Source organism: Stegodyphus dumicola, chromosome 1 (assembly GCF_044657685.1).
Source record: "Stegodyphus dumicola isolate Sdum_Otavi_A_Nest chromosome 1, ASM4465768v1".
Classification (NCBI taxonomy): Eukaryota; Metazoa; Arthropoda; class Arachnida; order Araneae; family Eresidae; genus Stegodyphus; species Stegodyphus dumicola.
The window spans coordinates 285,330,040-285,437,941 of record NC_140768.1 but is presented as its reverse complement, the minus strand read 5'-3'; the positions used below and the strand labels follow the sequence as shown (position 1 = coordinate 285,437,941).

The window sequence follows — 107,902 nt, the reverse complement described above, 5'->3', positions numbered from 1 at the left end:
TACATAAATATAATAAAATAACTTCCATTAATTACGATAAGTAATTTAATTTCACAGCATTTCTTTAGATTACATAAAATACCACATTGGAACAATATGTATAATTATTTTGTAACAGTTCATAATTTTCATTTGTTAAAGATATTAAATACATCTTTCACATATACTGGAATAAAATTTTGCAACTCTGTATGATATGAAACAGATGCACTCTTGCTTTCTAATGATATTTTTCAAACTGCACATGGAACTGGGCACATAACAGTCAGAAAAATAACTCAAAACAGCCACTGTGATATTGCATAGTAAAATCATAAAAATGACATTGAAGGCATAAAGCGAAATGCAGCAAACGCTGAAATTAAAATGGTCATATCATGTAAAAGTATTCTTCATATTTAACACAAGTCATTCTCATCACATACAAACACGTTCACGCAGAATCTTCAAGAAGAGAATCAGTTTTTAATCCAAGTCTTTTTTTTTCTTTTTATGCATAAAGTCAACACTACCACAACCTTACTGAGGAACACAGCAACACTAGCTCAACAAAGAGGTGGCTCAGCAGATATAGCCGTCTCATCACCTGCAACACATATCTGTTCCTTTTTTTGGTTTTTTTTCTTTTTTTTCTTTTTTTGTCAAGAAATGCACAGTGGAAAAGATAAGCTGTATTAGATGACCTAGCACATATATAGGTCACCTTTTCGCATAATATATATATTTAATGAAATTCACAGCGTCAATTTCACGTTCTTCAACCAGGCAAACCAGTCTACTGGATAACACAGCACTTGCATTTTGGCTTCTTCTTGATGACCACCTGTTCCACAGCTGGGGCATCAGTCGGTGGCACTATGACACCATGCTGCACCTCTACGATTCCTGGAGCTGAATTCTGATCCTTGGGAGTACTGCCGTTTGCACCAGCTTTCGGTTTGGATTCCAGTGGAGAGGTGCTGTTTGGAGTTATCGCCACCTCTTTGACCTCCTTCCCATTTGGAGAAGCAGGTCCAGTGATCATAGAGTCTGTCTGGTCATGCGAAATACCATTGGCCACCACACCATCGATGTCCAGTTCTTCTCCCTTCACAGGAGTAATAGGCTTGCCTTCCTTGATAAGGCTGACAATGGTGTCTGCTTCCCGGCTTAATTCGCCATCTGGTCGAAAGGGGTTGTCCACTCCACTTTCGTGACTGAAACAAAAAGAAACACGGTTAAGTCCAGAAAAATGGAGCTTTACTAATAATAATCACACACACACACACACACACACACAAAAATAAAAATAAAAAAAATAAAAATAAAACAGACGGAACTGATTTCAGTAAGAATTTTTTTCATTTTTGCTTCAATTTTTGTCTTCAGTATATATGACTGACGTTGCTGCCGAAAAGGTGCATATAACCCTTATAGGAATAGAATGGAAACTTAAAAAAGCATCTTGTTATTGTTGCTTCAACAAATCGCACATAAAAAGGAATACAGTGAAACAATAAAAGGTTGTTATGGCAACTAACTGCCAACGTATCATAACTACCATCTCTGAAAGTGACCAGTGTTTCTTTAAGACATTAACAAAAACAACATAAAAGAATTATGGTGATCATCCACCGAAGCGGCGTACGAAAACCTCATGAAGTGAATCGTATTTCTTCAAACATAACAAACATCTGTATTGAATATGAGCTTTAAGGACACATTTTCAGGGAAGGCCTAAATATGTCAATGGCAGGTCTTCTTTCGCTCACTGACACATTTGCTGATTTCACTCTGTTTTGTAAGAATTTTTGCTCATAAGATATCCAGTAAACTCTCTCTAAGGCACTCATCCACCAAATACAAATAAACTCTTGTCATTTGAAGTGCGCAATCAAGCGTAAACATAAATATTGAGCATTTGGATGTTCAAATGTTCAACATTTCTGTTTACGCTCGGAGAAATATTGTTCACTTCAAACGAGAGAGTTGATTTGCACTTGAATATGTTTCATATGCGCTTCCTTCTTTCTTGCCATAGACCCCACTTTGCAGAAGATTAAATATCGGCATTCAATTTCCAATTTGAAAATAGCTACTGTTTGGCTAAGACTATAATAACAACGATCTACATATATTACAGTACATCAATATTAAAAAAGCGAACTATTAGATTAGAAACTATTTACAACAGTTTTCACGACAGCGCACTAGCTTTTCAATAAATTTTGTAAGAATCATTGTGTAACGAAAGAGGGGAAAAAATCTCTCACATATTCAAACTGGTTATGAAATATCATTGATCTTTAAAAAAATGTTAAACAAATAGATTACTGGAATTCTTTTGAAATCTGTACACTATTCAGTTGGATATAAATGTAAAATAAATAAATCAGCTATCATTTTAACTCAAGACACTGTGCATAAAAAGTAGAATTTTCAACTTGAACTCTTGACACTTCTTGAAAAACAGAGATTCCAGCCAACTGATATAAATTTGAGTTTAATAACATGGTTACGTGGATTTTAAATATTCTGTTAGGTAGCTCAGATATTCTTAAACTGTGGGTCACGGGACCTTCAGCAAGGGGTCGCCAAAAATTTAGCAATTTTGATATTTCTTTAACTCAGTATAATAATTTTACAATTACCAAATATTTTTACGCAACGTATCTGAAAATAGATAAGACAATACAGACAAAGAAAAAAAGAAAACGTTTCCACGCATTCTTTTTATGATATAAAACGTTCATTTTGCTTGCTTTGCACGTGACGCTGTCATTTCGACTGTTGTTTATTTAAACTTTACACATTGTTCTACGTCTTGAAATTAAAGTTAATGACCTAAAACTGCAATAGAATATTACAGTGCAAGTGAAAAAAATTGACAGTTTCACTCACGGGTGTGTCGGATTAGCGCAATGCTTATGGGGGTTCCACAAAATTTTCGTGAATATTTTGGGGTCCTGTGGCCGCGACTGAAAAAAGTTCAAGAAGCCCGGGTGTAGATTATCAAATCATGGAATTAGTGTTCCTGCTGCCATCTATTGAGAAGAAGTAGTGAACCCACATGATCAAATTCAGACATAGCAAACTGTTGGTTAAGTAAAATTTTAAACTGAATTCACATGAAGTCACATGAGCAAGTCCATTATATTAACATTTGTTTTTATCTGATGTTAACAAAAATATATAAAACCGCGCATACGAAATAAATTCAAATTTAATATAAAATACTGTAAAATTATTTATGTATTATGTTCATATACAATAAAATTCTATACCTTACAGGTTTAAGTATCGCGGGGGAGGTCAATATGGAAGATGATTACAAAATTGAAGATGCTTTTACCTATGAAGAAATTTCTTATACGATTAAATGTTTAAGAATTCATTCTGACCCCGGATTAGATAGGATCGGGGTTTGGCTTATTAAGAAATTATTTGAGGAGTTTCCTTCATTTCATTTGATTTTATATAATAGATGTCTTTATTTGAGTGTTTTTACAGATGCTTGGAAAATTGGTCAAATGATACTCATTCCAAAAGGTAATGGAGGATATAGACCTATTTGCCTCTTAAAGACTTATGCAAAAATTTATGACAAACTAATTACAAATAGAATTCAACACAAATTAAGAGAAATAAACTATATTAGTGACAGGCAATATGGCTTTCAACGAGGCAAGTCTACGGATTTGGCCTTATATAACGTTTTATTTCATTTGAAAGATAAGAAGCAAAGACATCATATTGCCCTGATCTCTTTCGATATCCGTAGAGCGTTTGACTCAATCATTTGGCCGTCCCTGCTATCTGAACTGAAGAAAATAGGGATCACAAAACAACTATTTGAAATTATTAAAGATTATCTGAAAAATAGGAAGATTGTTTTCAAAAATAAAAATGATTCTGTCCATCTTGTTTACGATATTGAAAGAGGATGTCCTCAAGGCTCCTGCAGCGCACCCCTGTTCTGGAGCCTCATTGTCAATAAAATTTTTATTAACATGACTGGTGTTGAATTATTCTGCTTTGCAGATGATATTTTGGCTATTGTCTATGATGACTCTTTAAACAAACTTGAAAAAACTTTTAAGAGTTTAGAGGAAAATTTTATGAACTGGAGTAGAGAAGAAAATATAGAGTTCAACAATGAAAAAATAAATGCCATTTTCTTTCCTAGGGGTGGTAAGGCTACTAGAAAACCAAAGTTGAAGTTTAATGGTATAAAGATTAATTTTAAAAGTCACTTTAAATATCTTGGAGTGATTATTGATGAAAAGCTAACTTTTATTGAACATTTTAAGGCGATTCACAGAGATATAGAGAAGATTTTAAAATATTATAGAAGTGCCTTTGATTCACAAACTTTAAAGTTAAAAAGCACTACTCTTAGAGATATTTATTTAAATGTTATTAGGCCAAAAATTTTATATGGTATTGGCATGTGGGGCTGCCGGGCAGGGGATTTGATTAAACTGAGAACTAAACTGGATTCATTGCAAAGGAGCTGGCTGCTTGCAATCACAAGGGCTTTCCGTACTGTTTCTACAGAAGTTATTTGCTTACTTGCTGTCATTCCGCCACTCTCAATTTTTTATAAATTTTATTATGAAAAATTTTTACTCAGCTATGGTTTTAAAAAGATTTTAACATGTGAAAATGGTGATGTTTTGAATGGTAACGCCTTGACAAGAAAAGATTTTATGAATATACATCCGAAAGATTTCAAGGGCATACCGTACGATAAAGATTATATGAATACTGGCATGATTGATATATACACTGATGGCTCCGGATATGAAGGTGGAACTGGTTGCGTTTTTGTTATTTTTTATTACGGAGTCTAAATCTATACTAGAAAAATACGATTAGAAGGAAATAAATCAGTGTATCAAGCTGAAGCGGTTGCAATTAGAGAGGCACTGCGGTGGAGTTATAAAAACTTAAAACAGTACTTTACAATACATATTTATTCTGATGCTTTCTCGGCCCTACAAGGCTTGGCAAATCCGGAAACAAGCAATAGACTTCTTTTGGATATAAAAAACATTTATAACAAAATAAGAGAGAAAAATGCTATATATTTTCATTGGGTTAAGGCACATATTGGTGTTATCAGGAATGAAAGGGCGGATATGCTAGCTAAAGAGGCTGCCCTGGGAGAGGGTGGTATTTATGAGGCTATTAATGATTCCAGAAGAATTACCTTGAGAAAAATGAAAGCAAGTATAATTGAGAAATGGGCTCGGGAATGGAATAGTTCAAATAAAAATAAGGGTTACTTGAGGATTTTGACCATAAAAAGAAAAATGGATCTATTTAATAATATAGATACTATTCAAGTTATCACGGATCATGGTAGATTCCCGGCCTATTTAAAACGATTTAATCTCCAGAGCAATGATCAATGCTTGGCTTGTGGGAAGTACGGAAATGCAGTTCATTTTATGGAAGAATGTAAACTGACCGAGAGTGTGAGGACGAGATTTGGAAAAATAAATGAACAAAATGTAATTGAAAAAAGAAAATTCTTGAATAGCTATGCAACAGAAATTATGAGGATTGTGAATGAAAATAAGACTATCATAGGAATAGGACTTTAAATATTTTAATCTTTTATTTATTTATTTTATTTTATTATTATTATTATTTTGTTGTTGTTTTTCTGCGTCGGGTGTGCTGCGTTAACCATGAGGCCGATTACTGTCGGCCAGGAGGGTTGCAGCATACTCGTAAACTAAACTAAACCTTACAGAGAGTTAAGACTAAATTCACATTCACAGCAATGGTATTATATGATCAGTAATAATTAACGGTGTATGTATTACGGCAAAGCCTCGAGGGCTATCTGCCTAAGGGGAAGAATGCCTTTGTGGAGGACTTTCAATGGGAACTGGATCGTATACATGTTACATATTGGGAAAAACCACAAATATGCCCGTGCAGTCAGCCCGTTCGCGGGATTCAAACCTCGGACCGAACTACCAGGGTTTAGCGACTTTACCGCTCAGCCGCTGATGGGCACTCAGTAATTAGCAAGACTAGCAGCAGGTGTAATATTGCATGTTAATTTTATATATAAGAACATTAAATACATACAGTTTCATTATCTAAAATTAACTTTAATTCTGTTATGAGCATTGATGACCTATAAAAACTCTTGTGTTCTTCTGTTCTAAAAAATCTTCTTTCTATTCTTAAAAAAGTGCAGATGAAAAAAAAAAAAAAAAAAAAATATTAAAACCAGTCGACTATAGTTCTTGGACTATTAAACAAAACCTAAACCAATTTTTGAAGTGACAAATTTAAGAAGTGCTTTTAGGTTAGAAAGAATAATTACAAATTAAGTTACAAGCTAAAAACAAACTGTCATATGACTTGATTCAAGAACGCACTTAACAGAAGCATATTGTTACATATATTTATTATAAGCATCTTATTTACCAACAAATTATCAGATAGTGTATTTAATTAAAACTTTCTAAATAGAAAATTATTATTGGTTTGAAATAAATAGTATTATAATTAAAATGTTTAGCCTAAGTTTGCATTTCTATGCTTTATTGCAATATACAAATACAATTAAAAATGAGATGTATTAATTACTATTTACAAATTAAATTATATTCAATATACCCTCAAAAATATTCGAAAAAGAAAAAACTAAACATTAGACGATTTGTTACTGAAAATGAACTTTGCTTTTAGAGACCATACAATGCAAAGCAAAAAACTGAAAATGTTTATCACACACATCTGCATGCAATTAGCATTTTTAAAGATATAATTAACATTTTATGAGTTGTGAACATACGATACTTAATATAAAAAAGAAATGAAAAATTTTTACGTACACGCAAGAAAAGATGGATGAACGCTAGGTTTGATACTTTAATAACTTAACAAACATTATGCAATTACTTAATTATATAACAATTACTACCTAAATGTATAAAAAATAAGATTAGTTTATTATAGTACATTACGAAAGTCATTTTCTTAATGACAAATGTCACAATATATATAATTATTAGTTTTTCTATTTATGACTATCTCCCATGAAAGGAAATGTAAAACTATTGTTAACTGAAATTAAGAAAAGTTAATACTTGAGAGGACGATGTTAAAACTATTAAGAACTTCTATTAAACCCAAAAGAATTTTTAAAACTGTAATGGTATGCATTGAAATCGAACATTTTAAGAAAGAAAAATAATAGTACATACATAAAAATATGATAGAACAGTACATACATAAAAAATCAAATAAATTACTGCTGATTTTTCGAAAGAGGGTTTGGATAATTAATAATTTTCAAACATGAAGATAATCTAACACGATCAAAAAAACATACATACAAAAAGATTGTTAAAAAAACTGATGGGAAATTTAGAAATATAAATTCATGTAAAACCACTAATTATAAAAGCTAAAAATATTTAATCGAAAAGGATGCTAGTTGCAGCTGACCGTTGAGGTATGTTTAGGTTTACCATTCAAAGAGGTTGGAGAGAATATTAAAAAAAGAAACAAAAATATATAATTTAATAATAAATAAATAAAATATTTAATTAAACATGAATTGAATCTATATGTAAAATAAAATGAGAAATAAACTGATTTTTTTCCCAAGCACTTAATAAAACTATTGATTTTGAAACTGAAAATAAGAAAACGATACTTCATCTGCCAAAACCTTGCCAAATGTGCTGATATTTCTCATACTTCAAGTCCGAAGACCCAAATTTCAAAACTTAAAATGAAATGAACAATGTTCTCAATTACTAATAAATAAAAAGCTCTGTCATTCCGAGAGCAAATACAAACAACGTGAATAAAAAATACAGTAGCTGAAAATTTATCAACTAAAAAGGTAATAATTAGTATATAATACTTAAAACTAATATTAGCAAGCAAAAAATATATTAAAGGTAATAACTACGCACTAATTCTTAATTTTGATTTAACATATAATTTACAAAGCTTTAACTCCGGGAACCTATGAAACTATTTTGTCATTTTAAAGAACCAACAAACTCTCCCTCCCCCCGTGTGCGTGCGTGAAACCCGTACTATCTCATTCTGGTAAAAGGTGAAAAAGCACTGAAAATATAACACTGCTGTAAATATATGAAATATTTTCTATTTTCAAGATAAATCAAATAATGAAAGCATATCGATGCCAATATTTTAAATTACAATAACAACAGAAGTAAAAATATATTTATGCACTTTTAAATATTTTGTTTGGAATTCAAAATTGCTTTCGAACTTTAATTTTGACTCGCGGAATCCTTGTAAGAGTTGTATACATCCCAAGGATTCCGTGGAATAAGAGTTTGATGAACACGGACTCATAGCAAGATGGATAATTTTTTTTTTTTTTTTTTTTTTTTTTTTTTCAAAAGAAGACGGAAAGGCTTACGAAGAGGATATTTTAAAATACCAAACTAAAACAGTAAACAATAAAGGCCAAACGAAATCTTCGGATTAATTTTCCGAAGTCAACAGAAACAGCCACAGAAAGTTACCTACCGTTCGACAGGTATTGTTACGTAGTACACATGAAGGCGATTGTCTATGGCAGCCATGGGTTGAGCAGACCTCCTTTTAGGCTACGAGGAAAGACTTCCTAGGTATTTTTTCTTTCCTACCTACATCCTAAAGAGCAACACGGCTTGACAACACAGTAACCAAGCATTCGAAGCGCACCATCCAGTTCATCGATGTTTGCCGATCGATCATTTTACGAATTAGCATTCGATACAGACAGTAGGGGACAAGGTTCGCGATGATTTCAGACACATAATAAGAGCACGACACGCGATAGTTAGGTATTTTTTTGTAGCTTACTAAGACATTTCGCACGGTAGAGAAAATGGAGTTTGGTGCTGAAGAAGGGTTGCTAAAATGGCAGAAGTCGCCAAGATTTTCACGTTGGTCGCCAAAAGCTGGTTTGCCTCGACAGTGTCTCAGTATGGTACATCGATGAGAAATGAGAGTTACAAAATACTTACGAAGTAAAATTCCAACAAAATTATATTTTGAAGGTAACAGGTTCTAATCACCTACAGATATTCCATTTTAGGCTGCTTTTTATACTGCTTGTTATTTTTGAAGTTACTATTAGAAACAATGGATAAATTCTTCAATGATAAATTCTTCAATGTTTACAACAAACTGTGCAATGAACTCAATATATGACTAGAAAACTGTCCGAAATAAGAATATAAAATTAATGTTCTTCCATTTCAATGATTACACGATTTATTTTAATAAAATTCTTTATATTAGTATAAACACCATAAATGGGATAAAATATGCTCATTTATTTTACAAATATTAAAATTGACGATTTTAATTATAATATGCAAACCAACATAACACAAACCAACATAAAGTAATATAATAATAATGTAAATGGTAAATAATTACGTAATATTAATTTAAGTAACTTTTAAATTATAACTCAGTAATATAATTTTATTAAAAAATTAAGCATTAAGATAAAATCATGAATTTTAATTTCTTGCATAAATAATTTAGGTTGTACTTGTCATTTATACACAGTTTAAATTTCAGTACATAACTATACGAAAAATTTTCATATCCCCCAAAATATATCAGATACAAAGAATTTATTTACATACAATTTTCTACACTGGTATAATATATTATAAAATACATAAGATATGTAAATCAATTAAAAATTGTTTTTACAAAATACTATAGTTCACTACTTTTTTTATAATAAGCAAAAGCATTTTATCATTCATTTGTTATTTTATTATCATTACATTTGTCATTTTATATTATTCGTATACTTATATAAAAGTATACACGCTTGTAAAAAATGAATACTTTTTTATTAAAAATTAAATTTTAAATTAATATTTTTTTATTCGTAAAAAAATTATTTTTTTACTTCATTAAGCAAATAATTTAAATATCTGCATCAAATATTAATTTACATGTTATATAATTCAGTAAAACAACTCCATTAAGTAAATAATTATACAACTAATTCGTGAATTTTGTTCACAAAGTAATCAAAAATAAGAAAACAGTCAAAAATCAAAATAGCAGGTTTAAGTTTTTAAACAAATAAAACTTATTTCTTTACAAAACTAAAATTCAACTACCTGAGCAATAAAAAAAATATCATTATCACAAATCAGATATTCAGCATGCCTTATTTTCAAAAGGCTAGTTCGAACGTGTACATCCTCCACTACAACATCCCTTCTAAAGCAGCCAACCCCTGAACGCTTTGCCAAAATAAATAACTTGCCTCCCTACCAGCCTATACTATTGTTTTCATAAAAATCTCTAGGAAACATTTCACGTTTCATTCGCCTTAGGCAATGTTAGAGAAAGATCCTATATGACTCAAGACACACAAATTTCTCAGTCGGAACTCGGTTCCATTAACCTCTAGTGAGGAAATGACTATTCTCGCCCACATGAGAATTTGTGCCAGCTCAAAACTGAAGGACGTTTAACTGCCATACTTTCCTAAGTTCCGTACTGCCATAGTTCCTATTAAATAACGTAAATAAAGTAATTCCACAAATCATTCGGTTCTACTAACAAAAATAAATTTAAAAAAAAATATCTAAAAGCTTTCAGATTTTATATCACGCCCAAAGGGACTTTTTTTTAACGTTTTGTGTGTTACCTCTATTTATTAAATATCATGTTCTTCGCACTTAAACGATAAAATTCAATTCAACAGCAATATCGCAAAATAATTTTAAAATGAGCATAGCTTTAGAATTTCGGATATACAATTGGGAGATAAAAATGTCGTCCCCCGTAGTGTTGCCACTGCTCGCTTTGAAATAGTCGAGTTTCTAAATCAAAAACTCATAAATGCTTTATAAAATATGAAATAGATTATAAAACAAATTCCAAATTCGGGCTTCCAGATGCCCATATTCGCGTGGAGACAGACGTACGTACGTTATTCAAAACTAGATGGCTGTATGTACCTTTGTTTTATCACAATGCGAGAAACATACATACATTTATGCACATTCTTCATTATTTAATTTCTTTAAATATAACACAGAGAGATAATATTTGGTGGCAACTGATTCAAAAGTGATTCACCGTTTATAGTGAATCAACGCAAAATGCCAAAACTTTTGGGCTAACAATTATAAAAAATAATAAAATTTCACATTATTTAACAAAATACGTTTATTATTAGTTTTTTGTAATTCATTACGCAAGAAATAAAAATATTTTAGTCGTAGAAATGATATTTAAATACAAATTTAATTTTAAAATTTCACTCATAATTAATAATTAACTATTTCCCGTCATGAGAACGCAAATTCTTCTCATTCCGACTGCAACATTACGAATGTAATTTGCATTTCTTCCCCCCTCTCATTCACAGCATTAACTGATCAATTTATACTATTAAAAATAAAAATTGTATGCTGGAGCAATATTACTTTTATTTAACAAATAAAATTTTGTCACTGCAAAATAAGATCCGGCGATAAGATCGTGCCTCGGAAATTAATGAGCAAGAACAATAGAGATAATTTAGATTACCAAGTGTTGCCAGTCAGCGAAACGTAAAACTTTCATCTTTCCCGCATACCCGTGCGTAGATCCTCTAATTGCTGCCTTTCGACAAAACATAAGACACATACACTCTGTGCCAAAAGTTTACAGACTCAGTTAATATTACGTGTTTTAGAGAAAAAAAAAAAAAAAAAGAACACGAGCATCAAATAAAAATATATTCATTTACATTACTTGCGACCTGCATTCCAGTATATGTTCAACTAAAGTAGCAACTTGTATTTTAGCAAAAATAAAAAACACAGAAGAATATGCGTTCCAAAATTTATAGAATATTAACACTTTAACAACCTGTGATCAATTTCAAATTGCTTAATGCTCCAAAGTCGCCCATTATTCGAATATACGTTTCTCCATCGACAGAACTAAGTTTTGTAGTAACTCTGGTTCCATACTATACCATGCACTCCGATGGCTGCGAGTATCCGTCACTCGGGGTCTTCCTTACGAGACATTACACGATAAATCATGCTTACAGATCGATTCAGTAGTTTCGAAATTTCTTTAACAGACTTACCGTTCAATTTAAAGTTCAGAATCCTATTGATGTCAGCATCAGTTGGAACTTGCTCAGTTGAATCAGTTGAAGTTGCGTAACTTTATGCCATACTTAAACTACGTTCAAATTATTTTTTCTTTTTTGCATTGAATGTTTTAATGAGAGCATTATCATCTAAAAGGCTCAAGTTCCCCATCATGATCGTTGTTAACCAATTTGCATAAAATTACATTAGTCTATAGTCATCTGGGACATACATATGAACTTTCCGATAGAATATAAGTTGATTTTTTCCACTTTTATTTTTTCTAAAAGGCAAATTTATATTTTTGCTAAATATTTAATCAGATGCAAGGCACATATGTTTTAAGTAAACATATTTTAATTGGGTAATTTTATACATTTCTATTTTTCTTAAACATGTAATTTACTTGAGTCTATAAACTTTTGGGACAGAGCGTATTTACATTTTTCAATCACTCCGTTACTGATTGATACAATAAATGATTTAGAGGTAATAAAAGCATTTATTAATAATTTAAATACCGATTTTACTTGTTTACATAAATTAAAACATTATACTCGAATAGTTGTTTTTATGAAAATTTCCATTTATTATATTTAAAATAAAAGATGTTTCTAAGCCACACAGTATGTAACTGATACAGAATTATTTCTTCACATATCTGAATATTTTTAATGTACATTAATTTAATGTTTTTTAATTAAAAAATTGGCAATGGTAAATTCTTCCTCTTTTTAAAAATATTAGACGGTAAACTGCCTTCAGACTACAAGTTTTTGCTCTCCCCCATATAAATAAATTCAATAAAAACTAAAAATCTATTAGTTTTATCCACGGTAGCATTCTGCATAGAGCTGTGACGGAAATAAAAAATCTGAACGAGCAAGATCTGAAAAATCGTTAAAACTACGGTTTTAACATAATTTTAAATTTTACGTACAAAAATTATATAAAATTATGAAAAATTGAAAAATTCTGCATGTAACAGAAATAAATAAGACTGAAATTCTTCTATAAATAAATTCTGCATTTAATGTTTGCACTCTAATAATCTAAATCCAATACTTTTAATCACAGTTTTAAAAGCTTTCGAGTTCACACTTTAGTCAAAGTTAGATTGTTACCTGTGGTGTGATCATGCTTTAAAAAACAAAATTTGACGAAAGTTTAAAACATACTTATATTCAATAGATATATATTAAATTTTTATCTGAATCACAATCTATAAATATTTCGACAAAAAATGGAGCTTTAGCTCGAAAAAGATCTTGAATAAACTGCAGCAACTTCGACGGTTATATGATACAAGTACCTCTTCTTCAGGAATATCTATCTATATTTTTTAACTATCGCTTCGTTCACTGAAAAACACTAAAGGAAGATAATTTTGAAACCGTGCCGAAATTGCTGAAACAACTGACCGACCATCCACGCAAGTCCGTATACCATAAGGTTTAGAACAAGCTGACTAGCCGTGTTCGACTGGAAAACTGCTTAACCTCCTCAACGGGACGCAGTGGTCACACTTTAAAGCATATCACGTTCAAGTTCTATAATAATGGAGTAAGAAAGAAAACATGTGAGATTTACAGACGGAAAAAAGATTTAATGCTATCTTCTTCAGAAGCAAAAATTTTTTTTTTTTTCTGAACCAATTTAAAATGCTCCGTTAATTTAAAACTTTTCTGATAATTCGCTAAATTCCTCCATAGCCGTCATCTGCAATTTATTTCGCTCCTGAAGAAGTGCAAGTGTCTGATCGCGCTCGATATCTATAACCCCCCTAAATATATATATATAAAATAAAAATAAATAAATAAAAAAATCGGATTTTACACCACGCCCAAAGGGGCGTTTCTTTAAAGTTTTCTGTGTTGCCGTTATTTATTAAACATCATGCTCTTCGCACTTAACCTATAAAATTCCGTTCAACAACAATATCGCAAAATAATTTTAAAATGAGCATTCTTTAGATTTTTCCGATACACGGTCTCGCGCAAAGGAGATGATTCCCCCCCCCCGTACAGTGTTGCCATTGCTCGCTTTGAAATCGTTGAGTTTGTTAACCAAAAATTTGTTAAAAGTTTTACAAAACATAAAATTGATAATAAAAAAATTCCAAATTTGGGCTTCCAGATATCAATATTCGCAGTAGGATTATGTCATTAAAAATTGGATGGCTCTAGGTACTGTTGTTTTATCACAATGCGAGAAACATACGTATGTTTGTGCAGCTTCTTCATTATTTAATTTCTTTAAATATAATACAGGGCGATAATATTGGGTGGCAACAATTTGAAAAGTGAAACAACGCTTATCGTGAATCGACGCAAAATTCCAAAGCGAAATTAATACTCCTTCTGGGCAAATTGCCCTTTTGGACTAAAATTAACGTTAAACTAAAGGTTTTGCCTAAATTCAAATTGTATATTGATGTGCTTCTCTTCAAATTTCATTATAAATATCATTTTGTCAGTTTTTTTAAAAAAATAATTGGAAATTCGTATATTCCGCTTAAGATTCGATTCGATACAAACCAATTCAATTAATCGCTTAGTCCCCCGCATGTCGCTTAGTCCCCTTGAGTTGACTTTTTAGAACTGCATGTTGAGTAACATTCTAAATTTTTTTTTCAAAAATTGGAAATATTTTTGAATATATACTTGTAATATTTTAGTTTTGCTAAATCTATACTTGTAAACAGTAAATCTGGGAAAAAAGTTGAAATCCTATTATTTCCATATTTTATCTACAACAAATACGACTACTTACGCAATTTTTAATTCATGTTGCATAAAGATTTAAAACATCCGGTACAGTTGTTTTTGAATTAAATCCGGTAAGTTCATACTGCAATGCAAGAATACCATTCCTACGCCAAGAAGAGCGATGTCTCGCCAAATTCCTCAATCACGCCAAGGAGAGGTGTTTCCCCGTCATCTCGATCCCGGCATGCATCCTCCTGTTCTTTTTCTGCTCCACACGAGGGAGAGAGAGTTAAGGTTAAGGGAGAGAGCAATATTCCTGTCCCTGACACGCAAGTTCCGAATGAGTTTGCACGGAAATCTTCCCAGAATTCTCTTACTTCTAATGGTGTTCATACGCAGTCATTCTTACACACTGATATAACTTAATGGAAGCAACCATTTTCATAAGAAAAAGCAGATGCATTATTAGGTTTAAAAGCTATTAAAATTTTGTCTGTTGCCACTGTCATAACAAAGAAATTAGTTTCAATGTAGATTACTTTAGAAGAAAAGTTTGTTTTCTAGAAGTTGTGTTTAAACAGTTGTAAACGAAAAACTTTACGAAGTTTTTCGTTTACAACTATAAAATTTTTTTATAGTGAAAATCAGCACTATAAAAAAATAAACTGGATCAAGCAAAATAAACTCTCTAGTAGCGGTTAACTCCACAACCTATGAAAGTGACCATTTTTCTGAAAACATACACGGACAACGGTTCTGTAGATCGCCTCAAAACACAAAATTCGTCAGGAACCGTGGAAGGTGGGCCTAAGAGAATTATTTTCATGGCATATTAAACGGAAAAAAATCCTTAAGCGGATTCTACAGTATACAGACAAACCATCAGAATTGAAGAAAGATGTGTTAAATTTTTAAACAACCACATTTGTCGAGGAGTAAAATACAATGAACCCTCTCTAAAACAGCTACCTCTGAAAGTGACCAGTATTTCGGCGAATATAAACGAACATCGACACTGTACATCACCTCTTTAACATGACCGTTTCTATAGAAGACCAAAACCTTCGTAACCACGGATCATTCATTCTCTTAGAAAATTTACTGTATTTTTAAGAGCAGTGTTAGGTATCCCCTTCGTTACCCAACGACTAAATTAAAAAGGGCGAAAATCAGTACTTAAAAAAAAATAAACTGGATCAAGCAAAATAAACTCTCTAGTAGCGGTTAACTCTATAACCTATGAAAGTGACCATTTTTCTGACAACATATACGGACAACGGTTCTGTAGATCGCCTCAAAACACAAAGTTCGTCTGGAACCGTGGAAGGTGGGCCTAAGAGAATTATTTTCACGGCATATTAAACGGGAAAAAATCCTTAAGCGGATTCTACAGTATACGACAAACCATCAGAAAAGTTTGCTGTCTTCAAAAGTACTTTTGATGTTATTGTATTCGTCCTCAATCCAAACTTGTTTAATATCTTTAAATGAATAATTTCAACTCCATACAATTCTTGGAAACTGCCACAGAATTCTTTTCAACACGTTGCTCATGAAATTTTTGTACGAAGATATCCATGATACGATGAAGTACGACACGATACTTCAAAATTTGTGGTACCGTGACACAATGATTTCCTCATAGCAGATATTGTGTCAGTTTCTATTTTAATCTACACTTTAAAATGTATGCAGAAGCAACATATGCGACCACTTAAAACACAGCAATACATGTATCCTGCATGTTTAGATCATGGCTGACGTATTCCCTTTAAAGGTAAGGCAGGAAAGTTTTTTTCGTAGATTTTACATAAAAAAATATAAATTAATAAAAAAAATATTAAAGCTTTCAGATTTTAACGTTTTGCATGTTACTTTTATTTATTAAATATCATGTTCTTGTACTTTAACTATAAAATTTAATTCAACAGCAATATCTCAAAATAATTTTACAATGAGCATATCTAGAATTTCCCATGCACAGGTCTCGCGCAATTTTGTTTCCCTTCCCCCGGTACAGTGTTGTCACTGCTCGCTTTGAAATCATTGGGTTTGTTAATCAAAAATTCGTTAGTGTCACAAAATATAAAATCGACAATAAAATAAATTTCAAATTTGGGCTTCGAGATGCCCATATTCGGTGCAGGATTATGCTATTCAAAACTGGATTGCTCTACGTACCGTTTTTTTAATCACAATGCGAGAAACATACATAGACTTATGCAGATTCTTCATTATTTAATTTCTTTAAGAGCGATAATATTTGGTGGCCAACAATCTGAAAATGATTCGCCGTTTATAGCGAATCGAAGCAAAATGCGAAAACGAAATTAATAACCCTTCTGGGCTAACGCCCTTTGGGATAATAAAGAAAATTTAAATTTTCAAATAAAATATTTCTTTACATTTATGAGATTGGACACATTCTATTAATTTATGAAAAATATAAAATTAAAAACTGAACAAAATTAGTTCAGATTAATGTGTAAATTTAGTTTTCATAACCCAACATATTTTTTAAAAAATTACGAATATGATGAGTATAGTAAAGGGAATTCAAGGCATAAATTATTTGAAATGCTCGTATATTTTTGAAAAGATTGGATTGTAGAGTCATCTGGGTATTTTACAGCACATTTGAAAAAATGTGCAATTATGTTGACGGGACCCTGAACCCTGGACTTCTCGAATACGCGTCGAGTAAGTTCCCGATTAATCACGAAAAGGAGGGAGAAAACTTATATATCCTTCTTTTGAAGGGCTCTTGGGGATCAGAGGGCCTTAGCCGCCAAATACTGTTAATGACGAATTATCGTCCACTACCTTTTTAATTCGGGCGCCATTGTAGAATCATTAGGTTGTTTTGAAGCAGGAGCTGTGAAAAATGTGCAATGCCGTCGCCGGGACTCGAATCTCGGACCTCTCGAATACGTGTCGAGTATGCTTCCAATTACACCACGAAAAGAGGGAGAAAATACCTTATAAGATTACAGCAAAGCACTCAAGAACTCTTTGTTTAAGAGAAGGGCAGGGATGCTTTTATGTAGGACGTTTTCAAGTCACCTGGCTCAATTCACAGTATTCACATTACACACGGAAAAAACTCACCAGAAAGAGAAACCGGGTAGAATGACTAGCGTCCCACTATGCCTGCTGGGGATCGCATGTTTTTGGAATGACACAAACTTGGAAATCGTTATTCGGGAACGGCATGTTGGTTAGCGGACGCGATTACAAATAGCACGGGTTCGAATAGAAGATAATGCACATTATTATATTATGAAGGACGAAATAAACATCTGCCAATCCGGAAGTCTTCTCATGAGGTTGATGGCTAGAAGAGAGGAATACGACCCTCAAATTCCACCACCTGGGACACTTCAGGTCAAAATTGGAATAGCTCTCCTTAGCTTTATTTAATAATCTACATACCAAAGGGAAAATAAGTAAAATATTAACCAAAAGTGGCAGTACCGACTGTGATGTATGGATGACGTTAACTAATTAAAAATTTAGTTTTACAACAGAAAGACCTAAAGAGAGGTCAGAAAGTGAAAAGGCTCATGGGAGCCATTAGTGAAAACGAAATTACCCTACCCCCCCAAAAAAAAAAAAACTTTTACATTTTCAGAAGTCCTAGAGGAGCGTTTTTTTTTAACGTTTTGTGTGTTATCATTATTTATTAAATATCATGTTCTTCGCACTTCAACCATAAAATTCAATTCAACAGCAATATCTCAAAATAACGTTTTAAATAAGTATATCTTTAGAATTTCCGATACACAATCTCAAGTGCTGGAGATAAAAAAAATTTTTTTTTTCGTACAGTGTTGCCATTATTCGCTTTGAAATTGTCGAGTTTCTTAAATCAAAAATTCGTTAAAGTTTTACAAAATATGAAATCGATAATAAATATTCCAAGTTGGGGCTTCCAAATCCCCGTATTTTAGTGGAGGACAACTTATTGAAAATTTGATGTCTCAAAATAGGTGCCGTTATTTCTTCGCAGCGCAAGAAACATACATACATTCATGCAGTTTCTTCATTATTTAGTTTCTTTAAATATAATGCGAGAAGATAATATCTGGTGATAACTTTATAATTTATGTAGATCAGAATACAAAAAGAATGTAGTTCACATCATAGTCTTCGGAATTTAGGTAGATCCGAATTCAGAAAAGGACTGTAGTTGACATTATAGTCTTCGGAATTTAGGTAGATCCGAATTCAGAAAAGGACAATAGTTCGCTTTATATTCTTCAGAATTTAGATAGATCCGAATTCAGAAAAGGATTGTAAGTCCTGGGAATTTAGGCAGATCCGAAATCAGGAAAGGACTGTAGTTCACGTTACAGTCTTCGGTTGAACAATAGAGAACAGTTTGAAACACGAAAACTGCGATCTGAAGACTTCCCTTTTACAGTCTCAACAGCCCAGAAAGATTACCATTAAAAGTAATAAATAAATTAAAAAAAAAAAAAAAAAGTACGCTACAAAATTTTTTTAAAAATGATTTTATACCAATTAAGCAAGTATAACGATCTTTCATTAACAACAAGAACAAAGACGCAAATATTTATAAAAATGATCAGTAACATACATTGTAGATTAATTTATTACGAAAGTAAAGGTCAAGATTTAAATTACCCAAAACGCCATTACAATGATTATGCGCTATGCGATAGTTAATAGCACTATGCGAGACAGCACATAGCAATCATAATTAATGCCTTGTATATATCTGCTAACGTTTACTTCCATATTTTTCCATTCTTTTGTTTTTCGTCTGTTCCCGTGGCATGACGTCATTTTCGGACTTTATTTTGAGAAGAAATGATTTTATACATTAAGCAAAACGCTTTTTTCGAGACATAATAAAGAATGAACAGAGAGCATTTTACGAAAATAAAACCTGCTCATAATCAAAGCTGAAAGGTTTTATTTTGAAATTTCTTGTAAAACGTTTTAGCTTTAAAAAGATGCTACTCACACTTATTACACGACCATGATTAATTTAAAAACAAGTAATATAAACATTTTCTTCAAGTCAATTCCTACTTAAGTCAACAAAGAAAAATTTTATTTTAGTTACTTTTTATTAACATTTTTTCGTTTCTAATTTATGAAGCTGATGGTGGTCTATAATTTCTCATTCTATCCATCTCTTGTAATGCTTCATCATTACTGCAAGGATCCTTTGTAGTGAGCTTCGAGCAATCCAGTTCTTCAACTAATATCCCATCTCATGATTTCACACGACACAAGGCGATATATGCTTGACCTGCTGCGAACAGTTTTCTGATGGAAAGTTTTTCTCTAATCGTCGCTTGCGCTGTGCTGTAGTTTCTTTTCGCTTTCTCAGTTTGTGAAGCAAGGGGCATTTTAAACATATATTATTATCACGTTAACACAGAAATAGGGGGAGTTTTGGCTATATTAATGGGACATTACATCCGCTTCATCCAACTCTAATAAATAATCTTTTTTACTTAATCAAAAAAAAAAAAAAAAAAAAAAAAAAAAAAAAACTACAATTCTTTAATTTTATACACTTTAAAAATCTTTAGAACTCTTGTCTTGCTATTGCCACTTATTTTTGTTAAATATTACAATCCCATTTATTGCAATCATGTACTATCTTTATTATACGCGGCTTAAGCGTCTGCTTGTCGTCCATGGTTTATTGGTTGCTTGCGTAACTGTACTAGCCAATGGGGTGAAGTTGCCACGCCATTCAAATAATTCATATATACTGATACCATACATGCGGTTATCATAGTTTTAATTACATTATCATGGTATTTAAGAACATTTAAATATTTTTTAATTCATACAATTGTTGCTTATTATGCATTTAACTATATTTACATATAATTACCTAGAAACTTGCAAACGTTGAAAAATTAAAGGAGACGAAACCAACTAACGAGAGTTGTGCAGTACATCACATCAGGTAGGTTTACCCAAACTCCTATGCTAAATGTCCTTTCGCGTGAAGAGTTTAAAATTTTGCCCGATTTTATTCAGACATTGTACTTTAAACTGAATTTTCAACTGAACGCAAATTGAGCGTGTCAAGGGGAACGTGAACATTTGTTTGCATTAGCAATGATCTGTTTTTGAAATTGTTTACAACTGAACTCAAATCGAGCGTGTCAGGGGGAAGATGAACATTTCTTTGCACTCTACTTTAAGCAAGTAAACGGGGGAAATCCCGTGGGGGCAGTAAGCAAAGGGACGTCCTCGCCGCCTGCCCTGGGTAATTCAGTTTGAATTAACAGACACCTTTGCACAAATCATTTTAATTACAATTTATAATATCTAGAACAGCGCTTATTTCGTATGAACATTGGGCTTTCTAGTTATTTATAAGTTGTTATAAAATTAATTTTTATAGCAAGATAGAATTCCTAATAAATGGTCATTATTTGTAAGTCTCATAATATATTTAATAAAAACAACATATTTTAGCTATTAATTTCGTTTTGGCATTTTGCCTCGACATACTATAAACGGGGAATCACTTTTGAAATTGTTGCCACCATATATTATCTTCCTGTATTATATTTAAAGAATCATTCAATTCTGAATAACTACGTCTTCCCCAAATATGGGTATCTGGAAGCCCAAACTTGGAATTTGTTTTAGTATCCATTTCATATTTTGTACAACATTTATGAGTTTTTGATTAAGAAACTCAACGATAATTATTTTGCGATATTGCTGTTGGACTGAATTTTATGGTTAATGCGAAGAACATAATATTTAATAAATAAATGTAACACACAAAACCTTAAAAATAATCCCCTTTAGGCGTAATTTAAAATCTGAAAAGCTTTCATATTTTTTTTTACATGCTCTGGAAGCCTTCAAGAGCTCGAATAAATGCAATAGCAAACAATTTTAAATTAGAGTGGGAGAGAATTCTCTGAAACAGTTGAGCAAATCTATACTCAAGACATCAGAAACTGTGCATCCGGTTATAGAGAAAGGGTGAGGGACGAAGTTTTCGAATTGGCGCCCGACAGACGGCCATAAAAGTAAAACTTAAGCCAAAAAATGAATGAAGGGCCCCCCTTTTCGCGCTGGCACGACAGATACTAGAATTCGACATCCACACAATCTATGGATGAAGGAGGAAAAAAATTCCTTTTGGCCCAGGGCCAGTCTATCTAGCAGGACGAGACGTCAAGTTCAAGAGAGTTTGGGATCCGCGACTATTTTTGGAACTTCTCCGCAACGCCTGAAGAATTTTGCACCCAATCCTCAGACGTACGACGGACGTCAGTATTGCATAATCACTAAGCATAGGTTTTCATTACGATGACTCGGCGACTTTAAGTTTTAAAAGGAAAAATTTAAACAGGGAAAAATGCATAACTGCAGATAATTACGAGGGAACAAGTACCTTGTGTATTTAAAATATTAATTTAAATTCAGACTGGAAAATTCTTTTTTTCATTTATGGTTTTAAATAAATTTGTGTTCCTTGGAGATGGTATATGGAAAGTTTTCTTATTATAAATTATTATGAATTATTATTTTATTACTTTGCAGCTTTAGCGCAAGTCATAGACTTTTTAATTTACTTTTAAATTACTTTGTTTTGAATTTCTATTTCTTTATATTATATTATATATATATATACTAGAAAGCCCGGCGGTCATATGAAATGAACGCTGTTCTAGATATTATAATTTGTAACTTAAATGATTTGTGCAAAGATGACTGCTAATTCAAACTGAATAACTCGGGGCAGGCGGCGAGAACGCCCCCTTTTTTTACTACCCCACGGGGTTTTCCCCTTCGACTTGCTTATTTGCTTAAAGTAGAGTGCAATGAAGGAAACCACTGGCGGTACATTTCTTAAGAGCCACCTCTAGCTCAATAAATAAAGGTGATTTAAATAATAAAATGTTAATTCACATGTCAAATATATCTTTGTGCACAACATTTCTTGTGTAGATCTTTCCATCATTTTTAAGTTCTCCCTGCAGAGGACCATCGATTATTTTTAATTTTACGTCCGTTTTTCACTCTTCAACAGGCAACATAAAGTTGACCGTGTCCAAATGCTGGCTCAGGTAAAAAAATTCCAACACGCTTAAGCGTTCGAAGACATGTTGATGGTCATAGCAAAGGCAAGTTTTACAGAAAATTTCTCAATTGAAACGGCAACCCTGTGCCGTGGCAACTTCACTCCATTGGCTAATACAGTTACGCAAGCAACCAATAAACTATCGGCGACAAACAGACATTTAAGCCGCATATATATATATATATGTCATAATAAAAGCAAAGGAAATGAGACGGAGCAGTGTCGATGCGTGATTAGACCCATATTGAAGAAGAATTTGATTGCGTAGTATGCTAGTAATGCTAACTTGGTAATATCTAAAGAACTTGGCAGTCGAAGCAGTTTTAATTCCATTTTTATTTCCAATTGATATTTGTGGCCACAATCACTTGGCACTCTAGTCGTGCCTTTCCCCAGAAGATTTACATTTTTGATATTGTTGAGATAGAAAGCAAGCCAGCGAAATTACATCTTAGCAGAGTAGAGGGCAAAAGCTGAAGTGCGTAGTTATGAAAGATGGAAGCACGCGAAGAGAAAAGTTTTGGTTTACAAGGTCAGTTTCAGTTCTTAATTATTACGTCATCAGAGTTGCGCGGGCCATAGAGTGATCTAGAAATGACGCAATGCAGAGAAGTTATTACGATTTTAGAATAGAGAGGAAGAATTAATGTTTATAGTTATCTTATAATTCTGATTCATATAATTTTATCTTACATATATATATGGGGAGAAGTAACATCATCTCCTCCGAAACGGCTGGCTCCCGCGCTTAGCGAAGCACACTATTGGATTCCGCAGGTCCGTGGCACGCCATTTTGACCATTCGCGTCTTCGTGGGACTTTAATTAGCCGAGGATAATTCGTGGGATTTTAATTAAAAACTAATTTTCCCCTACATTTTCCATTTTCTTTCTTGGGTTTTCCCTATTAGTGGGATTTGGCTACGCACAAAATTCTTTTTTCTCGAATATCTACGGAACGGCGCCGAGTTGAAGACTTTAATCGGCCGAGATATTAATTAAAAACTGCGAAAACGTTAATTTTCGCGCTCATTTTTCCGAGTGGCAACAATAAATTCAAAACATCTTTCAAAATATAACTTACCAGTATGGATTCACTCTTAAAATAATTCTACTTTAATTAAACTTAGGAGATAATATAATCAATTAATCAATATTGTTTAGGAAATAAATTATATATATATATATTGTTTAGGAAATAAATTATATATATATATATGCTAGCGAAGACCAGTAGCAACAAATAGAGGAAGATGCACAATTAAAAGTTTTAGCAGTCCCATATATAAAATTTCACAGTTCTATGGCTTTCTCACTTTGAATTATACGAGATACATAGATATATACGTACATACGTCACGAAAAAAATCCTACTTGAATCCATTTTGTATCTATTTTGCAATCTGTTTTGGAAAAAAAGGGTCCTTTATTCTCTGCGTACGTGCAGACGTCGAGCAAAAAAATCCTACTTGAATCCATTTTGTATCTATTTTGCAATCTGTTTTGGAAAAAAGGGTCCTTTATTCTCTGCGTACGTGCAGACGTCGAGCAAAAAAATCCTACTTGAATCCATTTTGTATCTATTTTGCAATCTGTTTTGGAAAAAAGGGTCCTTTATTCTCTGCGTACGTGCAGACGTCGAGCAAAAAAAATCCTACTTGAATCCATTTTGCAATCTGTTTTGGAAAAAAGGGTCCTTTATTCTCTGCGTACGTGCAGACGTCGAGCAAAAAAATCGTCCAAATGGATTCGGGAACGGCCAAAATGGATATTTCCTTTGAAATATGACACCCGAAATTTTTCGTGATCTATGACACTACTCCCTTTACTTCGCACGAGGAAATAAAAAGTATTAAATTTCTAGTCGTTACATTCACGATATGTTTCATTACAGTCTACGTTTCATTTAATCCTAAAAACTCAGTTCAGCAGATTTCAGAAACTAGATATATCAAACAATGTACTAAACTTCCTGATAAGAAAAACATATATCTACTACTTAGAAAGAGTGATAGTAGCTCACAAGGGAGGGGGAAGATATTAGGGAAAAGTGAAGCGGAAGGGATAAAAAAGTCAAGACGCCAGAAAAACGCCATCGCACACTATACTGTGATCTTTTTTTTTTTTTTTTACTCCAAGTCACGAATCTGAACTCCAATTACGTAACACAGTAGAACTTCCATTTCCCTGCTGAAAAGAAAAATTCTCTTCGTCCGTCGTAAATCATTTTTAACTGGACATATTTGCCAATTTTTTTAAAATCTTTTCTTTTCCCTTATGGAATTGAAGAAAGCCCTGACGGTGCATCGCAACTGAACGTAAAACAAATTTCTTTCTTTTCTTCTTCTTCTTCTTTTTATTTTATTTTATTTTTATTTTTTTTTTTTATTTTTATTTTTTAAATATATATAGCATAAAATCAGTGGATACAGCTTCACTAGATAGCTCCCCCCCCCCTCCGCCCGGATCTTTCGAAAGCCCTTTTAACAAGAAAAGTATGTAAATTTCGGACCGTATTTCACCTTACCATACAATGAAGGAGAAAATTGCTTTAAAAATGTCTCAGCTTACTGGCAGTTCGCGAGCTGAATAGTAGAGGATTCCCTCAAAAAACAAAATAGTTCGCCCTTTCTCCTTCCTTTACTTAACTACTAAACAAAAACCCTTTCTTTTCTTTTTCTCTTAAGAAATCCCAGAAGAATCTGGTTAATAAAACGACGCATCAGACTGCCAGTAACCTATGCGATGTAACATTTATTTTCTTTTTATCTTATTATAAGATATTTTTATTTTTTACTCTTTTTATCTTATTAGCGCACAACGGCATTTTGCGTCGATTCACTTTTCAAACTGTTGCCACCGAATATTATAGCCATGTATTATATTTAAAGAAACTACATAATGAAGAATCTGGATGTATGCATGAATGTTTCTCGCACAGTGAAAAAAACAACGGTACCTAGAGCCATCCAATTTCGAATAACGCCCAATCGAACACGGGTACTTGGAAGACCGAATTTTGAATTCCCAATTCGTTGTATTATTTATTTCAAATTTTGTAAACCTTTAACGAATTTTTGATGATTAAATTCAACGATTTTAAGGCGAGTAATGACAGCACTGTACGAGGAAAAAAAAAAAAAAAAAAAAAAAAAAAAAAAAAAAAAAAAAAAACTTTTATCTCCAACGCGCTAGACTCTGTGTCGGAAATTCTAAAGATATGTTCATTTTAAAATTAATCTGCGATATTGCTGTTGAATTGAATTTTATGCGTTTCAAGTGCGAAGAACATGATAGTTAATCAATAAAGGTAACACACAAAACGTTAAAAATACGCACTCTTAAGACGTAATAAAAAAATCTGACAGCTTTCAGTTTTTTTTTTTTTTTTTTAATTTTATTTCATTACACGTATTATTTAGTCTTATAAAATTAACAATATGTGAGTGAGTATGTAAGTTCATCTTACTATGGAAATATGGGGCACCTAGGCCACTACATTTTGTAGTTCTCTCCTCAAAATTTTTGCATGTCTAAACCCGAATTTAAAATTTGGTATTTGTCTTTATTTTACATTTTTTTTTTTTTTTTTTTTTTTTTCAAATTTAACAAATTTTGGATATTTCTTCATCTTTAGAGACGGTATTTTATCGATGCAGAGTTTCAGGTTTGATATCTTCATAATTACACGCATTTAAATTTCATATGAATTCTGTTTCATTTCTGTAATTTAAAAATTGAATTTGATTTTTTTTTAAAAATGAGGTTATAAAGTATGAAAATATTTCAAAAATATTTTGTAATTATATTAAAAAACAATGGAGGCAAAATTAAATTATATACCATCTTAAAGATATTTCTAACTCAAGAAAACTTTGTTTCACCTATGTACTTAATTGAATTTATGATTTTTTTAATATAATCACTTAAGCTATCTCTCGATAAAGCTTCGGATCCCAGAATGCCAATCTTGCTTGCCTCGACGCTAGGAGGAATAATTAAATATTCAAAAAATTTGGTTGGTAACGTTTCTATTTCAGAATTTGGCAACACTATTGCAGACGCTATATTATTGTACAAATTTCAATAATAATAGCAATATTAAAAATCGACAATAGCTGAGCGTTTGTTCGGCAATCATTTCAAATGTAAAGTCTTCGAGGATTTCGAGTGCTAATGAAATGATGCTTTTTTTGTAGGAGCAAATTTGTATATTGCCTATAATTTAAGCCCTTGATTACAGTTAATATAATTTTCTCGTAAAAATGTATGTATTTCTTTCGACATTCAGCGAATCAAGATTGCTTCTAAAGTTACGGCCAAGAAAAATTGTTTAGTTCGATTAATCATTTGAAGTGGATTCTAGCTTCGAATGTTTTGCGTAAAAAATGCAGCTGATAAATTTAAGCTATTTATTGTTACGTTTAATCATTCATACATTTTATAGATTATTTACGTACATTCGCATAAATTCCGATACAATTTAAAAAAGTACTTTAAATCTTATCAGTATTCACTAAAACAATTTTTTAAGTATTCTATTAATAAATCATACATCTGAAATACATCCACCATTAATGCTGAATCGTCACCTAAATAACATTCATTTCATGCATAAAAATATTCAAAATTAATTAATGAATTTGTATTACACAAGGTTGGCGTTTTTAAGATCTAACAAAAAACATTTGCTTATATATACAGTTTAAGCAAATTATATAATGAGTAACATTACTAAAAGTATCGCACCTTTGTTATTTTTAATACTAAAGGAACTCTCATATATTTGCAAACAGCAAATTAGATATATTAAGGCTTTAAATAAAATTAGGGGGCATAAATAATCATATTCCTATGTTTCATAATAACATTCTGTTATATGGAATCATTCTAATCTCTAAATATCTAACTATTAAAAATTCTTTGGTCCATAAAGAGCAAAATGCAACACTAAACTAATTTTATCATTTATCAGTTTTTCTCACGTTTGGCATCACTGACGCAATCTTTTAGGGGGGGGGAATATACTATATTCCACATTTCTTAAAACTTTCATTTATTGCAGTACTCTCTATACTATTTACAAAAAGTATGTTTACTTAAAATAATAAAATCAACAGGCGCAAAATTAATATTATTATTATAAATTAAATTTATTATGTACAATTTTCCTCAACAGCGCTATCAATTAATGTGATCTCTTACAGAAATAATTCCTTTTAAGTTTCAATATTGTGGTATTTTCAGTATTAATTCCCAACGTGTGATTTCTTGAAATAACAGCAATCATTAATTTCTGTCGGGAAACCCCTTTGTAATTTGCAGAATATTTTAACATTCTCAAGGAAAGAAATGTTCAGGTTTAGGCCATAGGATGCTTTGCTAGCTTTAAAAAGCTAGCAAGTCAATCCTATGGTTCCGATGAATGAAAGCTGAGAAGTAAATATTGGATTTCATTTATCTGGTTAAGATTTTAGTAACAAAAGTAACTTTATAGGACGGAAATCACAAGAGTAAATGGTCAAATTCTTTGAGTCGACCCAACTTCTATCACTGTGATGGGATGCATTGTTTCTTACAAGGACATACTTGCCAATGTAAGGCACCAAAACTAGGTAACCATATACAGTGTTTTACAAGTAGTAAAAACATCTTTTTACTACTGGAGGCTTTTTACTACTTTTTACTACTTCGGAGGCGTGGGTTCGAATCCCACGCCTCCGAAGAGACTGGTGCCTTAAACCAGCGCCTTAGACCGCTCGGCCACGCTACCACATCCGAGGAAGAAAATATAAAGAAAATGAGTCGACAATTTTTGATAATCAAAGTTGGTTGCCATCAAGTACCGTTTTTATAAAACTTCTTCATGCGTGCAACTGGTTTCTCTAATCATAACAATCAGGAATATCAAAGGTGACTTTGAAAAATATCTAAACTTCACGCTATTTCTCTCTAAAATGAATCTCAAAGAGACAGGCAGATTCAGTAGTAAAACTCCAGAATTCCGATAACAACAGAATGATAAAACAGCATTTTATGTTACATAAAACAAACGACCTTCTTCATACTTGATAACAAATTATATTTGCAAGAACTATCTCGGGGGGGGGGGAATATTAAAAAAAAGCTACACACAAAAAGAAAAATTTTCAAGACATTTTTATAGGCTCTAAAGAAAAAATTACTCCTCAAATGTACTAATAGCATTAAAGCACATAAACAATTAATAGATTTTTCAGAGCACGAACTGGTGTCGCCATCTACCGGCAGAACGGGCAACAAAATTATAATAAGATTAACGTTATTTTTTGCTTCTGCATTTACCAAGTTAATTAAGAAGCTATAAATGCCCATTTTTTTTTCGTTTCTCATTCCATATTAATATACTGACGCAAGGAAATTAATCTTGATGGACAACGACTTCCTCAGTTTTGTTGGCAAACAGAATCATGTCGTCAAATGTGAATTCCCAGCGATGAAACAAGCAATCATGATACTATTTTTAATCAAATAAGTGCTCTTTTTTGCGATATATCTGAGAAAATATATCTACACATCCATGACATAAACCGTAGCGGAAGTTATACTGCCAGCTCTTTTAAACAAACTGAATAATTTTAGAGTCAACTCAGTAATTTTACAAACAACTAATTTTTCACTAATTTTAACAGTAATTTACTAATACAGTAAATTTTACAAACAACTCATTTTAGAGTTATGATTTTACGGGTGTGAGAAAATTACTATTGCAAACCATAAACGTAAAACAAAAATGTGTACAGAAAATATTAAAAAGAAAATAAAAATGAGTGAGATGAAAGCAGTGATATTAGAGAGGATGATGATATTTGGCAGCTATTTTTATTCACAAAAGTACATAATTTAATTGTAAGTAATTTTAAACATTCTGGGAAAAAAAAAAAAAAAAAAAAGGTTGGTTTATGTGATAAACGCAAAGCCTCGAGGGCTATCTGCCTAAGGGAAGGGAAATCTTCGTTGAGGGCTTTCTAAGGAAAACTGGCTCGCAACACGTTACACATGGATAAAACCGTGAAAACGCTCATGCAGTCAGACCGTTCGCAGGATTCGAACCTCAGACCGAGCTACCAGTGTTCGGCGACTTTACAGCTCGGCCGCTGGTGAGCCTTTTTCACAAGGAGGGAATTTCATAGGTTCAGGGGAAAATGCCATCAGCTTTTTATTTTATCTGTTAAGTATTTACTTTGTTTTATATTTTGTTTTATTCAAGTTTTGATATTTATCAACATTTCCTATACTTTTCTTGTTTATGAAATACATTTAAAAATAGTTTAAACTAATATATATGCATTTTTTTTTTTTTTTTTTTTTTTTTTTTTTTTTTTTTAAAGTTTTGGGAAGGAAGTCGGGCGGAATGATCGTCTAGCAATGGTGAAAAGTGTGCACGGGGCAAAAAAGGTTAAGGACCCGATACATACACTGTACAATTTAAAAAATAAATAAATCTGAAAGGTTTAATATTTTAAATAGCATCCAAAGGGGAATTTTTTCAACATTTTATCTGTTAGCTTTATTTATAATATATCACGTTCTTCTCACTTAAACCATCAAATTCAGTTCAACAGCTATATCGCAAAATAATTTTAAAATGAGCATATCTTTAGAATTTCCGATACGCTGTCTCGCTCGCTGGAGATAAAAATGTTTTTATGTACAACATTGCGATCGCTCGCTTTGAAATCCTTGAGTTTGTTAATCAAAAATTCGTTAACGATTTACAAAATATGAAATTGATCATAAAACAAATTCCAAATTTGGGCTTCCAGATGCCCATATCAGCAGGAGGATTATGTCATTGAAAACTGGATGGCTGTAGGTACCGTTGTTTTATCACAATGCGAGAAACATACATACATTTATACAGATTCTTCATTATTTAAATATAATACAGGGCGATAACATTCGATGGCAACTGTTTGAAAAGTGAAACGGGCATTTAGAGTGATTCCACACAAAATCGCAAAACGAAAACAATAGTCCCTCAGGGACAAAGCCCCTTTGGACAAATAAATAAAAAAAGTTTTAACCTAACTTTCTGTTATGCAAATAACTCAGTAACAACCTTCAGGTTCTCTCGATGTTCATACTAAAGTTTGAAATTTTACGATAAGTCTAAAAGATTATTCTAAACGCACTCAGTTACTCTATCACAAAACAAACATTCAAAACAATCAGTCATTCTATAACAAAATCTACATTTCCCTTAATCTAGAACAGTTATTCTCAACCGGTAGTACGCAAAGAAACAAAGTTTTTTTTAAACTATTAAATTCAGAAATCTCGTGAAGAAAAAGAACCAATTGATAGAAATTTCCTGTGACCGAAATCTAACTGAAAATTTCAAAAAACACACTTTTTGGCTGAACCGGAAAAAATAATTTAAAGGCATTTCAAATAAAACTATTAAATTTTTATTGCCTTTTTGCACTCTGTTATTTTGCACAACCTATTTGTGTGAACCTATTTGTTTCTTCCATGTTATATTTGAAAAATAAATGCAGAACAAAATGAAAAGTGGATCTAATTTAAGGTTAAAATTAGGTGAAATAAGACCAGGCATAAAGAAGTTAATCTCTCTTATACAAGCCCAAATTTAGCACTAAATTTTAGAATTAAAGTATTATAACTTAAATTCTGATTAATTAAAATGGTAACCAATTTTTAATCTAATACGTTTTTATGTGTGCACATTTAATACAAATATCCAACAGGTTGTGCAAATGGGGCAAAATATAGTGTTTTAATATTCCTATAGAGAAATTGAAAAATAACGATTGTAAAATGCAGTGGTGGTATAAAAATAATGCAATTATTTTATATGGTATAAAAATTATTTTTATGTGATATAAAATTTTTTTTTAAATTTTTTTTAGATGAGAATTTTTTCAAAAGGTTGAGAACCGCTGATCTAAAATAAGGAAATGTTACCACGGTGTGGTGTATTTAATTATGGCAAAGCACACTAGGGCTATCTGCCTAAGAGGAGGGATGCCTTTCGTGGAGGACTTTCTAAGGGAAACTGGCTCGTATACACGTTACACATGGGGAAAACCACGAAAACACCCATGCAGCCAGCCCGTTCGCGGAAATGTTACCACGACAAGGAAATGTTATGACTATACGTAAAATAAAATAAGGAATAGTTGTGATGTTATGTCTTACAGAGACAAATTTTGAATCTAGAGCAACAAAGCTTTTGACAAACAAAAAAAAAAAAAAAAAAAAAACCAGGAGCAGGACTCAAATATAAAAATATTTTTCTTTAATGCTATTTATAACTTAACAGCTTCATTTCTAATGCGGTTTATATTTACGTTATTTAAAGTGCGTTCTTGTCTTAAAACTGACCTAAATTACGTAGCCAATGAAAATTATTTTCACCTTACAATTCTTGAACATGCAGGTCAACTGTTAATGGTTTGCTTCTGTTAAAGATTCTTTACATTTAAATAAAAATGCAATTAATTCCTAATACATGTATTAAATAAATTTGTAATTCATATGAAATATAATTAAAAACATTAAGTGCTTTTATAGGAATTCGCGTTTTTCACTTTTCAAATATACAGAATATAATATAACGATGTCAGGCAAAATGCCTATTCATTTAGTATAATATAAAATGTTTGTTTCCCTATTCCACTTGGGTCGCCCACCAGCGGCCGAGCAGTAAAGTCGCTGAACACTGGTAGTTCGGTCCGAGTTTCGAATCCCGAGGACGGGCCGGCTGCATGGCCGTTTTTCCCATGTGTAACGTGTATACGACCCAGTTTCCCTTAGAAAGTTCTCCACGAAGGCATCCCTCTGAATTCCTTCAGACTTTTCAAAATTTTTTCTTTTCTTTTTCCCCTTTTTTAAAGTTCCTTGGAAGAAACCATAGTTTGAATTATTCGTAGACGTCATTATCCTAGCAAATCTGAAGCCGGATTGCATTGGATGATTTGGATTATGGCAAGGTATGTGCGCTGGTTTTTGGCGCGATTGCGTGTTCTGTGATGGTTTTGGGGGCGATGTTGGTTTCTGGGGCAAAACTTTTTACGAGGATACTTGGATTTGCTAGTTGGTTCGTGCGGTAATTAAGTAATTTATGACGTGTTGGCAAAATTGCCTGGTACAACTATTTTTCGGGTTGCTGGAAATTCTACTTATAATCGGAAATGTGATTTGGAGTTTTATTTGGTGGTTTATATAATTTTTTCATCGTTGTTCTGAAACGGGAAAAGATGCTTTTATCAAATTTGTTGTGAAATTGGTATTTTTGCTGTTCAAAGAAGCTTTTATTTATGGTAAGAGCTTTTTGTTTTATTCTTGCTCTTATTTAGTAGAATGCTTTGTTCATTGTTTTTTTAGTATGAATTTCTGTCGTTATTGTTGTTTTTTAAATTGTTTGAAATTTATTTTAGTTTATTTTGTTGATTAGTGCGCAATGTCTAGCTTGTGCAATTCGTAGATGTTTTTCTGTTTGTATAAACAGAACGCTGTGTACACGATATTCTTGAAATTTATTGTTGTTATGGTTATTTATTAAAGCGAGATGTGCGTAGTTCGTAGATTCCTTTGCAGCATAAATTGTGCAATTCCGTGATTTTTTTAAAGTTAAAACATATCACTGTATGCATGGATGCTTGTCGAATATTTTTGGTTAGAAACTTTACGTTTCTGCAATCTAAATTTTTTGTTTTGTATTTTTAGCTTAAATTGTGTGTTCAAAACGTGGTTTTTGCAGACATTTTAGGCTAAAAGTTCGAAATGTAGACAAAACATTTAGGTAGTAATATGGCGGCGTGAAGTTTCTCGCCTAAAATGTGTGGCGAGAAATTTGTCGCCGCATTTGGCGACCTGAGGGCGCATTAACGCTTTGAAACTTTGAAAATGGCCTCGGAATGCGCGATTTTCGAATCTAATTCCGATGGAGATAGCCAGCTGACGCACGCTGCGTCAATTAAAAGTTATTACTGATTTTACCAAATTTAATCGCTGAGTAACTCTTGTTAACGAAAGAAACTTCACACTTAATGAATCGGAATTTTATTTGTACGCAATAATTAAACAGAAAGACAATTTAAGACATGAAGGCAGGATATAGATCCTAAAAAATTGAGATAAATTCTAACTGATTTAAATTATGAAGCTATTTTACCTGGAATCATGTAGAAAACATAAAATCATTAGTTGAAAACAAATATAATTAATCAGAGATGTTTATTGGTCAAGAGTCGTATTAATTATACTTACAACAATTTATGCCTTGACTAATAAACATCTTTGATAAGTATAAGTAATATATCTTATTTTTAACATATGTTACCGAATAATAATAAATACTCACGTTTGAAAAAAATAACGCTAAGCTTGCAACGATTTAAATAAGTTTTCATAATTATTTGAGACATTAGGTTCACAGAGAGAATTAAATATTATTTTGCATTTTAAATGGCAAATATCAAACCTCTGATAGAGGTCTGATATAGATATAAATAGCTAACCTCTGATCTTTACAGGAAAATTTTATAACATGGTTTAGCAGTATTATGTGGAAGGCAAATGTAACAAATCCTAAACTGGGATATTGAACACAACAAATGAAAAACACAATTATCATTGCATTATTACTGCCGAATAAAATGACTAAAATATAATGCCCTTAGGATGCACTAAATTATACATTACAATTCAAAATAATATATACAATTCGAAATACTTTAGATAATATGTATATGCTTATTTTCAATCAGTCAACTAAAAAGAGGAAGGATTGTTCCAATAGAGGAAAAGAGGAGAAAGAAGAAAATCATCGAAATTGTCTTTGCAGTCAATTCAGAATTATTCAAAACTGTCTGTATTTTTACACATGAAGTTTTTCGGCTTTAAACTGAGCATACATTATTGAATTTCATTAAAATTTGTAGCATAAAATAACATAGGTTAGGTTAAGTTATTTTAATTACGGCCAAGCCTCGAGGGCTATCTGGGAAGGGACGCCTTCGTTGAGGACTTTCTAAGGGAAACTGGCTCGTATACACGTTACACATGGGGGAAAACCCCGAAAACACCCATGCAGCCAGCCCGTTCGCGGGATTCGAACCTCGGACCGAACTACCAGTGTTCAGCGACTTAACCGCTCGGCCGCTGGTGGACCGCTAAAATAACATAAGTTAATGTTTCTTCACGACTAATAGAAAGAAAATCATACTTGTCTATTAATTGTATAAAGTGAAACAGGTAACTAGTTTTGAAGAATCATGTCTAATTAGATAGAAAAATCTTTTGTCAAATAAAGAGTTGCCAAAATTTAATTATTTACTTACAAAAAATACGAAACACTTGCATGCAAAGATTGTTATAATCGGATTTAATTATCTAAACTAGAATTAAATACAAGATTTTGTAAAACTTCATATTTAATTATTTACTTTATATTAATTGAATTTTAAGAATATCAGGCATGAACTCACAAAATTTTAAATAGCGTATTTTTTCGCATTGGTATCAGAAACAAAATTGGTATTAGTTACAAAAATATTATCAAGATTTTTCAAGGTCTTCGGATTTTAATAAATACGCTGTTCCTGTGACAAATGTATCGAGATATTTAAAGGCAAGCATTTTGCAATATACAAAATGTATTTACAATTTTGAATTTTTATTAATCCTACATTTAATCTAATCCTACTTTTAAGTCACACATTTGTTTAATTTACTTAACTTGGTAAATGATGCTATTTACTACAAAGTGACTAGCATGATGATAAAGAATGCCATCTGCTATAGATTGAACGATTAGCATGATGATAAACAGTATTATCTGCTATAAATTAAATTAATAGTATGATTAAGTCATCATATTTATATAATCACTATTAGACTTACAATAAGATTAAATATATTTACTTTCTATAAATGTATGTACTGGCTTTGTTTTATGATAATTGTAACATACTTAACACAGAAGCACTTTTTAAAGCACAGATAAGTATAAACTTATTCATTAAAAAAAAAAAAAAAAAAAAAAAAAAAAAAAAAAAAACGCAATTTACCTTCGAAAATTTTTTTGGCTTGAAATTGCTTCTATGAATCGCCTTTATCCATTTATTTAAGAATTCTTTCTCTTTCAGAAAAGAGAAAACCTGTACTTTAGGACCATTTGGATAGTTCCCTTTACAGTTAGGTACACAGCATGTGTAAACCATATTAAAAATTTGAAAAACAAATAATAAAGTGGAATAGTTATAATATGGAAATATCTGAAAAAAGAAAGAAAATGTCCACTGTTCTTATGGACGACTTCTGACCGAGTGACCGTCAAAACTCCGGAAATCCACCCACCACAGTCCTGGGTGGGGAGAGTTAAATGAAATGCATCCCTACTGAAACTGACGTCACACCTCCTCCTGGGAAACGCGCCGTGGCCTTGAGTTAGTTCTAGGAGGTGTTGGCATTACACCAGGAAAGTATGCTAAGAAGGCGGGAGAAATGCCTTATATACTCCCCCCTTCAAAGGCCGACTGGGAATTAGGGTACCCAATCGTCAAATCCTGGAGGTGGAGAATCATCACCCCCCACATTTTTTAGTTCGGGCGCCATTGTAGACACATTAGGTTATTTTGAAGCAGGAGACGAGAAAAATGAGCGAACCTCGGACCTCTCGAATACGCGTTGAATGTGCTGGGCTTTACACCAGGAAAGCATGCTAAGAAGGCGGGAGAAATGCCTTATATACTCCCCCCTTCAAAGGGCGACTGGAAATTAGGGTACCCAATCGTCAAATCCTGGAGGTGGAGAATCATCATCCCCCACATTTTTTAGTTCGGGCGCCACTGTAGACACATTAGGTTATTTTGAAGCAGAAGATGTGAAAAATGAGCAATGCCCTCGCCCGGATTCGAATCTCGGACCTCTCGAATATGGGCCCAGCGTGCCGACCATTACGCCACGAAGTCATGCTAAGAAGGCGGAAGAAACTCCTTATGTATTCCCCTTTTAAACGTCGACTGAGGACTAGGGGACCCAATCGCCAAATCCTGGTGGTGGAGAATCACCATCCAACACATTTTTTTATTTCGGACGCCACTGTTGTGTCATTAAGATTTTTGAAATAGGAAACATGAAAAATGAGAAATGCCGTCGTCGGGATTCGAACCACGGACCTCTCGAATACGCGCCGAGTGTGCTGATCGTTACACCATGAAGGCACGAAGAAATACCTTATAAACTTTCTTACACTTTATCACACTCTTTTTGATGTCATCAAGACTTCTCAAAGCTATATATATATATATATATATATGACTATTATAACAAAACAGTGAAATTTCCCTGACCGCATAAATTATTTAAATACTAAGCAAAACCTCAAATCCGTTTGGACTCTGCTGAAGTTTAGTGGTTCGCATATGCATTTCGAGGAATCAGCAGCAAAACAATTCTGCCGAACATTGATGCTCCTTGAAAAGGGACCCCTCGCCCCTCTCTCTCTACAAAAGGCATAGAGTTAGCTTACTAAAAATGATTAAATTGACGTTAACAGCAGCTGTAAACGCTTGGAAAACAAAACATGTATAAGTAAATGAATACCTTATTTGCCTGTTGTAGTCAGGAGAATGTTCCAAAGCAGGTGACGTCATCGTGTCGGATCCGAAGTCCAATGTGACGTCAGGTGAAGGCGGAGCACACGCTACCTGTGCTACGTGTTGACTCTCGATAAATGTGACGCGCACCTTTGCCGAGTGCACGCGAGATTCCTCCCTGTAAAATAAAATACAAGTAAAAATCAACATCTAGCAATTCACAGTGTATGATAAAACTTTCATTAACAGTACAGAAGTTTGTTTTGCTTTTACGTAAAATACACTCAAACGAAATATAAATTAAATAGTTCCAAAGACCAATCAATTGAAAAATTGATTCTAGAATACTTTCATAGAAATATTAGTTAATGAATGTACTCGATTTTGGAGATAATTCTTCAGAAATGATTACAACTCGTACATAAATTTCAAAATGATGATGCAATCTGCAATCGCCAACATCGATAAAAAGGAGAAATAAAATGTATGGAGAAGGATGTGATATAACAGCGTCAGATATCGTGATTATTCAGTTATTCTAGTCACTCTCAAAATATCTTCGAGAAACTACTTTTGCATGAAAATTCAATGTTTATGAAAGCATATGCAAGTGATAACATCCACAGGTCCTGGGACAGCCTCATAACTTTGCCTCATCTTGACAGCGCCTGCAACTTTTAATGCAAGCCGCCATACATGTGTCCTGTATAAAAGCGCCGCACCTTATGCCGAAATAGTAACAAGTAGACTTTTAATTTGCTACACTAATTAGTAACATACCTATATGAGGGCGGCTTGTTCTAATTAGAAAGTTATCTGCGTAAAGGGTACGGGCACCTTTATATCGGGAAGTCCTAATGGAAACTGTCTATTAGATAGTGGTGAACTTGCACAAAGTTGCCAGCATCTTTACAATGGGAAGTTGTTATTCCGGCACAGCTTCTTTTGAGCGCCTTCAAAAGCTCGCTTCCCCCCCAACAGGAAAAAAAAAAAAAAAAAAAGAGTGTAATAAGTAATTTACAACAGCTTCAGGGCTCGTAAAATTCAGAATCTGGACTTGGGACATCGTGGCTTCGAATGATAATTAAACCTCGGTCTCGTCTTTTGCGACACAGATTACTGGTTTGATATTTTTATTTTACCGCATCTTATCTACGCTATAAACATTCAGGCAACATTCAGTACACCTGTTATCACTTAAAGTGTGCAGTGTTTGTAATGCGCCAAATTAACAATAACAAAGACATCGTTTCATACTTAAAATGATTTCCAGAATTTTTTTCATTCTGGTCTAGTTTTTCAAAGATTAAATCTCCATCAGTTAGTTCTATTTAAACTTTTCATTTGAAGGCACTGTATTAACAGTCAATATACATATAATATATATCATATCTCCATTTATTTTAGTTTTTCGTTGAATCAATCTATCAACACAGCCACTTTCCTAACTTTCAAAACTGAATTTTGATAATTCTGGAAGTTGCCAAACAGCGTTGTATCGCCAAATATTTTTAATTGTTTAGCGACAGAATATTAACAGCTAATTTTTTTACTGTCACGTACTTCTCGATTAGTAGATTCACATATATTTTTCAAAAAATTCAAAGTACAAGGTCGAAAGACTTTGCTTATAAGACACAGGTGATCAAAATTTCGAGACCTATAAGCGATCACCTTGCATAAAATCCACTATTAATCATTTTATTTACCGTTTCTATTTTTATTCTTTCAATATAGATAGGTCTACATATCTCTCGAAAATACTACAGTTCTCAAGAAGTTTTCCTCAAAGGATTCCTTCGTTCTCTTAGGCAGACAGCCCTTAACTGGCGGTTGGCATTATTTAGTAAATTTAATTCGAAGATGTGAAATATTATAACTTATTAACCGTCAGACCAAAAAATAACTCCTATAGATCAAACATTATTACGCATGCATTTAGTTTTTCGGAATCTACACTGAGTAACCAACACATGTTAATCTCGAGGCCTGTCAAAAGCAAGCAAAGCGTGCCTTCAATCTAAACAAATCTAAAAACTCGGTTCTAATTTCGCAACAACTTCCAAAAACCACGAAAGAAATGCTGCCAAAAAAAAAAGTTTCTTTTTAACGAAAACCAACTATTCAAGGTCAGCACATCCAGCTACGAATGATTCAGTGAAATAAAAATACTACCAACAAACCAGCAAACAAATGCTTTATTTACACACAAAGCTTTTAGTTTAAGAACTCAAAGCAAGACGCAGTATTCAGAACTTAAAGAAACTTCCGGTACACAGTTCTAAATCTGCTGCGGCTATATTCGTCTTTAGAACTAATGCTTACCAGACACCTGCCCACTACATAGAAGAGCTAGAAGACATATTCATTTGTCGCGATTTCACGTATTACGAAGCAATTACGCAACGTCTATTTTTGAGAACGAGTTCTTTTTTTCTTTTGCATGAAGATTGAGGGAATTTTTCAAGATCGGCGACAAGTGCGCACTTAGCACGAATTTCACCTCGTTAGCAGTTTCTTGGAACGTCTGGTACACTTGGCTCGCACTCTGTTGCCATCGCTAAAACTTTAAGTGAAGTATGACAAGACACGCTTTATCGAGGCATATTCTATGATTCAAAAATCTACTGCCGAGAACACGAAGTATCGAAAATTTCAAACTTTCAGCCTTATGCGGAAATTAGTATTTTAAATGTTCCCTGTCCGTACCGTATTTGCAGTTACAATATGTCCGTAATTTTACGGTTTTTTTTTTAAAATAAGTAAAATATAAAACAAATCAAACACAGCCAGTTTTCCATATTTACCATTTATCCCTTAAATGCGTGAATTTTTATTTTTTATTTATATTTATTAAGTCAAAAATACATTAGAATTCATATCAAATAAAACAAGGAAATTACTAAAAAAATATAAACTAAGTTTTTATTCCAATTTTTGAAAAAATGTAATTAGCTTTTACATAAAAATATGATGGGAAAATGTTTATTAACAATTTTATGTAATAATACATACCTTATAAACTTGTTCGAACAATTTAAAACTTCGAATATATCAAAATAACAACAAACACAAAATCAAAAATTCGTCAACACAAATAATGTCTACACCCTACACATCAACTCACACAATAATGACCGTTACACCGTTAGTGGAGCTACCACACTGAAACTTTCAAAACTACATATAACGTAAACAGTATGTAGCCAATTAGTTACACTATGCAGTAAGCTAAAATTTGTGTTTTGATTTGATTTATACGACTACATATGAGTACAGTCTGTCTATCATAGGAAAAGCTCTCGCCAGTTAGTCTGCAGCTGTCTGTTTCCCTAGAAACGAGCCTTGACCCATTTTCCGTAGGGCTGTCTTGAAGACGAATGATAAACTCTTTTCCCCTCGGACATCAGTTGCCAAAAAGAAAATAACAATAAAGCAAGCCTTGTTTCGTCCCTATTTGAAATATACTAGCCGTGTTGCTATAGCGACCGCCACCCGACAGACACTGTGGCGGGAGCTCTTCTTCTCGTACACACACAGTAGCCAAATGGTAACTACATGCATTTAAAGGGCCGTTCCTACTGGGGTTTATCTGAGCGAACGGAGTCAGTTCCATGTGTCGGCTAGCTCCACTATGCCTGCAGTTCAGATTTTTCAACTTGCTGGCCTATGTGAGAAAAACTGGTTTTGGAGATAGGTCTGCTACGTCAGTTGTCTCCTTTAGCTCAGAAAAAACCAGTGGGAACGGCACTTAAGAGTTAAGGTTGCTTTATACACCAGATATGAAATTTGCACTTGTCAATCGGAATTGCTGTCCTTTCTACAGTTCATAGGATATGACTGATGATTTAATGGGACATAGAGTAGATATCGTAATCAGTTAACGTTAGAAAACTTAATAACGTTGAAAAGAATGGAAGATAATATTAGGTCCCTTATCCGCAAAATCTACATAAAACTGGAGTATGGTGAAAAGTTTCATAGAAGTATATCACCTTGATATAGCAGTTAACTATCAGACAGAAACTTCTACAGGTAAAACACGAATATGTATGTATCTAGTCCTTTACAATCTACACGTAGTCAGTTAGCTGGTATTTTTTACGGAACTTTCAATGTACACAATAATCTTTCTTTCGATTCCTCATCTACTACTTATTTTGTCAACACTCCTTTGTAAACTGCGCAAAAAAAAAGGGGGGGGAGCATTTCTACATCTCCCGTTATACTGAGCCGATTGACGAAATTCAACTTGTGTGTTTCATGTCTCGAAAGCGCGACTTAGGATTCATATTAGATTTATGTATAGCATTTCATTTAAATTTATTAACTTTAAATTTGCTTTTTACGAATAGAGTATTAAATGTTCTAATATTTTGACACAAAATGTGACTTTTTCTGAAATGACATGCCCCCTTTTTTTTTTCATATTTCGATTCTACCACTCAAATTATGCCTAAATATTAAATTTTGTAAAATTTTGCGAGAAATTCACGGAGAAATTCAAAAATTTATCTTGCCACATTTTTTTTTCAATTTGCGCCAAGAATAATTCACTTGGCGAACTTCTTACATATGGCAAGTTATTTTCCTTTCCCTTTTTAGATTGCGCGCGAGCGGAAAAAAGTCGAATCGTTCCTACTTTCAAATAATTTAAACAAAGTGCCACATTTGATGTTTGATCGCTTTCAACAAATATGCCAAACTTCAAAATGCGCCAATATATAAATTCGCGTGTATCTTCCGAAATTTTGAATAAAAAACTCTTATGGTAAAAATTTTATAGAATATAATTCAAAATTTCTTTTCGAAAAATTTATATAATTTATTTAAAAATAAATCATAAAAAATGTGCGAAATCTATTTGGAATGAACCTAATTTTCGAAATGCGAAAGAAAGAACCAAATAAATTTAATAAAAAAGAGAGATTAATTATACCCAATTCAATTAACATCGAGGAACTAAAATTATGAGAGCTAATTTTTTAAAAATTACTCAACGGATTTTTACAAAACTTCGCAGTTTGGCATAATTTGAATCCTAGAATCGAAATATGGGGGAAAACGTATGTTATTTCATAAAAAGGCCGATTTTGTGTCAAAATACCTATATTAGGACAATGCTATATATAAGTCTAATATATATCCGAAGTTGCACTTTCGGGAGTAGAAAGGGAGATACGGAACTGTCCTCCCCCTCCCGCAGTGTACAGTAAAATTGCAATTTTGTTTGTTTTACATCTTCAGTATTATGTTTACCTCTTATCTCATTTAATGATTCCCGTTAGTTTTGTGTTTATGAACCTTTGCCCAAAAATCAATTATATGTGGCTAAACGAATCAGTTCCATTTTACACCACTTCTTAAAGAGAGAAATATTAACCTCAGTTTATGATCATTATCAGGTGACAGCCTTCAAGAACTAATAACGCTCCTGAATGGAGTTTTCACTAAATAAAAACTGATAAAAATAAAACTGGCTTTGAAACTCCATCAATGAAAGGTGGGAGAAAAAATTAAACATAGCACGAAGGTCTTAACATCATTAAGAAATAAAGTTTTCGTAATTAAATCCCTTTAGTAATTAGGTTCTTTCGGGAATTCACTAACAGGTGAATTCATCCAGTTTCTGTAAATGTCCTATTTCCAAAGAAAGAGGAATCTTTCATCTTGTTTTCATTCCAAAAAAAATAAAAATCTTTTCATCTGAAAAGAATTTATGCGAGACGCATTACATGATTAAATACACAAAAAAGGGAAGTGCTACTATTCAAATAAAACGAGTTTCATTAATCACGCTTCGCCCATTTCCGAATTCTGCTGGATTTAAAAAATACTACGTGTGCACGTAACTACGTTTAAAAAAAAATATATTAAATTTCATGAAGAGAATATTCAGAAATTGAAAATTTCTGAGGCTATTAATGAGTGGTTGGCTGTTTGAATATGGAAAAGCATATATATCTGTCTAAGGGAAAAAAATACCTGCTTAAGGAAATAAAGGCTTTTGTGGATAAGTTTCTAAGAACAACTGGCTCGTATCCACGTTCGCGGGATTACTTTTGAAGAAGAGCTGTGAAATTTTGTATCTGAGACTGTATAATACGTAGTTGCACACCTCCCCTTTTTGGTTACAGTCGGTCGCCACCAATCGTATATAAATTATGCATATATTTCCCACTTCCTTACTTGGTTCGGTGAGCTCAGTTTTTTTATTCTTGTATGTCGGTGAATTGTGCATTTTTTGCTTTAAACGTAATTATGTTGTTGTTACGTTATGGTTAAAGTTTTTATGCCTTTAGTTAATCTGCATGCAATAGTTGTAGAATTACCAACAATTTAAAAGTTGTTTAAGCGGTACCAAGCTTAACGAAGCAGCTTTTTCTTTACATTTGACACAACCAGGTGACCTGGTAGTCCGTAAGAGATTGATCAAAACAGATTTATATAAAAAAATGCTTTTTTAAATGAAGACGATAAATTAAACTGGTTTAACAATATTACTGATTAAAACAGATTTATATAAAAAGGCTAATAGAAGGCGACAAAGTAAACTGATTTAATATAATATTACTAAAGAATACATCTATTCTATATGGTTAAAGTTTTTATGCCTTTAGTTAATCTGCATGCAATAGTTGTAGAATTACCAACAATTTAAAAGTTGTTTAAGCGGTACCAAGCTTAACGAAGCCGCTTTTTCTTTACATTTGACACAACCAGATGACCTGGTAGTCCGTAAGAGATTGATCAAAACAGATTTATATAAAAAATGCTTTTTTAAATGAAGACGATAAATTAAACTGGTTTAACAATATTACTGATTAAAACAGATTTATATAAAAAGGCTAATAGAAGGCGACAATATTACTAAAGAATACATCTATTCTAACTACTACATGTACCTCTGATTTATCGAATATGAATAAAAAAATTGTATATCGATTTTAAACGCAAAGTACAGATAATTCTAACTTAAGAAATCTAAGTAGTTTTAAAATAAACCTTAAATGAATGTAATGAAGTACATTGTTTTGTATTTAACTGCATTGCAAAAACTTGTATATAATTCCTCTGTTTACTTCAGTCAGATCTTGAAATTAATTTTTGATTCAATCTGCTTTATCAATTTGAGTGTTGCCGATACTTTTCACTTACATGCATTTATGGTAATAATATAAAATATTCTATGGGAAATGCTTCAAAATTCGAAACAGATTCACTTTATTCAGGCAACAGGCACGATTAGAATGCCAAGTGAACTGTGGCTCTAAATGTGAATTTAAATAAAAATAGAATTTAAACTGCCTCGTCTGCGAATTTTCTTATTACAAGAGTAAGAAAAAAATACTTTTAGCTATCCTAACATTCTTCTAATATGGAAAAGTATTCTTAAAAGACATTTAACATTTAAAAAAGAGGCATTGACTGCATTACCTCCTATTGCCATTTTTCCAATTTTCACGGTCTTTCCCTACAAAGTTAAGGTGCAGCAAGGTGAAAAAGACTTATTCTTTTTGTAGCAATTACTCAACATTTTTTATACATTTAACATCCTTGACACACTTGAAACAACATATTTTAACTTCTTTAACAGCCCAATACAAGAAAGCGTTGTCACGCGCAATTTATTACACTTATTAATTACCGTCTTTAAATCGGAGGAAGAAAAAAGTGAACGAGAGTCGAGATGAAAGTAGTTAACTGAAGATCGTTTTTAGCGCGCCCACGCGACCTTTTTACGCTCTGGAACATCTGTCAACTTTGCCCTGTCCCATTACAAAAACTAGCGATTAGACAGACGGTCATTTAAAAATATATTTATTGACTCTGGCATGATTTTCGAGACCCACGCGCAATTTATATTACAGCCGGTGCACCCACACTCGTGACCTTCAAAGACTAAAATTCTTTCTTGGGGAGAATGCTTTAGAAGCATTATAGTAGACGAAGACTTTTTTGGAGTTCGCTTAAATGTACTGATGAACTGGATATTGGAATGACATTCATTTGAAAACTGGCTGGAAATTGAAAATATTTAAAAAATAGTTATAATTTAAAAGTCTGACTGATTTACTAACGTTGTAAAAGTGACCCATTGATCTCATTAGATTTTAAAAAAAAGCTGGCAAGTTTTTATGTCGGAAACTGAATGCTTAACTACAAAGCTTCTTATTATCGTTTTATTTGTGTATATATATATATATATGGGAACTGTAACTAAGATTATGTAAGAGCGCCATCTAGCTTAGGGTGTAGTCAGATGAGACGAGACGTGAACGATACCCAGGACGAACGTGTCCAAAATGTTTTAACAATTATTCTTTTTACTTTTCTTTTCATTCTAATGTAAATAAATCAATCCTAGTTTAACGGACGTGTCCAAAATGGGTACTATTCAGTTTCGAGGGCCGTAAAAAATCGCCAAACTATTGTTGATGCCAATGCTGAGAAAAATAATTGCGGCAACCCTAATAACTGCCGCAAAAAAGTAGTAGCAAATAACTATTTAAGATTGATGTTTAATTTAGATGAAAGGTTAATTGCATATAATACTTTTTTATTATTATAATTTATATGAAAAAGGCTAAACATGACTGGATAGAAGCATAAGAGTAAATAACTATTTCAGATCATTATCATAATTTATATAAAAATTGCTAAACATAACTGAATGCATGCCTGCATCGCTATTTCGCTACCGACTTATCGCTAAAGCATAATTTCATCTCGTTGGTTCTTCAAACGTAATTTTCTATAATGAATGATGCCTTTTCTTTGAAAATATTCTCAGTAAAGTGCAGAATCGCTCACGTATTTGCTTGCAGCTTTTTACAAGGGTAAAAACAATTGAATTTTTGTCAATTTTCTTTTACTTTTTAAGTGAAAATAGGTCGATGTGTACATAGATAAAGTCAAGGGTGTGCGCAGTGCCATTTTTGTGCAATTCTGGGATTTTTTTTTAAGTGAAAATAGGTCGATGTGCACATGGATACCGAAGTATGTGCAATTCTTAAAAACGCGTCAAGCAATGGTGATTCTGCACTTTACCCTAAATTCTATTGCCGACTTTTCGTCATGGGCAATTCCCAAATTGTTAAATCCATAGCATATCAAAAAAGGATTTAAAAATTAAACTAGTATGTCAATGGCGGGTTAAGAAAAATTAAACTATATAAACTTACGCAATCTGAAATCAACGCGTACGCTAGATTTGGCGCGCTGTTAAATAAGTGCGTTTGCTAGATTTGGCGCTTTTGCGCATACATTTTTGCTGCAATTTTTTTACGGCCCTTAAAACCGAATAGTACCCCAAAATGTTTTAACAATTATTCCTTTTACTTTTCTTTTCATTCTAATGTAAATAAATAAATCCTAGTTTAACTTCATGAGTTGTAATTATGTTTATCATCAATCCTTTCCCATATATAAACGGCTCGAGGGCTATTCGATCTTACAATAGAGAACCATCAAATTAAAACTGCATGAGGAGACAGCCTGCTTCATCCTATTTACGATGATCTTACATACAATTATATGTAGACGTATATCACTTACGTACAATGATATGTATATGAGGTGCACAATAAAAGGGGAAGCAATCCTATCTCCCGTTCCATTGCGCCGATTGACGAAATTCAATTTACGTTTTTCATGTCACGAAAGAACGATTTAGGTTATATATTAGATTTTTATATGGCATTCCAACATAGGTATTTTGACACAAAATCGGACTTTTTCTGAAATGACATACTTTATATATATATATATATATATATAATTTATTTCCTAAACAGTATTGATTGATTATATTATCTCCTAAGTTTAATTAAAGTAGAATTATTTTAAAAGTGTGCATCCATACTGGTAAGTTATATTTTGAAAGATGTTTTGAAGTAATTTGAAAGCAAAATGTTAATAATATTTTAACGGGGACTAGAGTTAAATCATCACGAAGAATAATATTTCAATTGTAAAAGGAAAAATTAAAACATGTAATCATTGTCATTGATCGGAAATTAGTTGACTTTTCAAGGGGAACAAACCAACTCCCGTTCAATGAACAATAATTGATAAAAATACGTAAATACGAAAGTGTTTCGTCTTTACTCGAGTTATAAGTTAAAGCCAAACCGGCAATTCTAGACAAGCCAAATATTTCCGCGAATAGTAGGAATTATGAACTAATGTTGATACTCAAAGAACTTATTCTCATGAAGCATTTTAGTCAATTCAATTTGGAGTAAAAATCAATTACTGTAGAGAAATCCTGTAAAACTCGAGTAACCGTCCCCGACACTTTCATCGTTACGCATTTGAGTACTATATTATTTGTAGAAATTAAACATTGGAAATTGTCATTATGAAATCGAATTCAAAGTAAAGTTGAAATAAACATAGAAGATTATAAAAAAGATAAATAATGCAAACTTTGTAAAAACAAATCAAAGAAAATATAAAAATAATAATAATATAAATAAGATCAGTGAATGTACATGAAGATATAAAGGCCAGAAAGGTATTAAGTAAGTTACATTCTTTCTAGTGGGGGAGTTGGCAAAGTGTTCTCTTCGTGTCTGACTCAGAAGTGTAGGGTGTCCGAAAATTCTTAGCGGCAGTAGGGGCTTTGAATAATATCAGTCGGTAAGACTTGGGTAAAGTAATTTATGGTAGTGGGTGGAACTTGGATTTGGAAATTATATAATACAAAATTTCTTTTGGGAAATTTATAAAAATTACGAAAAAGTACAAATTTTAAAAACAAATCGGAAAATAGCTGCGAATTTTATTTGGATTGAACCGAAATTTCAAACTGCGAGAGAAGGATAATAAAATTAAAAAAAAAAAAAAAAAAGAGAGAGAGAGAGAGATATTTATAAATATATACCGAATTCAGTTAATAGTAAGGAGATTAAATTTTGAGAGGTTTGGGCTTTTAAAAACTACCCAAGCAATTTTTAAGAGACTTGGTACTTTTGCATAATTCGTGTCATACAATCGACTCTAAACACAGAAAAAAAATCGGTATGTCATTCAGAAAAAGCCCGATTTTTGTGTCAAAATACCTATATTTAAACAACGCTATACACTAAACTAATATATATCCTAAGTCGTGCTTTTGAGACATGAAAAGCTCAAGTTAAATTTCTTCAATCGGTCCAGTAGAACGAGAGAAATAGAATTGTACCCCCCCTTTTTTTTTTTGAAAGTGTACATTCCTCGCTTCCGGAAATGTAATAACGCAATAAAACATTAATCATAAATTAAATAAAATCACGCGAACGAACGAATTATAATTTATTAACCCTGCACGGGAAAAATTGTTTTCTGACATTAAATTAAGAGAGGCACGGCACAGTTGTGTATTTACGATGATCTTTCATGGGCCATTAAAAGCATTTTTGTTTAATAACTCGTGACAACAGCGTAGTTGCTACTTCCTCCAAATCACAGCACGAAAATAACTCGCGCGATCGATGAAACGCTGCACGTGCCATGAGCACGGGATAGAAGAAAACTTCCTAAAGTTAAGATTTTAAAGATATTTTGGCTGATGACTTAGAGGGAAGGCAGTATATCTAAACGCCGTTTTGCTTTTGCTCTACATATTCACTCAATGATTTAGCACCGCTACTTATTTCCACATTTCTTAATTAACAAAAAGGGGCACATCTACACTGAATCCTCTGCACTCGACTATCCCCTTCGACGGGACATCTCACAAGTAACTGCACGGATAATATACCTTATAAAATCTTTTTGAAAAATGCATGTTTCATTCAAGTTTTCCACGGAAACGGCAGGGAAATATATATAAATAAAAAATATATATTACAAAAATCTGAAAGCTTTCAGCTTTTACATTACGCCCAAATGGGCGTTTTTATAACGTTTTGTGTGTTACCTTTATTTATTAAATATCATGTTCTTCGCACTTAAACCTTAAAATTCAATTCAACAGCAACATCGCAAAATAATTTTATAATGAGCATATTATACACAGTCTCGCGCGCTAGAGATAAATTCAACCCCCCCCCCGATGTTGCCATTGCTCGTTTTAAAATCGCCAAGATTCTTAATCAAAAATTCGTTAAAAGTTTTGAAATAGATAATAAAACAAATTCCAAATTCAGGCTTCCAGATGTCCATGTTCGGTGGAGGATTGCGTTATTCAAAATTGGATGGCTATAGGTACCGCTGTTTTATCACAATGCGAGAAATGTACATTTATGCAGATTCTTCATTATTTAATTTCTTTAAATATAATACAGGGCGATAATATTTGGTGGCTACAATTTGAAAAGGGAAACTTTCGATGCAAAATGCCGAAGCGAAATGAATAGCTCTTCTGAGCTAAAAAATCACACTGTAATATGATTTATACAGGTGGGCAAAGCTTTAGAGGGTGACAGAAGGTAGCTATTTGACGAATATTCGCCACTGAAGCTTTGGTCGGAAAGCAAACGGCGAGGCGCTAGGTGACATAGTAAATGGTATAAAAAAGGTCGGTCCGCGCAGCCAACAGCAAACAAACATCATTAATTAACAACAAACAAACATCATTAATGCTTGCCTGCGCCTTTGCATTTTCCTCGAGAAGTGGAAACACGCAATTATAGTAGTCATAAAAAAGCCTGGAAAACCTGGACAAGATATAAACAGCTATCGACCCATTATACTTAAAACATAGTACGCAAGCAGACCTGGAGCTGCCCTCCATAGCATGTAAGTGCGTAAGGCACCAACTGTAAAAACAGCAATGTATATTTGAGGGAAAAAGAAAGGCACTGCCCGCGGTCTGGTAAAATACAAAGCATTGCAAGCAACGAACGTCTGGCAAGATCCCCTGTAAGTCTTGTGGGGTGTAATTTATCTGGATATCTAGTGTGGCTGGACAATACCCACATTGCCAATGGTTAAACAATGGGTGTCCACCACATTTCTCCATATCCATATCGACGCATTAGTCTATTACCTGCTACCGCAAAAATACTTGAAAAAATCATCCTGTATCGTCTCTCTTCATTCACTAATAGCAACAATATCATCAAACCGCATCAATTTGGATTCAGAGCCACTTTCCCCACTACACATCAAATTGTCAGACTAATAGAATATATTGGAGAATGCTTCAATAAAAAAAGAAACTGTGGCAGCCCTCTTTCTCGACAATGAGAAAGCTTTCGATAAGGTGTGGCATGATGCCCTCCTTATCAAGCTTATCGATCACAAAATTCCTCCTGAGATTATACTAATAATAGCTGACTTCCTCAACAATAGAACCTTTCAAACGAAAATTAATGATCATCTTTCTACCATCAGAAAAATCAGTGCTGGCACACCGCAAGGAGCAATTCTTCCACCTTCGCTTTTTAATTACTTTATCAACGATCTACCAATTATGGACTGGGCACTCACTGCATGTTATGCACACGACACAGCCGTTCTATGCAAATCTATGAATCCCCACATGGCCTTAATTAAATTGCAAGAATCCACCGACAAATTAATAAGCTGGTTTACAAAATGGAAAATAAAAATCAATACTGAAAAATCAACAGTCGTTCTTTTCAGCAAGAAAACTCTCAGAGAAAATTTCGAGGATATCAAAATCAATAACGACATCATTAGAAGAGAACCTCATGTTAAATAGCTAGGATTTTTCCTTGATAAGAAATTAACCTTTCGTCAACATACAGACTACGTGAAAGAAAAAGCTCAAAAAGCATTTATGGGCTTTATCCTCTAATAGGGAGAAAATCGCAACTCCAATAATCTACCAAAAGAATCATTTATTTGCAATCCATTCATTCAATAGTTCTATATGCAGTTCCGGCTTCGGCTGCTACCGCCAATACCCACAGATCCAAATTACGAAGCCAACAAAATATTCACTTACGAATAATGTCAGACTCTCAATGGTTCGTCAGAAACACCGTCATAAGAAAAAGTTTCAAGATTAACAACATCAACTAAGAAATTCTCAAATTATCTAAACATTTTCACTCCAAATGTGATAATCATCAGCACAGTGTCATTAGATATCTAGGAAATTACGATCACCGCATCAAACAGCCCTTCAAACGTCTTGTATACTATATGCTCATATGAACTCAGCTTATTTACTCTATATTTATTCAAGAAATTTCGTTATTTATCCTGTTACCTATCCCAGAAGATCAAGTTTAATCAGAACTCGTAACGTGTTGTAAGTAATCTTTGCTAAATCTTTTTAGCTCAAATAATATTTATCCCAGAAGTTCAAGTTTTATTGAAATCGTATCGTGTTGTAAATAACTTGCTGTAAATAATCTTTGCTCAAGTTACTCAGAATGTGTTTTCGTCAGGTGACTACTGGACATCATAGCATCGATCAAGGCTAAGTCCCGCCCACAAATTTATGTTTTTTCATTTTTCATTAATTCTACTACATCTTTTTTAAAATTTTGGTATTTTTCCATGAACTCTGAACATTTATCTTACGAAAAATACAAAAACTTTATTACTCGGACAATTTTTAATGACATTAGAAGTCATTATTCATCACTTGACTACTCTGCATGTTCAATCAATCAGAATGCACTAGGTGTTGTATTTAATCTCGCTAAGTCTCGCCGTCATCTCAATTGCTTCGCCAAGGAAGACTTACAAATTGTACTGTTTAAGATTTTCATTAAGACTGCCCAGTAGGGATACTAATTTTTCGAGTAAAGGCCGAATACTTTCAGACTACCGTAATTCACCATTTTTTCGTCAGACTGCTCCCTGCCATCGCCGCCATAAGACCTTGTGCTACTCTGTCGCTTCTCCTTCCCTTTGTTAGAATAGTTATCACGTCGGAAGCTTAAATTTATCTTAATTTAAATCAGTACTGGATATGTAGTTTTTTGAGACTCTGAAAGAATAATGACCTGCCATTTCTAAGTGAATAAAGATATGGAGTTTTAAAATTTAAATTTTTTTATGTCTTCAATTTGGCTCTCTTCCCACTCCGCAACGACCACACCCAGACTCGATGTAACCAGATTGCTGAGCTTCATCATTTCCAATGCTGATCTACTGCAAATATCACGTGTATATATATGCTTTTCAGCAATTTCGAGAAATCGAAGATGCTGGAAATGACTTGGCGGCCAAGGGAGAAGTACATAGACCGGAGAAAGCATCAGTACTCGGTTTACTTCAGAGTTTAGCTGAGAGCACCGAGAGATCACCGAGTGAGCTTATGCAACTGATACTTTTTGTATTGTGTTGTGTTGAACTTTCTTAGTAGTTTGAAGTGGTAACTATTGATCGTGCTCTGTCATAATGAAAAAAGCTGTACGAATACTTTTGTAAAACGTTCCAGAACTGTCAAGTGTTTCTTTTGGAAAAATAAACGTTTATCAAACTAACATCGGTTCTGTAGGCATTCAATCCATTATGAACCCTCCTTTTACGTACAATTAAATTCCGAACAGATGTAGATAAAAACATGCCTAAAATAATATAACACCATCCGTTACTACTATTATTACCCCACAGGTTTTTCTTTCCCTTTCTCCGCAGGCAATTTTGTTTTACGCTCATGATTACCATCGTTCCACAAATTACAAACTCAACTTTTCCTTAGACAAAGTCCGGTTAATTCGCAAAATCGGAAATAGCCTGTATGCACAAAACGACACCTTGTCACCATCGTTCTTAGTTTTGATTACTTTTAGCATTCTTATAATAAAATATAAAAGAAACCAGCAAAATTAACAAGACCGTTAAGAAAATACACGTCAAAATCGCACATACAAAATTTATCTTCATAAATTTATTAAAGATCCAAGCAATATAATCTAAATTGTACAGACTCTTTAATTACCATAAGAACGATTTTCTGCACTAATCGACTCTTTCGACCTTGTTCAAAACATACCCCCACCCTAATATTTTAATATGCCTCGGTAAAAGCAAATTATATTTCTGGCTCTTTACCAAAGAAAGATTTTATACATGCTTTGAATATCCGACACATCAGGGCCGAGCAGACGAATTATACTCAGAAGATTTTTTTAAAAAACTGCGTAAAAGGAAGCCGCAGTTAAAGGAATGAATGTTAAAACGTATCTTCAGGGTCGTCGGGGTTGTTAAAGCCAATACGTCTTCGACGCACTTCCGTTTCAACATCTGTTGCTGTCTATTCTACAAGAAAGTTCTTTAATAATACAAACATTACAATTAAGATGCTTGGCAAGACGTCATAACTCCGATCCTCGGATATTATTAGAGTTTTCTGCAGTTTTATAAGACATTGCTATGTTGACAGATTTTATCATTTAAAGACAATCTCAAAATTGTGCCTCTTTATATTTATAATTTTAATTTCTTACGCGATTCCTATAACTTTTGAAATAATAATTAGTTCTTTTTTGTATATTAATTATTAGTGTAATTAAGTTTTGCCAGTTCTCGTACAATTGTATTTATTTGGCTTTGCATTATAGCTACCGTCGATTAAATTGATACAACGGTGAGAAATTCTGAGCCAACTTAAAGTCAACTGTGTAGCGTTTGATTACAAGTCGATATTTTAAATTTTCAATTTGATCGTTAATTTCACTTCTGTCACCACAAGTTTTGGTTAACCCTGTGAACGCGAGAAGCGCATTTATGTTCTAAGCTGTCTTCAATAAAAGGGTTATAAGGTATTATTTCTCTCACCTTCTTCGCATGCCTTCGTGGTGTGGTGGTCTGCACGCTGGGCGCGTATTCCAGAGGTCCGCTGTTCGATTCCCGGCGAAGGCGGTTGCTCATTTTTCATCTTTCCTGCTTCCAAATAATCCTAATGTCTCTGTAGGGTTTTAAACCTTTCCAAGGCTGTGTTAAATTTCAGGCACAGCGACAATTCGCTTTAGGTCTGTTAGGAGTTTGAAACTAGTTTATGCATCCAAAACAAGTCGAACTCTTACGTTTTTTACAATTATAATTCTCGTCCCCCCCCCATAAGAAAGGCCTACCAGTGGTCGAAGAGCACAGCACTGCTCAACACCTAAACTCGGGACTGAACATCGGAGAACAAGCTGGCTAGCCATCTTCGTATTCCAACCCCCCCCCAGGCAATGCAAAAACGAACCTTCACAAATCCCTTTCCTTACAAAGTTACAGCCGAACATATCACGGCAATAACATCGTAGACGAAAACGTCGTGATACAAAAGATCCTGAGAGGAAACATCATGGTCGAAGATAGCGTCGTCGAAAATATCGTGGTAAAAAAATAAAGTACTTGCAAATCATCGCATGACGATAACATCGCACACATGCGTTTTTCAAATCGCATAGTGACATATTATTTAACTAACTTTCGTCATAACTAACACATCGAAATCCCCCCCCCCAAAAAAGGATTGCACGCTCTAAATGAAAATGTTAACGACACTTTAAGAATAAACAGAAACAAAACAAATGCCATTTTAACTAAAAAATATCAGATTAACAAATGTGAAAGAAAATAATTTGATCATTAACTAAGCCATTTTTATAGAGATAACCTCATACAGTTACTCATCTTCCCTTTTCTAAGCATCATTTCCAGACTGCGTTTTTCATGAAAAATTATCAGTTAAACCGTATAAAAAAAAGCTTAATTTATTAACGACCTCTGTTAATTAACTGTATAAATTTAATCTATTAAGCCTTTTAAGTTGCATTAATTTTTTACTCGTTTTTAATTTTTAAATGCTTAAATTTTCTCCTTATTTTTTTCAACAAAAATTTTTTAGTTCGTTTAAATATATGAAATATAGAAGTAAAAGAATTCCTCTTTCCTTCTTGCGCTCTATAATCTTCATGCGAACATGCATTTACAACTTTCAAAACCTGAAAACGCATGTGTGCGATGTTATCGTCTCCGCTTCAGTATGCACCTGGACACCTGGGCTGAAGGCCCTACCCCTATCGAACAGATTTAACAATTACTAATTATGTGTGAATTAACACAAAGAAAATTTCTAAATTTAAAAAAAAAAAAAAAACAATTGAGCTATATGAAGAAATTTTAGTAACAAGTTATATAATAGATTCTGTTATAAATAACTTAAAGGTAAATCGTTAAATTATAATAAAAAGGTAATAAAGTTAAGCAAGATATTAACATTCAATTATTAATAACAAGTTAATATGAGATAAGAATTTAAAAGTGTAGTGAAACAAAGTCGACTAATGGGGAAGGCATCCGATGAAAGCCTTTCCAACCGGTGACAAATATCCTGAAAGGGAGACATACAACAATTGGTGTGTATTGTGAATACGGCAAAGCACACTAGGGCTATCTGCCTAAGGGAAGGGATGCCTTCGTGCAGGACTTTCTAAGGGAAACTGGCTCGTATACACGTTACAAATGGGAAAAATCACGAAAACGCCCATGCAGCCAGCCCGTTCGCGGGATTCCAACCTCGGACCGAACTACCAGTGTTCAGCGATTTTACCGCTCGGCCGCTGGTGGGCCTCCATACAACAGTTGGAAGAATTAAGTAGGTTAACTCCTTCAGTGAAAAATTTAAAAGGGGAAAGAATAAAAAGGCGGTTAAATAATGGATAAGTTTGAGCCATTTGAAATATTAAATTAACACTAGTCCTGTCAAAAGGCATAACAAGATACAAAATATGTGGATATGCCGAGAGGAGATATATGCTTAATATAATAAGCATGCTTACAATGTACAATACAAATGCTGAGCAATAATGCAGGTAACAGTAAGAAAACATCAATCAATATTTACATTAAGTATGGGCATAAGGTGTTCATTAATGTCATAATTACATATTTTAATGGCAGAGTTTTGAATAATTTTTTGGCTTTCGTAAAAATTCCTTGCTAATTTACAATATATAGTTTTAAGCTCGTCCATTCTGAGCTGAAAATGGATATGGTTATTACGAATGTACCAGGGTGAGTTTGAAATTTGATGTAATAAATTTTACCACGACATTTTCGACGACGAAGTTTTTGAACCGCTTTATTCTCGACCACGATTGTAAGAACTGCGATCTTTTCTACCACGTCGTTTTTCTCCGCGACGTTTAGTCCGCGAGGTTTTTGCTGCGCCTTACAAAGACAGCCGCTATATGCTTCGCCGTATCTCCCCCCCCCCCAAAAAAAAGGGTTAAGTCCCCGAGACTGAAAAGACACCGTTGCGACTTCCATCAGGCTTAGCTGCCAAATAAAACAACAGTAAGGTAACAAATAATTTCTAAAAATATATCATCTTCGATAGTATGCGCTGGCTTTTTAATTTATTAGTAAAACCCAATATTTCATTACCAAACAACAGAATAATCGGCCAATTTTGCTGAAAAACTATATGTTGACTGCGCCTGAATAGATTACACAGCTGCTTTAGATTTTCTCACAAAACAGCGCTTCAATCCATGCAGCGCAAAGAATAGACGAGAGCTGCTTTTAGCTAATGGATTAGCAGAACTGGACCGTCATCTGTCACCAGCCATTATTACCTCAATAGCGAAGATACACAGAATCGTTATGCTGTTAACACATTTACGCTGCTGATAAATAATTTAACAACTGCAACAGATATAAAAACAGAAATGGAAGAAGTAGACACACAGACCTAGCAGTAAATCAGTATCGACATCAAATTGTTTTCACTATAATTAAAAAATGTGCTGCTGTTTACCGAAATAAGCTGTGTGACCATTGTACAATTTATACTATTAACTTTTTTCACATATAATGTAATACTGGGGCGTGAAATAAAAATAGTTACTTCAATTCATGATTTTATTTTGAATTAATTTAAAATTTTAACGTTTAGTTTACCATTTTGGATACTGATATCTCGAAAGGCAAATTAAGTCCAAGATAATTATTTCTCGACTATTTTTGTTCTTTGCATCCCTACAGCGAGAAGCACAAAAACTTTACAAAGTTATGGGTATCTTTTACGAACTAGTTATGACGTTAAAAAAAAGATTATTTTTGTAATTCAAATATTAAAACGAAAAAGTTTCAAAATGATTCAACGAAAAAGTTTCAAAATGATTCAAGAGGAAGATTCGGGGTTTAAGTAGAACACAACCGGATATATTAAGACGACTGGTGCACTTACGAACCAACTTGACACCCTTCTAAAAGATGCGGCCGAGTGGTAAATTTGCTGAACGCATAGCTACCTATGTTCGAAACGCAGGCGAACGGGCCGACTACATGGGACTTTTCGTGGCTTAACACGTGTGAAACGTGCATAATGAAGCAAGTTTCTCTTAATAATCCTCCAGAAAGCATCTCTTCCCTTCGACAAATAGCCCTCGCGTGCTCTGCCCAAAATTAAATCTGAAGGATAATAGTTGTAAAGAAAGCTTTTGTCACATTCCTCTTCACGGCATCACACTTTGACAGTATTAAAAAAAAAAAAAAAAAATGGCAAAGCCACCGTCTCCAACTTAAAGTCTCTTCTGCTTTAAAACTCTGATAACTGAACATTCGTAGTGACCTGGATTCGATAAACTAACTGCATGGGCGTCTCCTTCCTCATGTACAGAGTACATATGAACCAGTTTCCCTTAGAAAGTTTTCCACGAAAGCAATCCCCTTCTTAGGCAAAATAAAAACAGTCCTCACGCGTACTGCTATAATAAAATAAACAAAATCAACTCTGGTAACATGGTGATACTCACTGTTAATGAAACAGGATGGCTCATTAGCAAAGTTTACCAGGGCATTTCGTTTCATCTGGAAAAAACAACGATAAAATCAACTAAAAATCAGGTGCGTATAAATATTTCCCCGAGTTTTAAATCTTTCCGCATCCGATGAAGAATAATATCACATTAATTTAAAAATAGGGTAAAAAACAACCATCTTAGACTGGCATAAATTCTTAACAAAGTTTCAATAGCACTTTTTCAGACCCACCCTGCGGTCGAGCGGTCAAGTTCTTGAACACTGGTAGTTCGTACCGGGCTTCGAATTCCGGCGAACGAGCTGTTTACTTGCATGGGCGTCTTCGTGGTTTTCCCCATTCATACCGTATACACGAGACAGTTTCCCTTAGCAAGTCATCGATGAAGGCATCCTTCCCTTAGGCAGATAGCCCTCGAGAACTTTGCCATAATCAAATAAACCAAACTCACCTTTCCAAATTTTTTTATGTTTGAAGAAGGACCTATTCTTGATCGTCGTGGAAACCGATAGTCCCCCCTCCCCCCCAAAATCTACACCAATCTAAAGTCGCAGTTTTGGGGGCGAAGGTGGAATAATTTTAAAATTGCACTGGCGTGTTTATCTTCAATTAATCTCCATATTATCTTGGTGTAAATGCATTTAGCAGCAACGACATCATTGGTATATGTACACTTCCATTATCGTATAACACAATTCTAATTGCAAAGAATAATTCACATGTATCGTGATATTTATATCTGCCCACCTCTGGCGTACAGTGCTACAAATAGATATAATCACATCATATAATACGTGAAGATAAAACTTTCCCACATTGCTACGCTTCTAAGATTTTGTTTTATCAAAAAACAAAATACATATGTAAAACCATTCGTTAATCTTCCGAGCAAAGGCCCTCATTCCCCTCATCACATAAAATGTGATAAGCTAACCTGCATTTCAGAGATAATACGAATTCCGGTTAGTCATCGAGACATTCCAATCGACTACACGGTTAATGGATTCGAAATGCCATTCCAGAAATAAATTCTTCCAAGACTTACGCGAAAAGGTATGGGAGAAAATGCCGCCCATAAAATGGTACGTCAATATTTAATGCGAAAAGGGACTCGTAAGTCACAGAACATCGGTCGTTTTTGCGTTCCACCCACTAGCACCAGTACTTTCAATTTACTGCGCAAGACGGCCTTGGTCTACAAGTTGTAATCCAGTGAAAAATCGCTGTCTCATTTCTTCCTTCCCAATAAATTTCTTCTTTTCAAAACACAATTTCTCATAGTGTATCACGTTAGAATAAGATTTTTCTCTCCTAAAGGATACTTTTACATTCCAAAATAAAACAAGATGACGGATAATCAAGGCTTAATAACAAACTATTCTGTTTTGACAAAACTGTTCACGGAACTGAAATAGTCCGGTTTACTCTTTCCTGTTCTCTCCAACAGATCGATATTTTTTTTAAGACCAGAAGGTAATTTCGTTTTGGTATTTTGAGTCGAAAACTTTATGTCCGTTTCACTTTTCAAATTGTTGCCACCGAATATTATCGCCCTGTGTTAAAGAAATTAAATAAAGAAGAATCTGCATAAATGTAGGTATGTTTCTCGCAGAGTGATAAAACAACGGTACTCAGGAGCCAGCCAATTTTGAATAACGTAAACTTTTACCAGAATATGGGCATCTGGTAGCCCAAATTTGGAATTTGTTATCCCAGAAGGGCTATTAATTTCGCTTTGGCATTTTGCGTTGGTTCACTATAAATTTCGGTCCACTTTTCAAATTGTTGACACCCAATATTAGAGCCCTGTGTTATATTTAAAGAAATTAAATAATAAAGAATCTGCATAAATGTATGTATGCGTTCTCGTATTGTTATAAAACAACGGTACCTAGAGCCATCCAATTTTGAACACTGCAATCTTCCACCGAATATGGGCAGCTGGAAGCCCTAATTTGGAATTTGTTTTATTATCGATTTCCTATTTTGTAACACCTTAAAGAATTTTTGATTTACAAACTCAACGATTTCAAAGCGAACAATGGCAACACTGTACGGAAAAAAAAAAAAAAAAAAAAAAAAAAAAAAAAAAAAAAAAATTATCTCCAACGGCGCGAGACTGCGTATCGGAATTCTGCGTAATTCTGCGTATCGGAAGATATGATCATTTTAAAATTATTTTGCGATATTGTTGTTCAATTGAATTTTATGGTTTAAGTGCATAAATGTATGTATATTAAGTATGTATATAAATGGTTTAAGTGCATAAATGTATGTATATTAAGTATGTATATAAATGGTTTAAGTGCATAAATGTATGTATATTAAGTATGTATATAAATGGTTTAAGTGCATAAATGTTTACTATTTTAACTATCCACAGTACGCATTTATTGTTCACGTTGTAGATGCCTATTGACAGCACTTAAGTTGTAACCATCTATCTATAACTCTGTAAATGTGAAACTGAAATTGTTCTCCTCACCCGCACTGCACCCTTCTTCCATCACTGCACCAATGACTCGCCTAACATTTGTTTGCACTCCCAGGCACTCGTCTTGAGCACAATGTGCACCAAAGTGTGTTATGTGAAACAAGTTAATTCCGCCAGCGGAGTTACCTGGCCGATATGCCAACTGCCGCAGTGGATCGGCTGCCTCGCTGTCGGTGAAAAGAAAGTATATTTTATCACTCATTTTAACAGTCATTAGACAGTACCATGTCACGTCCCCGTGCGGAAAATCTGCGATACTTGAACCTGTCTGGTAAAGGCCATTAGTGAAAGGAAAGAAATCTAATAATCTTTAAATAAATTTAAAAATAACAAAAAGTAGCTATCTCTACAAAAAGTCTATCAAAAAGTAGATCTCTACAAAAAATATTTGACTGGTTTGTTTAATTATGGCAAAGCACACGAGGGCTATCTGCCTAAGGGGAGAGATACCTTCGTGGAGGACTTTCTAAGGATTATTGGCTGATATACACCTTACACATGGGAAAAACTATGAAAAGGCTCGACTTTACCAGTCGGACGCTGGTGGGCCTAGAAATGCACGACATCATTCAGGACAGCGTTGTTCGTGTTGTAATGAAAAGCGTTAAATCATCGTATTTTTAGGTTACGATTCAGAAGAAATCCATAAGAAAAATCCATAAAAGCTTGCTTGCGGTTTCCGACGGCTTAAAAATTGGACCAAAACGTTTTCATATTTCTTACAGATGAATGATTCGTAATAAGCGTTAAAAGGTCATAGGATATTAGAAAGAAGAAAAGATTTTATGTCCTCTAAGTAGCTTTATGTTACTTGAAAATTCAATCTTATTTGTGCATCCCCCCCCCGTTCTTATTGTATTTGTGTGTAATGCGTTAAACAAGCTTATATTTATGCTAATTTAAAATACAACCTTAAAGTTTATGTTTCAGAGAGATGCTCCTGTATTTCGAAAGAAATTCATACACGTTTCTCATCAAGCAAATGCATTTTAGTAAACACTGCATTTTTTTGTTACTTTATTACTCTCTAACTTTACATAAAATATACCAAATTCAAACCTTGTATTTTTTAGATAATGTTTAAAAATACTAGGTAATTTGCGTTAAGAATTCATAAAATATTTCACTACCATAAAAAATAATGACGAAAAAAATCACATCATCGTAATAAATAACGGTGAAAACTGTGTTGTAAAATAAAAAAAAAAAATAAAAAAAAAATAATAATAATAATGAAAAGTACAGGCAAATTTAAAATTTTTGTAAATTTTTTTAGATTTTCTTCCTCTAGAAACAAATTAAAAAAATCCACTTTCAATATTAAAAGAAATACCCCCTTCTGGTCCACTGCGCAAAAAAATTAATTTATGCTTATCATTCTTGTTATTGTTACACTACGTTACACTAAGCGATTCAAAGAAAGGGGGAAATAAAAAAACGCGGAAATGCATATTATTTCTGTGTATTTCAAATTATCTTATTCAAATGAATCCACAAAAATCAGCTTGAAAATTATTTTAGAATTTCCACATTCTTCTAGTTCAACAATTTTAACAAATTTTCTCAACACATCAAAACACTTGAACAACTTTTTTTAATGCCCGCAATGTTCGTATCATAACACTGTAGTACAGAAAATATAAAAAAATTATGTTTAACCCTCATTAAAAATTTCTGCCAGTATAATAAACAAGTATAGTTGTATTTAAAGATGTACTTAAAAAAAAAAAAAAAAAAAAAAAAAAAAAAAAAAAAAAAAAATTGCCGCTAGCTAAATATTTTCTGCAATCGAATTTACTACAAGGAACATATAATTTACAGGTAAAAATGGAAACACTTCCACCATTTTAAATTTTAAAGGAAGCATGATTTTTCTGTACTTTCAAAACTTTAATACATTTTTATAATACACGTGTATACGTTTTATAATATTCTAAACGTGTCTTAAATTTCAAACACGAGACATTACACATGTTAAAAATAGATAACGATTTAAGCAAGAGTGTTTAAAACAAGCTTGAAGCATTATTATCTCTAAAGATAGGGTTTAAAACATGCTTTAAAAAGAGTTCCCATAAATGAATGCATGCTTATTTATAAAATATTTACTCACACAGAACTTGGTACTTTGCAATGCCTAACAGAAATACTTTCATGCTTTCTCTCTAGATGGCAGCACTATACACATATCCAAAACATTTTCGGATAAACATAGATCTTTAACGCTGCACAGAAATCTTACAGAATAAGACATTATTGCGATTAATAAAATAAACAACATTATACAGAAGGAATTATTTTATTTCGTTTTCCCATGACAGAAACTCCCCTACAACTAAACATGTACTTGACATAGTATTAAATCCTTTGGGAGAAAAGAAGGAGCAAAATTTCTTTTTAAAAAAAGCCCGGTGGGGTAATTTGCTCAGAAGAGCTATTAATTTCATTTTGGCACTTTGCGTTGATTCACTATAAACGGTGAATCACTTTTGAAATTGTCGCCACCAAATATTAGAGCCCTCAATTATATTTAAAGAAATTAAATAATGAAGAATCTGCATAATGTATGTATGTTTCTCGCATTCTGATGAAGCAAATGTACTTAAAGACATCAAATTTTGAATAGCGTACGTCTCCATCCGAATATGGGTTTTTACTATAACTTTCACAACTGCCTTTTCATGAAACATTGTCATGAATTTAGTTTACAGTTATAAAATCTTTATTAATACACGACAGCAGCTGTTGTTGGAGGTGTTTTTGGCTTGCTCTGGCACAGCCCGCAAAAAAGGCCATGGGGCAACGTAAAGTCTGCCAGGAGGGTCGGGCTGCGCCCCTCGTATCTCACACGGCAGCAGCGAATCAAATGCTAATATAATATAGCTTAATTCCAATTAATGCGGTTTACGATACCTCAACTCGCGATTAATAAAACCACTATCTCATAAATTTCTAATATATAATATTTTTCTTATGAGGACTGATGCAGACAAACCCGAAAGTCTATGCTGACTTTCATTTTAAAACAGAGCCAGAGACGATATCAACAGCTTTATCCACAAAAATAAAACTTTATCTACAGCTCTGAAGATAACGTCAATCAAACTCCGATTATTTATTCTTTTAATACAGGTTGGTTTAAAAATCCAAAGGTTGTTATGCATAAGAGCCAAATTACGATGGTGCGATAATCCAACTGATTGCGACTATATATTATAGAAAACAGTTTCAACCAGATTTATAAAAATTATATTGTGACCCAAGACTTCTGAATAACCAACCTTAAATATGTCTTCCTATTCTAGTGGTAGATCTATTCGAATTACCGTATTTGCAGGCGTATAAGACGCACCCCTTTTTTATACACATTTTTGAAGGATAAAACTTTATTACTGATCATTATAATGATTTTACAGTATTTTAAATATAATGTAATACAAAGTAATAATTTCTGCAAATACCCAATCTATCTGGGAAAGAACACCTTTTAATCTTCTGCGTCAAAACCCAGACACTCATTCCCAGAGCTAAGTGAAGAGTCACTTGAAACCTCTTCTAAATCAGCATCTGAGTCCTCATACAACAAATTGTCCTCTCTACCATCCAGTGCAATACTAATGCCACACTTCTTAACCACTGCCTCTGTTTTCACAGCATTCCATCAAGCTTTCACCCATTCACAAACTTGCGAAATGTCTTCCTTTTTCCTGATGTGGAACCTCAGAATTTGAAGACTTTATCCAGCTGTTCCACTTCTCCTTCATAAATCGCTTAAATGGTTTATTAATGCAGACATGTAAAGGTTAAAGCTGACTAGTTAGGCCTCCTGGAATTACAGCTAACTGAGGTTTCAGTTCTTTGAGTTTATTTAAATTGAGTATCAGACTCTTCAAAGCGACAGAATGATCATGTGAAATAAAAGAAAATAAAAAGAGGAGGTTTCTCCTTTATTTAGAACAGGACAGGACAGGACAGGAATAAGTGAATAAGGTTTTGTCATCAGTGATATGGGTACAGACCTGTCGCACAACTGGCATGATATCGGAAGGCGTACTGGTAGGTAAACTACCATCCTATTGGAAAAGCTTTTTAACATCAAGATTGAAAGTCTCGGAATAACTTTAACATTAAGATTGAAAGTCTTCTCACGATTAGGATAAAGCCACATACTTATTATTGATACAATATATCGCCAGGTATACCACCGACCCTAAGGTAAGACTGAAACAGCAAGAGACACTGAGCATAAATATGGGCTTCACAAAATTACACGTGACATCCTGGATTCATCGTCTCATCAGGTTCAAACAAGCACCCAATTTCAGTTTCTTCCAGTTACACTTTCTGACGCAGTGTCAGCAGAAATAGCACCCAAATAGGTCTCCAGCTTCGAAGTCCAAACACAGTAGCGGGTTAAATAGACGAACCTCACGCACAACAAAGACGCAAGACAACATCGACAATCAAGTGGGAAAATCCCTTTCGGGCTCAACAAGACATATCTCAGTTACTGCTTCTTTTGTTTCAGCACGCAAATCCCTTTCAGGGCCATCAGGACTATATCTCACCTATTGATTCTTTTATGTCAGTAGGCAAATCATCAGGACATACATATCTCAGTCACTGCTTCTTTTATTTCAGTGGACGCATAAGCAGGTGTTTACATCGTTATTTTACATAGCGGTTTTTCAAAAAATGGTTTTATACTTTCGATTAATTTCGTGTCCATTACAGTACCTCATACTCTACATACAAACACTTGGAATTATCCGTACCTCATACTCTATATACAAACACATGGAATTATCCGTCCCAAAGCATCAGTAACCCTATCTACGGCTGTAATACTCACGCCTAACCCTGCCCCTGCAAGACCACTCCATTGCCCAGCCAGGAACAAAGAATTGACAACCGAGTTCAGCTACGTAGGTGTACGTTTAGATATACCACCAAGAAAACTGCTGTTGAACTCTATGGTTAAGAGGCCGACAGCAGCTTGGTGGCGAGCCAGCTAGCCGGTCCCCGTTCAGAAAGCGTTGCCCCCTCCCCAACTGCGCCAAGAACAGACCATCAAAGGGATCACACTTTAATACAGACTGATTCTAAAATATCTAGCAAAAATATAAAAAAGCCTGCAGAGAGGGCCAAAATACACATATTTCGTGATGAAACGTGTATGAGGAAATGGCACATGTTTAAGTACTGGGACAACAAACAAGTATGCTGAACAACAAACAAGTAAAAATGTAAAGAACCACAATTTTAAATCATTTCAACCTTTTACAACAGGTGTTCGAAAGTATGACCACCAACGTTGAAACAAGATTCACTCTTGCCTATTTCCCAGTTAATACGCTCGAACATTCCGCGATTCAGCAGTTGTCGACTAGAAGATCGTTCTCGATAAATCTTGGGCAGCCGGTTTGTGTCCGCAGTCCCACAAATAAAATGCAAGCCTTTCAACTCTGGCTTCCTATTAGTTATACGCGTACTATTCAAAAGTTTCATTGGAAATTATGATTTACACCAGCAGACCGCTTTCACAAACCGATCTTAAAAAGCGTTAACCGTCAATGCTATATTTACGCACCCACATTCCATTACAAAATCTGTTTATATTGGTCCCTCTCTCTGACTTTACACTTTTTCTAGATAATTACAACCCATCTATAATAGCTGTTACACACCTTGAATTATTTATACAGTTTTTAAAGTTTGCTATTTAACGGTAAATATATTTATTTATTATTGTGATAAATTTGTCTGTTGAAATAAACATAAAACCTTTCTTGTAACGAATCATACATCCTACTGGTATCTTTCAACATGAGTTTGAGGAAATCGACCCAAACTAAACTCCAGGTGTTAGCTGACAATCTGAACGAAGCAGAATCGCTTGCAGATGAACTAGTCGACTCGTTTGTGGGCGCAAGGGTTAAACATTTTGTTCTAGGGAATATAAAAAGAAATTTAAAAAAAAATAAAGCTTTCAAATTTTATATTACGCCTAAAAGGGCTTTCTTTAACGTTCTATGTGTTTTCTTTATTTATTAAATATCATGTTCTTCGCACTTAAACCACTAAATTCAATTTCAACGGCAATATTGCAACATAACTTTAAAATGAGCATATCTTTAGAATTTCCAATACACTATCTCGCGCGATGGAGATAAAGAAAAAAAAAAAAAATTTTTTTTCTCATATAGTGCTGCCATTGCTTGCTTTGAAATCTTAGTTTCTTAATCAAAAACTCATAAATGCTTTACAAAATATGTATTATAGATAATGAAACAAATTCGAAATTGGGGCTTCCAAGTGTCCATGTTCGGTGGAGGACTACGTTATTCAGAATTCGATGGCTCTAGGTACTGCTGTTCTTTCACAAGGTGAGAAACATTCATGCAGGTTCTTCATTATTCAGTTTCTTTAAATATAATACATGGCGACAATGTTTGGTGGCAACAGTTTGAAAAGTGAATCAATGCAAAAAGTGAAAGGACCCAAAATGCCGTTTTGAGACTAATAGCCCTTTGAGCTAAAAATACTGATGATTAAAAAAAAAATTTTAAGACTATAGTAGGTTGCCTAATATAGTATTGAAGTATGGTACATGCATTCGGATGAAAATTCACAGGTAGAGCATAGAGATTTTTATTTAAATGAATATTTATCACGACAGTCAAAACTCTAATCGCGTACACCACCTGGTAATTTTCGAAAACGCCTTCTAAATGCGCAGTTGACAATGCGACGTTTACATTCGCATTTCAACAGTATCCTTTTTTTCTACTTCGTACTCTTCGAACGAAAGACAAGACAAACGAGGAAGGAGACCGACTAGTAACTCTCAAAACATGACAAGAGAGAAGCCTCTTCAAAAACTATGCCAACCGATCATACCTGAGCCGTGAGTCATACCGCCGTATCTAAACACTTTTACCTGCGCTACGCAGCCGGCCGGAGCAGTGAGGGATCGTCTATTCTTAATACATTTCCATTTGTAGATACACACGCATTAGTGTTTGGGGCATTTCTTGATCGATTCGCAAGGCGTACTTTCACAAAATAGAAGTTTAATTATGTACATTTATAAAGATTAAAAATATTCTATGGAGCAAGGGTTTCCAACCTTTTTGTCCCTAAGAGCACATTCTAGAACATCTGTTGGATGGCGGGCACTATTAACTTCTTCAAGGTGAATTTATAGCTGGATAGAATTAATAATACATGCACATAATGTGCAAAAAAAATTAATTAAAAAATAAAATATAAGAATTGTTTTTATTTCATTAACAATGAGAACACATTCACATACAATTTTATAGAAAACTAAAACATTTTTCTTGTGCACACAGCGGCGGCCACACGTTAAAAGATCGGCGCCATGGTGCCCCACGGCCTAGGGTTGGGAACCCCTGCTACAGCGACTCTACAGAATAATTCTATAATATTCTATAGTCTATACGGATGCTACAAAATATTTTTCTAATATTCCATAGTCTATAGCGATTCTACACAATAATTTTATAATATTTTACAGAGATTCCACACAATAATTCCATAATAGACTATAGAGATTCTACACAACAATTCTATGATATTCTATATTTTACAAAGATTCTATACAATAATTCTTTCTGTAGAATAATTCTAGAGAAGTTTAATTATGTATGTTAATTTTATGCTTTGTAAGAAAGCAGAAACAGTGAATGAGTTTTTATTCATACGTCAGAGTTGACGTAGAAATAACATACAACAAAAAATTAATTATTTTTGCATTCCACATAGTTTTCTCCATCTTGATTGCTCAAGAGGAAGAATGTATTCATAGAAGTATAAGATGAGATTCGCAATAAGATTTGTATTCATGCGTGTAATTATGTAATCATTTTTATTTACGGGTCTTAAATACCTTTAATTTCATATTTTAAAGGTGTTATGATGTTCAAAAACTCCAGTCTTCTAGTTTCTTCGCAATTCGAATCTTTTTGAATTATTATCTAAAAATCGCTAAACGTTTTATATTAAATCTTCAGAAAGATATAGTTTTATTGACATCCAATAGAACTGTTCGTTAAAGGATAACCGATTTCGATGGGAGGGGGGAAAGAAAAAATGTTTCCTGAAAAAGCAAGCCTGTTTTCTTAAATCGTCCTCCATGAAGGCATCCTTTCTTTAGGCAAATAGCCCTTGTGTGCTTTGCTGTAATCCAAAAGTCCTAACCTTTCTTTAAAGCACGTTGATCTCGAATGCGTTGTCAGATAATACAGGCAATTTTTTGTGTCTAAATCAGCAATATCATCTCAAATCGAATTTGAACGACACTCTCAATTTTCTGGAGGGAATTTAGCGTTCCATGTTTAGTGGTTATTTATATTAACTCTCGAAATATGCTTCTTAGCTTGTTTTCATTTAAAAATATTCTGGGAAAATATATAAAATTTAAATGGTAACTCGTACATCTTTCATCAAATTATGTTGATGAAAAACTTCGAGATTCAAAAGCTTTCGTTTATGCATTTTAATTTCATGTGCAATTTTTTAATCAATAGCACAGATGTGTTTTTTTAAAAAAAACATTTTTGAATCTGTTTCTCATAAACGCAGATTTCAAAATCTGCTTTATTAAAGAGGAATATACTATATTACAAAACAAATTTTTTTCTTCTTTTCACTTTTATATGAAATATTCAAAAGGCTCTTAGGATTTGCCAAGCCATCCTATTTTAAGCGGGGATGAGATTTCTGTTAAGTCTGTCCAAAGGGGCAATTTGCCTAGAAGGACTAAACTGTTGCCACCAAATATTAGAGCTCTGTGATATATTTAAAGAAATTAAATAAGGAAGAATCTACATGAATATATATATATATATATATATATATATATATATATATATGCTTCTCGCACTGTGAAAAAACATATGTACATAAAGATATCCAATTTTGAATAACGTACGTCTCTACCCGAATGTGGGCATCTGGAAGCCCAAATTTGGAGTTTATTTTATTATCTGTTTCATATTTTGTAAAGCATTTATGAGTTTTCGATTAAGAAACTCCACGATGTCAAAGCGAGCAATGGCAACATTGCACGGAAAAAAAAAAAAAAAAAAACCACTAGAGCGCGAGACTGTATCAGAAATTCTAAAGATATGCTCTTTTTAAAATTATTTCGCGATACTGCTGTTGAATTTAATTTTATGATTTAAGTGCGAAGAACACGATATTTAATATATTAAGCTAACACACAAAATGTTAAAAAAATGCAATATAAAATTTGTAATGTAATGTACGTAATGTAAAATCTGAAAGCTTTCAGATATATTTGCGGCATAAAAACATCGGAGAGAACATAATATTTCATTTACTGATATATTTATCACAAGTTTGAAGGACGAAAAGCTCATAGAGGTCATCGGTATTGCTTAAGTAAATGAATACTAAATTTACGTTTAATTCGAAGCATCTGAAACTTCCATTTGTTTATAAAAACATCGTTTATCTGATCGAATTTCGTTACGCTTCATTCGCCAAATGATCCATTTTAAATCTATTTTATTGATAACTCGGCCTCATTTATGCTGATAAATTATAGATCGAACGATAACCCCTTTTTCTGTTTCTAATGTCTAAACTTAGGTCTCACAAATTAGGCGTAAACTCAAGCACTTTGAGCAAACGAAATGAAAAGTCGGTAGACGGAAAATGTAATGATGATGACAACGCAATCACGTGTCGCTTGGGAAAACGTTCGCTAATGATGGTCCATTATGACGGAATGAAGGAAAAGTTGCTTTGTTCTATCGTTAAATGTCTGCACATTTGACGCAATTTAAAAATCTGAAAATTTCCCAACATTTCCAACTGCGTGTTACGAATGCGACTGACAAATGACATCGGTGAAATTTTTTGATAATGAATGACAACACTATGCAAATCATTGTAAATATTTTTTAAATTACAAATAAAAAAATTAAGCTATTTTTTGCTTTTTAAAAATATAGACCCTATTTTTTAAACTAAAATTTAAACGATTAAATACGTAGAACAGTTATAACAGAGCTGGAGCAACAAAATTCTGTAGTTAAAATGATAACCATTACATCTTGCACTAAAATCACGATTATTTGTTTTTACAGACACACATTAATGAATTAAATACGAACTAAACAACCTAATTCAAATACGCCTTCATAGCAGCAACAAGTAGTAGTAGTTATAATGCGTTTAAAATTCATCGTATTGAGTTCGGAATACTATTAAAGTGCATAGTAGATGTGTTAGTCGTACAAAACTGAGTCACATTTTTGAAATAAATCAGGTTCCATTGACATCAACATTCACTAAATCAACCAGCCGTTGTAGAGTTACCAATTAATAAATAATACAAAAAGTTCTCTACGGCGCTTCTTCAACAGCGTTTAAGTAAGAGCGAGATCGAGACTGCGTATGAGAAGACGAGGAAGTGATATTTCACAGAGCTATGCGGGCGTGACATCACGATTTAGCAACAACTCCAGATATCAAAGACGAAGGTAAAGATCTTCCCGCATATTAAAGCTTCTGCCATTTCGACACAACGCGATTATTTTTATCGCCGAATACCATACCGAATTTTTTTTTTTTTTTTTTTTTTCTTTTTTTAATCTTCGAACTCATGCGCGTGAGAACGGAAATTTAGATTATTCAATTTTAACAAGAAATCTGTGATTGTATTCATAAATTAAGAACAGAATACTCTGTGATATTTTCAAATGATACTCACTGAGTATATATAATCCATTCCGAAGTTTACTACAACTTTTTTTTAAAATTCAAATACTGCAAGGATTTAAAATTAGCAAAGCAACTTTTTGGCAGATTTTTTTGTTCCTGATGAAGAGGGACCTGTACCTCTTTGCCCTCAAAATCGATAGTCTTGAGTAAAATCTGAAGTTTCTGCTTTGGTATTTTTATGTTTTACTTTGGCGTGTTTCTCGTCTGTCTTCATTGCAAGAATTATAAATGTAATAGCATTCTTGTCGTCTCTCAAAATACTAATTTTACGTTTATTAATTATTAGGAGTTATGTTACTATTAGAACAATCACATTTCAATAGATAAGAGTTTCATGAGCTTTCAACCAGTGGTTGAGCGGTCTAAGTTTGGTTTAGTTGATTATGACAAAGCACACTACGGTTATCTGTCTAAGGGGGGAATGCCTTCGTAAAGGTCTTTCTAGGGAAGCTAGAAATATACTGGTATACACGTTACACATGGGAAAAACCATGTATACGCCCATGCAGCGAGCCCGTTCAGCTGGTCGGAACTACTGGTGTTCAGCGATTTTATTGCTCGGCCGTTGGCGGGCCTGGTAAGAGAGCTAAGCGCTGGTAGTTCGACTCGGGTTCAAATCCTGCAGAACACACGGGGTAGGTGTAGGGTAGTTTTTGAGCTATATCCCAGCCACAGGAGCGGGTAACCAGTCTTGTGGTATTTTTTATTACATTTTAATCTGACATTATAATGCGGAAAATTAATAAACGCAATTTTAATATTGTTGGTCAATACAAAAAAACTCTCTTGCGGCGACCACCTCTCTAAAACGAACACTTCTGAAAACACGACGACTCTGCTAATCCTATTCGAACCTAGAACGTTTTCCCATTCATTTGTAGCCTTGTACATATACAAGGCTACAAATGAATTTGTGGCATCTCTGCTAGTCGTACTTAATATGCCATTTTCTTTTTTGTCTAAAAGATGAGCGGCGAAGAGGAATGAATTCTGATAAGGCAAATTTCAAAATACAAGTAATCAATCGCGTTTGCTGAAAATTTTGAAAACAACGACTGCTCAGCGTTGATTTGCTGCTCGTAAATGAACAATATTTGTCTGTTTATCATTTGCAATAACAGTAAAGTACCTATGTTTTCTGAGAAATCAGCTGATCCGTATATAAGGCGCCTCCCCCTTCGGAACCGGCAACATTGCTCGGTCAATTATAGAGTCTAAGTCTAAATTTAGCTTTTGGAAAGCATCCACAAATGATCGGCTTATACACGAAATATATGTATTTTTATTATTTTTTTCCAGATACATAATTACTTTAACGAAAGCGAGAATTTTTTTTATCGCATACTATTTATACATTCACACAACCAAAACATTATTTATATTTTTATTTCCGGAGAACAAAATGAAAAAACAAGGGTTAATCTTTGGAATATGGTAACAGGTAATTTGGCGACATTTTCGTAGGCGATAAAGGTTACTAGGACTTTGGGAATAATGTGAGAAGTAGTCAGTTCCGATTACGCATTATTTTGTGTGAGGGAAATGAGAGATCATGAGATATGTCATGTGACATTTATGGACGAATCACAGTTCTTAAAGGGGGTAAATTTGTAAAAATATCTGCCGTACTTTATAGCATTAGGTTCATTCTATGTTCTGTGAAAGTGTTGCTTAATATTTGGATCCCATGGCCCTATGTAAAGTAAATCCGAAATTTTTGTTCGGTTTATGTGTAATCGAAAAAAATTGCTTGAATGGTGTATGAGTGTAGGATTAATTGCGGATAAGTATGAATGCCCATGTGGAAATGAAATGAGATTGTGTGAAGGGAAGGATATTACAGATAAGTTTGAATGGCGGTGCAAGAAATCTGGTGAAAATGGACATTTTGTGAAACGGAGTGTAAGGAAGGGTACGTGGTTTGCTGAAAGTCGTTTGAGTATGGGGATTTCTTATTAGTGGGTGAATAGAATGCCAGTTGACTACTGGATTATTTAATCTATAAGAAAAGTTTATCCGCCATGCAATCAAGATTGTGAAGAAGATTAGGTAAGTTAGTATATTTTTAATCATTTGAGCATATTATTTTTATGCATGTAAGGAATAAATAAATTAATATGGTATTATTGGGAAATTGTTATTAGCAATGAATTAGTTTAAAGTAATTAGGATTGTAAGCTAATTTTTATTAATTTAATGTATGTGCTTATTTATATTTTAAGTAGTGTTTTTTAACTTAATTATATTTTAATTTAATGATCGTGATTTTGTGAGTTATATGTTTGTAGTTTGTAGTTATTTAGAGTTATATGTTTGTAGTATTTAGTTTTATTTATTTGGAATACGTTTGAGTAGAAGTAAATAAGCATGGAAAGAATTTAAATATTTGACACTAAGTATTTGGAACCATTTTTAATGTTTGCGTTATAAATTTGCAGGTGACGTTTAGAATAGATAATTTAGAGGGAAAAGTTTTTTTGGATATTTTATTTATTTTATACGTGCAAATGTTCATCCTTGGAAAGGACATATACTTTTTTGTGATCAGGTAATTTCATATGTGTCCTTTTTACCGAATTTAAAGATTCACAAAATTTTCCTGCATTTTCCTGAAATTTTTCTAATTTATGAGAAAAAAGCAGTGTACATGGATATAGTAAAGATTGTGCGCAATGCCATTTTTGTGCAATTCTGGGATGTTTTTTTAAGTAAAAATAAGTCGACGTGTACTGTGTATGTGCGATTCTGAAAAACGCGGCAAGGAGTTTGCGATTCTGCACTTTTTCCCAATTTTGCAGTTAATATTTGTCATGATTAAGCAGTTTTGTTCCATAAAATTTCTAGCATAAGTGTAATTCGGCTAGCAGATTGTTGGAAAAAGTGTTCAGTAAATAAAAAGAAAAGAAAAATGTCTTTACTTCGTTAAGACAAAATGGCGCCGAAAAAAAAAAAAGTAGAAGGTTGCTGTAGCAGATTTCGTCGCCAAATTTTCGCCAACAAATCGCCAAGTTACCATAATCCAAAGATCAACCAAAACAAGAGTACGGTATTGACTAACAATTAAGACAATTAAGATGCTAAATTTTAAATTAAAATTAACTATTTTTCCAGATACATACTTACTCTAACGAAAGCGAGGAATTTTTTCCTCTTATTGCATATTATTTTTAAATTTATACAACTAAAACATTATTTACATTTTTACTTCCGGAGAACAAAATGTTAATTAAAAATTTAGAGACTGTGCTCCAATGCTGACATTTGTTCACTAAATTAACAAAAATATTTTATTGCTAATTTTTTTTTTTTTTTTTTTTTTTTTTCCCCAGTCCGAATTACGACCTCACATCTTTACCTATTCAAGTGATATTAAGCACTCGGGTTGAAAACTGAATCTTGTTTTAATTTACTACATTAATCGATGAAATGACTGTGTGTAAAATGAAACATTAATTAAAGACGACCACTAATAATGTTTAAACGCGATTTTGGTTTTCTATAGGTTACCAGAGCCTACTCCGAAGAGAGGTTGGACTTCTATTTTCAACACCCAATTTCCGGGGGGGGGGGATCCGGGGGTTTCCCACCTCTCTCTCCACTCCCACCAATCCACACGAAAGGACTTTCGGCTCGCCACATATTTAGAGTGCCGCCATACCGCACCGACACTACACATTTACAAACATCCATGTCTTCTCGGGGATTCGAACAAGGGCCCGACGGTACCGTAGTAGGTTCCCCTAACCACCTATACCTTCTAAGCGACAAAAATAACGGTAGTATTTAGAAATGGTCGACTAAAGTTTCACAGTAATTTTTTATTACTACAACAGAGTCCCGCAAACTCGACTCCCGATATCTCGACATTCTGTACAACTCCGCAACTTTTCGGGAACTTTTTTAAGATATCTCTAAGCCAGACAAAGCAAATATTACACACAGCACATATAATTATTATTTCTGCGTACGTCTTTCCTTTTCGGTTGCAAGATTTTTGTGTTCTTTTTCATTAATGTTTGCCATTTTCGCATTGTGCCATTAATTCTTGGAACTGCCTAACAAATTTCAAGATATGTTGTAATACTTGGCAACGCTGTTTGCTTCTTCGGAATGAGTGTAAGAGACAATCTACAATCACACGACTTTTTTTACCAAAAGAGCTACTAATCATTTTTCTATCATTGTTGTATTAGGTTATTTTATTCAGTTCTTAGGGTATTCTTCTTTTTATAACTCCTATTGTGCTAGAACTTGACATAAAAAATCATTAAAAACATTAAAAAATTAATTTAATTGTATGGTGTGCTTTTGCGTGTCCAATATTGTGCTACAAATGTCCACAGTAATTTACTGTTAAATTATTTACAGTTAAATATTAATCTGAAAACCCACCCCTTATTCCGTAAAACTCGACAGTCTCTCAGTCCACATAATGTCGAGTATGCGGGACTCTACTGTATTATTATTTTTATGCAACACTACAGCCAAATTCTTCCGACCACTACGTGTGTTAAAAGACAGTCACAGCAAAACACCGCATAAGCATAAAACCAAAGGCGCGGATGGGGAGGGGGGAGAAGATTACGCAAGACAGAACAATATCGAAGCTGTTTCCAGGCGTGGGCTCCGCGCCCCCACAGCACAAGATAAGCAGACTGAACTTGGCAACAGACATCAAAATGCGCTTGTCTTCGCGGAGATGATCGCATATCCATCTGAAACAGCCGCCCCGGGTTCCGTTCTGTAACGCTGGTTAACAAACTGTGAAAAAGATATCCTTCGATTTTTTTTTTCTTTTTTTTCCTCTCACAGAGGCGCGGTCAACAACCTCCGGATATCGTTCACATCTAGTGTGCGAAAAAAACAGCGTTTGATACTAATATTAAAACACAAAATATAATATCCCAGATTAAAAAAGTGCCTGAACAAAAGAATACCACTGCAGAATGCACTCAACCTCATCTCCAATTGTGACTGCTACGATATAACGAGAGAATGCTATTTATAAAGCGCATATGCATGCTTTAATTAAAGAAAAAAAAAACCTCTTCCACAGACACAGATGTCGTGAACGTTAATGTTTTACTACATTAGGTAGTCTGCAGCGCTCGCTCGATACACATGTTCAGGCAAAATAAATCGCATTGTCATCAGCAGTAGAAAAACTATAATTAATGCGATAAAAAGAAGAGCAAACGACAAACTTTTCATCTCTCGGCGTCACAACTTTCAAACTGTTTATATTATTTCCAAAATCTATTCAGCGAACTGAGAACAAAACACAGCACTAGCCTTTGGACACTGGTTTAGTGAATGCATTAAATGATCAAAGCCTCCAATTATTATAAAAGACGTTGGTTTTTAGATGGCGAAAGAGCAAATTACATTCAATCAAAAACATCTTTATTCTAAAACATCTTTACTCCCTAATTTTGAAGTCCCATAACTGCAGCAACTGACCAGTATCAGAACAGATAAGAACATTGTGAAAAGCATGATTATCACAATCTTCTCTCAGAAAGTCCTTCACGAAGGCATCCACCCAAGGCCCATTTAGTGACTGACTGGTTAAGAACGCTAAACAGATACTTCGACAGGGCTTAAATTCCGGCGAACTACAGGCGTCTTCTGGCTTTACTATGTGCAACATAAACACGAACCACTTTTCCTATTGAAGTCCTTTATGAAGACATCCGCATCCCGTTTCTTGGTCAAATAGTTGTGTCCTATGCCTTAATCAGGTAACAACTAAAATACATCTTTCCTTTAGACAGTTAACACACGCGGGCTTTGACATAATCAAATATCATTCCAGCTGTATGTCATCGACAAAATTTAGATTAAATTCTCAACAAAAAACGCTAGAAGCTTTTAACAGTTCCTTAGCTGTTCTAAATAACTACCGTAACATTTTTTAAAGTGGTTTAGTTTATTAAACTACGACAAAGCCTCGAGGACTATCTGCTTAAGGGAGGGATGCTTTCGTGGAGGACTATTTAAGGAAATCTGGCTCTGTACACGTTACATATGGGGATAACCACGAAAACGCCCTTGAAGCCAGGCCCGTTCGCTGGATTCGAACTACCAGTGTTTAGCGACGTTACCGCTCGGCCGCTGGTGGACCCCATTTTTGAAAAGTGAATGGAACAAACAGTATATTCAAGAATTCATCTATATTTTTTTTAATTCGCATATAATCTTACCGAACTTCATAACATTACATATGTTAATATTAATTCTAATTAATATATTCTAATTCATATTCATCTCATTCATTCATATCTATTCATATTCATCATTCACCTCATTCATTCATTCATATTCTAATTTATATCTATTCATATTCATCATACATTCATATTCTAATTTATATCTATTCATATTCATCATACATTCATATTCTAATTTCATATCTATTCATATTCATCATTCATTCATATTCTAATTCATACTTCATTTTATGCATGTAAATAAATAATACCTTGACTAAACAGAAATACGTTACACTAAATTTCCGCATAAATAAAATTTTGTTTAACTTTAAGACCTAAGTAGGCAAAAATTTATTTCATTACTTCATTAAATTTGAAATATAAACAATTTATGCGTTACACGTTTAGACGGCTAACAGGTAAGTATTTAGAAAAATTAAGTCCTTTTCTTTGGCGAATAATGTGTTCTGCTCTTTGTCACAAGATTTTTTTTTTTTCCCCCTGTATGATCTTCCTGAAATAAGACACAGGCCAATCTAAAATTATTTCACTTGAATTACAGTAAATAGATATATTAGAAACCGTCCTGTATATAAATTATATTCTTAGCAGGTTAAAAAATAACTACTAAATAATAATAGATAACTACTAAAATAATAATAGATAAAATATTACGTAGCTTCATTTAAACTTCGGCGAAATTCAATCTTTTAGTTTTAAAGGAACTTTACATGCATTTCGAAAGAACGCGACGTACGCCATAGTCTTCAGAACGAGCCTAACTGTACAGTCTAAATTCTTTAATTCGTTAAAAAGATTCATTCAATGAGAACCTTTCAAGGGGATTGGACATTTTTTTTTTTCAGGAAAAAGTCGAAAAATAAAAGATCTCTAGCGTTCTAAGCCGCCATGCAGAAATAACTCACAAGCTACAAGTGCAGCCCAATTTTTTTTTTTTTTCAACACACAATGTTTAAGCTCGACGCCCCCGCAAATAAATCAATTACCATACTCTGAAGGTCTGTGTGGATGTCTGGTGTGTGACCTTCCGTGACTTCTATACCAGATTATACACAGCTTTTAAAAAGAAAACAACCGGTTTCACGCTAATAGGGGTCTGATGCATTATGTTACCGCATTACCATTTGAGGGAAAGTTTCGCAATACAAGGTTTTGTATTATATAAGTGTTTGCGCAAGGGAAGCTAATTGTTGTCTGCAGTTATTTTAATTGTTAAATGATGATAGCCTATCTTCTGTATTTCAAACAACACTTAAGAGCGTAAAGAATTAGCAATATTTAATTAAATACCAATATTTACTTCCTTGTACAAAGGAAAGTACTATGTAAACGCGAAAAATTTCAAGAATCGCATTTCAATCGTTCTCGAAACCATTTCAACGATGTTTTCGCGCGACATCTGCGAGTACGGACAGAATAAAGAACTGTTTTTGCCAAAACGGACTGTAAAATGGATTCAGCAGAGATTTTGTTTCATGACGGCTGTACGTACGTATGTATTTATTTCGCATAGCTTGCTTAAGAACGAGTAGCAGCAGAATGTTTAAACTTTATATATGGGACTGCTATATAACATGTAGTTGTGCACCTCCTTTATTTTTTTCGTTTCAATCGGCTGCACCAATTTTATATATTCCCGCTCTGTTACCTGGCTCTGTGATCTTAAGATTTTAATTCTTGTATGTTGGTAAATTGTGCATTTTTTGCTTTTAAAGCGATTGGTTTATGTGGTTTTTGGTTTTTATGATCTGTTTACATTTGAAACTTAGCAGAATAATGAATTAAATCAGTTTCTTCATATTCAGTGTCTTTTTGCCGAATGAGATCAAAAGTAAACTTTCAGTTTTGTGCACCGAAAAATCTGGCTTCTTTCCCGCTGGCCGAATAGCTTGTTTTTGCGTAGAAACTGTAATTTTAATTGTATTTTTTTAAATTGTTTTAAATGTATTTGGTACTTTATGTTTTTGAATACTTAAGATATTTTGAGGATTTATGTATTTTTGCCTTGCCTCGAAGTGAACTGAATTACATGAATGAGAAATATATCTCTTAACGAAATTCGAGGAAATAAGTTTAAATGAAATGCAGGAAAAAATATGTATAATTTAATATTCCGTACAAGGAAGTCATGTGGTGTATACATCAGATTTTAGTATTTTCAGTGGACAGATTTGTTTACATTGATGATTTGCGATCGCAAGTATTTTTTTTTGGGGGGGGGAGGGAAGAAATTATTTTATTTTATTTGCTTCTTGCAATAATTTGATTTGTTTTTATCAATTATTTTCAATAATTGGATCTATCTTTTTGGCAATAAATTGATTCGTTGCATTGAATAATATTTGTTTATTAGCAATGAACAAATTTAACCCTATTTTTTAGACGGGTTCGAATTAATCGCATGCTGACAATAGTCTGATTTTAAAAGTATCTGAATAACAGATCATTTTTCTATATTCTTCCAAAATCTTTCCAGGCCAAAACAAGTTTAAGACTTCTGCACTCGTGAGGTGATTCTCGGTCACCTGAAGCGGTTAGAAAGTCACCACTCGATTTGACGCGGTTATTCGAGCTGCTACGATGCTTATTTAGGCTTGATTTGGGCTCTAATGCTTCATGAGTGTTTTCAACAGCACATGTGTACAAAACAACAGCAAATCTTAAATACTGTTTTTAGTTTTATTGTCATATACGCGTTCTTAATGTTGCTGTTCGAACTCGACAGTGGTGGCAATAGGAATATTATTTTCAAGGTTAGGGAGACCAGTAAACACGGAATACGATGAAGGAATCGGGTCAAGTGATGATGAGTTTTGACTTTTCGCTGATGAAGAACGAAATTATGTCTATGCACTTGACGATTGAGTGAAAGAAGCAAGTGATGAAAAGGTACAAAATGGCCAAAAATCAGAATAATAAGGTAATGCATGTCAAAGCGACAGTGATTCTGCAGAAGATACAGAAAATTCAGAATGGATAACGAGTACAGAATTCGAAAATACCGGATGCGTCAGAAAAATGCATACACACTTTGAACTGTCCAAGAAAATGTATTTTCCAACTTACAAGATTCAGTTTCTGAGAGAAGTAAGGCTATAAGTTCAGTATGAAAAAAAAAGTACTTTCTGACTAAACTGAATGCTACAAATGGTGTTTAAAGTAATTGTTTAAAATAGTGGCTTTCAGCATTGATACACTTCTGAGTACGAGTGATGACTGATTCCACACTTCACACCAAAGTGTCCAATAAGATTTCGCTTGAATCGCACCGCTTGAATCTCATCCTAAAGTGTGTCAAGGTTTCGTGATTTACGACAGTACACCTCATCTTTTACTCTGCCCCCTAAAAAAGTCGAGACGTGTAAATTCTGGAAATCGTGCAGTAAACTCGATTGGTTCCATGGGTCCTATCGAATGGCCTGGTACATTTTGATCCAGGTATGCTGACACATCCCTATGATAGTGCGGAGGAGTGCCGTCTTGTTGGTAATAAAACTTGGCATTACCGTACATTGCAGAGAAAATGGGATCAGCAAACATTGTTAGGTACTTTTCTCCAATTACAGTACCTGCAAAACGGCGAGACCCAATGAGTACCCTAGGAGACGAACCACACCACACATTCATACCAGGCAAATTCACAACCTTTTTAACAATAATGTAGATATTATCTTCAACCCAGTACACATAATTACACCTATTGACAACTCCATTAAGTTTAAATTGTGCTTCATCCAAACAAATAAAGCTACCCATAAATTCCGGTTAACGTGTAAACATCTCTTGAGTTCAATGACAAAACTGTACATGACCACCGCATCACTCGATTTTTTTACGGGGTACAGTAAAAGATAAGGTGCACTTTCGTCAACCACGTAACCACACTTTGGAATGAGATTCAAGCGATGTGCCGAAAAAACCCGCTGGGACACTTGGGTGAGGAGTATGGAACCACTCGCGTAGAAATGTATCAATCCTGAAAGCCACCATTTTGAACATTTACTTTAAACACCATTTGCAACATTCAGTTTGATCAGAAAGAACATTTATTTTTCATATTGGACTATAGTCTTACTTCTCTCAGAAACGTAACTTTGCAGGTTGGAAAATACATTTTCTACGACACTTCAACGTGTGCATACATTTTTCTGACGCACCCTGTACACCGAAAAGACTACCAAATATATCCAACTAAAAGAGAATCGCAGGACTGAAAGTATAAATAAGACCTAAAAGACATACCATAGTACGCATAAAAGAACCAGTACATTTCCTTTGAAGTGTGTGAAAAATCACTAAGTTACCTGCAAGAGATTTACCAAATATGTGTAATATCGTCTCGAACTGTTGGTTCGCTTGAGCGAAAAAGGACTGGAGTGCTAATGGAATGCAGCGAAAGAGTAAACATGGACAGTTAAATCATGTCCAAAAAATTTAAGCGTATGGCTCTTGGTACCACGAAATGATCCTAGTGATCCAGGTTCACTACATTAGAAATAATGTTTTTCTTTTCTAAATGAAACGTTCCTTCAGGACATCAATTAAAGTAATCGAAAATTTACTAATTAATGTTTGAACTGGACTAATTAGTAATTCGAAGTTTGGCCTAATTAAACTGATCTTATCTAAGTTTCTAATTAAACTAAGTAAGTTGCTAAGTTTTAGCCGGGTTTTAGGCTAGGATACGAATAGCAAAAAAACGTGCCGATACGAGGTCTGGAATCTGGAATTTTTTCCCAAAGCCCGTGGGATTCGAATGTCTCTCTAGCGTAAAGATAACAGAAGTAAAATACGCTTCCTGTGCAAAGTCTAATGCAGCTTTTATAATCAGCTTCAGATTGGCGTTGATTTTAATTTAATGCTCTGAGCGTTTCGAGAGACTATTTGATGCGAATCTTTGGAGATGATCGACGAAATAGGGGAATCGTATTCTGAATTCCATTTTCCTACCGCACTGGTAAGAGTTTACGTATACACCCTGAAATTCAAAGAGCGTTAAATTAAAATTAGCACCAATTTCAGGTGGAATTTTGCGTTATTTTAAAGCTGTCGTGTTACTTTAATATCTATTGCAGAGCGACATTTAATACGAATGCAATGTTTCTATCGTCATCTCTGTTTAAATTGCGGTAACTAATGCAGCTGCTTCAACTCTTCATACAGAATGCATCTGGCTGTCAGCATAACAATAGATGCAGCAAAAAATCTTTAGCGTAATGCGGAACAGCACACCGTGCTGTCGAAAGAGATTTTTCAATTATAATTCTTGAAGCGGTGATTGTTGTTTCGTGGTTTTACGAAAATGTGCATTTTTTTTTTTTTTTTTTTTTGGTACGAAAATAAGCATATTGTAATTAAATTTTCTATACTTTATTAAAATATACTCAATGCGCATGAAAAGATATAAATAAATTCAATTAAAACGTTTCATTTCATTTTAAGGAAATAATCATGTTTTTAAGATCACTAGTTTGCATCCTCTATTCGTAAAAATAATTCAATACTTTTAAAAATTGCACAATTAGGATACCTATACATTTTTTACATGCATCTTTATGTAAAAATATTCTATGCATAGGAAAACAGCGGTTTAGTATTCCCCAGATGACACTCCAAAAAAACATAAATACATTCTTTGAACTACGACTCCCTCGTCACAAAGTTCTCCTATAAACCATGTGGGCTAATTTTAAAGTACTGAGTTCGTAAGATCTTTTGATCCAAACGGTAAACAGCTTTCGGTTTTTCCGAGCCCTTCGTACTTAAATGGGCATTTAAAAGATTTCCTACAGAAATCTCATAAGCCGTGAAATTTTCTTTGCTTATGAGATTAAACTAAGTGCCAGAAAGATTTTTTTCAAAGTTCGTTGCTTACGCTATTCGTATATAAGCTGCATCTCTGAAGCATCTCGATGACACCATGCTTAATTAACTCTATAAATCTTTGAAAACACTCTCAGAAAGTTTAAAATTCTTCAAACATGATGCACTTTCTCCTTCAGAGAATTTTGATCTTGTGCTATCAATCAGTTCGTTCTTTCCAAGATGGTAAACGAACATGCTTTACGTTCACAAAACCATTTACATTCAGATCAAATGAAAATGTATTTGAAAATTTTTATTTTCCCATTCTCCTTCTACTACACTCTAATAAGGCCAAAACTCGGTTATATATTTAGTTATAAGTATTTGGGATTAAAAATGGTTTTACATTGTTCTTACAGCTGTTGTGTCAATTAAAACTGTCCACGATCTTATTTTAAACTTATTTATAGCCTCATATGGATGATATAGACATCATACCTACACATGTATGCTAACTGTTTTAATTTTGAATTATTATATCGATATATTGCGGGTTGAGGCTATTTCATTCATTACGCCTTAACAACGAAATATTTTTGATCCTTACGTATTATCCCGTCGACCATAAAATTGTCGCCATGGAACGCGATTTAGTGCCAGTTACGGATGAGCGTGACCTAATAACACAATCGCAACATCCAAGCTTTCGTTTGAAGTAACCCGTCTGATTCTGGATAAGTCGCATTTTGTTTTTATGAACAAGAATATAAATTAATTGTTACTATTTTTTAACCTTGTATATTGGAACCTTCCTTCTACAGAACAAAAAGTATTCGAATTATTTTCAAAATTATGGGATCTTAGTATAAAAAAAAGTGTAGTGATGAACGCAATATTGTCAGCTAAACGTGGTCAACAAAACAACAATAGAATGCAACAATTACTGGAAATCGTGCTCATCGTCAAAATGGGAAGACCTAACGAAGACTCGATAAAGAACAAAAACAAAATTGGTCGAATACCAATTGTTTATTAAATTAAGAGACATCAGTTCCTTCAGAATTTTGCAGGAACCACTGGCGCGCCATTTGGCGGGATCTCCGCCAACTTTCACGGTAGAGGGCATAATTGCGTTAAGTACTCATTTTTCTACTCATCGATGAATAATCTCAGCTACTTATGAATCTTCTACGGTACTTCACATGTGTTAAGATTATGAAATTACTGGATATTAAGTAAACTAGCTCATGGTGAACACTCAGAGTCCCATTTACGTTACCTACAGGGTAAACCATGGAAACACCTATGCGACCAACCTCAGTGCTCAACAAACTTATTCCTCAGCCACTATAAGGACATGATATTTGCGGAAATAACACAAATTATTATAAACAATAAAACAGAAACAGAAAGTACCACCCAACAGAAAGGATTAGGAAGACCGCGAAGAGAATATAATTCAGTGCTTAAAATGCAGAGGATGGGTACATGACTTACATGCTGGAGTTGAAAAGAAAATGTAAAGATATCACTGTGATCATTGCTGTAATTAATTGCATAAATAAATCAATTGAAAACTAAAAAAAGTTTTATTATAAATGTCCCAAGTTTAAATGTAATACGACTTAAGCTATGGGTGGTATGACTCAGAGTACTGGTTATCTAAGTCGTATTAAGTTCTTGTCCATAGATGTTATTAATTTTATCCAAGACTGTATGGAACTTTAATAAACACCAGCAACGACAATATAAGATATTATTACCACATATATTTTTTTCATAGATCCTTTATATAGTTATTTTTTCTTAGGAGGTTACGACTTATGTAACCTTTACCCAACTCAATCCATTCGATGGAAATCGAACCAAGTGGAACTAACTACATGCACTCAGCGATCTTACTTACTTGGCCACTAGACTAAAAAAAAAAAAAAAAAAAAAGAAAAAAATTGTATCGAATACAACCATAAATTATCATACCAGTCTAAATATAAGATGGCACATTTTTCTTCCTTAAAATGTCTTTCTGTATTGCAGATTTCTGCGTTAAAAAGAAACATTTACTCTACTCTACCCCCAAAGTAGAGTATTCATGGCATTTATAATGATTTAACCTATAAAAACCATTAACATACAAAAGCTATAAATGTTATTCTTATATGCAAAATCCTTTCTTTCCCTTCAAAATGCAAGGTCACACTGCATGAGAAGCATTTTTATATATGGGTGAAAACATATTTTTTTTTTTACTTAATGTGACTCTGCTAATGAATTTATATTTCGTCGGATTTTTCAATTTCTGTCGCAAATCGCAACATGCAAATCTCAGACGTGCAGAATTCTCCGACTTTCCTCATCCAATGCTGAAAATATGTCTTCAGAGCGTTCAACTTTTGGATAATTGCCCAACAGAAAGTACCACCAGGAAAGACAGATGGCTACAAAATTACAGACGACGTCTAGTGCACAGCCCCCCCAAACACACATCCCGGAAGAAAATAACACTGGATTAATGCAATGCAATTTATGTTCAAGATGATTCAATAATTAAATATTAAGCAAGTAAAAGTATAGGCATTTTCAATAAAACCTTTAATAAAAAACTACAACGCACACATACGAAAGAAAAATATACTTGACTATAACCGCGAGAAAAGAAAATTCAAGGTCACAACCATGTTAACCCTTACGAATGATTAATAGACATGCTTAGAAAATGGCTATAATATTTTTTCTTAAAAACTCTTCCTTATTAAATTCCTCTTTTTTTTCTAATTATGAAGAGGTTAATGGTCTATTTAATTACGGCAAAGCAATCGAGAGCTGCCTGCCTATGAGAAGATATGCCTCCGTTGAGGACTCTCTAAAGGAACTGGTTCGTATCCACGTTATACACGGGGAAAACGCTCATGCAGGTAACCCCTTAGCAGAGATTCGAACCCCGAATTACCAGTGTTCAGGGACTTTACCGCTAGGGGGCACTTTTAATATTATGTATTTAAATAATTGATATATAAATTTTTGGGGGTGAATCTACAAATTTGTTTTTAAATCGAAATTTATGATCAATGGATTTACTTAATTATATTCACAACTACCAATATATTATTTTCAATACATGAGGATTCACCATTTCTTTACGATTTTCATCATTACGAACTAAAGGGCTGCAAGTCCCTAACTGAAGTTTCAATTTAGAAATAGATCACAGTAACAAAAACACGGGTTTTAAATAAAATTATATCCACAATTAAGAGGAAAAAAAAAAAAAAAAACCTACTGGTAAGAAATAAAAGAATTACCAAATTACCCACTCGAATTAAGAAACAACAATATTACAACAAAATATATAATTGTTTCGTCATCGTCAATTATAAATTTTGTTGTAATAGAATGTTGTAAGTCATTCGAAGAATGTTCGCTTTATTACTAAGCCAGATAAACAGATACTAATACTAAATTAGGCACAATTCAGAAAAAAACCATTCGGAGAAAGTTCGCTGTAATACCAAGTCAGATAAAATACACATTTCTGAATTCTACCATACACAATACAAAATAACTGCGCAGTAACATATTGATAAATATAAAATATAAAAATAAATTGTCATTCATTCAAACTCACACGGGAGGGGCTCCATTGCATATGACGTTCTCCGTTTCAGCAATCGCCATTACGAGAACGTTTTAAAATCCTTGGGGATGCGAAATTTGCGTTGTTTACATCAGCGGCAGCTATGGTCAGTCCAGCTGTATACTGCGGAAGTGAAACAAACCTAGAATTCACCGGTACATTCCCACGTCGACGGAGGTAATATTCATTCACGAAGTAGGTTTTCCACCGAACGGCTACAATCTGCTCGAATTAGCTCTTTTCCCTGTATACTACGAGATGATGATGAAGAGTTATACTAGCCAACCAACGTGATGGCTGAATACAAGTGCAAATGAGAGTGCCATATTTGGCGCATTATCGCTATATTGGAGCATTTCACTTTCTACCGAAACATTGCTGATGAGCACTGCATTCTCTTTTTCGGCGCCACCTTTAGATCAGTAGATGATACTTGTCAGCCTTGTTACATATCCCTAAATCCTAAATAGCAGTGCATAAATTCAGCCGGAAATCGCCGGAATACTTGGTCTTTTAATATAATCGTTATTTCATCTGGAGTCCCAACTACAATGAGCTCTAGTATTTATGATTTTAATGTTTGTCATTACTTCTGATGTTTGTTCAACCAAGTCAGATAAGTCACAGTAACAACGCAGATGTTCTCGCGGTAAAAGAATTCACAAGCGCAGGTATGGGAGTTTTCTTATTTATTTGGATTATGATAATAAAATATGCAAAAGCCCTCTGCCTAGTAGAAGAGCTACCTTCGTTGGGGCTTTTCAAGAAAACTGCTTGCATGGGGCTAGCCAGGCATACAGACCGTTCGTAAGAATTTGAATCCAAATCAAACCAGCCGTTTTACAGGGTTCGGCCAGTGGTGGACGTCTACCTAAAGGAAGAGATGCCCTCGTGAAGGCACACACATTGATCGCCGTGGGGAGTCGTAGGGGACCGGCAAAGTAGACTAATTTTTTAGCTAACGTTCAGTGTGCCTGTCACAATCTCTCTGTATTTCACTATATGAAGTGAAATATCTTTTGCATGTTGCTGCCATTTGGCCTGAGAATATTACTTGTAAAGTAAACATGAGATATGCTCATTGTAGATAAATGTCAAATAATTGTGAATAACTGTTAATATATAAATAATTATAGTATAATAAAATTCAAATAAATAATAATACAATAAAATAGAAAAATTAAATAAAAAGTAATTAATAATATAATAAAAAATAAAATACATTGTGAATGATTGAAAATAATAAAAAGGAATTTTTACTATCGATTTGGTAATGGTTCGTGAAAGAATGTGTGCAAAAGAAGTAACACAAAAGGCCTGAAAACCAATAGTCATTTTTTAACCAATTCACATAAAATTCTATGGCAATTAACGGGTTTGAATTCCCGTTGCACATGGGGAAAAATGACAGAAACTCCCATGCAGACAGTGGTTCACCAAGATTGAAGCCTATGTCAAATTACCGGCGTTGAGTACTTTCACCGGTCGGCCGCAGTTCGGTCCGCTTTTAAACAGAAAAGTAAATCATTAGAACACTTAAAGAAAACTTAATTTTTATCATAAATATATGAAATAGTCAATGTAATGAAGTAAGGTCTATTTTATTCCACATTCCGAATTTAAAATTATTTCTCTTCCCATCTTTATTGAAAAAGCAGGAAAAATAATGCATCCTTCTAGCAATTACAGTGAACTTTTACTTCACGGCCACCTCTCTAAGATGATAACTATCTCTAAAAATGATAACTGTATCTAAGAATATGATCATTTTATTAGACATTACCTCTCTAAAATAACCATCTACTGAAGCCAAAGATGGTCATAGTGGTAATTTCTTTCAGAAATTTGTAAGACTCGTAAGGAATGCTTTTAGCTTATAATTCAATTACTGTTTTGAGCTATAAAGGGCTTTAATTTTTCTGCTAGCATTATTTGGCTAAAATAATATCCTCCTCCTCTATAAATCTTTCTCTCATCGGGATGAAAAAAAAATTCCGCTAAATCGCATCGCAGCAATTCAGCCTTCACTTTTACTGGTTATTTGCAATTTCTATTAAATTACTGCTTAAAACTTATTTTATAATTTTCATTTTAAAATCTTTATTCATAGTTTATCTAGAAATGAACACATCGATGAATCATGATCCCGGAACTCACGTCATATTTCACGCGTACATCCAGAAATATCTTTCAGAAACAAGATTGCAGTATAATATACGTCACAGCTAAATTGGAAATACGCAGATTTTCGCTTGCGAAATGCAATTCTTTGCATTTTGTCGAATGCCATTGTTAAAATGACCTTTTATCACGGAGGTTTGTGAAATTCTTAATTCATTTCTATCACAGCTCCTAACAGTTTTCTTAATCGGGAATTTCAACTGACAATCGACCCGTATCGCTGAATAGCAGGGGGTCCATGAGCAGACATAAGTGTAAAGGTAGCCGCAAAAGGTGTCGCTTTTCGGCCTGTTTTGGTTTATTTGATTATGGCAAAAAAACACTCGAGAACTATCTGCCTAAGGAGAGGGACGCCTTCGGGAAGGACGTTCTAAGGAAAACTGATTCGTATACACGTTACACTTGAGGAAAACTACAAAAACGCTCATGCAGCCAGCCCGTTCGCGGGATTCAAATCTCGGACCGTACCAGTGTTCAGCGACTTTACCGCTCGGCAGATGATGGGCGCCACTTTTCGATGAGCGCAAGTTATTCTCAAATCAATGAGTAAGCAAAAATACAGGTAGTGCGTCTACAAAGTGTTAGGAAATGCTTCGTATCATGCTGGGCATAATTAATATTTACGAGATACTATACCGATCCCCAAGGGTGTCAAAAATGCTTCAACTGGCATAGGTAGATCTCTGAATTTACCTTTCTCTCATTTTCCATTTTACTTAGATATGACGTATAATAATGAAAATTTTAAACTTAGATTTAAAAAATATCTAAAAGCTTTTAGATTTTACGCCCAAAGGGGCGTTTTTTTCATTTGCATACACATACACGTTCCGAGAGCATTTGGGCTAAAAATATTTAAACACAGCCTTTAGAATCTCCGATAGACAGTCTCGCGCGCTGGTGATAATTTTTTTTTTAACCCCATGCAGTGTTGTCATTGCTCGCTTTGAAATCATTGAGTTTGTTAATCAAAAATTCGTTAAAGTTTTACAAAATATGAAATAGACAATAAAACAAATTCTAAATTCTGGTTTCAAGATGTCCGTATTCAGGTGGAAGTACCACGTTATTCAAAATTTGATGCCACTAGGGACCGCTGTTTCTTCACAATGCGAAAAACATGCACACGTTCATGGAGATTTTTCATTATTTAATATTTTAAATATAATACTGGGCTATAATATTTGGTGGCAACAATTTAAAAAGTGATATAGTGGTTCAGCGCAAATGCCGTTTCGAGACTAATAGCTAAACTTCCTATTATGTATTGTCTGCCTACGAGAAGTATAGCTCCCGTCACAACGTCTGGCGGGTGGCGGTCGCTATAGCAACAGGGCTAGTATATTTCAAGTAGCGGTGAACACCCACGAGTTGCTTTATTGTTATTTTGTTTTTGACGACTGTTGGCTGAGGGTGTGTGTGATTATGGCAAAGCCTCGAGGGCTAAGGGGAGGGATGCCTTCGTGGAGGATTTTCTAAGGGAAACTGGTTCTTACACGTTACACATGGGGAAAACCACGGAAACGCACATGCAACCAGCCCGTTCGCGGGATTCGAACCTCGGACCGAATTACCAGTGTTCAGCGACTTTACCGCTCGGCCGCTGGTGGGCCTCGTTGGCTAAAGTGTGTGTGTGTGATTATGGCAAAGCCTCGAGGGGTATCAGCCTAAGGGGAGGAATGCCTTCGTGGGTGACTTTCTAAGGGAAACTGGCTCGTAAACACATTACACATGGGGAAAACCACGAAAACGCCCATGCAGCCAGCCCGTTCGTGGGATTCGAACCTCGGACCGAACTACCAGTGTTCAGTAATTTTACCGCTCGGCCGCTGGTGGGTCGTTGGCTGAGGGGAAAACAGTTTATCATTCGTCTTCAAGACACCCCTACGGAAAATGGGTCAAGGCTCGTTTCTACGGCAACAAACAGCTGCAGACTAATTGGCGAGAGCTTTTTTTATGGTAGACAGACTGTAAACTGAGTATCTACAACCTGTGCGGCGCGTTTACAATCTCTAGTGTGGTAAAAATTTAAGCAAAAATGTATTTCTGAAAACTTTTTCTCTTCAAAATAAAAATGTGGCGTTAACAATCAAGCCAGTTGTGATTAACTGATATCAACTGAAACTTAATAAAATCGTTCCAATAATAACGGAATTGATTACCCTGAGCTTAAATATTCTCAAATGTGAATATTTAAAATTTGTCATTAAAAAAAAGACTTTTTAACTTTCCTACCATTAAACTCATGCATTGGAATTCCAATATCTCTAAAAAAGTAATTTTTAACACCATTATCAACCAGATTTTGAGAATTAAAAGTATTTGCACTGCTGTTGAAAATATTAATCACGAAATTCAATATCTTAAAATTACACTAATTAATAAGCAAATTATTTAAATTTTATTAATTTATTTCTCCAAAAATTACACATTAGATAGTTTTAAATTTTATTGTTACTTTCGATAGGATTTTCTTAAACCAAATTTGGAGGTTTTACTGGATGCGCAAGGATTGTAAATATTCCTGTAAATTTGTAAATAGTCTCTGTTACTAACAAATGACCATTTCTGTTCCAGTCCTAGTTATATTCCCAATAGTTGAACACCCTTTTACTTGTACTACTCACCTTTTCCCTTTTCACAATTTTTCTGCTCCCCATTACCCACATAATACTCTCCTTTACATACACTTAAAATATTTAAAAATTTTTTCACACTCTATGAACTAATTTAATTTCTATTAACTTAAAACGTTTAATAAACATTTTTAAAAATTAAAAATTAATAATTTCTTTTCGCTACTTACGCAATTATTTAAAAAAAATTTAGCATTTTTTATGATTTAGTTTTTAAATTAATTTCTGAAAATCTAAATTTTAAGGATTAATTTACGAAAAATTAATTTTTAATTTTTCTGTAATTAAATTTAATAATAAATTAATTCTAATTTAATTTTAAACTTAATATTTCGTTTACAGTCTCACACTCTTCTATTTTCCAGGCTGTATCTTTACATGTCCACTCAGTTCTTGCTTTTTATTATTTCCATTTATTCAAATTTCCTCATACAACTCAACTCGACTCTAAATTCTGAACAAAATTTTGGAGGGTTTTAAAAAGAATGATTATCAGGTGTTTCAGTTCAGTCAGATTTTATTTTCTTTTTCATATTACATTCCTATTTATTTAATGAAATTAATTGATTCAGTAATTTTTATTTTTCAAAATTTTAGGAATGTTGTCTTTTTTATTTTAACTATTATTCCTGTTTCCATTTTTGGCTATAAGACTTCCATTTTCTATGGTTCTTCCGTTTTTTCTTAATTTGGAAACTCTTCTGCATCAATTATTATTAAAAATTCTTACGTATTTTACAGATGGAAAATTTCTTCGAATAAATTAGTTTCCTCAAAAAACTTTGATTTGAAACACTTTTGATTTTCGAAATTTATTTATTTATTTATTAGCAGCTTTGATTTTCTTTGGCACGAAATTTATTTAATATTTATTTAGCACATTGATTTTGATTTCCCCATTGGTTATTTCGGTAAAATTTTTGTTTAGGTTTCACGTAGGAGCAGATTATATCTTGATGATTAACTAAAATTAAATTACGTTTAAAATGATTTAATAATTTAAATTAAATTTATTTTTATGTGACGCTTTCTTTTAATTATTTCTTATATATATAAACAAACAGTACGCTGGCAGGTATTCCAAAGACTAATGTAGCAAAGAAAACCAGCGAAATATAAAACATATATATTTTATATAATATAAAACATATATATAGCGAAATATAAAACATATATATTTTCAAATAAAATATAAAATTAATTACAGCGAATCCTCTCTTAAGACAACCATCCAGAATTCCATCATTTTAGTTTTTTCTGTAGATGTAGCCATCTTAGAGAAGTGACCTTCAGCACTGATGCTTACTTTGGTCACCTTTTTTAGTCTTTAAAGTGGTCGTTTTAGGGTACTGGTCACCACAAAACAATTCACTGAATTTCTCATACTTGCCAGCTTTTTTAAATAAGCAGTATTTAAAGGAGATGTGGTGCACAAAATTATTTTCTTAACTACTTTATTGCAATTAGGAAAAAGGCTAAATTGAATTAAATAGTACTCAAGATGATAAGTTCTCTTTCCTCAAGATTAGTTCAAATAAATTCTTTAATGCAGAGAAGTGGCGAACTCCTACGCATCAATCAAATAAGAAGTAGAGAAAAAAAAAACAAGCAGTTGGCGATAAAATGAACGTGAAAGTCGCCAGCAGGAAATACACACTCTCCGAGCTTTGTTGATCTGGTAACCCAGTTTTTTCCTTCACTCCAAGGAGCAAGCCATCACACGTGCACTGAGAGCAGCAGGTTGCAGCAGCGCCCAAATGCACGTATCACGTGGTACACGATTGAGCCATGACGTCATATTATCAAACGTTACTTCGTATCGAAATGCGTCCTGCACATACTGTCACAGAAGCCATTTTTGACCTACAATAAATCCCAAATTACACAAAAAAATAGGACTGGTTAAGAATACAGACCATTCGGATATTCAAAAAATCCGGATAACTGGTCAGTTATGTAGTACCTTAATGTGAGAGAGGTGGATTTTTATCTTTTCATATAATTTATTTTAATGATGATTTGATGTTTAAAGCGGATGTTTATTATTTACGTAATATTAATATTCTTAGAAATATGTTTACTTTAAGATTACAACTTATTTCAACTTTGTGGTACCGCCTCGAGAGGTTTTACCACTTTTACATTTCAATAAAACTACATACAAAACTACAAAATTACGCAAAAACATTTTGTCATTCTCGCAACAGGTCACCTACCGCCCGTGAACCATAATCAAAACAGAAGAAACTGATAACACTACCGCCCTCATACACATGAAAATCAATAGTATATTACTTAGATAAATAAATAAATATAGGTGAAAGGGCAGCTGACAGTCACTGGTTAACCATTGGCAACGTGGGTATTGTCCAGCTGCACTACCTATGTTTATTTGAGTGTTATTTTTTGAAGAATCCTGACATATTTACAATTTTACATATAGTTACAATATAACTGCAACAGATGTTGCCTTTTGTACTTATGTTATAATACATAACTGCAAAGCCTTCTTAGCATGCCTTCGTGGTGTGGTGGTCTGTACGCTGGGCGCGAATTCCAGAGGTCCGTGGTTCGATTCCCAGAAAAAGCGTTGCTCATTTTTCATCTTGCCTGCTTCCAAAAACTACCTAATGTCTCTACAAGAGAAGAGACAGGAGGAGAAGAGGATGACGTGTAGCTTGAGGAATTAAGAAACATTTGATTCGGTTAATCGGAGTCCCATTTGATTCGGTTAATTGGAGTTCTACTGAACTGCCATTTCAGAATCAACAGATTTCTCTAGCTCGATTATAGCAAGGTAGGCCTTACAGCAAGGGTTTTTATGGGTGACTGGCTCCTATATTTAGATTATCCACGGACAAAAAACCAAAAGAGAACGAAAACCAATGTTTCCTGACTTTTGCCCCATAGATATTGATGAGTTGATTGTTTTCAGCAATGAAATCACCTATACAGCATAACTGTAATTAAATTTGGTGGAACAGTAAACTTATCTCAAATAACAATAATATTTCTATATTTTACATTGAAATATAGACTGCATGGCGGAGGGATGGACATCCATCACCTTTTTCCTCGATGCTTAATCAAAACTGGTTTTACACTTTCCTATCATTTCGATTTGTCTGCATCTAAATTCAAAACCGGAACGCTGTTTGTGGACGAATTCTAGATGTTTGTTTTCTTATGCAAATCGAAATTATGGTCTGGCGACATACTTCCCTAGCTCTGACTGCTTTCTGTTGACAGACACTACACGCTCTTTTACACACCAATGAAGTTTCTTTTACCTTTTCTTGCAAATTTCCTTCAACAGCGACAGTTTTGTACTCTCACGAAAACAGATCTGTGAGCTGTTTCATTAAACATCATGAAGGAAGATCCTTCAACGTGTTTATTGTTTTCAATTCACATACTCCACGCTTTGGCAAAACAGAAAGAATTCTGACGTGAGGGAAATAACTGCCGCAAGCTTTCATGCTCATGCGGTTCAGTGAAATAAATGCACACGGGTGTCGATAATTATGTACCTTTTTTTTTAAAATCCCATAAGGGTTAATATTCTCGAAACAAGATTTGGCGCTGATTCATTTTAAATGTCTCCGATAAAAATGCGCTGATTTAATTTTCATTCGCGTCTGTTGCCATTCAGCAAAATGTAAAAGATTTCAAATTTATTTATCTGTAATTAACACTATAAGCTATTTGAAAGTAACATATGCAGTTCTTTTGAATATTACTTTTTTTTATAAATAAAAATGCACTTAATTCATAATGTATATAATTAAAAACACTAAGTATACTTACAGCATTGCGTTATATATTTTTACTTCCTTGTATGAAGTATATTGTAATCGCGAAAAATTTCGGGTATCGTATTTCAACGAATATATCCATTTTGACCGCTCTCGATTACATCTAAACAATGTTTTTACCTTACAACAACAACTAAATTTATCTAGCATTCGTTTGGTTTTATATTAGGTGTTTTGAGTTAAAGCCTGACTTATTGTACGCTTAAGGCGTGAAGACGTATTGTACGCCTTCTGTACATCTATTTTGCCTATTTTGAGTTAGAATAAAATATTATTTTAACCATTCTTTGCAGTTCATTACTTACGCGACAAAGAACTCGGCGAACTCTACATAGTACTTTAGTATTCCAGCTTTCAAGGAATTCTTTTCTAGCTAGGATATTACGATACGATTGTTTTAAATCCATGGACAGGTTCAAAACATCCTAGCAATTTTTTATTGAAAAACCTACTATCAACAAAAATTACCGCAGAATAAAATTAACCACATTTAATAAATTAATTAAATTTCTGCGTAAACAAAAATGGCGATATGCGGGTCATTATCAATACCATACGTCATGAATGTTAACCAACTCGGACTTGATTACGAATGTCGAAGCTCAATTCATTAACGAGTCCTAATTCATTTGTTCTGCCGAGCGGTGATGTAATGCGAAAAGGGCTCAAATTAAATATAGGAATTATGTCATTCTCGTCCACGGAAAAAGTAAAATGAGGTTGAATGTTTAGCTGCCTGCGGTTGGTGATATGCTAAGCCTATCTTGCACAGGATATTGTTTTTCGCACACAGAGGAAGAATATATTCTTAAAATAGCGACCGATGTAATGGTACACCACCAAGAAAGTAGTTCACTGATTTAATATAGAGAACAACAAAGGCATTTTCTTAAAAAAAAAAAAAAAAAAAAAAAAGTAATATGATTCTGAATAACGTTAAATAAAAAATATAAAAGGATTTTTTTTTTTTTTTTTTTTTAACTTTTTTGTATTATTACACGGTTTCACTTAAATGTACTAAAAGGTAAAACTAAAACAGTCTCAAGAAATTTAAGCAAAATTAAATAGAGTCATGCTTACGTATGCCATTTCAATACTATGACTTCACATTTCCTTGAAATTCTATCAATATCTTGGCACAATTCATACAGGGGGTACCACGAGTTTTTTTTAGTCACGAATGACCAAAGTTATTACGACGGTTTAAAAAATTTTACTTTTTTAGCACGTTTGACTAAAAACCCTGTAACTTATTTTTTTTCATATTTTATTTTAAATTCTTTAATCTATGGAATGCGAAAAGTTAATTTATTATCTATATTTAATAAATAAATAAATAAAAAAAATCTGAAAGGTTTCAGATTTTAAATTATGTCCAAAGGGGCGTTTTTTTAACATTTTGTGCGTTACCTTTATTTATTAAGTATCATGTTCTTCGCACATAAACCATAAAATTCAATTCAAGAGCAATATAGCAAATTAATTTTAAACTGAGCATATCTTTAGAATTTCCGATACACAGTCTCACGCGCTGGAGATAAAACTGTTTTTTCTGTACAACCTTGCCATAGCTCGCTTTGAAAGCCTTGAGTTTGTTAATCAAAAATTCGTTAAAGTTTTACAAAACATAAAATCGATAATAATAATAATAATAATAATAATAATAAAAAAAAAAAAAAAAAAAAAAAAAAAAATTCCAAATTTCAAATCTGGACTTCCAGATGCCCATATTCGGAGTAGGATTACGTCATTCAAAACTGGATGGCTCTAGGTACCGTTGTTTTATCACAATGCGAGAAACATACATGTATTTACACAAATTCTTCATTATTTAATTTCTTCAAATATAATACAGGGCTCTAATATTTAGTGGCAACAGTTTGAAAAGTGAAACGGACATTCAGAGTGATTCGACGCAAAATCGCGAAACGAAAATTATAGTCCTTCTGGAACATAAAAGAATATCAAATAAAAGAATATCGAAATATTTAAAACATACATGACTGGTTCAACATAATTAAAAAAAAGCAGAAAGAAAGAGGCTTGTACTCTGTATATGTTTTTATAAAATGTTATAATTGTACAGTCATTAGGTTATTTAAAGCAGGAGATATGAAAAATCAGCAATGCCCTCGCCGGGACCCGAACTTGGACCTCTTGAATACGTGCCGAGTGTGCTGACCACTACACCACGAAGGTATGCAGAAAGGAGGGGGGGAATACCTTATACATTAACCCTCATTTTAAAGGCCGACTATGAACTAGGGGACCCAATCGCAAATCCTGGTGGTGAAGAATCATCATCCACCACCTTTCAGTTCGGGCGCCACCATAGAGAAATTAGGTTATGTTATAGCAGGAGACACGAAAAGTAAGCAATGCCCTTGCCAGGACTCGAACCTGCATCTCTCGAATATGCACCGAGTGTGCTACCATTTCACCATACCATAAAGGCATGCAGAAAAGATTGAGAAAATACCTTGTATCATAACCATTAAATTATACTTCATTTTAGATGCAGACGATAACGAGTAAAATGAAAATTTCGCAATTGACATTTTATAGATTGTTAGAAAACCTATTTTATTTATGACAACAAAACTTGTTGGAAGTTCATATAAAATGAATTTCAAAACGATTCATTTACACAATAATCAACAGCGCACTTTTATTATAAGGAAGAGCTTTAAGAAAAAGATCTTATCAAGGGTCCAATGGCAACAACCTAAAAACCTCTATTAACGTGATTTGACAGAACGTGATTTGACACGTGATTTGACAGAAACAAATAACACAATGAAAAGGTTTCTCTTCGAATAAAAATCATAACACTAGAAGAGATGAAAATGGGAAAATTTTCTGGAAAAATAAATAGTTTAGAACACTGCTATTTCGAAGACTATAATTCTAAAATATCGAAGTTAATGGTCCTAGTTTCAAAGCCCTTTCAAGAGCTTCTTCATTCCTCTCTTCGTTAAACGTAAAATACTCTTTTTAATTAAAACATTTTCCTCATCAGTTTTAGCAATGTCTATTATATATTAATATATACTATATATATTGGAATAGCATTGTTCAGTAAGTGACACAATAGTTATTGACTCCCATCGGGGGGGGGAAGACTTCTAAACTGGTAAACCGAAACTGTGTACTTCAGAAGGATACTACCGTGTTTTCTTTTTCTTTTCTTTTTCTTCTTTTTTTTTTATATTATTTTAAATTTGGTGGGCGATAAATCATGATGCACTTTTTTCAGAGTGTAGTTCAACGGATCATTTACAACGCAACGCAATGGAAGTTAAGCGAAGCGGTAACATAAAGCTAGTTTTTTGATAATGTTGCAATTGGATTCATCTCTACCTTCTAATCACATTTATCCGCCAACATGCTGAAAAATAGAACGGATCTATGCACAAAATACAGATGGAAAAAAAAAAAAAAAAAAAAAAAGGTAAGGGGGAAAAAAAATAAATCCTTTTATAATTTCTCATTAAATACCAAAGTATTATTTTCATGAAAGTTAATGTAAATAACTTTGAAATTACACTTGTATTTACTTAATTTTTTAATTTTTACACACATCAATACATGAAAAATTTCAAGATCTATTATTACAATTAAAAAAAGAATAAGAATAAATATGCTTATAATTAAGGGCGCCTAATCTGTGGTTGATGTGTAGAGACATTAGGATTTTTTTTTAAGCAAGAGAGATGAAAAATAACCACCGCCTTCGCCGGGAATTGAACCACGGACCTCTACCGGCCTAGCATGCAGAACCACTACACCACTAAGGCACGGTAGGAAAGCGGGAGAAATATATACTCCCCTTTTTAAAGGGCGACTGGGGTTTTTAGGGGACCCAATCGCCAAATCCTGGGTATGGAGAATCCTCATCCAAAACACTTTTAGTTCGGGCGCCACTGTAGAGACATTAGTATTTTTTGGAAACAGACGAGATGAAAAATTAGCAACCGCCTTCGCCGGGAATCGAACCACGGACCTCTGGAATAACGGTCCAGCGTGCAGAACCACTACACCACGAAGGCACGCTAGGAAGGCAGGAGAAATACCTTATAGATGTATTTAGCTGTTCTTCCGTAAATAACTGTTAAAATACGAAAAATAAAAATACAGACGGCAATGCTAGCGAAGTTTTGAAAATAAGCTTATGAAATGAAATATAGAAATGAAATAATTATCAATATTTTTTTTTTCTCTCTCACTAAAGCTTATGGCTACAAATTACCAAGGGTAGACTACGGAAATCTTGATGGTTTATATATTGAAACCAATACCACGATATGCAAACCGAACATAGAACGAACGGTGGAATTTAATGAAGTCTCAGTGACGTATGTACTACATGAAAGAAACGTACTGAAAGTGCTCATTTATTCTTCTGTCTATCTATTTAGGCAAAAGGACATCGAATGGAATGGGAGATACATTGATTGATTAATAACGTTCCTTTTTTCGATGGAAACAATTGAGTTCCATTTCACACTACAAAACCCAAATTACTTTCTTGCCAACCCAACTGGTAAGAATGTCTGGTGTAAAGCTTGAAATTGCGTGCGCGGTTTTCTTCTTGATGTAGTCAAGATTAGAAATTCTTTTCAATAAACCTCATTTTTCATACAGTTCTAGATGAAGGCTCTAACTGGTAAAATCACGACTCATTGCGGAACAAGGTATAGATAGATCCATTACTGCCAATCCAGCGTTCAGTAATTTGACGATTAACTTATCTCGTACATGATTCATAAAACAGGGAAAAGTTTCATCTTGTTGAAAGATCTGTAAATCAACATGCTTCATCAGCATGTGCTGGATTTATATACAGAATGATGTGTAGAATGAGGTTGATATTACTTTCAACTGAATATTAAGAGAATCCCGAATGTGTTCAGATATTTTTTTGTTCGCATGGAGGGGTTCTCAGCCGTTTGTAGGCATTAGCCAGTACTAGGATTTTGAACCGGGATCTTCGGTACGGCAGTCAAGACTCACTACCAATTCTCCCGTCTGCTTACCACGTGTTTAGATATTATACAAGAATTTTCAGACCCTACATTCTGCAACTGTGACAAATAAGCCCACAAGCACATAATCGTTTTCCAAAGCACTTCCACTACGTTCTACATAATCATACTTCACTTCATGAAATTCCATCATTCAATATCGGAGACAGTATGTATTTATTTTTTAATAGAAAATGATATGTAACACCGTTTGTTAGAGCAGTGTTGTTACTTACTCTCTTTAAGTATTAAAAAAAAAACATATTTTTCAGAAGCTACAGAATATCCTTTCTCTAGAACCACATTGTTGTGGAATAGATCTCTAGAAGCTATAGTTCAAGTTCTATCAAGATGAGACAACATCACACAGTGTCGCATAATCTATGATTGAGTATGACATACGTTTTCTGGTTGTAATATGAAAGTGTCTTATGAAATTATATTATTCTCAATGTGTTGTAAAAAGATGGTGAATTTTTTCCTGCAGTATTTCACCAGAATCTCTTCCTGAAAAGAGAAAACTACTTCCATTTCTTGTGTTGCTGTATATTGAAACAATGTTCAAGGACTGTGTTATAAGATGGTTCTTGGTATATATATACATATACGCTTAGTAATACAAAATAGTAACAAGAATAGTATCCAAGAATTACTTGCAGATATTATTTACAGGAAGCTATGCTTATCACGATCACTGCAGTTATAGAAAAATTATAGTCATCAGCATCAAAATACTTGAAATATGAAGATAGCGTTTAACATGATGTGCGACAGGGTTACGGCAATGCATTCATGCAAATTACCACAGATTTCTGTCAAAATCTTTTCAGTTATGGTCGGCTGGATTTTATGGCACAGAATTTACATCTGTAATCTAATACTTTTTAATAAAATGTTGGCTAGAGTAAATATTGTTACATTTCATGCATCACTATTCACCCTCGAGTTGGTAGATGTCAATGCATAAAATCTACAATCGATTACGTATAATGACGTCAAAATGATACGACTATTTTCTGCATGCTTGACTCGGTTTGAACAACATTCTACATAAGAAACGTAACTTTTAAGTCTTCTTCCGGGATAACCTTCCGAGATTTTTACACAGATACACATTTTGACATCTAACAGCCGATTCTGATCAGACCAGTTTTACCATCCATCATTATAAATATTATTATTATGCAAACATCATACATCCGCTACCACATAACTAAAACACAAATAGAACATCTGGAGAAAAAAAGACATGCATTCTTTTGGCCACTACTAAACGATCATAACCCCCTTTCCAAACCTCGAAAATAACCGGTACATTCATAAGATTTAGATTATCTTTAATGTGTTTTACAAATTAAACAAGAAAAAATATAGAAAATGTCGATAAATATCATAACACACACAAAATAAATAAATAAATAAATAAACATAGGAAAATAAACACTTAAATACAAAACAAATTACACACAAAAATAAAAAATTAAAATCTGAAATTCAGATTCTACATTACGCCCAACGCGGCGTTTATCTAACGTTTTCTGTATTACCTTTATTTATTAAATATTACGTTCTTCGCACTTAAACCATAAAATTCCGTTCAACAGCAACATAGCAAAATAATTTTAAAATAGCATATCTTTAGAATTTTCGACACACAGCCTCGCGCGCTGAAGATAATTTTTTTATTTTTCGTACAGTGTTGCCACTGCTCGCTTTGAAATCGTTGAGTTTGTTAATCAGAAATTCGTTAAAGTTTTACAAAATATGAAATAGATAATAAAACGAATTCTAAATTAGAGCTTCCAGATGCCCATATTCGGGTGGAAATTACGTTATTCAAAATTGAATGGATTTAGGTACCGTTGTTTTATCACAGTGCGGGAAACATACATATACTTGTGCAGATTCTTCTATTTAATTTCTTTAAATATAATACAGGGCTGTAATATTTAGTGGCAACAATTTGAAAAGTGATTCGCCGTTTATAGTGAATCAACGCAAAATGGCAAAACGAAATTAATAGCCCTTCTGGGCAAAGTGCCCCTTTGAACTAAACAATTTTTCTTTTCCCATAAACTAAAACTAAATATTTAACAGGTAAATAAAAGGCTGACCTCATTTCCCCAACTTTACGAGATTCCGCTAAAGGTGGTGGTGGGGAATTCTCCGCTGGTTGAGAAATCCTGATCTAGTACCATACTTGTATGCTACTATCTACTTTGCCAAGAAATAACAGACAGTTAATGTGCTTATTAAAGCCAGAATTACGCTGGTAAGAGAGAAGGGTACAGGGGTTAAGAAACATAAAAATTCGTCTTGTTTGAGCCAACACTGAAAGCGAAATAAAACTGATTAAACGATAACAAAATTTATTTTCCATATTCGATGGTGATCTATTCTCGTTTATTTCCTCCAGCTATTTGGCAACACAACTAAAATAAAAATATCGATGGTGACGTATGGTAGCAAAAGAAATCGATGGATACGAAAACTCTTCCGCAATTTTTCAACGCTGTCAATATAGTTTTATGGCAGCTTTAGGGGGAAAATGGCGCAATAAAAGATAAAAACGCACACACAAGTTGAATAATACAAATAAAAGGCAGTATAAAAAGGAGAATGGTGTCATTTGGATGTCTGTCGAGCTAAAAAAGACATTTCTGGTTTATAATGCAATAAAAATGCGACTGAAAAAAAGGTGTAAAAAATAGACGTTAATGACTAAAGTGAATCTTCCTAATAAATTATCCCCAGATAATAAATTAAACTAAAAACATCTTCTTCCGGCGTTTTTGAATAACAACCATGGTTATTCAGGGTCTGAAATAAAATTACGTGAATAAGAAACTGCATTTATTAATTTAAGTGTTGAAATTATGTTCGTAATCGAACTACCATCTTCGGAGGTTTATCAAAATTTACCACAATTCAAAAATCTTTTATCATTTTGCAATAAAAACCCACCTAAGAATATTCCAAAGAATTCAAAAACTTTCTGATAAGGGTTATTATGGCATGATTGGTGCAATTATCCTCCCCCCCGAAAAAAAAGAAGAAAAGAATTTAAATTCGCAGATTTTGTGAGATCCCGACTTTCATTATATTTTTATTTATCTAACTCTTTACCATTAATCATCTTCGATTATACAATCGTTGCCGATTTAATTAATTAATGAGAAGAATACACACCTAAATAAAATTAAAGGTTATAATTTTACAACAGGTACAAAGAGTTCCAGAACTTAAAATTACAACTTCATAATCTTGATACAGCTTTCAAGGCCAAAACATAAAATCTGCAATATCGATAATAGTTTGTTTAACCTTAAAGAGATTCAGAACTGTTAAAAGAATAGTTAACATTTAACTCTCTCCCTCAACAACTCGGTTTATTATTTCCTTGTACGAAGTAAAGGAAGTATTGTAATCGCGAAAAATTTTGGGCATCATATTTCAACGAAAAGTATCCATTTTGACAATCCATTTGAATCCATTTGAATGATTTTTTTGCGTGGTATCTGTACGTAAGGATAGAATACCGGACTCTTTTTTTTTTTTTTTTCCAAAATAGATTAATGGATTTAAAATGGCTTAGTGTAAATTATACCAAACGTATATTATTGAATTATACCAAACGTATACACACACACATATATATATATATTCCATCCTATTACAAGGTTCGGTAAGCTTAATATTTTTACCCTTATATGTTGGTAAACTGTGCATTTTTAGTTTTAAAAGTGGTGAATTATGTTACGGTTAAGGTTTTTATACTTTTAGTTAATCTGCATGCAATAGTTCTAGAATTATCGAAAAATTTTAAAGTGGAGCTAAACCTAACTAGGCCGCCGTTTGTTTACATTTGAAACTCTTAGTAGAATAGATAATTAAATCAACTGGCGCACGAACATCAGTGTTTTCTTTTTCTGCTCAGTGGCATCAAAAATTACCTACCTTTCAATTTTGTGCACCGAAAACATTGTCTTCTTGCACGTTGGCCGAATTGCTTGCTTTGAAGCAGAAACTATAATAGTAAAAATATAGAAATTCCAGAAAATAAGTTTAAAGGAAAGTGTAGCAAAAAATGTGTATAATTTAAGCAGGTCGTACGAAGAAGTCATGTGGTGTCCACATCAGATATTTATTATTAGTAGTAAAACTTATATATAATTACTGCTCACTCACGCAGAATCAATCTTGATTCGGTAGTTGCTCGGTTTATTCACAGAGGTAATACAAACAATTCATAGGCAAGTTGAAGGAGCATCACAGTAATCCAATCAGTGTTCAGTAAGATTTCTAAACTTTCGAGGAAGGTTGAACTGAAAAATCCCATAACGAAGGATGGTTATGCAAAAGCTATGATCAAAGACCTACCTAAATAGCACAAAACAAAAATTTATATTTGAAAACTTTAAAGCTTGAAATTTCGCAGTCATTCGAGTCCGTCAATTTATTAGTAGAAAAACAATGGTAAAATAGTTTAACTGCCTGTATACTCTGTCAAATTAGCCAGATCTGAAAAGGCAGACATCTATAATAACGGAAATGTGCTTTTGTTCAGAATTCGTGTTAAAATGACAGTTCCAGTTTGCTACCAGTACATTGGTATAAATGCCATCCCTACAGCTGTACTCATGTGCTCAAGTAGCCTCTGTTAATCAAAGACGACTTAGATCTGCGAAACTCCGCAGCATTTTCCTCTGCGCTAAAATATATATGATTAAATCACGTACTGTACGAAGGTAATCATGTTGTAAGCTGGAAATCTGTCAAACCTGTTGTAAAATAGAATTCTGAATTTCAGCGCTCAAGGCTCCTGTTTCTATAATTTAACAGCACATAACAGCACCCTTGTCAAATACACCACTTCAGACGCTATCAAGTTATTCCGCTATTGAAATAAAATTTAAAAATCTTAAAGAAATCCTCAGCTATAAAATACATGTAGCTTTTAAGATTATGCTACATATTTGAAAATATTGACTTTTGAATCAAGCTAAAGCATTTTGAACAACTTCTCTTTTGTTTTGATCCCAGACCGCAAAATACTGGTTGGGCTCGATGCCTGATCTGGTTTGGTTTATTTGATTGCAGCAAAGCACTCGTGGGCTATCTGCCTAATGTCTTCGTGGAGGACTTTCTAAGAGAAACTGGCTCGTATACACGTTACCCATAGGGAAAACCACGAAACCGCCCATGCAGCCAGCCCATTCGCGGGATTCGAACCTCGGACTGAACTACCAGTGTTTCGCGACATCACCGCAGGTTCGATGCCAGGCAAGCGGAACGGCTACAAGTTTGGTTTTCATGTTTTTGTCCATACGTAATGTGAATAGAAGCGATTTTCCCTCAGAGTGTCCTCCACGAAGGCATCCCTTCTCTTAGACAGATAGTGGCTTCGAAATATTCAAATAACTTTTCTTTTTCCCACTTGACATTATATATAACATTTATTTTGTATCTATTAGATTATGGCACAAGCTACTGCGATTATATATCTAACGGGAGGGATGCTTTCGAGCAGTAGTCTTTAAGGAAAGCCAGTTCGTATTCACAGGGACGATGAAAATACTCACAGTATTTTAAAAACACTGTAAGAGGATGTTGCATAATCTGATCTGTTCCTAAAACAACCGATCTTCGTCAAGCTAAAAAGGAGAAAAAACAGCTCAAATTTCAAACAATAACAGTTTAGGTAACTGCAGTTACAGAATGTAATTTGGGATTTATAACGCATTCTATCTAAATTATAACGTAACTGTTAACAAAGGGGAAATTGAAGAATCCAACTAGTGGAAGAATAATCAGACCCTGAACATCCGTAGTTCGATCGGAGTGCAAATTCTAGCTATACGAGTATTTTCGCAGTTTTCTCCAAGAGTAACGTCAATACGAGCCAGATTTCCTTAGAAACTGCCCAAAGAAGGCATTCCGCCAACTTAGGCAAATTACTATAGTGTGTTTTGTTATAGTTGAAACAGTCTAACCAAGAAGAAACTGCAAATTTAATTTGTTTACTTGCTTATGGCAAAGTATTCAAGGGCCAGCTGCCTAAGGGAAGGGGTGCCTTCGAGAAGAACTTTTTAAGAGTTTGGTTTGATTCTTTTGATTATGGCAAAGCACCACAAAAGGCTACCTGCCTGAAGAGATGGATGCCTTCGTGGAGAATTTTCTCAGGGAAACTGGCTTGTATACACGTTACACAGGAGAAAACCACCATAACGCCAATGCAGCCAGCCCGTTTACCAGGATTCGAGTCCCGGACCAAACTACCAGCGTTCAAGGATTTAACCGAACGGCCGTTGGTGAGCCTCTGGCAACTTAAATCAGTGCAAATAAAGTTTCCTTTATGGTGAGCGCGTTTTAAGCTGTTTTTCATCCCACCAGAAATAGCAAATTAAATACGATTAAACCTTGGAATTTTGTTGCACAGTTTGTTTTCAACTATTTGATTAAAAACAAACCGTAAACAAAGTTAAAAAAACAAAGCCGTGAACTTTGTTTTTAATTGTATAATTAAATAATCTACCAATTTCCAATTAAAAGTTTTAATCATTAATGATCTACTTGTAATATTCGTTCCGTTTTAAGCTTGTACACGATCAAACTCGGCCGATAGTGTGACACGATCAAGAAGAGAGACTTCGCAGGAGGTTGCAAAAGCAGTCATATATCTTTTGCAAAACATGATTACGGTTAACAGAAATAAACACTCACTGACACTTTTATGTAAAAAGAACTGGTCTTAAAGACTTCAGCTAAAATAATTTCACCTTTTAATAAACGAAGCAAACACAAACTGGCGAAAGTAGGCCAAAACATTTTTTCTTCATTTTTCGCAGACATGCGCTGTTCTGGAGACCAGCCATTTTGGATGAGTGATAATTCGCATACACTTGAACTCCGGTTTTGAAAACAAAGCGGAAAAATACTATGTTTCACTTTTTTTCCAGTGTCTGCGTGTTGTGGTCAGCCAGATTAGAACCGGTTACGGCAGAAGAATTAATTTCGCCGGCACAATTCCGAGTCAGTAGAATTGGCGGATAGCCAAAACAGGGATTGTCTCTTGTTCTAAATGTGAAGATTTAGCAATCTTGGTGTATAAATTA

At 33.6% G+C, this 107,902-nt stretch overlaps 1 protein-coding gene and 1 non-coding gene across 3 annotated transcripts; both read right to left on the bottom strand.

The window, feature by feature from the left end:
* Positions 1-475: 475 nt before the first annotated feature.
* LOC118196936 (uncharacterized) lies at positions 476-87,399 on the bottom strand. 2 transcript variants are annotated; one of them, XM_085808164.1, is made up of 3 exons: positions 87,123-87,399; positions 37,526-37,696; positions 476-1,196 (listed from the first exon to the last, which is right to left on the bottom strand). In XM_085808164.1, exons 1-3 carry the CDS (start codon positions 87,170-87,172, stop codon positions 776-778), a joined length of 642 nt encoding a protein of 213 aa, XP_085664290.1. In that variant the 5' UTR covers positions 87,173-87,399; the 3' UTR covers positions 476-775. The 2 variants fall into 2 exon arrangements, with proteins under 2 accessions (XP_085664290.1, XP_035224299.1); XM_035368408.2 differs by lacking the exons at positions 37,526-37,696; positions 87,123-87,399 and adding an exon at positions 8,521-8,862.
* A 12,339-nt stretch (positions 87,400-99,738) lies between these two features.
* TRNAN-GUU (transfer RNA asparagine (anticodon GUU)) lies at positions 99,739-99,812 on the bottom strand. The gene has a single exon. It is a non-coding gene; the product is annotated as a tRNA-Asn (tRNA).
* Positions 99,813-107,902: the final 8,090 nt, after the last annotated feature.

Coding starts and splice junctions, on each gene's coding strand:
- LOC118196936 (XM_085808164.1), bottom strand. CDS start 87,172: ATGGCGATTGCTGAAACGGAGAACGTCATATGCAATGGAGCCCCTCCC. Junction 37,697..87,122: donor TGCAATGGAGCCCCTCCCGT/GTGAGTTTGAAT, acceptor TTTATTTTACAG/GGAGGAATCTCGCGTGCACT. Junction 1,197..37,525: donor GACTACAACAGGCAAATAAG/GTATTCATTTAC, acceptor TTTTTGTTTCAG/TCACGAAAGTGGAGTGGACA.